The 144,179-nt window shown below is 45.0% G+C and overlaps 4 protein-coding genes, 2 long non-coding RNA genes and 3 pseudogenes across 6 annotated transcripts; 6 read left to right on the plus strand and 3 right to left on the minus strand.

The window, feature by feature from the left end:
- Positions 1-14,983: 14,983 nt before the first annotated feature.
- Positions 14,984-34,595, minus strand: LOC121273569 (annotated as a pseudogene).
- An 11,102-nt stretch (positions 34,596-45,697) lies between these two features.
- LOC121273646 (gastrula zinc finger protein XlCGF7.1-like) lies at positions 45,698-48,483 on the plus strand. Its single transcript, XM_041180791.1, is given in 2 exon segments — positions 45,698-45,812; positions 46,512-48,483. A coding segment is annotated over 1 exon segment (927 nt). The 5' UTR covers positions 45,698-45,812; positions 46,512-46,863; the 3' UTR covers positions 47,791-48,483.
- Positions 48,484-57,541: 9,058 nt separating this feature from the next.
- On the plus strand, positions 57,542-61,421 carry LOC121273645 (zinc finger protein 239-like). The gene is made up of 2 exons (XM_041180790.1): positions 57,542-57,593; positions 59,539-61,421. The coding sequence occupies exon 2, from the start codon at positions 59,905-59,907 to the stop codon at positions 60,913-60,915; it is 1,011 nt and encodes a 336-aa protein (XP_041036724.1). The 5' UTR covers positions 57,542-57,593; positions 59,539-59,904; the 3' UTR covers positions 60,916-61,421.
- On the minus strand, positions 57,992-62,528 carry LOC121273652. The gene is made up of 3 exons (XR_005942054.1): positions 62,464-62,528; positions 61,408-61,598; positions 57,992-58,351 (listed from the first exon to the last, which is right to left on the minus strand). It is a non-coding gene; the product is annotated as an uncharacterized LOC121273652 (long non-coding RNA).
- A 5,259-nt stretch (positions 62,529-67,787) lies between these two features.
- On the minus strand, positions 67,788-72,062 carry LOC121273644 (annotated as a pseudogene).
- A 260-nt stretch (positions 72,063-72,322) lies between these two features.
- LOC121273643 (zinc finger protein 229-like) lies at positions 72,323-76,866 on the plus strand. Its single transcript, XM_041180789.1, has 3 exons — positions 72,323-72,449; positions 72,769-72,795; positions 73,584-76,866. The coding sequence occupies exon 3, from the start codon at positions 73,930-73,932 to the stop codon at positions 75,199-75,201; it is 1,272 nt and encodes a 423-aa protein (XP_041036723.1). The 5' UTR covers positions 72,323-72,449; positions 72,769-72,795; positions 73,584-73,929; the 3' UTR covers positions 75,202-76,866.
- Positions 76,867-125,246: 48,380 nt separating this feature from the next.
- LOC121273651 lies at positions 125,247-126,786 on the plus strand. The gene is made up of 3 exons (XR_005942053.1): positions 125,247-125,370; positions 125,731-125,848; positions 126,682-126,786. It is a non-coding gene; the product is annotated as an uncharacterized LOC121273651 (long non-coding RNA).
- A 78-nt stretch (positions 126,787-126,864) lies between these two features.
- LOC121273570 (gastrula zinc finger protein XlCGF49.1-like) lies at positions 126,865-128,068 on the plus strand. The gene is made up of 2 exons (XM_041180738.1): positions 126,865-127,785; positions 128,054-128,068. The coding sequence occupies exons 1-2, from the start codon at positions 127,039-127,041 to the stop codon at positions 128,066-128,068; spliced, it is 762 nt and encodes a 253-aa protein (XP_041036672.1). The 5' UTR covers positions 126,865-127,038.
- Positions 128,069-128,286: 218 nt separating this feature from the next.
- LOC121273571 lies at positions 128,287-130,641 on the plus strand (annotated as a pseudogene).
- Positions 130,642-144,179: the final 13,538 nt, after the last annotated feature.

Here is a 144,179-nt window from a genome sequence, read left to right on the forward strand (position 1 = left end):
AGGGGCCAAATGGCCTACTCCTGCTCTGAATTAGTACATATTAACCGTTTACCCCCTTATTCCAAACTCTGAAATGATTCACAGTGATAATTCTTATTGGTGACAGTGGTTAGATTTTGTTCAGTATAAATAAGACCTGATACACGTAAATGCTCCCTGGTCTGCCCCAGATGCCATGGCACCAGTCAATGCAATATGTAAAACCTCTACAAATCTCTGTGCTCGGGGAATCGCTTCTGATACTTTTTTACATCACAAAATCTATAGAGAGTGATTTAACCCAATCATTGCCGAGCTAGCATTTGAACAGACCAATTACAAAACCTGTCATTGAACCATCTGTACCTGCCCAAGCCACGTCAAACTCTCAAACAACTGGCTTCCCACGCTCCGTCCCCGGTACAGGGAGTCAGCATTCCCATGTCAAGCAGTGAAAACATGGTGGCCTTGACACCCAGGTGTTGTCTAGGATTCAAGGCACTCTTGTTTTCTCTGTCTTGTGGGAGCTGTTCATCTCCCTGTTCCCACAAAGCAAGTCGTCTGTTCTCAGCGCTGCCAGATTTCTGCTGAAGTTTGACCCCTTTTACACCTTTCGGATCAACAAAACATTTGGTCAATGAAGACCCAAACCACATTTTCCCATCCTGTCACCTGTCAACCATCCTCACCCAGAGAGTAATCACAACAGGAATAAAAACAGGAGAAGTGTAACAATCAAATTAAAAATAAATGCACAGCCAGTCATAGCTTTTAATTTAATGTTTACTAATTAGCAAGAAAATCCGAAGCAGGGGGTCCCCCAGGATTCTTACAGTCCATACCTTGAAGGGGAGGAGAACTATCTCTCCGACCCCTCACTCAATTTCACTTCGTTATTTTCTAGTTCTATTCTGGCCCCGCCTGGGGTAACATCTACTCGATCTTGTTTTCTCCTGAAGGAGCGCTGTGAGTTCTGGGTTACTAGTACACAAGGACATATGCTTCAAGGAACAGATCAAGCATGGATGCAAAAGATTTTCCAGCTCTCTCCTTACCCCTGACCAGCTTGTGGAGAGTTCTCATTCAGTATTATTTCTCCCAAGCCCTTCATTGTCCCAATCCATAATTTTCTATCACTTTCAGCTTAGTTTTACTCACTTTTCAACCATGACTGGTGTCTTTAATTCTATCCTGACTGTTTTAAAGTCAGTTTCTCTCTGGAGCATGTATCAGTGCCCTGATCACAGGAAAATGGTGTCTCATTCCTCTGGCCACGTTAACCATTCCATGTCATACTGTTTGTCAAGTCGCTGTGTATGTTTGGGACTCTTCCATGTATTTCACCATGAATTTCCTTCTATTAGTTGCTTAACATCTAACAAATCACATCTGCATGTACACTGGTATCCCAATAGCATGACAGACCTTTTTTGACTTTCATGTTATCTAAAGTTCATGGGGGCAGTGGGGGGGAGCGGGTGTGTGTGGGGGGTGCGGATGGGGTGTGTGTGTGTGGCGGGGGCCGGGGTGGGGGGGCGGGGGGTTGGTTGGGTCTGCCTCAAGAGCTTTGCTGATCTCACTCTGTGCGGAACCGATATTTCATCTTGTCTACAATTCCCTGAATTTCACTAGAATCTACATGGATACCAGATTGATCTATTCCATTCAACTACACCCAAGGTGAGTTATTCCAATTCCTTCACTGCCCAGTAGAATTGTAAACATTCCCATTTTATTCCAGGCCTGAACATATCTTGTTTCTTTGTTCTGGCTAGGAATGTTCCCCTTGGAGCAAAGGAGGTTGAGGGGAGATTTGATAGAGGTGGACAAGATTATGACAGGCTTACATCAGCTGGGCAAAGAAAAGCTGTTCCCGCCAAGGATGAGGGGACACAGGTTGAAGGTTTTAAGTGAGCAATATGGAGGGGATGTGAAGATTTTTTTTTACACAGCGAGTGAGAATGACCTGGAACTCGCTGCCTATGAGGTGGTGCAATCAGAGATGATGAATGATTTCAAAAGAAAATTGGATGGTTACTTGAAGGCAATAAACTTGCAGGGATACGGGGATATAGAGGGGGAATGGGACTGACTGGATTGCTCTACAGAGAGTCAGCATGGACTCGAGGTACCAACTGGACCTTTTTGAAGGTAACTTTGTAGCATTTAACCCACCGTTGGTGCAGCTGTTCAACAAAACTAACAACTTCTTAAACAAATATTTGTGACTCGACCAATGGGAAAAGTGTTCCTCATTTCCCCACAACAAACTGAGCCAATCAGCTTGGAGTCCCTTCTAACTGTGAACTATAACTTGTATCTAAACAGGGTGTCCTGGAACACCTGGTGCTCTGACCCCTTCCTGACCTTAACACCAGTTTTTTTTCCTTAAAGCTACATTACAGTATCTGGAACTTAAAGAGACAGGCAATTGAAGACTGTTCATCGTTAAGCTTACATACAGTACAATTTGGTAATATAAGCCTTATTCATTACACAAATGTGTCATCAAGGTGAAGTCTAACAGTTAACACTGATCAAGAGGCTGACTCCAATTATTTTGCAGGGAATCCTGACTCTTTTTAGTGATTACAATGTACTGACATCACCAAACCAGCACAAGTAGAACTTTCATACTCCTTAACCTTGTGTCAATCCTCAGTACGAGGTGAATCTGGGTAACATTTTCACCAATCCAATCCACATACTGATGAGTTACAGCCACTATCTAATACAGCACAGTTGAATGAGTCTGTGAGTAACATACTCATCACTGGACCAAATCTCCTTGTAACTAGTGCAATTCCTTCAGAGTGATCATCATCATCATCTTCAGCCTCAGAATTCTGTGTGTCATGTGTCACTTTGAAGACCCTCATTTTCCACTTTGGGCAGTTCATCACATAATGATATTTTGAGTCAGACCTGAAACACCTGTCATTCCTGGGATTCATTCACCTATTAGTGCTGTTCCAATCCTGTATTCTGATGTGATATCCAGATCTGTTAAAGATGCTATCACCCTCATTCGAAACCTGTCAAAGTCCAACTATGCTTCATAGGCATCCAGTAGATCATCTTTCTTGCAAATCTCATCAATGAACCCGAATAGAAAGATCCAAACCTTCATCAGTATCCAACTGACAGGCATCTAGCTCACTAAATACTTTGCTTCTGATTTTACTTTTGTTGGGAGATGACGATGCCAAGACCAGACTTTGTTTCCTCCTTGGTAGGGACGTAACCCATGTCCACATATCCACTTCATTCTTCCACTGGTTGTGTGGCTCAGACTCTGAGAACATCAGCAGGTAATCAGACCCTGACAATTTCCACTTGCTTTCAGCCATTTCTCACAAAAGCTACTCAGGTTGTAAGTTTCTGTGTGAAGATTTATTTTCCTTTAGTTTCCAACCTTCACCATTAAACATGCATTCTCCGTTACCCTGTTATAATCCTAACAGCCTGCTGGTGAAGGAAGAAACCGGAGCCAATCTTTACTTGGTATAGATTTATTCACTGAGTGAAACATTACGGATATATACCTCCTGACTCGACTTCACTCTATATCAGTAAGGGTCTCTTTATATATATGCTCAAGTAACTATCCAATCCATGATGTCCACCTGTGTCTACTTAACCTCAATTGATACAATTAACAGCCACAGTCAGAGCATCTAAAAGGTCTCTAATCGGTGTGACTGTCATGGTGTGTCAGCAGCTCAGATGAACAAGTGAATCTCTTCCCACACTCAGAGCCTGTGAATGCCCTCTCCCTCGTGTGAACTCGCTAGTGTCTCAGCAGGGTGGATGTATCACTGAATCGCTTCCCACACACGGAACAGGTGAACGGCCTCTCCCCGGTGTGAACTCGCTGGTGTGCCAGCAGATCACACAACATGGTGAATCTCTTCCCAAATTCTGAGCAGATCAGCCAGTCCCCAGTATGAACTCGCTGGTGTGTCAGCAGGTAGGATGACCAAGTGAATCACTTCCCACACTCAGAGCAGGTGAACGGCCTCTCCCAGCTGTGAACTCGCTTGTGCATCAGCAGGGGGGATGAATCACTAAATCTCTTCCCACACTCCGAGCAGGTGAACGGCCTCTCCCCAGTGTGAACTCGCTTGGTGTCTCTGCAAGTGGGATGAATTAGTGAATCTCTTCCCACATTCAAAACAGGTGGTCTCTCCCCAGTGTGAACTCGCTGGTGCGATTGCAGGCTGGATAACTGACTAAATCCCTTCCCACACTCAGAGCAGGTGAACGGTCTCTCCCCAGTGTGAACTCGCTGGTGTGTCTGCAGGTGAGATGACTGAGTGAATCCCTTCCCACATTCAGATCAGGTGAATGGCTTCTCCCCAGTGTGACTGCGCCAATGAGTTTCAACGCAGATGGGGATCTGAATCTCTTCCCACATTCACCACATTTCCACGGTTTCTCCATGGTGCGCGTGTCCTTGTGTCTCTCCAGGTTCTACTATCAGTTGAAGCCTCATACTCACACAGAACATGTGTACGGTCTCTCACCGCTGTGAATGGTGATGTTTTTCTCAAGCTGAGGAACTGGTTAAAGCTTTTTCCACAGTCAGTGCACTGGAACACTTTCAATCAGGTGTGTGTCTCTCTCATGGTTTTGCAGTCACGCTGATGTTTAAAACCTTTTGAAACAGACAGAACAGACAAACATTTCTCCTTCTAGATTCAAAGGCTGATCATACTCAGGTCCTGATGAGTCAAGTGAGTCTGTCAGATCTTGACGTGACGTTTGGTTTGAGATTTTTGTCAGCAAATCCTCCCCTTCTAATATTCTGCTAAAGGAGTTTACAAACATTATTGTCAGTACAGGATAGAAATTCAGAACAGACAATTCTAATTTCTATGGAACATTCTTTCCTCTCTCATTCCCCAAAAGCAGGTAAGCTCCATCCCACACACTCTCACTCCATTCTCACTCTGCTGCACCTAAGATACACCCAACATTACTGCACCAAAAATGTGTGTAAGATATATGATTAGAGATACATGGTGGTGTGGGGAACAACTTTATTTCAACAGCCAGTGGTGATGACCTGGAAGCCACTGCCTATGAGGGTGGTGGTCCCAGAGACGATCAATAATTTCTAAATGAAATTGAATTGACACTTGAAGGAAATGAACATGCAGGGGAACGGGGATGTAGAAGGTGGAACGGGACTAACTGGATCGCTCTACAGAGAGTTGGTATGGATTTGAGTTGTCAAATGGACCCCTTCTGTGTCAGAATTACTCCATCATTGGAAATATATTAAGTAGCTACAGTACTGTCCTCCAAGACTAGAAGGATAACAAATGAACTTTATTATAAAACTATCAATAATATATCTAAAGTTTCCCCCATTACAAAAGCATAATAATTTTCACAATATTATTCTGGTTTATCGTCAAGTAGGTTCATGGGTGTGAGTGTGGGTGCAAGCTTGAAATTATCAAAAGAAGTTAGGTGTAGAAATGTACTTGAAATGCTAATGAGTAAACATCGATGGGGTCTTAGCATGTACGGTGTGAAGGGAATTTGCATTTATATATAAGTAAAGGGGTTATTTGGATTTCAACGGCTGTTAGTTTTTTTGCAACCAGCCAGATAAGCAAGGCTAAACAGTGTGTTCATTTTTCCCAAAAGTTAGAAACAATTTTGGCAACATGAAAGATTGTTATAGTATGGGAAATGTAAAGTTCCAAAGACCTAAGGAACAATGGAATTTACATATTAAAGAGACAAACATATATGAAGGAGAATGAAAGGCTATGTTGGGGGGGCCATGTAGGATTGAGCAGGAGTGTGTGAAACAGCCTTCGGAAAGCCTCCACCCATTTGTGCATAAGTCTACTGTGTCCTGCAACTAAAGTTAGAGACAAGCTTTTGGAATTCCACTGTCAAGTGTGTTCTGTGGTCACTTGCTGACTTGTCTTTTAAATTTAAAATCTATTTTGGATTGTTGCCTTACAGGGGGTGTGTAATTTAGAGTCAGGTTAATTAGGAATTTTAGGATTGGTTATAGTATTAAGTAATTGTAGTCATATGTATTTGCTTGAAATCTTTTCTTTTGTTAATAAATATTTTAATTTCATGTTTAAAATCTCTAAAGGTCTTAGTGGACTCGTTGTTTCTGAATTCAGTGCACACAGCTTCTCGTAATAAATACAAATTGCACAACTATTGTGATAGCGTGGCCAAGTTTCCCTTGTAGATTTGGTCCACCTGGCACACATCATCTCCCACATCATAACACCCCAATCACAACATTAGACATATCTTTGTCCTCTCATACTGTATTGTCCAGGGGGCAGAACTCTTTCACTCGAGTGTCACAATGTCTTTAAGAGAGAGAGAGACCTGGGCCAACATTTCCAGAGTCTGCACCCTCCCTGGACTCACTTCCTTTCCCCTCATTTCCTGCAAGTCAACAATTTGCCCCCAGAATGAGAAGAGAAATGGAAAGGGGGAGAAAAGAAAGTGTTTTACTCACAGATGTTGTCCAGAGGAGAATGTTTTAGTCTGAAGCTCATTGTCCGACTTACGCATTGTGACGTCCATAACGGAACCCTGCCTGAATCAGCCAATAGGAATCAGACTGCTTCGCGGTGACGTCCTCGGGTTCCAGTCTGCAGGCCAGGCGCGCGGACACGGGAGCCCCGCCCCTACCCATTGTTTCCCCGTCCCCGTCCCCCTCCCCCTCCTCGAGCCAAGGTTTCCAAGCAACTGGCGGACGGCTCCGGCTAGAGTGAGAAGCCGCTCGGAGAACTCGGGAGAGGAGAAGCTGCACATGTGCAGGAGACAGCCCGCCCCCTCCTTTCATGCTGAGGGATTGACCAATGGGAAGAACTGGAGGACCGGAAGGACGCTGGTCCTCCAACCAATCAGAGCGCGGGCTATGTGTGACTGACGATTGAGCTTCGCAGACTAAAACTTTCTCCTGTGTCCAACATCTGTGAGTAAAACACTTTCTTTTCTCCCCCTTTCCATTACTTTTCTCATTCTGGGGGCAAATTGTTGACTTGCAGGAACTGAAGGGAAAGGAAGTGAATCAATTTCAAGGAGAATCAGCATTTGTTTTTATAGACCCCAAGGGGATCAATATTGGGTCCTTGGTATCTGCCCGGGTGGGGGGGTGGGGGGGGGAGGGGCACCAGACCTGGCCTCAGTGCCACAGGAGGCAAAGCCAGGGTTCCTGCTCGTCACCCTGATCCCCTGGCTGGGAGGGAGCCTGGGGTCGTATTCATCAAGAATGTGCCCCCCTCACTTCGATCCCGGAGGGTCATTCGGGAAAAGGTGGAGCCAACGTGCAGCTAGTGCCAGGGTGTGAAGGGTGGACACTGAGAGGCTGTTTCCCCCTGGCTGGGGAATCTAGAACACGGAGGCACAGCCTCAGGATAAGGGGCCGATCATTTCAGACTGCGATGAGGAGAAACTTTTTCACTCAGAGGCTTGTGAATCTTTGGAATTCTCTTATCCATATGGTTCACCAATCCCTTTCAGCGAAGGAAATCTGCCACCCTTACCTGGTCTGACCTACATGTGAATCTGGACCCACAGTGATGTGGCTGACCCTTAACTGCCCTCGGAAATGGCCGAGCAAGACACTCAATTGGACCAAACTGTGACAGAAATGTCACACCTGATGGGCTGCATAGGCTCACAAAGTGGCTTAGCCCCAGCTTCTCAAGGGCAATTAGAGAGGGGCCACAACTATTGGCCTTGCCAGTCACTCCTACATTACATGAAAGGATAATAAAATCCCGGTGTGTTGTGGGTCCTCAGTCACGGAGTATATTCAAGCGAGAGAATGATAGGTTTTTGAATATTATAAGATGAACGGATTTGGAGACAGTGCATGTCAGACATGATCTTACTGAATGACAGAATAGGCTTGAGTTGCTGAATGGCCTCCTCCTGCTCCTATTTTTTATGTTCTTATGTTACCAGGATCATCAGAAGAGATTGGGAATAATTAAAATGTCGAGTAATCAATGAGGACAGAAAGAGGGAGGGGAGTGAGTGTGGGTGGGTGGGTGAGGAGGATTTACAGATGAGATGGGCGGACAATTGAATCCAATCAAAAATGATCTGTTCTGAATTTGTATTCTGTACTCACAGTGATGTCTTTTGAAAACTCCTTTTACAGGACATTAGAAGAGGAGGATTTGCAGACAGAACCTTCAAATGAAATGTGACATCAGGACCTGATAGAATCACTCGATTCATTGGGACCTGAATATCATCGGCCTTTGAATCTAGAAGGAGAAATGTTTGTCTGTTCCGCCTCCTTCGAAAGACTTTAAACATCAGTGTGACTGGAAAAGCATCAAAACACACACGCCCGAGTGAAAGTGTTCGAGTGTACTGACTGTGGAGAGAGCATCAACCAGTTACACAGACTGAGAAACATCACACCATTTACAGTGGAGAGAAACCTCACATGCATTCGCTCAGGACAAGGCTTGAACTGATCGTCGAATCTGGAGAGACACAAGGATACCCAAACCATGGAGAAACCGTGGAAGTGTAGGGACTGTGGGAAGGGATTAAAAGTCCCGTCTGAGCTGGAAACTCATCGGCGCATTCACACCAGGGAGAGGCCGTTCACCTGCTCTGAGTGTGGGAAGGGATTCACACAGTTATCCCACCTGTAAACACACCAGTGAGTTCACACTAGGGAAAAGCCGTTCACCTGATCTGAGCGTGGAAAGGGATTCACTCAGTTATCCAACCTGCGGAAGCACTGGTGAGTTCACACCGGGGAGAGGCCATACTCCTGCTCTGAGTGTGGGAAGGGATTCACTCAGTTATCCAACTTGTTAACACACAAGCGAACTCACACTGGGGAGGGGCCATTTACCTGCTCTGATTGTGGGAAGGGATTCAGTGATTCATCCAACCTGCTGCCACATGAGTGAGTTCACACTAGGCAGAGACCATTCACTCGCCCTGTGTGTGGAAAGGCATTCACTCCTTTATCCAGCCTGCTGAGACACCAGTGTGTTCACAGGTGATTCCAGAAGTTGGATTCTGCTGTTTTTGCTGCTGTTAATCATATCCAGGTCTGAACCATGTTCATTCTGACACTTGGTGAAGTTGGAGGGTCAGAGGGTTTCTTTCTGCTGGCCTGGCCGGCTTCACGACTTTGCTGCCAGTGGGCTGATGCTTTTTGAGCCTAGGAGTGCATATTTCCACTGAAATGATCCCAAAAGCTGTTGAATGACATTTATTTTATCCTGGATAGTAAATAGTGTTTTTCCTACCACTAGAGGTAGATTTGAAATAAATACATTTGTGAGAAATGAGACATTGAATGAATGATACTTCTCAGCACAGGTACAGAATTCTTACAGAATTTGTTGTATTACATAACTTTTAATTGGAAAACCACATAAATAGTCTCTAGAAACTAGGCTCAGGGTCAATCAGATGGTAGTGTAGTGGTCATGTCAGTGGATCCAAGCTAATACTCTGGGACGTGGGTTCAAATCCCACTGTGGCTGTTATGTGAATTTGATTAATTATGTTTGGAATATAAAACTAGTCTCAATCATGGTGACCATGAAAGTATCATTGGCTGTTGTAAAAAACCATCTGGTTCACTCATGTCCTTTCGGGAAGGAAATCTGCTGTCCTTATGTGGTCTGGTCTGTCTGTGACGACAGAACCACAGCAATGTGGCTGACTCTTTACTGCCCTCTGTAATACTGTAGCAAGATCTCAGTCTTTGAGGTATTAGAAATGAACAACAAATGCTGTCCTTGTCAGCGACACCCGCATCCTATGAAAGAATTTTTGACAAGTCCCTGGAAATGTCGAGATCTCCTGTTTCAGGTTTCCATGTCGACGTTGCTCACTGGATAGGACAGCGTCTTGTTGCCTCTTCTCTGTACAAGTGCCTGAGAAGAGCTAACAAATGGCCCTCAGCAGGAGGTAAACTCAACGTGTTGCTGAAAAGAGAGACACATTGAAGCTTTTCGTCTGGCACTCAGCAACATTTGAGCAGCAGCTGAAGCTCACTGTTTCACGCTGCTGCTATGCAGTAGCAACACGAGTGGTGTTCCCCACTAACAGGATGCTGCCGCCAAACCAAAAAGGCATTCTGCCTATCAGACAAATGTGTAATGTGGGACATGAATTTTAGTGCCAGTGTGATGCTAGTTTTAGGAAATAGAGATAGTTTAAGGAAATTACATTTGTATTTGTGGGCGTTAGGAATGAGTTTTAGCTTTAATGTTAAAGTTTGATTTGTATTTCTGTATCTGCATGTTAATAAAGGTCAAATTGAGTTTTAGCTTCACTCTAAAAGGTACCAGCATTTTTAATGAGTTTTGTGACTCCTAAAGAGAAGTTAAGCAAATAGAAGAGTAGAAAAAAACGGTACGTCTGCCTAGCAACAGGGGCCCAGAGAGACAGGTCCCTCCCACAGACACACAGAAAATCTAAAGAAAGTTTGTTTTGAAAGCTGTTGGAGTTCAGCTGGTTTTGAAGATGCTGCCAGAGAAGCAGCCTAGAAGGGCTCAGGCAGCCTGTCCCAGGCTAAGGAAAAGACCTCAAAATCTAAGGGGATGAAACAGGGGAAAGTCCCAAGCAGATCTTCTAGTCAAAAGAAGGACAGGAACCTCGAAAAGATCCTGTTAAATAAAGTTAAGAGTGAGGGGCAGAGAGCTTCATTTTAAAGGTCCAGGCACTTTCTCCAGTGCCTCTATTTCTAAAAATAGTGACATGCTGTCGAAGCTTTTTGTCTTAGACTTATCAGGACAAATTCACAGGAGTTACAATTGTAAGTGCAGAACAATTTATACTGCAAGAGAAGAGAGTGCTGATTAGTTAGCAAATGGAATGTGATTGGCAGCAGTGTTGCCATGGAAAATGCACCAGGGAACAGTTCACTGCCATGCTTTTGTTTAAATTCAAACCAGGCAAGTCAACTCTGATTGGTCAAGGTACAGCCATGGCTAATGAACCAGGGAATATCTATCCCCAAACTTTTGTTTAGTTGAAAAAGGCACAATGCTCCTTCTCTCTGCAAACGACAGGGCCCTGTGCGTAAAAATATGTAGCTTCTCGCACGAGTAAGTGAGTCACACTGCAAGACCAGCTGATAATCTTAAATTAGTTGTCAGTGTAATTCTTAGCACAATCTGGATTGTTTAGCAAGTGCTGTTCAATCATGGAATCACATTTCATGTTGGACACTATGTTTTGAGATTTGCAAGCACGGGCTGGTTGAGTACAGTCAGTACTCTATCTGTTGTGAACAGCTGAGGGGACATGCTGTTTGATACGACCCGCCAGTTGGGACGTACACCCTACATACCTGGCATCGCACTGGCACTGAAATTCATATACCACGTCACTCACTTGTGTGACAGGAAGAATGTCTTTTTGCCTTGACAGCAGCATCATGTTAGTGGGGAATACCACTCATGTTGCTACTGAATAGTTCTGTCCCACCAAACGACTATTTGCTCCTATCTCCTTTTTCTACATGGAGGTCACAAATGTTAACAGTACATCCAGTGGAGTCTAACTATGGAACAAATCAGGTGAAGCATAACCTCCCTGCTTTTCAAATCTTTCCTTTTCAAAATGAACACTTTTATGGACTCCTCACTCACTGAGGCTAATAATGAAAACCCCAGTATAACTGACATGTATTTGAGTGACAAATGATGAAGTGTTGGTTTGGAGCCACAAGTTTCAACTTCTCATTGATCCTCTAGCACCTTTCTGTCTCTCTATTGCTCATGTCAATGACAGCCAGGCGACGGAGCTGAGGGCTGAATTTAGCTGAGAATAATGGGGCCTGCGCCCCAGTTGGGAAACTGCCATGGGAGTCGCACTAATAGAGAGACAGGAAGGTGCTGGAGGACTGACTGGGAAATGGGCCTCCAACCAATCAGGGCACGGGCAAACAGGGGACAGATGAATTAAAAAGAAACCATTTGGGTCGAGAACATTGTGCACATCCTTTTACTCTGATTGTCTTTAATCCTCAAGTTTTTTTTGTTTTTTTAACCATGTTCTATTTCATCAATCAACTTTTATCAGTAAAATTATTTGATTTTGCTGGACTTTCCATGATTAGATTTCTGCACTTTAAGGAAAGTGGGTGAATGGGGTTGGCAGGCTCTTTAACAGAAAGTGAGTCCCTCTAAGGTAATTGGCAAAGGAGCCAGAAGGGGAGATGAGATTTTATTTTGGACATAGTGATGAGCACAGAGATTTGTAGAGGTTTTACATATTGCATTGACTGGTGCCATGGCATCTGGGGTAGACCAGGGAGCATTTACATGGAGATGGTGCTTCTACCCAGAGTGTAATGGTAATGCTGCTGCACTTTGATACTACTGCTCAGACATGAGCATGTGTCAGGTCTTATTTATACTGAATAAAATCTAACCACTGTCACCAATAAGGGTTATCACTGTGAATCATTTCAGCGTTTGGTAAAAGGGGATAAAGGGTTAGTTGACTCTCTGAACCCCATTTTCTAACATCGCTGTGTCAAAAATAAAATCTCATCTCCCCCTCTGGCTCCTTTGCCAATTACCTTAGAGGGACTCACTTTCTGTTAAAGAGCCTGCCAACCCCTCTCACCCACTTTCCCTAAAGTGCAGAAATCTAATCATGAAAAGTCCAGAAAAATTAAATATATTTACTGATAAAAGTTTATTAATGAAACAGAATGTGGGTAATAAACAGGAAATGACTTGAGGATTGAAGACAGCCAGTGTAAATAGATGGGCGCAATGTTCTGGACCCAAATGGTTTCTCTTCGGCTCCTCTGTACCCTGTTCCCGTGACTCCCCGCTTTGGACACAGGGGCACTGAATCGCGGGGGTCGGGTCACCATCAGCCCCGGTCACCCCCTCCTGTGCCCCGATTGGTTGGAGGCCCATTTCCCAGTCAGTCCTTAGCACCTTCCTGTCTCTCTATCAATGTGACACCCATGGCAATTTCCCAACTGGGGTGCAAGCCCCATTATTCTCAGCTAAGTTCAGCTCTCAGCTCCGTCGCCTGGCTGTCATTGACATGAGCAATAGAGAGACAGAAAGGTGCTGGAGACTCAAATGGGAAGTTGAAAGTTGTGGCTCTAAACCAACAATTCAACATTTGTCAGTCAAACACTTGTTATGTCTCCTGGGGTTGTTATTATGAGATTTAGACACTGGCAGCAAAGGGTAACTTTCCATTTCTAACTTTGTATTGTTTATAGTGTCAGCCGTGGCTCAGTGGGTAACACTCTCACCTCTGGGTCAGGAGGCTGTCGGTTCATACCCGACACCTGGGACCTGACAAAAAAAATCATAAGCCCACATTCCCAGTGCCAGAACTGAGGGAGTGCTGCACTGTCAGAGGTGCCTTCTTTCAAATGAGATATTAAACAGCCAGCCCTGTCTGCCCTCTCAGGTGGATGTGAAAGATCCCATGGCCACTATTTCAAAGAAGGGCAGGGGAGTTATCCCGGTGTCCTGGTCAACATCCATCCCTCAATCAACTTCACTAAAAACAGATCATCTGCTCATGATCACATTGCTGTTTGTGGGATGTTGCTGTGTGTAAATTGGCTGCTTTGTTTCCTGCATTACAACAGTGACTACACCTCAAAAGTACTTCATTGGCTGTAAAGCACTTTGGGACGTCCTGTGGTCGTGAAAGGTGCAATAGGAATGCAAGTCCTTGTTTAATTGTCAGCAAACTTGGATATATTACACTCGGTCCCTCATTGAAATCACTCATAGAGATTGAGAGCTCATTTTGTGTATAAACCTCCTGTTTGACACCTTTCCAGACGCATTTTGAAAATCCAAACACACCACATCCAAGATGAGCAATTGTTTTGTTTTTAAAATCACAGCGAGTTGTTGTGATTTGCAATTCACTGCCTGAAAACGCGCTGGAAGCAAATTCAACTGTATCTTTCAGAAGGGAATGGGACAGATTCTTGAAAGGAAAAGAAAATTGCAGGTCGATGGAATTAATTTGACAGCTCTTTCAAAGAGCCAGCAGGAGCACGATGGGCCGAATGGCCTCCTTCTGTGCACTATGGGCCTCGTGTGCATTGAAAGGGAGGGGATCATCTTCAATTATGGGTGACATATTAAAGAAAGCAGTGCCTCCTCTTCTTTGTATGTTTAGTTTAACACTTAAATCTCCCCTTAACATTCTCTGAAGTGGCAGATGGAATTTCCTACAGAAAAGTGGGAGGTGATGTGATTTAGCAGAGGGGATAGGGAGAGGAAATGTAGACTTAATGGCACAGTTCTAAAGAGTGAGCAGGGACAGAGGGACCTGGGGGTTCATGTGCAGAGATCATTGAAGGTGGCAGGACAGAGTGAGAGAGGAATTAGCAAACCACATGGGATCTTGGGCTTCAGAAATAGAGGGATTGAGAACAAAAGCAGGGAAGTTTTGCTGAACCTTTATAAAGCTCGGTTTAGGCCATAACTAGAGTATTGAGTCCAGTTCTGGTCACCACATTGAGGAAGGATGTGAGGGTTCCTGAAAGGGTGGAGAGGAGATTTACCAGAATGGTTCCAGGGGTGAGGGATTTTAACCACAAGGTTAGGTTGGAGAGGCTTGGAGCAAAGGAGGTTGAGGGGAGATTTGATAAAGGTGTCCAAGATTATGACAGGTTTAGATAAGGTGGACAAAGAAAAGCTGTTCCCATCAGCTGATGGTACAAAGATGAGGAGGGACACAGATTTAAGGTTTTGTACAGGAGATATATCTACATCACCGTTCCTTCACTGTCACTGGGTCAAAATCCTGGAACTCCCACCCTAACTGCACTGTGGGTGTACCTACAGCACATGGACTGCAGCAGTTCAAGAAGGCAGCTCAACACCACCTTCTCAAGGGGCAATTAGGGTTGAGCAATAAATGTTGACTTAGCCAGTGACACCCACATCCCATAAAAGAATGAAAATGAAAAGATATGGGGGGGACATTAGGAGGAACATTTTTACACAGTGAGTGGTGATGACCTGGAACTCGCTGTCTGCGAGGTGGGTGGAAGCAGAGACAGTGAACGGTTTCAAAAGGAAACTGGATGGGTACTTGAGGGAAATAAATTTTCAGGGCAACAGGGATAGAATGAGGAAATGGGACTAACTGGTTTGCTCTGCAGTGAGCCGGCATTGATCATGATGGGCTGAATGGCCTCCTCTGCCCCAATGACTTAGTGATCTCCATTTAGAAAAAGGAAAGAGAGGCACTGGAGAAGGGGCAACAAAGATTCACAAGAGTAATTCCAGAACTGAGAGCATTTAACCCTCAGGAAAGGCTGGGGCTGCTTTTCTCTAGAAAAGAGAAGACTGAAGGGTGACCTGATGAAAGTCTTTAATATTATGAAGGGGTTCAATAATCCAATAGAGATTTCATGAGAAACCTCTTTGCCCAGTGAGTGGTGAGAATGTGGAACTCACTACCACAGCGAGTGGTTGAGGTGAATAGAATGAATACATTTAAGGGGAAGCTAGATACATACATGAGGGAGAAAGGCATAGAAGGATATGCTGATGGGGGAGATGAAGAGGGGTGGGTGGAGGCTCATGTGGAGCATAAATACTGACAGAGACCAACTGAGCCAACAGAGACAAATATATTTATATTAGATCTACCTGTAGTGGTAGGAAAAACACTATTTACTCTCCAGGATAAAAGAAATGGACTTGATCAGCTCTGCTGAACGTGTGCACTCCCAGGCTCAAAGAGCATCAGCCACTGGAAACAAAGTCGTGAGACCGCCCAGTCCAGCAAAAAGAAACTTTCCAACCCTCCCACTTCACCAACTGTCATAATGAATATGGTTCAGTCCTGGAGATGATTAACAGCAGCAACAACAGCAGAATCCAATCCCTATAATCAGTTATGAACTCGCTGGTGTTTCTGCAGGTTGGATGAATCACTGAATCCCTTCCCACACTCAGAGCAGGTGATTGGTCTCTCTCCAGTGTGAACTCGCTGGTGTGTCTGAAGGCTGGATGATGTTCTAAAGCTCTTTGCACAGTGAGAGCAGCTGAACGGTCTCTCCTCAGTGTGAATGCGCTGGTGGGCCATCAGAACCACAGCAGTTTTGAAGCCACACCCACAGTCAGAGCATTTAAAGGGTCTCTTAATGGTGTGACTGGCATGGTGTCTCAGCAGGCTGGATGACTGAGTGAATCGCTGTCCACACACGGTGCAGGTGAACGGCGTCTCCCTGGTGTGAACTCGCTGGTGTGTCAACAGGTGGGATAACCGAGTGAATCCCTTCCCATACTTAGAGCAGGGGAATGATCTCTCCCCGGTGTGAACTTGCTGGTGTGTCTGCAGATGGGATGACTAAGTAAATCCTTTTCCACACACACAGCACATGTATGGCCTCTTTCCGGTGTGAACTTGTTGGTGTGTTTGCAGATGGGATGACTGAATGAATCCTTTCCCACACTCGGAGCAGGTGAATGGCCTCTCCCCAGTGTGACTGCGTCGATGGGTTTCCAGCTTAGATGGGGATCTGAATCCCTTCCCACAGTCCCCACATTTCCACAGTTTCTCCATGCTGCTGATGTCCTTGGGTCTCTGCAGGTGGAACAATTAGTTAAAGCATCGAACACAAAGAATATGTGTACAGTCTCTCACCACTGTGGATGGTGCAATGATTTTTCAGTATGTGTAACTGGTCAAAGCGCTTTCCACAGTCAATGCACTGCAACACTCTCACTTGGGTGTGTGTCTCGGTGCTTTTCCTGTTCCACTGATGTTTAAAATCTTTTTGAAGCAGACAGAAGAAACAAAGATTTCAAATGGGAGATTCAAAGGCCGACGATATTCTGGTCCCAATGAATGAAACGACTCTGTCAGATCTTAACATGATGTTTGGTTTGAGATTTCTGTCTAAAATCCTTCCCTTCTAATAGCCTGTAAAAGGAGTTTACAAAGTCATTACTATCAGGACAGGGTAGAAAATCAGAACAGACAATTCTAGTTGTTATGGAACATTCTTTCTTCTCTCGCTCCACACACTCTCCCTCCAATCTCACTCTGCTACACCTAATTCTCCTGAAGGTGCCGCCGATTCACAGTGATCATCAGATCGATGCTCACCATTTCCTCTCCTGCATACAAAGACCTAAAAATTTTCATGCAGCTCGCTCAGCTACATCTTTATTTAGTGGACCAAAATGTAAACTGTTTTTTCCCTGATTCGAGATAGAGGGTGGATGTGAGCAAGACCTTTTATTAGGTACCAAGTGGTCCTGACCTGGAAGTCACTGCCTAGGGTGATGGAAGTGGAGAACATCATGAATTTGAAAATGGAATTGGATGGGCAGTTGAAGGAAATAAACTTACAGAGGAACGGGGATATAAAGGGGGAATGGGAGTGAGTGGATTGCTCTACAGAGAGTCGGCATGGACTCGAGTTGCTGAATGGACTCCTTCTGTACTGCAATGACTCTTCTATTTATTCATCGGATGTGGGCATCACTGGCGAGTCCAGAACTTATTGCCCATCCCTAACTGGCCTTGAAAAGGTGGTGGTGAGCTGCTGCTGCTGGAAATGACTGGAAATATACACAGTACTATATTAAAAAGGTAGAAATAATAATAAATGGATTCTATTCCTAACCAGAAATAATATATTTAATGTGTACCATATAACAGCACTGGACATATCTCTGTCCCATATTAATTTACTGTCCCCTTAAATGTCAGCCATCTCCTGGGGAAACCACCCCTTTAATGGTGAATATGAGGAAAGAGACCATCCTTTTAGCCAGACAAATAAATGTGTCAAGCTGAGGGAGCAAAGGATCTCAATGTCTTTAAGAGAGAGAGAGAGACCTGGGCCAACCTTTCCAGAGTCTGCACCCTCCCTGGATTCACTTCCTTTCCCTTCAGTTCCTGCAAGTCAACAATTTCCCCCCAGAATGAGAAAAGAAATGGAAAGGGGGAGAAAAGAAAGTGTTTTACTCACAGATGTTGGACACAAGAGGAAGTTTTAGTCTGTGTGAAGCTCAATCTTCATTCACACAAAGCCCGCGCTCTGATTGGCTGGAGGACCAGAGTCCTTCTGGTCCTCCAAGTATTCCCATTGGTCTATCCCCAGGCAGCGGAAGCCTTCGCGTGGGTGGGAGACCCTTTGACACACAAAACAAAAACAGAATTACCTGGAAAAACTCAGCAGGTCTGGCAGCATCGGCGGAGAAGAAAAGAGTTGACGTTTCGAGTCATGAGGACTCGAAACGTCAACTCTTTTCTTCTCCGCCGATGCTGCCAGACCTGCTGAGTTTTTCCAGGTAATTCTGTTTTTGTTTTGGATTTCCGGCATCCGCAGTTTTTTCGTTTTTACCTTTGACCCACGTGACGGCTGAGCAGTTAGCCAATGTGGAAAAGCCAGTCTCCGCACATGCGCATCTTCTCCGCTCCCTTAGACATGCGCAGTCCCGGGCCGCCCGCCTTCGCGGCAGATGGAGCCGTTTCCCCAGCGCCGTGTGTTCTCGGAACCCCGGCCGCCATTATTCATCCGGAGCCTAGTCTCCTAACTCTTGGGACAGGGATGGAAAGTGGGGGTGGGGGGCGCAGTGACTCCGCCCTGACAGAAAGTATATGTGGGTAGTCACTGGATTTGATTGTAACGTCCCTTTCGGAGAGGAGAATTATGGAACAAATTAGGAGGAGGAACGTAGGATTAATTAGGGTTGCAATCAAGAGGGTGGAGGGAGTGTGTGGGGGACGGAGATTTGTCGTTGCAGAGGGAGGAGGATTCTCTCTCACATAATCTATGACAACTAACATGATGAGTTCTGAATTTCTATCCTGTACAGACAGTGATAACTTGATGATGTAAAGCTTGCTGCCTCCCTTCTTAATCTTAAAGTGCTCGATCAGGTCAGTCCTCAGCCTTCCCTTCTCAAGACAGCAATGCCCCAGCCTGTTCAATCTTTACTGTAACTTAAACACTCTCAGTCCTGCTATTGTCCTTGTGAATCTTTCCTGCACATTCTCGAGTTCTCCTCTGTCCTTATTATAATGATGGAGACCTAGAACTGTTCACACTATTCCAAGTCTGATCCAATCAAGGCTCAATACGAATTTAACATGACTTCCCTGCTTTTCAAAGCTATTTCTCGAGAAATTAACCCCATTTTTAGGCTTTGGAAAGAGTGCAGGGATTTAGTACGGTGACAGGAATGAGGAACTTCAGTTATGTGAACACACTGGAGAGGTTGTTCTCCTTAGGGCAGCAAAGGCTCAGAGGAGATGTGATAGAGGTGTTCAAGATCGTGATTGGCTTCCATCAAGTAAATAAAGAGAAACTGTTTCCATTGACAAAAGGTTTGTTAACCAGAGGATACAGATTGAAGGTGATTGACATAAAAGCCAGAGGGGAAATGAGGAAGATAAGTCTTTACACAGTGAGGTGTTGTGATCTGGAATGCACTGCCTGAAAGGCTGGTGGAAGCAGATTCGACAAAAGGAATTGGATAAATCCTGGAAGGGGACTAGTTTGCAGGGCTCATGTGGAAAGGGGAGGATAGTGGGACTAATTGAGTAGCTCTTTCAAAGAGCCAGCACAGACATGATGGGCTGAATGGCCTCAATGGCAACAAAGGGAATTGGATAAATACCGGAAGGGGACTAGTTTGACAGTAACTTTCCCTTTCAAATCTTGTATTGCCTTATAGAGTCAGCCATTGCTCAATGGATCACTCTTTCACCTCTGAGTCAGGAGGCTGTTCGTTCAAGTCCCAGTCCAGGGACCTGAAAGCAAAAATCACATCCAACATTCCAAGTGTCAGCATGGAGGGAGTACTGCACTGTCAGAGTTGTTATCCTTGGATGAGATGCGAACCTGAATGCAATCTTGGGTGGATTTATAAGTTCCCATGGCAACTATTTCGAAGAAGAGGGGAGTTACCCCCGGTACCCTGGCCAATATTTATCAATCAACCTCAATAAAAACATATCATCTGTTCATTCTCACATTGCAGTTTGTGGGATCTTGCTGTGTGCAAATTGGCTGCAGCCTTTCCTACATTAGAATGGTGACTACATTTCAAAAGTACTTCATTGTCTGTAAAGCACTTTGGGGTGTCATGTGGTCAGGTTAGGCACTATAGAAATGCAAGTTTTTAAATTAAAGATTTATATTATCTTGTTATCTGAAACTTAATTGATTTCAGTCTCCCGCAACTTGCCATTTAATAAATTCACTTCGGTTCAGACAAGACTTTAACCAATTAAAGCAAAGGCAGAATTCTCTGGATAGTAAATTTAAAAAGAAGTTTATTAAAAGAAAAATGTTTACTTAATAACTTTAAGACATTGGCTTTTACAACTTAAATGGTGATCAGTCTGTAGAAGCGTAACCCTCTCTGGCTCCTTCTTTGACAGTAATTTCCTTGGAACTTGGCCTCGGGAGTCTTCAGTACTTGGCTAGCAAGGGAGACCTTCAGAACCTCTACTTTTATCCCCAAAGTGACCATTACCTCACGTCAGAGTTGGGCCTGTTGTAACATGACAATTGGTCAATTTGGTGATTAGATTAATTTAATCGATCCCCAATTATTTACACCACTGTCTCTCATTATCTTAGACAATAGAACTGTTTCATACTATCTTTATCTGATTCTATACGATCCCTTATTCAGATTCAAATTTTGAGGCTAATCAGAGTTTGAAGATCTCTCTTACATTTATCTTCATTGCACATTCTTTACATACACAGAAATTAAGGTTTTACATTTTTACTGCAAATAAAACTCACTCTTTTACAATAACTTCTGATTCATTAACTGTCACTAAATTAAGGCTCAATACTTATTCAATCATCTGCTGCTGACTGGTAGTTAATTAAAACATTAATTGCAGAAAAAAGAGAGATGTCGGAGCTTTTCATCTTGCACTCATCAGGACATTCGCAAGAATACCAAATGTAAAGGGAACAACAATTTATACTTCATGAGAAGAGGGTGCTGATTGGTTGGAAAGTGGACACTGACTGGTAGAAGCTTTGCCATGGAGAATGCAGCAGTCAACTGATGAGTGACAGTTAACCGCCAAGCTTTGTTTAAATTCAAACCAGGCATGTTGACTGATTGGTCAAGGCATTCACCTGGGGAATGAACCAGTTGTCATCTGTTTTGTTCAGTTGAAACAGGCGAAAGTGTGTCCATGTTCTGTCTGCCAAGAGCAGGGCCCTGTGTATTAATGTCGCTTCCAGTACACCTGAGTGTGTCACACTGCGAGCCCAACTGACAATCTTAAACTGGTGGTCAGCACAAATCTCAGAACATTCAGGATTGTTTAGCAAATGTTGTTCAATCACGGAATCACATCTAATGTTGGTCACTGTGTCTTGAGTTTTGTAAAACCCAGTATAACTGAATTTCATTACTTAATAATTACCTGTTTCATCACTGGGCTTTTAATACAAGATCAATATATTGTTAATGAAGAAAAGTTACAGGGTGTGGAACAGCTGCAGGAAGTCTTATGTGAGAGTTAAAAGGTTTCCTTGACCTTGTTACTTATAACAGTGAATACAGTGTGAAAGTGATGGATTTTTTAAATTAAATTTGATTACCCATCCCTACCTCCAGTTTCCTACATTACAACAGTGACTACACTTCAAAAGTGCTTCATCGGCTGTAAAACACTTTAGGAGGTCATGAAAGATGTGAAAGGAATGCATTTTTTTGGCCAATTGTCCACAAATTTGGATATATTACACTCGGCCCCCACATCAACATCACTAATAAAGATGGAGTCTTAATTTTGTGGAATAACCATGTCTTTCACATAATTTGAAAAACTCCAAACACACTATATCCTGACTATAGTCTAACCATTATTCGAAACAAATTGAACATAACCTCACTGCTTTTCAATTCTATCCCTCTAGAATGGAACCCGACATCTGGGCCCCACACTTTAGGAAAGATGTGAAGTTCTTAGAGAGGGTGCAGAGGAGATTTATGAGAATAGCACCAGGAATGAAGGATTTCAGTCAGCTGGAGAGATTGGAGCAGCTGAAATTTCTCTCTTTTGACCAAAGAGTCATTCGGCAGAGGAGGCCATTCAGCCCATCGAATTAGTGCCCACTCTCTGTAGAACAAACCAGTCAGTCCCAGTGCTCCCTTCTATCCCCAAAGCCCTGCAAGTCTATTTTCCTCAATTGCTCAACCAATTCTATTTTGAAATCGTTCATTGTCTCTCCATCCACCACCCTCATAGGCAGCGAGTTCCAGGTCATCACCGTTCGCTGTGTAAAAATATTCTTCCTCATATCCCCCTGCATCTCCTGCCCAAAACCTTTTCTCTGTCCACCTTATCTAAACCTGTCATAATCTTGTGCACCTTTATCAAGTCTCCCCTCAACCTCCTTTGCTCCAAGGAGAACAATCCCAGCTTCTCCAACCTAACCTTGTCACTAAAGAGCAGAAAAGTATATATCTATAAATAAATAAATATAAAGAGTGATGTGACTGCTGATGAGAATGTTTGTTTGAACTGTTGGCACGAGTGTGAGATTTGGAATTTGAATCTTTCCTGAATGTTCTGGAACATTTCTTTGGAGCCTGGACTTTTCTGGAATCATCCGAGACTGCTGTTTGTCATCAGCCAGTCAGTAAGAACTTGAATTTTTTACCATTAGATGAAAAGAAACAAAAACACACCTTTCCACATTGAGACTTTTAATCACTGAAGTGTTTTGTTTTGCTCACTGCGGTTGAGAGTTGGAATTTGTGGAATTTTTCCCTGATGAAGCAATAGAAATTGACAGAGAAATAGAAATTATGAAACGTGTTGGAAATATAACCTCAGAAGAGGTAAATAAGCCCCAGTGAATTATCCTCAGTGGAGGAAACTTGAATCCAAGTAATTTCTCAATCATCGTATCATCAGCATCGTTTTCAGTAAATTTTGGAACATTACACAAACACCCTCAGGAAAGGAGCAGTTTTTGAAACACAGAAGGTCACCCTCAGCAAAGGAGACCAAAAAGATGATTGCTATTTTATTTGATTCCATAATGAAGAACTGTCGATCTGGCAAGATCATCCTGACCGGAAAAAGCATCCTCAGAAAAGGAGCAAATTCTGAAACACAAGGACCGTCCTCAACAGAAGAAACCTACATCCTCGAATAACACCCTGAACCATATTGGGGCAGCTCAGTCCCATCGGAGAAAAGAATTTTATAACACAAAAAGCCGGCCTCAACAGAAAAGTCCAACAAACTCTAGCAGCAGATTGGATCGATTTTAAGGGTGGGTCCCATTTTAATTGGTTTCTTAGTATTCGAATATATACAAAATATTTTGGTCAAAAACTTTTCTCAATTTATTAAGATTATTTCCGTTTTTGTCTCCTTTTGTTCTCTATCCTTTTTTAAAAAACATAATTAAAACCAGACTAACAAACATCCTGATTTCCCTACTATAACCTTCTCATCAATCTCCTGGACAGGCCTCCAAGGCAAGGTGAACTCTACAATGGGGATGAATTCCATCTCCATTCCCCCTGACCCAAAAGAGAATTTTGCAATGTCAGTAAGACTAATATATAAAATGATTTAAATGATCCACCGTTTAATGTGATTGGAAGAAAAAGAAGGTGCCCAGAAGGGAATTAGGAGACAAGCAGAACAATTAACACGATCAATAAAACCTGCGAACCTCACAGAGGAAACCACAAAAACACTGGCAAAAAATTGAGAAAATTGGGCCGGCGAAACGAGACGAATCCTCACTGAGCATTCCACAACAAATCGAAAGGAACGAGATAATAAACAGAAGGAAACCATTCAAACTAATAGATTGGAGGAAGCTGTTTCAAAGGCATCGAACTGGGATAAAAAGAAACTGAAAGAAAAATTTGGCTTTAGAACAATTAATGAAATTTTAAAAACCATATTTGTGCCTGCTTTGGGAAAGTGAGGTGTCCTGTTGTGATGGGTCAGGGTGAGGCGCTGTCCCAGAGCGTGAATGGCTGAAGCACACTTCCAACCACACCACCAGTGAACAGCTGGAAGACGGGCCTGGAACCCCAGAGCCTGAGTTGCCAAGGTCTCAGCACTCAATGGGTCAGGCTTCATCAAAAAGGATTCAAAATAATCCAACAAATTCACCTCAGACAATGATTCTCCACAGCAGTCCTCGTGACACCGAGACTTTCTCTGTTCCAAGAAAGGAAGATATGTCCGGACTCAGAAAACAAATCAGAGCCAGAACTGACATCACAAACAGTCCTTCCACAATTGCCTCCGTCAATCTAATGAATGGTTTTGTGAAAAAAATATATTCTGACGACTTAATTACAAAACAACTTCCATTACAAGAACAGGAATTCGATACAATTAAACACCAAACCAGAAAACACGTAATGCAAGCATCCAAACCCGAAAATATTAAACCTCCAATAAAAACTCCTCATACCAAAGCCACAAAAAGCCAACCAATCCATTTTGTATCAAATTTCCAAGGGGACCACCAACCTACCATGAAATAATGGGAAACCATTCGAGACCATCAACCCCAGTGAGACAAAGTAAAATCCAATTCCCATCGGCCCGAGGTCAATTACAGACCCTAACATGTACCTAAGGAAGGGAGCGCGGCCCAAAACACCGATCAGAGCAGTAACCAATAAAAATGAACCCGATACATGGGCCTCTGGGGGTGGAGACTGGAGTCAGCCACATTTACAGAGAATAACAGACAATATCAAACCATCGGTGACTCCGATACAAACTGTGGAGTCCCCTTTTCTGGAGTTGGGTCCACTCCAGCCACAGGGAGGGGTTCCCAGTGATATTGAAATGAATTGAAATCTTGACAGCGCTAATGGGACCAGTGAACATAACATATCGAACAATACTTGCTGATCCTGAGCCAAGCACCCGAACAGACCCCACAGAACTTAGAGATTCCCCCACCCACACCCCCCAAAACATTTTCAACACCTGAACAGACAAGTTGGAATCGAATGAAACCATTAAAGATCCCAATCCAGGCAACAGGTTGGTCTGATGTGGCTCAAAGCTCTGAAGGTAGTGAGACCGATGAAATACAAATACCTGACCAGAAATATGAGTCATCTAACTCACTGACCACAACATCGAAATGGAGACCTAGCCAACAAAGTAAAACAATAAACACAGTCACAAAATACCCCAAATACAAACCAAAAAAATAGAATCTGGACAATAATCCCAGGGAAACTGATACTAATAATAGGGGGATTCCAACCTCTCCAGGATTCACAATTGCCCCAGTACAATAACTCAAACTGATTGCTTCCCAGCAGCCAAATGTATACATGTGACGGCGATCTTAGATAAACTACACTGCTGCCCAAACATTAAACAAGTAATAATTTCAGTTGGAATAAATAACCAAACTCAAACACCTCTCACGGCAATTAAACTACTTCAAATATTATTAAAAAGGGCAAAAAATGAATTTCCAAATGCCCAGACTGGGATCCCTGAACTAAACTACAGTAAAAATCTCCCACAATCGCCAAAGGACACAATCATGGAATTAAACCAATATATTAAAGAACAAACATATATCCCAGCAAAACCAAATATATCCTTTGGAGTAGAATCTGACAACATCCATTGGACTCAAAACACAACTAATTCTATTATCAACAGCTGGATAAAGTGTTTAACCTAAAAGGGAATCAAACGCTAGAAAAGGAGCCTCTAAATCTAAAGGAAACAATAATGAACATTTCTAAAACATTTAAACCCACATTAATACAGGAAAAAGTCCGAAACACAGGCTTAACTTTAGTTCCGGTAGTGAAACAGCATCATATCCAAATTCAAACACAGACACATTTTACAGAAAAATTAAACTTTGAGACTTTTTCAGTGTCTCAATCTCAGATAGGCAACAATTTCCACCCAAATCAGACTGGATTCCACTGAAAAGTAAAATAAACCCAAAAATATTTCATTTCATCAAAACAACCCAATCAGAAACCAAGATGATTCCCCATTGAAAGGATAAACAAAACCTCAGAGAAGAGAAAAACAAGCACTTGGGTAATTAACATCCCACACAGATATTGTTCTAAAACCAGCGGACAAAGGCAGCAACATTGTTATCGTGGATCGACAACAATACCTTTTGAAGCTTATAGCCAATTGAAAAATACAAATCACTATCCCAAATTGACTAAACCCATATATCAAGAAACACAATACCAGGTTACAGACATACTGATAAGACTTAAAAATTCCAAATACATGAATCAGAAACAAATGGAGAATCTAAGGGGACAGCACCCACACCTACAAAAAAGTTACATACTTCCCAAAATACATCAACATCCAGATACATGGACAATAGCAGGACACATACCTCCAGGTAGACCAATTATTTTGGATTGTGGTTGTGAATCACACAAAATAGCAGAATACATCGACTCATATTTAAACTCCTTAGTCCACAAATGTCCAAGATACATGTCATTTTGTAGAAATAGTGAATTCACTTACCATAACCCCAGTTGGCATACTATTCACCATGGACATTGACAGTTTACACACAAATATAGAAAATTATTGAGGAATTCTGGCTGTTCAAAATGCCTTCGAGAAATATCCACAACTGGATAGACCAGACATAATTATAATCTGATTATTACACCTAGGATGAACCAGGAATGATTCTGAATTTAACAAAGAAGATTATCTTCAAGTTAAAGGGATGGTGATGGGTAAAAAATATTTGCACCATCGTATGCTAAAATATATATCTGGCGGAATGGGAGGAAACAGTTTTTAAAAAAAAGTCCCAGGAAACCATTACACTATCATAGATCAAAGAACAAAGAACAAAGAAAAGTACAGCACAGGAACAGGCCCTTCGGCCCTCCAAGCCTGGGCCGATCATATTGCCCGTCAACTAAAACATTTTGCACTTCCGGGGTCCATATCCCTCTATTCCCATCCTATTCATGTATTTGTCAAGCTGCCTTTTAAAAACCACTACCGTACCTGCTTCCACCACCTCCTCTGGCAGCAATTTCCAGACACTCACTACCCTTTGCGTAAAAAACTTGCCCCGCACATCACCTTTATAGTTTTCTCCTCTCACCTTAAATCTATGTCCTCTAGTAATTGATTCTTCCACCCTGGGAAAAAGCTTCTATCTACTCTGTCCATGCCACTCATAATTTTGTAAACCTCTATCAAGTTGTCCCTCAATCTCCGTCACTGTAGTGAGAACAATCCAAGTTTCTCCAACCTCTCCTCATAGCTAATAACCTGCAGACCAGGCAGCATCCTGGTAAACCTCCTCTGCACCCTCTCCAACACCTCCATATCCCTCTGGTAATGTGGTGACCAGAATTGCATGCAATATTCCAAGTGTGGCCTAATCAAGGTTCTATACAGCTGCAGCATGACTTCCCAGCTTTTATACTCAATACCCCTGCCTATGAAGGCAAGCATGCCATATGCCTTCCTGACTACATTATCCACCTGCGTTGCCACTTTCAGTGACCTGTGGACCTGTACACCCAGATCCCTCTGCCCGTTGATGCACTTAAGGGTTCTGCCATTTATTGTATAATTCCTGCCTATATTAGACCTTCCAAAATGCATTACTTCACATTTGTCCGGATTAAACTCCATCTGCCATTTCTCCGCCCAAGTTTCCAACCGACCTATATCCCGTTGTATCCTTTGATGATATGAGGGGAGTTTGGTCCCATAGTGAGTCAGAATTTGAGGATTTTGTCCACATTCTTAATAATCATCATCCATCCATAAAGATCCAAATCTCAACCAATCAAGAAAAGATTAATTTCCCAGACACTACAGTATTAAAATTGGAACAAAAAGATGATAAACATAAATTGGCAACAGAAGTTTTCTTTAAAACAACAGACACACACACACACTCTCACATATCCAAAGTCACCATGCTAAGTGTACATTCCCAGGATTAATCAAATCACCACTGGTGAGATTCCATCATATTTGTACAAAAATGTGTGGGGGTAGGTTTCAGAACCTGAGAAGTCATTACAGGAAAATTATCTCTGCAACACACGTGGAGAAAATGAAAATACATTTTCAAACCCTGGGACAGGCAGTCAGCTGCACCTAGAGGAGAGTGCGAGAGGAGGACCCTGGGACAGGCAGTCAGCAGCACCTAGAGGAGAGTGTGAGAGGAGGACCCTGGGACAGGTAGTCAGCAGCACCTAGAGGAGAGTGCGAGAGGAGGACCCTGGATTGGCAGTCAGCAACACCGAGAAGAGAGTGTGAGAGGAGGATCCTGGGATAGACAGCCAGCAGTACCAAGAGGACAATATGAGAGGAGGACCCTGGGACAGGCAGTCAGCAGACCTAGAGGAGAGTGTGAGAAGAGGACCCTGGGACACACAGTCAGCAGCACCTAGAGGAGAGTGTGAGAGGAGGACCCTGGGACAGGTAGTCAGCAGCACCTAGAGGAGAGTGCGAGAGGAGGACCCTGGATTGGCAGTCAGCAACACCGAGAAGAGAGTGTGAGAGGAGGATCCTGGGATAGACAGCCAGCAGTACCAAGAGGACAATATGAGAGGAGGACCCTGGGACAGGCAGTCAGCAGCACCTAGAGGAGAGTGTGAGAAGAGGACCCTGGGACACACAGTCAGCAGCACCTAGAGGAGAGTGTGAGAGGAGGACCATGGCACAGGCTGTCAGCAGCACCTAGAGGAGAGTGCGAGAGGAGGACCTGTCAGAGCTGAAGTGCGATGTCAAAAGGAAAACAGGTAGGTGATTGGTGGGTATCTCTTCCGTGTCTCTTTTGATTGGCCAACTGGTTTAAAATCAGGTGAGGTTATTGTAGCTGAAGACTACAGTCAAGAAATTCACTCTTAAAATATTTAACTAATTAATTAATTAATTAGAAGGCAACTGGGCAGGCGATGTGTTGTAGCTGTAGTATGTGGGAGCTGGTGGACACCGGTACGATCCACAGTGACCACATCTGCAGCAAGTGTTGGCTGCTTGAGGAACTGCAGCTCAGAATTGATGAGCTGGAGTCCGAGCTGCGGACACTGTGGCGCATCAGGGAGGCGGAGAGTTACCTGGACACTGTGTACCAGGAGATAGTTCACAGAATCACACAGTGCAGAAGAGGCCCTTAGGTCCATCGAGTCTGCACCGACACGTGAGAAACACCTGACCTACCTACCTAATCCCATTTACCAGCACTTGGCTCATACCCTTGCAAGTTATGACATGCTAAGTACTCATTCAGGTACTTTTTAAAGAATGTGAGGCAACCCGCCTCCACCACCCTCCCAGGCAGCGCATTCCAGACCATCACCACCCTCTGGGTAAAAAGATTTTTTGTCACACCCCCTTAAACTTCCTGCCCCTCACCTTGAACTTGTGTCCCCTTGTGACTGACCTTTCAACTAAGGGGAACAGCTGCTCCCTATCCACCCTGTCCATGCCCCTCATAATCTTGTACACCTCATCGGGTCACCCCTCAGTCTTCTCTGCTCCAACAAAAACAACACAATGCTATCCAACCTCATCCCAGGCAACACCCTGGTGAATCTCCTCTGCACCCCTTCCAGTGCAAACACATCCTTCCTATAATGTGGTGACCAGGACTGCACACAGTACTCCAGCTATAGCCTCACCAAGATTCTGTACAACTCCAACAAGACCTCCTTACTTTTGTAATCTACGCCTCAATTGATAAAGGCAAGTGGCCCATATGCCTTTTTCACCACCCCACTAACATGCCCCTCCACCGTCAGAGATCTATGGACACACACACCAAGGTCCCTTTGTTCCTCAGAACTTCCTAGTGCCATGCTGTTCATTGAATACTTCCTTGTCAAATTACTCCTTCCAAAGTGTATCAGCTCACACTTTTCAGGGTTAAATTCCATCCACCACTTATCTGCCCATTTGACCATGCCGTCTATATCTTCCTGTAGCCCAAGACACTGTTAACCACCCGGCCAATCTTTGTGTCATCCGCAAACTTACTAATCCTACCCCCCCACATAGTCATCTATGTTGTTTATATAAATGATGAATAATAGGGGAGCCAGCACAGATCCCTGTGGCTCGCCACTGGACACTGGCTTCCAGTCACTAAAGCATCCTTCTGTCATCACCCTCTGTCTCCTACAACTAAGCCAATTTTGAATCCACCTTATCAAATTACCCTGTATACCATGTGCATTTGCCTTCTTTGTAATTCTCCCATGTGGGACCTTGTCAAGGTTTTGCTGAAATCCATATAAACTACGTCAACTGCACTACCCTCATCTACACACCTGGTCACCTCCTCAAAAAATTCAATCAAATTTCTTAGGCATGCCCTCCCTCTGACAAAGCCATGCTGACTATCCCTGATCAAACCTTGCCTCCCCAAGTGAAGATAGATTCTCTCCTTCAGAATTTTCTCCAAAAGTTTCCCAACCACTGACATGAGACTCACTGGCCTGTCGTTCCCTGGCTTATCTCTACAACCCTTCTTAAATAGCGCAACCACATCAGCTGTTCTCCAGTCCTCTGATACCTCCCCTGTGGCCAGAGAGGAATTAAAAATTTGGGTCAGAGCCCCTGCAATCTCCTCCCTTGCCTCCCTCACCACTCTGGGACACAAATCATCAGGACCTGGAGATTTGTCCACTTTTAAGCCTGCCAACACCTCCAATACCTTGTCACTCCCTATATCAATTTGCTCAAGAACCTTGCCGTCTCTTTCCCTAATTTCAATACCTTCATCCTCGTTCTCTTGGGTGAAGACGGATGTGAAGTATGCATTCAACGCTCTACCGATGTCCTCTGGCTCCACCCATAGATTGCCCCCTTGGTCCCTTATGGGCCCTACTCTTTCCCTGGTCATTCTCTTCCCATTGATATACTTATAGAAATCTTGGGATTTTCCCTACTTTTACCAGCCAGACCTTTCTCATATCCCCTCTTTGCTCTCCAAATTGCTTTCTTAAGCTCTACCCTGCACTTTCTATACTCCACTAATGCCTCCGCTGATTTGCTTCCCTTGTACCTGCTAAAAGCCTCTCTTTTTCTTCTCATCATATCCTGAATCTCTCTGGTCATCCATGTTTCTCTGGGCTTGTTACTACTTCCTATCACCCTAGAGGGAACATTTTGAGCCTGTACCCTCCCCATTTCCTTTTTGAACCCCCACCCCCCCCACCGCTGTTCCTCTGTTGATTTCCCCACAAGTAGCTGTTCCCAGTCTACCTTGGCCAGATCCTGCCTTATTTTACTGAAATCCGCTCTCCCCCAATCCAAAATATTTTTTTGAAACTTGTCTATTTCTTTGTCCAAAACAAGCTTAACATCCCTTAGATTAATTACAGCAGATTTGGACCATGGTCAGGGACAGGAGGGTGTGACTGCGAGTGAGGCAGGTATGTGGATCCAAAATTTAGCTTTGGAGGAGCCTCAGGCAGTGCCCTTGTCCAATAGCTATGAGGTTCCTGCTCTTGGTGTGGATAAGGGCACAAACTGCAGGAAGGATGGGCGAACTGACCACAACACCGTGGTACAGAGCGCCATTCAAGTGGGGGGAGAAAAGACAAATATAGTAGTAATAGGGGATAGCATATTTAGGGGAATAGAAACTGTTCTCTACAGCAAAGACAGGAAAGCCCAAAGGCTCTGTTGCCTACCTGGTGCCACGGTTAAGGACATCTCTTCTGGGTTGGAGAGGAACTTGGAGTGGGAGTGGAAGGATCCAATTGTTGTGGTCCATGTAGGTACCAACAACTTAGGTAGGACCGGGAGAGATTCTGCTGAGGGACTACGAGCAGCTCGGGACTAAATTAAAAAGCAGAACCACAAAGGTACTAATCTCCGGATTACTACCTGAGCCACGTGCAAATTGGCATAGGGTAAATAAGATCAGAGAGGTAAATGTGTGGCTCAAAGATTGGTGTGGGAGAAATGGATTCCAATTCATGGGGCACTGGCACTTGGGGCACTGGCACCAGTACTGGGGAAGGAGAGAGCTGTTCTGTTGGGACGGGCTTCATTTGGACCATGCTAGGGCCAGTGTCCTGGCGAATTGTATAACTAGGGTTGTAGATAGGGCTTTAAACTAATTAATAGAGGTGAGAGTTCAATTGAAGGGAAGTTTAAAAAATCAACAAGAAACGAGAGAGCAGGGGTGCAGGGTAGTGAAGAGGTGAACGATAATGCAAGTATAACAGGAAAGGGCAGGAAAGATAAGCAGAAGAGTTAAGCGGAAATCAGAACCACAATGAGTATTACTGGTTAAAAAGTCAAAGCTTAAGGCCCTTTACCTGAATGCACGCGGCATTTGTAACAAGGTAGATAAGTTGACAGCACAAATAGAAATAGATGAATATGACTGGATGGCTGTTACAGAGATGTGGTTCCAGGGCGACCAAGACTTGGGGACTTAAAGTTGAAGGGTATTCGATGTTCCTGGAAAATAGGCAAAAAGTAAAAGGAGGTGGGGTAGCTTTGTTAATAAAGGAAGGTATCAGTGCAGTGGTGAGTAGTGATATAAGTGCAATAGATTGTGATGTGGAGTCAGTTTGGGTGGAAATAGGAATAGCGAGGGGAAGACATCACGGGTGGGAGTCGTCTATAGGCCCCCAAAGAGTTGCATCACTGTAGGACAAAGTATAAATCAGGAAATAATGGAGGCATGCAAGAAGGGCATTGCAATTATCATGGGTGATTTTAATCTGCATACTGACCAGACAAACCAGATTGGCAGGGGTAACATGGAAGATGCATTTGTAGAGTGCATCAGGGATTGTTTCTTAGAGCAATATGCGTAGAACCTACCCGGGAACAGACTATTTTAGATCTAGTAATGTGTAATGAGGTGGGATTAATAAACAATCTCATAGTTAAGGATCGTCTAGGGGGCAGCAATCACATATTGGTAGAATTTCAAATTTAGTTTGAGGGTGAGCAACTCTGGTCTCAGGCCAGTGTCCTCAACTGAAATAAAGGCAATTACAGAGGTCTGAAGAAAGAGTAGTCTAAAGCAGGTTGGGTTAATAGATTAAGGTCAGTGGATGCGCAGTGGCAGACATTTAAGCAGATATTTCATTACGCTCAGCAAAAATTTATCCTGGTCAAAAAGAAGGACTCGATGAGAAGGATGAACCACCCGTGGTTAACAAAGGTGCTCAAGGAGAGTATCCAATCAAAAACTAAGGCATACAAAGCTGCAAAAACTAATGGTGGGCCAGAGGATTGTGAATTTTTTAGGAACTAGCAGTGGATGACTAAAAAACTCATGAAGAGGGACAAAATTAATTATGAAAGTAAATCAGCAAGAAATGCATTTAAAAAAAACAACAAGAGCTTCTACAGGTAGATAGAAGAAAAGAGCTTCGAAGCGGTGCAGCCCATCTCCATGGCAATGTGGCACACTTTGGGAAGTTCCAAACAGAGGTGCAAACTAAATAGCTTTTACCTTTAAGAGACTCTTTGATATGATGATCCATATGAAATATGAATCAATATATTCACAATAAGGTTCAAAGAGCATCAGCCCACTGGAAGCAAAGTCGCGAGACCGGCCAGTCCAGCAGAAAGAAACCCTCCAGCCCTCCCACTTCACCAAGTGTCAGAATGAATATGGTTCAGTCCTGGATGTGATGAACAGCATCAATAGCAGCAGAATCCAACCCCTGTAATCACTTGTGAACTCGCTGGTGTCTCAGCAAGTGGGATGAATAAGGGAATCCCTTCCCACACTCAGAGCAGGTGAACGGCCTCTCATTGGTGTGAATTCGCTGGTGCGTCAGTAGGCTGGATGACCGAGTGAATCCCTTCCCACATTCCGAGCAGGTGAATGGCCTCTCCCCAGTGTGAACTCGTTGGTGTGCCAGCAGGCTGGATGGATCACTGAATCCCTTCCCACACACGGAGCAGGTGAATGGCCTCTCCCTGGTGTGAACTCGCTGGTGTTTGAGCAGGTTACATGACTGAGTGAATCCCTTCCCACAAACAGAGCAAGTGAACGGTCTCTCCCCAGTGTGAATTCGCTGGTGATTCCGTAGGTTGGACTGTTCACTGAACCCCTTCCCACACACAGAGCAGGTGAATGGCCTCTCCCCAGTGTGAACTCGCTGGTGTGACTGCAAGTGTGATGCATCTTTGAATCCCTTCCCACACTCGGAGCAGGTGAACGGCCTCTCCCCAGTGTGAATGCGCTGATGTATCAGCAGATGTGATGAATCTTTGAATCCTTTCCCACACTCAGAGCAGGTGAACGGCCTCTCCTCAATGTGAATGCGCTGGTGAGTCAGCAGATGTGATGAATCCTTGAATCTCTTCCCACAATTAGAGCAGGTGAATGGCCTCTCCCCAGTGTGAGCTCGCTGGTGTTTCAGAAGATTCGCTGAGTGTGTGAATCGCTTTCCACATACGGAGCAGGTGAGCGGCCTCTCCCCGGTGTGAACTCGCTGGTGTGATATCAGATGGGATGAATTACTGAATCCCCTCCCACACTCTGAGCAGGTGAATGGCCTCTCCCCAGTGTGACTGCGTCGATGAGTTTCCAGCTCAGATGGGAACCGAAATCCCTTCCCACAGTCCCCACATTTCCACGGTTTCTCCATGATGCAGGCTTCCTTGTGTATTCCTAGGTTTGACAATCAGTTGAAGCCTTGTCCACACACACAGAACATGTGTACAGACTCTCCTTGCTGTGAATGGTATGATTTTTTTTACACTGTGTAATTGGTTAAAGCTCCTTCCACAGTCAATGCACTGGAACACTCTCACTCAGGTGTGAGAGTCTCGGTGCTTTTCCAGTCACACTGATGTTTAAAACCTTTTGATGCGGACAAACATTTCTCTTCCTAGATACAAAAGTCAATGATATTTAGGTCCTGATGAATTAAGTGACTCTGTCAGATTCTGGCCTGACATTTGGTTTGAGATTTCTGTCTGCAAATCCTCCGCTTCTAATTTCTATAAAAGGAATTTATAAAAGTCATCATTGTCAGTACAGGGTAGAAATTCAGAACCAACAATTCTAGTTTCTATAGAACATTTTTTCCTCTCTCCCAAAAAGCTGTCAATCTCCGTCCCACACATGCTCCATCCATTCTCACTCTCCTGTACCTAATATGCACCCTCCCAATTCTCCTGAAGGTGCTGATTGATGATCAACAGGTCCAAGCTCATCACTTTGTGTCCAGGACATAAAGACATGAAAATTTTCATGCATCTTCTTTGAGCTGCTCACCGAATGGAAATACGTCTGTATCACTGGACTTAAAATGGGTGTAATCCACAGGACTCTTTCACTGGGTTAAGATGCAGGCAATGCAAGGAAGAACTTCATTTAGGTAGCGAACGGTCATGACATGGAACTCGCTCTCCACGAGGGTGGTGGAAGCAGAGAATTTCAAAATGAAATTGGACGGGTACTCAAAGGAAATAAACTTGCAGAGAAACGGAGATATAGAGGGAGAACGGGACTGTCTGGATTGCTCTACAGAGAGTCAGCATGGACTCGAGTTGCCGATTGAGCTCCTTTTATGTTGTATTGACTCTATAACATGAAATATATAGTGTCGCTCCAGTATTATATTACAAGACTATAAAAAAAATCAATGAATTTTATTACAGAACCTCAAACAATATATCTAATATGTACCATCTAACAACACAAGACATATCACTGTCCTGTATTAATTTACTGTCCCCTTAAGTGTCAGCCATCTCCTGGGGAAACCACCCCTTTAATTGTGAACATTAGGAAAGAGACCATCCTTTTAGCCAGACAAATAAATGTGTCAAGCTGAGGGAGCAAAGGATGTCAATGTCTTTAAGAGAGAGAGAGACCTGGGCCAACCTTTCCAGAGTCTGCACCCTCCCTGGATTCACTTCCTTTCCCTTCAGTTCCTGCAAGTCAACAATTTCCCCCAGAATGAGAAAAGAAATGGAAAGGAGGAGAAAAGAAAATGTTTTACTCACAGATGTTGGACACAGGAGGAAGTTTTCATCTGTGTGAAGCTCAATCTTCATTCACACAAAGCCCGCGCTCTGATTGGCTGGAGGACCAGAGTCCTTCCGGTCCTCCAACTCTTCCCATTGGTCAGCCCCTCAGCATTGCGGGAAGGGGGCGTGCTCTCCCCCGCATATGCGCAGCTTCCCCTCTCCCGAGCTCTCCGAGCTGCTTCTCGCTACGGCCGGGGCTGTGAGCCGGTTGCCTGGAAACCTTGGCTCGAGGTGGAGGGGGAGGGGAAACAATGGATGGGGGTGGGGCACCCCTGTCCGCGCGCCTGGCCTGCAGACTGGAACCCGAGGACGTCACCGCGGAGCAGTGATTTCTTTTGGCTAATTCAGGCAAGGTTCCATTGTGGACGTCACAAAGCGGAAGTTGGACAATGAGCTTCAGACTAAAACTTCCTCCTCTGGGCAACATCTGTGAGGAAATCAATGTTTCCCCCTTTCCATTTCTTTTCTCATTCCCCCTCTATATCCCGTTCCCCTGCAAGGTTATTTTCTTCAAGTACCCATCCAATTTCATTTTGAAATCACTCTCTGCTTCCATCATCCTCATAGCGAGTGAATTCCAGATCATGTCCCCTCGCTGCCCAAACAAATTTCTCCCTCACATCCCCCAGGTATCTCTCATCACGTAGTGCAGTCCTGTATATTGCACACATTTTTAGTCCACTGAGCATATATTTTGTGAAATTATTGATTGCCTCTGCTTCCACGGCCGTCATAGATAGTGAGTTGCAATCTGTTTCTGGGCACTGGATAGGAAGCAGTGAGCATGGATCTGTCGATCAGTGTGAGTCAGCACCTTTAGGAGAATTGGGAGGGTGTATATTAGGTACAGCAGAGTGAGAACGGAGGGAGAGTGTGGGATGGACATTTACGGTTTATGGGTAACGAGAGGGGAAAGAATGTTTCACAGAAACTAGGATTGTCTTTTCTGAATTTCTATGCTGTCCTGATAATGATGATTTTTCTAAACTTTTTACAGGTGACTGCAAGGGGAGGATTTTCTGACAGAAATCCCAAACTAACTCACGTCAAGATCTAACATTATATCTTCATTCACTGGGACCTGAATATCATCGGCCTTTGAACCCAGAAGGGGACACAGACACACTCAATTCAGAGTGTTCCATTGCACTGACTGTTGAAAGAACTTTAAACAGTTGTAAGCAGTTGATAAAACATCACACCATTCACAGCGGGGAGAGACTGTACACGTGTTCTGTGTGTGGACGAGGGTTCAACTGATCATCAAACTTGGAGAGACACAAGGACACGCGCACCATGGTGAAACCGTGGAAATGTGGGGACTGTGGGAAGGGATTCCAGACCCCATCTGAGTTAGAAACTCATCAACGCAGTCACACCGGGGAGAGGCCATCCACCTGCTCTAAGTGTGGGAAGGGATTTACTCAGTCAAGCAACCTGCTGAGACACCATCGTGTTCACACTGGGGAGAGGCCATTCACTTGTTCTGTTTGTGGGAAGGGGTTCAGTCGGTTATCCAACGTGCAGGAACACCAGGTAGTTCACACTGAGGAGAGGCCGTTCACCTGTCGTGTGTGTGGGAAGGGATTCACTCATTCATCCACCCTGCAGGAACACCAGTGAGTTCACACTGGGGAGAGGCCATTCAGCTGCTCTGTTTGCGGGAAGGGGTTCACTAAGATGTCCACCCTGTTAACACACCAGCAAGTTCACACTGGGGAGAGGCCATTCACCTGCTCTGAGTGTGGGAAGGGATTCACTCAGTTATCCAGCCTGCAGAGACACCAACGAATTCACAACTGATATCAGGGGCTGGATTCTGCTGTTATTGCTGCTGTTAATCACATCCAGGACTGAACAATGTTCATTCTGACACTTGGTGAAGTGGGAGGGTCGGAGGGTTCCTTTCTGCTGGACTGGCCGGTCTCACGACTTTGCTTCCAGTGGGCTGATGCTCTTTGAGCCTGGGAGTGCACATTTCCACTGAAATGATCTGCAAAAACTGATGAAAGACATTTATTTTATCCTAGATAGTAAAAAGTGTTTTTCTCACCACTACATGTAGATCTAAAATCACAGCGATCAGTGCTTCGACCTCAACTGTTTGCAATTTATATAAATGACTTGGATGAAGGGATTGAAGAGATGGTTGCCAACTTTTCTAATGACACAAAGAGAGGTAGGAAAGTAAGTTGTGAAGAGGACATAAGGAGGCTACAAGCAGATATAGATAGGTTAAGTGGGTGGGCAAGGACCTGGCAGATGGAGCATAATGTGGGAAAATATGAAATTGTCCTTTTTGGCAGGAAGAATAAAAGAGAAGCGTATTATCTAAATGGTGGAAGATTGCAGAGTTCTGAGGCACAGAGGGATCTGGGTGTCCTAATGTGTGATTCATAAAAGGCTTGTCTGCAAGTGCAGCAGGTTTTTAGGAAAGCTAATAGAACATTATCATTTATTGTGAGGGGAATTGAATACAAAAGTAGGGAGGTTATGGTTCAGTTGTACAGGGCACTAGCAAGACCAGATGTGGAGGACTGTGTGCAGTGTTGGTCACCTTATTTAAGGAGGGATGTAAATGTGTTGGAAGCAGTTCAGGGGTTGACCAGACCAATACCTGGAATGGGAGGGTTGTCTTATGAGGAGTCATTGGACAGGCTGGGCTTGTATCCACTGGAGTTTAGAAGAGTAAGAGGCGACTTGATTGAAACATTAAGTTCCTGAGGGGTCTTGACAGGGTGGATGTGAAGAAGATGTTTCCTCATGTGGGAGAATCTAGAACTAAGGGTCACTGTTTAAAAATAAGGTGTTGCCCATTTAAAACAAAGATGAGGCGAAATTATTTCATTCAGAGGGGCATGAGCCTTTGGAATTCTCTTCCTGAAAAGGTGGTGGAAGCATAGTCTTTGAATCTTTTTAAGGCAGAGGTGATAGATTCTTGGTAAGCAGGGGTGTGATAGGTTATCGGGGGGAGGTGGGATGCAGATTTCAGGTTACTATCAGATCCGCCATGATCTTAATAAATGGCAGAGCAGGCTCGATGGGCTGAATGGCCTACTGATCCTTGTTTGATTGCTTCTCCTTGCTTCCTCTGTTGAGGCTACAGCACAGGGCCAGGCCAGGCAGCTCAATTGGTCTCTGTCAGTATTTATGCTCCACATGAGCCTCCACCCACCCCTCTTCATCTACCCCCATCAGCATATCCTATTCATTTCTCACTCAGTATGTATCTAGCTTCCACTTAAATATATTCATGCTATTCACCAGAACCACTCGCTGTGGTAGCGAGTTCCACATTCTCTCCACTTGCTGGGTAAAGAGGTTTCTCATGAAATCCCTGTTGGATTATTGAACCCCTTCATCATCTGAAAGACTTACATCAGGTCACCCTTCAGTCTTCTCTTTTCTAGAGAAAAGCAGCCCCAGCCTTTCCTGAGGGTTAAATGCTCTCAGTTCTGGTATTATTCTTGTCAATCTTTGTTGCGCCTTCTCCAGTGCCTCTATTTCCTTTTTCTAAATGGAGATCACAAATGTTGACAGTACTCCCAGTGTAGTCTAACCATGGTTCGAAACAAGTTGAACATAACCTCCCTGCTTTTCAATTCTATCACCCTATATCTGGGCCCCACACTTTAGGAAAGATGTTAATTCTTAAGGAGCATGCAGAGGAGATTGATGAGAGTGGTACCATGGGTGAAGGGTTTGGAGGTAGATTCAGTGTTGGTTTTTAACAGAGTGTTGGATCATTATCTGAAGAGGAGAAATTGACAGGGTTATGGGGAAAAGGTGGGGGAGCGGCTCTGGGTGAGTTGCTCTTGCAGAGAGCTGGCACAGACACAATGGGTTGAATGGCCTCCTTCAGTGTTGGAACCATTCCATGATTCTAGAACACCAGCTCGCTGATTCTATTCAATACGACATGATGGAGGGTAGCACTCTCGCCTCTGAGTCAGGAGGTGGGGGGTTCGAATCCCCACTCCAGAGACTCAAGCCCCCATAATCCAGGGCCCACACTCCCTGTGCCAGTACTGAGGGAGAACCATCCTCTTGAAAGGACTGTCTTTCGAGTGAGACATTAACCCGAGGGCCCCGTCTGCCCTCTCAGGTGGATGTACAAGATTGAATGGTCACAATTGGAAGGAGAGCAGGAGTGGGAGTAGTTCACTCGGTTTAGTTTTAATTTTATGGTTAGGGTTTGTGTTCGGGTTTGGTTTAGGGCTATGGTTGGGCTTAGGGCTAGCTTTAAGTTTAGTGCATTGGTAGGGTTAGGGTTAGCTTTAGGATTAGGTTAGGGTTATGTTTAGAGTTTTGGTTAGGCTTAGGGTTAGATTTACAGTTATGGTTAGGTTTAGGGTTAGGTTTAGAGTTAGAGTTAGCCTTAGGGTTATGTTCTGGGTTAGGTTAGGGTTATGGCTAGGTTTAGAATAATGGTTAGGGTTAGGGTTGGGGCTAGGGTTAGGGTTGGGGCTAGGGTTAGGGTTAGATTTAGAATAATGCTTAGTTTTAGGGTTAGATTTAGGGTTATGGTTAGTTTTAGCATTAGGTTCAGGGTTAGGGTTAGCATAGTGTTATGGTTAGGCTTAGCTTTAGGGTTAGGGTTAGGTTAGAGTTAGAGTTCTAGTTAGGTATATGGTTAGATTTACAGTTATGGTTAGTTTTAGGTTTAGATTTAGGGTTATGCTCAGGGTTATGTTTAGGGTTTTGGTTAGTTTTAGAGTTAAATTTAGGGTTATGGTTAGGTTGAGGTTTAGATTTAGGGTTAAATTAGGGTTAGGTTAGGGTTAGGGTTTGGCTTAGAATAATGGTTAGGTTTAGGGTTATGGTTAGGTTCAGGGTTAGATTTAGGGTTATGGTTAGGTTTAGGGTTATGTTTATGTTTAGATTTAGGCTTAGGGTTAGGTTAGGGTTAGGTTTAGAGATATGGTTAGGTTTAGGGTTAGATTTAGGGTTATGGTTAGGTTTAGGGTTATGGTTAGGGTTGGATTACATTTAGGTGTAGGGTTAGATTTAGGGTTTGGTTAGGATTAGGGTTACGGTTACGGTTAGGGATGGATTTAGGGTTATTGTTAGGGTTAGGATTATGGTTAGGCTTTGGGATATGGCTATGTTTAGGGTTATCATTAGATTCACAACTAGGTTTAGGATTATGGCTATGTCTAGGGTTAGCGTTAGGTTTCTGGCTTGGTTTTGGTTAGGGTTAGGTGTGGGTTTAGGGTTTGCTTTAGGGTTAGGGTTAGGTTTATGGTTAGGTTTAGAGCTATGGTTATGTTTAGGGCTAGGTTTAGGATTAGTTTTAGTGATGATTAGAGTTAGGGTTAGGTTCAAGTTTAGGGTTAGGTTTACGATTAGGTTTAGGGTTATGTTTAGGGTTAGGGTTTAGAGTTAGGACAATAGCTAGGTTTAGGGTTAGGTTTATGGGTAGGTTTAGGGTTATTGTTAGGTTTAGAGTCAGGTTTATGTTTAGCTTTAGGGTCCGGTTTAGGGTTCGGGTTAGGGTTCAGATTAGGATTATAGTAAGGATAAGGGTTTGCCTTAAAGTTGAGATTAGGTTTAGGGGTATGGTTAGGTCTAGATTTAGGTTTAGGGTTATGATTAGTGTTAGGTTTAAGGTTATGTTTAGGGTTATGGTTAGGTTTAGAGTTAGGATTAGGTTTAAGGTTATGGTTAGGGCTAGCTTTAGAGATATGGTTATGCTTAGGGTTAGGTTAAGGTTAGGGTCAGGGTTTGTGTCTGGTTAGGTTCAGGGTTAGGTTTGGGATTATGGTTAGGTTTAGGGTTATGGTTAGGTTTAGGATTAGCTTTAGAGTTGGGTTAGGATTAGGGGTAATTTTGGGTTCATGGTTAGGTTTAGGGTTATTGTTATGTTTAGGGCTATGGTTAGGTTAGGATTATGTTCAGGGTTATGGTTAGGTTTAGGGTTAGATATAGGGTTATAGTTATGTTTAGGGCAAGGGTTAGCTTTAGGGTTAGGTTTCAGTTTAGGGTTAGCTTTAAGGCTATGGTTAGTTTTAGGTTTAGGTTGATGCTTAGATTTTGGAGCGAGTGCTACAGTCTCATCACTCTCTGGGTGGAGAAGTTTATTCTCTTAACCACCTTCTTGTCCCTTTTAATTCTTGCCTAATTTCTCAGCTTGATCTGCTGATCCTGGAATGGGGAAAAGGACAGAGAAAGGATGAGGCAACTGAGACTTCACATCACTTCTTTGAACACCAGGGCTCAGTCAGTCTCATACACTCACCTCTGAGTCTGAAGCTCGTGGGTTCAAGTCCCCACTCCAGAGACTCGAGTTGCCCATAATCAAGGGCTGATAATCATTCAGTCTTCAGCTGCCAGGTTCTGATGCTCTGGAATTCCCTCCCTTAACCCCTCCACTTCTCTCTCCCCCTTTAAGATTCTGCTTAAAACCTACCTTTTCTCATCTCGCTGATATCAAGGACTTGACAAACTGTGTGTCCAAAACAAAGCTGACTTATTTGATATTTATCTGGAATATTAAGCTCCAGCACAGTTACAGGGTGTATTAACATCATCAGAACATGCAAACATATGAGCAAAGAGCAGGAGGAGGCCATTCAGCTCCTCGAGCCTTCTCTGCCATTTAATAAGATCATGGCTGATCTGATAGTTACCTCAAATCTGCATCCTGCCTACCCTCAATAACCTATCGCCCTCTTGCTTACCAAGAATCTATCTACCTCTGCCTTTAAAATATTCAAAGACTCTGGGTTGAATTTTGCCGTCAGGGGGCGGGGCCCGGTGGCCGACGCATAAAATGACATGGATGACGTCAGGGGTCCCGCCCCATTTAAATTTCCAGGAAGGCAGGGGTACAGCAAAATCAGCTGCGGGTTCGCCCGCCTGTCAATGGGCAATTGAGGCCATTAACAGGATCATTGAAGCAATTAAAGGACCTGCCCGTCCAACCTTAAGGTTAGTGAGCAGGCCAGGAGACCCGGCGGACAATAGAATACACATGAAATCTCATCCTCAGGTGGGATGAGATTTCATGAGGAGTTTTAAAAAGTTTAATACATTTTGGTGTAATTTATGAACATGTTCCATCTCATGTCACATGAGGGGGACATGTTAAGGATTTTTTTTTCTATTTTTAATGTTTGTTAAAAGTGTAAGCGATCTCCCTGAGGCGGCACTGAGCCTCAGGGAGATGTGCGCTCTTTTGTGCACATGTGTGAAAGAGCGCATTCTCGCTTTTGGGGAATCCCCACCTGCACAGGGAGCGCATAGTGCTTCCCACTGGACGTCACGCTGGAAGGGCCTTAAATGGCCTGCCCATGTAAAGTGGCTGCGGTGCCCATTTTTCCAGCGGTTAACGGCTTCCCGCCTGCCGGAGATTGGGTCGGGCCCACCCACCCGGCAGGCAGAAAATTCTGCCCTCTTATTCCACTGTCTTTCCAGGGAGAGCATTCCAAAGGTTTGTGACCCTCTGAGAGAAAAAAAATTTTCCTCATCTCTGTCTTAAATGGGCGGCCCCTTATTTTAAAACATTGATCCCCTCGTTTTAATTTCTCCTTTAAGTGGAAACATCCTCTCCACATCCACCCTGTGAAGACCCCTCAGGGTCTGAAAGGTTCTTACTCAAGTCGCTTCTTACTCTTCTAAACTCCAACGAATACAAGCCCAGCCTGTCCAACCCTTCCTCATAAGACAACCCACCCATTCCAGGTATTAGCCTGGTAAATCTTCCCTGAACTGCTTCCAACACATTTACATCCTTCCTTAAATAAGGGTACCAATACAATCGACAGTACTCCAGATGCAGTCTCACTAGTGCTGTGTATAACTGAAGCATAACTTCCCTACTTTTGTATCAAATTCCCCTCGCAATAAATGATAATATTCTATTAGCTTTCCTAATTACTTGCTGTCCTTGCATTCTAGCCTTTTGCGATTCATGCACTAAGACACACAAATCCCTCTGCACGTCAGAGCTCTGCAATCTCTCATCATTTAGATAGTAAGCTTCTCTGACATTCTCCCTGCCAAAATGGACAATTTCAGATTTTCTCACAAACCCCAACTGTCAGAATGAACATGGTTCAGTCCTGGATGTGATTAACAGCAGCAATAACAGCAGAATCCAACCACTGCAGTCAAACATGAACTCACTGGTGTGTCAGGAGGTGGGACGAGTGAGTGAACTTTCAGTCTTTCTCTCGTGTCAACTCACTGGTGTATCAACAGGCTTGAGGATTGGCTGAAATCCTTCCCACACATGGAACATTTAAATGCCTCTCCCCAGTGTGAATTTGCAGCTTGGCTGACTGAGTGAATCCCTTCCGAGTTGGATCAGGTGACTGGTCTCTCTCTGATGTGAGCTCATTGATATGTTATCACGCTCAATGAGTGATTGAATCCCTTCCAACATTCAGAGAAGGTCAGTGGCCTCTCATGGTGTCTCAGTAGATGAGAGGAATCCCTCAACCTCTTCACATTTTGGGAGCGAGCAAAGGGCATCTCCACAGTGTGAACTTGTTAATGTCTAAGCAGGGTGGATGAGCAAAGGAATCCCTTCCCACACACGGAGCAGTTGAATGTCTTCTCCCCACTGTGACTGCATGGTTGAATTTCCAGCTTGGCTGCTTTCTCAAAGCCCATCCCACTGCCAAGTTTACATAGATCACCCCCTGTTGGGCTACAGTTGTCCATCACCAAGCTGGATGACCAATTGAAGCCTCACATTGATGGTTGAAAATTTTTCATTGATTAGACAAACAAAGCATTTATCATTCAGCATTCAAAGGCTGATGATAGTCAGGCCCTGATATGTTGATTAATGCTGTCAGGTCTTGATGTGATGTTTGGTTTGCGTTTCCGGTCTGCAAATCCTTCCTACTAATACACTGTAAAATCAGATTACAAACATACTACAAAAACAAAGGGTAGAAATCCAGGTAAAAACAAAAAACTGCGGATGCTGGAAATCCAAAACAAAAACAGAATTACCTGGAAAAACTCAGCAGGTCTGGCAGCATCAGCGGAGAAGAAAAGAGTTGACGTTTCAAGTCCTCATGACCCTTCAGTAGAACTGGGTGAATCAATGATTTTCCAGGTAATTCTGTTTTTGTTTGGGTAGAAATCCAGGACTGACGATTCCAGTTGTCATAGGACATCCTTCCTCCTCTCAAACGATAAATCTCTGACCCCTACATACTGCATTCCTCCCTATTGATTGTAGCTCTAATTCATCCTACTATCCTCCTCCTGCTTTTTCCCCAATTCTCCTCTCCTGAAGGTGCTGACTCTCAGGCTCAGTTTCACACTCACCGATTGCCTTCCCCAATATGTCACCCAAGTGTCTTAAATCTTTACACCTGAAGTTAACAAACGGTTTTGCTAACGGGACGTCAGAATCAAACCCAGTGACTACCCACATGTACGTTGTGTCAGGGCGGGGTCACTGCGCCCCCAACCCCCACTTTCCATCCCTGTCCCCGGAGTTTGGAGACTGGGCTCAGGATGGGTAATGGCGGCCGCAGAGCCCACAATCCACCGCACTGGGGAAAGAGCTCTATCCGCAGCGCGGGCGGGCGGCCTGGAACTGCGCATGTCTGAGGGAGAGAGGAAGCTGCGCATGTGCGAAGAATTGCGATTTCCATTGGGCAACCGCTCATTCGTCATTGGGTCAAAGAGTCTCCCGCTTCCACGAACACTTCCGCTGCCTCATTGTCTTCAGGCGGGAGATTGACTAATGGAAAGACTTGGAGGACCGGAAGGACTTTGGTCCTCCAGCTAATCAGAGCGCGGGCTTTGTGTGAATGAAGATTGAGCTTTACACAGGTTAAAACTTCCTCCTGTGTCCAACATCTGTGAGTAACACACTTCCTTTTTTCCCCCTTTCCATTTCTTTTCTCATTTTGGGGGCAAATTGTTGACTTGCAGGAACTGAAGGGAAAGGAAGTGAATCCAGCGAGGGTGCAGACTCTGGAAAGGTTGGCCCAGGTCTCTCTCTCTCTTAAAGACATTGACATCCTTTGCTCCCTCAGCTTGACACATTTATTTGTCTGGCTAAGAGGATGGTCTCTTACCTAACGTTCACAATTCAATGGGTGGTTTCCCCAGGAGATGACTGACATTTAAGGGGACAGTAAATTAATATTGGACAAAGATGTCTAGTGTTGTTATATGATATATATTTTATTATTTAAACTTCATTCATAATTATTTCTAGTCTTGTAATATATTAGTGTAGTTACATAATGTGCCTCCATTCATAGAGTCTTTGTGGCACAGGAGTCCATTCAGCAACTTGAGCCAACGCTGACTCTCTGCAGAGCAATACAACCAGTAATCAGTGTCAAACAGAAAGCGATGAGCATGATTCTGTCAGTCAGGTTGAATCAGCTGCTTCAGGAGAATTGGGAGGGTGTATATAAGGTGAAGCAGTGTGAGAATGGAGGGAGATTCACAACTTTTCAGCAATGACAGAAGGCAGAATGTTCCGTGGAAACTAGAATTGTCGGTTCTAAAATGTTTTCCTGTACTGATTTTGCAAACTCCTTTTACAGGATATCAGAAGGGGAGGATTTGCAAACAGAAATCTCAAACCAAACATCATGTCAAGATCTGACAGAGTCACGCAGTTTAATGAGACTTGAATATCATCGGCCGTTGAATCTAGAAGAAGCAATGTTTGTCTGTTCTATCTGCTTCAGAAGATTTTAAACATCAGTGTGACTGGACAAGCACCAAGACACACACATCCGAGTGACTGTTCCAGTGCACTGACTGTCAAGGAGCATCAACCAGGTAAACAGACTGATTTGACATTGCAATGTAGAGAGACCGTAAAAGTGTTTTGATTGTGGACGAGGATTCAACTGATCATCGAATCTGGAGAGACACAAGGACACCTGCACCATGGGGAAAACGTGGAAATGTGAGGACTGTGGGAAGGGATTCACATCCCCCTCGAAGCTGGAAATTCATCGGCGCAGTCACACTGGGGAGAGGCCGTTCACCTGCTCTGTGTGTGGGAAGGAATTCAGTCAGTTATCCAACCTTCTGACACACCAGCCAGTTCACACCACGGAGAGGCCATTCTCCTGCTCTGAGTGCGGGAAGGGATTCACTCGGTCATCCCACCTGCAGACACATCGGAGGGTTCACACCGGGGAGAGGCCATTCACCTGTTCAGAATGTGGGAAGGGTTTCACTCAGCCATTCAACCTACTGACACATCAGTGAGTTCACACCAGAGAGATGCCATTCGTCTGCTCTGAGTGTGGGAAGGGATTCAGCCAGTTATCCAGCCTGCACACACACCAGCGAATTCACACCGGGGAGAGACCATTCACCTGCCCTGGGTGTGAGAAAGGATTCAGTGATTCATCTGCCCTGCGAAAACACAAGCGAGTACACACTGGGGAGAGGCCATTCACCTGCTCTGAATGTGGGAAGGCATTCACTCAGTCATCTGACCTGCAGACACATAGGTGGGTTCACACCCGAGAGACACCGTTCTCCTGTTCTGAGTGTGGGAAGCAATTCACTCGGTTATGTAGCCTACAGACACACCGGTGGGTACACACGGGGGAGAGACTGTTTAACTGCTCTGAGTGTGGGAAGCGCTTCACTCAGTCATCCAGTCTGCTGAGACACCAGCGAGGTCACACTGGGGAGAGGCCATTCACCTGCTCTGAGTGTGGGAAGGGATTCACTCAGTCATCTGACCTGCTGACACACCAGCGAGGCCACACTGGAGAGAGGCCATTCATCTGTTCTCTATGTAGGAAGGGATTCATTCATTTATCCAGCCTGCTGAGACACCAGCGAGTTCACAAGTGATTCCAAGGGTTGTATTCTGCTGTTATTGCTGCTGTTAATCACATCCAGGACTGAACCATGTTCATTCTGACAGTTGGTGAAGTAGGAGGGTCGGAGGTTTTCTTTCTGCTGGACTGACCGGTCTCACGACTTTGCTTCCGGTGGCTGATGCTTTTTGAGCCTGGGAGTGCACATTTCCACAGAAATGATCCACAAAAGCTGATGAAGTACATTTATTTTATCCTGGATAGTAAATAGTGTTTTTCCTACCACTACTGGTAGATCTAAAATAAATACATTTGTCTCTGTTCCATTGAGTCTACAACACAGGGCCAGGCCAGTCAGCTCAATTGGTCTCTGTCTGTATTTATGCTCCACATGAGCCTCCACCCACCCCTCTTCATCTCCGCCCATCAGCATATCCTTCTGTTCCTTTCTCCCTCATGTATGTATCTAGCTTCCCCTTAAATGTATTCATGCGATTCACCTGAACCACTCGCTGTGGTAGTGAGTTCCACATTCTCACCAATCACTGGGTAAGGAGGTTTCTCATGAAATCCCTGTTGGATTATTGAACCCCATCAACATCTTAAAGACTTCCATCAGGTCACCCTTCAGTCTTCTCTTTTCTAGAGAAAAGCAGCCCCAGCCTTTCCTGAGGGTTAGATGCTCTCAGTTCTGATATTATTCTTGTGAATCTTTGTTGCCCCTTCTCCAGTGTCTCTATTTCCTTTTTCTAAATGGAGATCATAGATGTTGACAGTACTCCCAGTGTAGTCTAACCATGGTTCGAAACAAGTTAAACATAACCTCCCTGCTTTTCAATTCTATCCCTCTAGAATGGAAGCCTTTTTCTGGGCCCCACACTTTAGGAAAGATGTGAAGTTCTTAGAGAGGGTGCAGAGGAGATTTACGAGAATGGGACCAGGGATGAGGGACTTCAGTCAGTTGGAGAGACTGGAGCAGCTGAAATTGTTCTTTTTAAATCACAGTTATTAGGGTAGAGAAGGAGTCCATTCAGCACATCGTGTCCATGCGGCTCACTGCAGAGCAAACCAGTCAGTTCCATTGCCTCGTTCTATCCCTGTCACCCTTAAAATTTATTTCCCTCAACTGCCCATTCAGTTTCCTTTGGAAACCGTTCACTGTCTCTGCTTCCACCCACCTCTCAGACAGCGAGTTCCAGGTCATCACCACTCACGGTGTAAAAACGTTCCTCATCAAATCCCCCCGATGTCTTTTCATTTTCATTCTTTCATGGGTGTCTGTGGCTAGGCCAGCATTTATTGCCCATCCCGAATTGCCCTTGAGAAGGTGGTGTTGAGCTGCCATCTTCAACCGCTGCAGTCCATGTGGTGTAGGTAGGGTAGTGCTGGGAGGGTGGGAGTTCCAGGATTTGACCCAGCGATAGTGAAGGAACAGTGATGTAGATATATCTCCTGTACAAAACCTTAAATCTGTGTTCCCCTCGTCCTTTACCATCAGTGAATGGGAACAGCTTTTCTTTATCCACCTTATCTAAACCTGTCATAATCTTGTACACCTCTATTAAATCTCCCCTCAACATTCTTTGATCCAAGGAGAACAACCCCAGCTTCTCCAATCCCTGGAGCCATTCTGGTAAATCTCCTCTCCACCCTCTCAGGGACCCTCACATCCTTCCTAAAGTGTGGTGACCAGAACTGGACTCAATACTCTAGTTGTGGCCTAACCAGAGCTTTATAAAGGTTCAGCAAAACTTCCCTGCTTTTGTTCTCAACCCCTCTATTTCTGAAGCCCAAGATCCCATGTGCTTTGCTAATTCCTCTCACTCTGTCTACCACCTTCAATGATGTCTGCACATGACCCCCCAGGTCCCTCTGTCCCTGCTCACTCTTTAGAACTGTGCCATTAAGTCTATATTTCCTTTTCCTCTCCCTACCCCCTCTGCCAAATTACATCACCTCCCACTTGTCTGTATTAAATTCCATCTGCCACTTCAGAGAATGTTAAAGGGAGATTTAAGTGTTAAACTAAACATACAGAGAAGGGGAGGCACTGCTTTCTTTAATATGTCACCCACAATGAAGACGATCCCCTCCCTTTCAATGCACACGAGGCTCATAGAGCACAGAAGGAGGCCGTTTGGCCCATCGTGCTCCTGCTGGCTCTTTGAAAGAGCTGTCCAATTAATCCCATCGCCCTGCAATTTTCTTTTCCTTTCAAGAATCTGTCCCATTCTCTTCTGAAAGATACAGTTGAATTTGCTTCCAGCGCATTTTCTGGCAGTGAATTCCAAATCACCACAACTCACTGTGCATTTTAAAACAAAACAAAAAATTCCTCATCTTGGATGTGGTGTGTTTGGATGTTCAAAAAGTGTTTGGAAAGGTTAAAGAAGCGGTTCACACACAAAATCAGCTCTCAATCTCTATGAATGATTTCGATGAGGGACCGAGTGTAATATATGCAAGTTTGCTGACAATTAAACAAGGACTTGCATTTCTATAGCGCCTTTCATGACCACAGGATGTCCCAAAGCGCTTTAGAGCCAATGACGGACTTTTGAGGTGTTGTCACTGTTGTAATGCCAATTTACACACAGCAAGATCCCACACACAGCAATGGGACAATGACCAGATGATCTGTTTTTAGTGATGTTGATTGAGGGATGGATGTTGACCAGGACACCGGTGATAACTCCCCTGCCCTTCTTCAAAATAGTGGCTTTGGGATCTTTTGTATCCACCTGAGAAGCAGACAAGGCTGGCATTTTAACATCTCATTCGAAAGAAGGTTGCACTTTCAGTGCAGGCACTGGGAATGTTGGCTTTGATTTTTGTCGTCAGGTCTCTGGTGTGGGATTTGAACCCACAGCCTCTTGACCCAGAGGTGGGAGTGTTACCCATTAAGCCATGGCTGACACTATAGACAATACAATGTTAGAAACGGAAAGTTACCCTTTGCCACCAGTGTCTAAATCTAATACTAAAATCCCCAGTATAAATAACAAGTGTTTGAGTGACAAATGTTGAAGTGTTGGTTTAGAGCCACAAGTTTCGAATTCCCATTAGAGCCTCCAGCACCTTTCTATCTCTCTATTGCTCGTGTCAATGACAGCCAGGCGACAGAGCTGAGAGCTGAATTTAGCTGAGAATAACGGGGCCTGCGCCCCAGTTGGGAAACTGCCATGAGCATCACACTGACAGAGAGACAGGAAGGTGCTGGAGGACTGACTGGGAAATGGGCCTCCAACCAATCAGGGCACGGGAGGGTGTGACCGGGGCTGGTGGTGACCTGACCCCCGGGGTTTAGTGCCCCTGTGTCAGAAGCGGGCAGTCATGGGAACAGGGTACAGAGGAGCCGAAGAGAAACCATTTGGGTCAAGAACATTGTGCACATTCTTTTACTCTGATTGTCTGTGATCCTCGAGTAATTTTCTGTTCGTCTTTTTAACCATGTTCAATTTCATTAATAAACTTTTATCAGTAAAAATATTTGATTTTTATGGGCTTTTCACGATTAGATATCTGTACTTTAGGGAAAGTGGGTGAAAGGGGTTGGCAGGCTCTTTAACAGAAAGTGACTCCCTCTAAGGTAATTGGCAAAGGAGCCAGAGGGGGAGATGAGATTTTATTTTTGACTCAGCGATGTCAGAAAATGGGGTTCAGGGAGTCAATTAACCCTTTATCCCCTTTTCCCAAACTCTGAAATGATTCACAGTGATAACCCTTATTGGTGACAGTGGTTAGATTTTATTCAGTATAAATAAGACCTGACACATGCTCATGTCTGAGCAGTAGTATCAAAGTGCAGCAGCATTACCATTACACTCTGGGTAGAAGCACCATCTCCATGTAAATGCTCCCTGGTCTGTCCCAGATGCCATGGCACCAGTCAATGCAATATGTAAAACCTCTACAAATCTCAGTGTTCGGGGAATCCCCTCTGATACTTTTTTACATCACAAAGTCTATGGAGAGTGATTTAACCCAATCATTGCTGAGCTAACATTTGAACGGACCAATTACGAAACCTGTCATTGAACCATCTGTACCCGCCCAAGCCACGTCAAACTCTCAAACAATTGGCTTCCCACGCTCCGTCCCCGGTACAGGGAGTCAGCATTCCCATGCCAAGCAGTGAAAACGTGGCCTTGACACTCAGGTGTTGTCTAGGATTCAAGGCACTCTTGTTTTCTCTGTCCTCTGGGAGCTGTTCATCTCCCTGTTCCCACATAGCAAGTCATCTGTTCTCAGCTCTGCCAGATTTCTGCTGAAGTTTGGCCCCTTTTACACCTTTTGGTTTTCAAATGTGATTTTCCTTAAAAAAAATGTTCAGAGACAAATGATAGAAATATCTCCCAGAGAAATCTATCAACTTATTCATCTCATCTACACCTCCCTGACTTTCACTAGAATGTAGGTGGATACCAGATTGATACATTCCACTGATCACCCGGGTGAGTTACTCCAATTCCTTTACTGTCCAATACAATATATTCATCATATCTTTAAAACAGAAATCAAACATTCCCAATTGATTTCAGGCATTAACATCTTTGATCTCTTTATTGTAGACATCAGGCTGAGGTTGATCTCCTTGGAGCAAAGGAGGTTGAGGGGAGATTTGATAGAGGTGTACAGGATTCTGCCAGGTTTAAATAAGGTGGACAAAGAAAAGCTGCTCCCATTCGCTGATGGTACAAAGATGAGGGGGGACACAGATTTAAGGTTTTGGGCAGGAGATGCAGGGGGGATGTGAGGAAGAATATTTTCACACAGTGAGTGGTAATGACCTGGAACTTGCTGTCTATGAGGGGGGTGGAAGCAGAGACGATGAACAATGTCACAAGCCAATTGGATGGGCATTTGTGGGAAATATGGACCTGTTGGGCTGAATGGCCTCCTTGTGTGTCCTAATGACTCCATGATTCAGAAAGACAGAAATTTCAGCTGCTCCAGTCTCTCCAACTAACTGAAGTCCCTCATCCCTGGTGTCATTCTCATCAATCTCCTCTGCTCCCTCTCTAAGAACATCATATCTTTCCTAAAGTATGGGGCCCAGATTTTGGATTCCATTCTAGAGGGATAGAATTGAAAAGCAGGGAGGTTATGTTCAACATATTTTGAATCATGGTTAGATAACACTGGAGAAGGGGCAACAAAGATTCACAATAATAAAACTAGAACTGAGAGCATTTAACCCTCAGGAAAGGGTGGGGCTGCTTTGCTCTAGAAAAGAGAAGACTGAAGGGTGACCTGATGGAAGTCTTTAAGATGATGAAGGGGATCAATAATCCAATAGGGATTTCATGAGAATCCTCTTTACCCAGCGAGTGGTGAGAATGTGGAACTCGCTACCACAGCGAGTGGTGAGGTGAATAGCATGAATACATTTAAAGCGAAGCTAGATACATACATGAGGGAGAAAGGAATAGAAGGATATGCTGATGGGGGGAGATGAAGAGGGGTGGGTGGAGGCTCATGTGGAGCATAAATACTGACAGAGACCAATTGAGCCGACTGGCCTGGCCCTGTGCTGTAGACTCAATGGAACAGAGACAAACGTATTTACTTTAGATCTACCTGTAGCGGTTGGAAAAACACTATTTACTATCCAGGAGAAAATAAATGTACTTCACCAGCTTTTGTGGATCATTTCAGTGGAAACGTGCACTCCCAGGCTCAAAGAGCATCAAATCAAAGTCGTGAGACCGGCCAGTCCAGCAGAAAGAAACCCTCCGACCCTCCCACTTCACCAAGTGTCAGAATGAACATGGTTCAGTCCTGGATGTGATTAACAGCAGCAATAACAGCAGAATCCAACTCCTGTAATCACTCGTGAACTCGCTGGTGTGTCAGCAGGTTGGATGATTGAGTGAATCCCTTCCCACACACACAACAGATGAATGGTTTCTCCCCTGTATGAACTCGCTGGTGAGAAAGCCGGGTGGATGACTGTGTGAGTCCTTTCCCACACACAGAGCAGGTGAATGGCCTCTCGTCGGTGTGAACTTGCTGGCGTAACTGGAGCTTGGATAACTGAACGAATCCCTTTCCACCCTCAGAGCAAGTGAATAGTCTCGCCATTGTGAACTGGCTGGTGTGTCAGCAGGTGGGATAACTGATTAAATGCCTTGCTACACTCAGAGCAGCTGAATGGCCTCTCGCCGGTGTGAACTCGCTTGTGTTTCTGCAGATTGGATGAATTAGTAAATCCCTTCTTACACTCAGAACAGATGAATGGTCTCTCCCCGGTGTGAACTCGCTGGTGTGTCTGCAAATTCGATAACTGAGTGAATCCCTTCCTGCATGCAGAGCAGGTGTACAGACTTTTCCCAGTGTGAACTCGCTGGTGCATCAGCAGGTTGGATGAATCACTGAATCCCTTCCCACACTCAGGGCAGGTGCACGGCCTCTCCCTGGTGTGACTGCGTCGATGAATCTCCAGCTCAAGGGGCTTTGAATCCCTTCCCACCATCCCTACATTTCCATGGTTTCTCCATGGTGCGCATGTCCTTGTGTATCTCCAGATTCAATGATCAAAGGCAGCTTCATCCACACACAAAGCACACGTGTGGTCTCTCCCTACGTGAATGGGGCATTGGTTTTTCAGCCTGTGTCTGGTTAAAGCTCTTTCCACAGTCAGTGCACTGGAACACTCACTCGGGTGCTTCTCTCTCGGTACTTTTCCAGTCACACTGAGGCTTAAAACCTTTTGAAGCAGACAGAACAGACAAACATTTCTCCTGCTCGGTTCAAAGGGCCAGTGATATTCAAGGCCCAATTAATCAAATGACTCTGTCAGATCTTGAAGTGAAGCTTGATTTGAGATTTCTGTCTGCAAATCTTCCCCTTCTAATATCCTGTGGAAGGAATTTACAAATATCATCACTGTCAAATATAAATCTCCGTCCCATACACTTGCCCTCCATTCTCATTCTGCTGTACCTAATACACACCCTCCCAATTCTCCTGAAGGTGCCGATTCATGCTGATCGGCAGATCCATGGTCACTTTTTCCTGTCCTGGACACAGTGACCTGAAAATCTTAGGCAGGCTGCTAACCTAAATATCTATGTATAGAAATATATATGTATATTTACTGATTAGCAATACAGAGAGGTTGAGGTGAAACTTTAATTCTGCAGCACGTGCTTATGGCCTGGAACTCACTGCCTATGAGGGAGGTGGAAGCAGAGAGAATGAATGATTCCAAAATGAAACTGGATGGGGCCCTTGAAGGAAATAAATTGGGATGTGATTCAGCATGGACTCGAGTTGCTGAATATACTCTTTCTCTGCAATGACTCTGACTGGAAATATATAACTGTAGCTACAATACATTATAAACCAACAATTAAGAATAAATTAAGTTTATAAATCCTTAAATGCTATATGGACAAGGCATCAAACAACAACTAGACATTCCTTGTTCCAGTCCTACTCCGGCCCCCTTCCACAACTCTTTCTCTGGTACATCGATGATTACTTCGGTGCCGCTTCATGCTCTCGTCGGGACTTGGAAAAATTTATTAATTTTGCTTCCAATCTCCACCCCTCCATCATTTTCACGTGGTCCATCTCTGACACTTCCCTTCCCTTCCTTGACCTCTCTGTCTCAATCTCTGGTGATAGACTGTCCACCAATATCTATTACAAACCCACCGACTCCCACAGCTACCTTGACTACAGCTCCTCACACCCCGCTTCCTGTAAGGACTGCATCCCATTCTCTCAGTTCCTTTGCCTCCGTCGCATCTGTTCCGATGATGCCACCTTCAAAAACAGTTCCTCTGACATGTCCTCCTTCTTCCTTAACCGAGGTTTTCCACCCATGGTTGTTGACAGGGCCCTCAACCATGTCCGGCCCAACTCCCGCGCATCCGCCCTCACGCCTTCTCCTCCCTCCCAGAAACATGATAGGGTCCCCCTTGTCCTCACTTATCACCCCACCAGCCTCCACCATTTCCGCCAACTCCAGCATGATGCCACCACCAAACACATCTTCCCTTCACCCCCCCTATCGGCTTTCCGTAGGGATCGTTCCCTCCGGGACACCCTGGTCCACTCCTCCATCACCCCCTACTCCTCAACCCCCACCTATGGCACCACCCCATGCCCACACAAAAGATGCAACACCTGCCCCTTCACTTCCTCTCTCCTCACCGTCCAAGGGCCCAAACACCCCTTTCAAGTGAAGCAGCATTTCACTTGCATTTCCCCCAACTTAGTCTACTGCATTCGTTGCTCCCAATGTGGTCTCCTCTACATTGGAAAGACCAAACGTAAACTGGGCGACCGCTTTGCAGAACACCTGCAGTCTGTCCACAAGAATGACCCAAACCTCCCTGTCGCTTGCCATTTTAACACTCCACCCTGCTCTCTTGCCCACATGTCTGTCCTTGGCTTGCTGCATTGTTCCAGTGAAGCCCAACGCAAACTGGAGGAACAACACCTCATCTTCCGACTAGGGACTTTACAGCCTTCCGGACTGAATATTGAATTCAACAACTTTAGGCCGTGAGCTCCCTCCCCCAGCCCCACCCCCTTTCTGTTTCCCCCTTCCTTTTTTTTTCCAATAAATTATATAGATTTTTCTTTTCCCACCTATTTCCATTATTTTTAAATATCTTAAAATCTTTTATGTTCTCCCCACCCCCACTAGAGCTATACCTTGAGTGCCCTACCATCCATTCTTAATTAGCACATTCGTTTATATAATATCACCAACTTTAACACCTATGTGTTCTTTTGTTCTATTGTTGGTGACATCTTTTGATGATCTGGTTCTATCACTGCTTGTTTGTCCCTACAACCACACCCCCCCTCCACTTCTCTCTCTCTCTCTCTCTCCACCCCCCCCCCCCAACACACCTTAAACCAGCTTATATTTCAACTCTTTCTTGGACTCGAACTCAAGTTCTGTCGAAGGGTCATGAGGACTCGAAACGTCAACTCTTTTCTTCTCCGCCGATGCTGCCAGACCTGCTGAGTTTTTCCAGGTAATTCTGTTTTTGTTTTGGATTTCCAGCATCCGCAGTTTTTTTGTTTTTATAACTAGACATATCCCCGTCTTATATTCATTTACTGCCCCCTTAAATGTCAGCCATCTCCAGGGGAAATCATCCCTTTAATAATGAACATTAGGAAAGAGACCATCCTTTTAGCCAGACTAATAAATGTGTTAAGCTGAGGGACCAAAGGATGTCAATGTCTTTAAGAGAGAGAAAGAGACCTGGGCCAACCTTTCCAGAGTCTGCACCCTCCCAGGATTCACTTCCTTTCTCTTCACTTCCTTTCTCTTCAGTTCCTGCAAGTCAACAATTTGCCCCCAGAATGAGAAAAGAAATGGAAAGAGGAAAACATTGATTTCTTCACAGATGTTGCCCAGAGGAGGAAGTTTCAGTCTGAAGCTCATTGTCCAACTTCCGAGTGGTGACGTCCACAATGGATCGCTGCCTGAATCAGCCAATAGGAATCACTCTGCTCCGCGGTGACGTCCTCGGGTTCCAGTCTGTAGGCCAGGCGCGCGGACATGGGAGCTCCGCCCCCACCAATTGTTCCCCCTCCCCCTCCACCTCCACCTCCTCGAGCCAAGGTTTCCAGGCAACCGGTTGACGGCACCGGCCAGAGCAAGAAGCCGCTCAGTTAACTGGGGAGAGGGGAAGCTGCGCATGTGCGGGAGAGAGCCCGCCCCCTTCCCTTCATTTTGAGGGATTGACCAAAGGGCAGAGCTGGAGGAGCGGAAGGACTCTGATCCTCCAGCCAATCAGAGCGCGGGCTTTGTGTGAACGAAGATTGAGCTTCACAGACGAAAACTTCCTCCTGTGTCCAACATCTGTGAGTAAAACACTTTCTTTTCTCCCCCTTTCCATTTCTTTTCTCATTCTGGGGGCAAATTGTTGACTTGCAGGAACTGAAGGGAAAGGAAGTGAATCCAGGGAGGGTGCAGACTCTGGAAAGGTTGGCCCAGGTCTCTCTCTCTCTTAAAGACATTGGCATCCTTTGCTCCCTCAGTTTTGCAATTTGTACTTATTACGAGAAGCTGTGTGCACTGAATTCAGAAACAAGGAGTCCACTAAGACCTTTAGAGATTTTAAACATGAAATTAAAATATTTATTAACAAAATAAAAGATTTCAAGCAAATACATATGATTATAATTACTTAATACTATAACATATCCTAAAATTCCTAATAAAACTGACGCTAAATTACACACCCTCTTTAGTGCAACATCCAATAGATTTTAAATTTAAAAAACAAGTCAGCAAGTTACCACTGTACACACTTGACAGAGGAATTGGAAAAGCTTGTCTCCAACTTTAGTTACAGGACAAAACAATCTCCGCAGTTTTTTTGTTTTTAGTTACAGGACACAGTTGACTTATGCACAAATGGGTGGAGGCTTCCTGAAGGCTGTTTCACACACTCCTGCTCGATCTTACATGGCCCCCCAACATTGCCTTCTCTTCTCCTTCATTCTCCTTCATATATGTTTGTCTCTTTAATATGTAAATTCCATTGTTCCATAGGTCTTTAGAACTTTACCTTTCCCAGACTATAACAATCTTTCATGTTGCCAATATTGTCAGTAACCTTTGGGAAAAATGAACACACTGCTTAGCCTTGCTTATCTGGCTGATTGCAAAAACACTAACAGCCGTCGAAATCTAAACAACCCCGTCACTTATATATAAATGCAAATTCCCTTCACACCTTACATGCTATGACCCCATCGACGTTTACTCATTAGCATTTCAAGTACATTTTTACACCTAACTTCATTTGATAATTTCAATTATTATACTTTTGTAATGGGGGACACTTTAGATATATTATTGATAGTTTTGTAATAAAGATCATTTGTTACCCTTCTAGTCTTGGAGGACAGTACTATAGCTAGTTAATATATTTCCAATGATGGAGTAATTCTGACACAGAAGGAGTCCATTTGACAACTCGAATCCATACCAACTTTCTGTAGAGCGATCCAGTCAATCCCATTCCCCTGCATGTTCATTTCCTTCAAGTGTCAATTCAATTTCATTTTGAAATTATTGATCGTCTCTAGAACCATAAGACCATAGGAGCAAAAGTTAGGCTATTCGGCCCATCGAGTCTGCTCCGCCATTCATTTATGGCTGATAAGTTTCTCAACCCCATTCTCCCGCCTTCTCCCTGTAACCTTTGATCCCCTTACCAATCAAGAACCTATCTCTCTCAGTCTTAAATACACTCAATGACTTGACCTCCACAGCCTTCTGTGGCAATGAATTCCATAGATTCACCACTCTCTGACTAAAGAAGTTTCTCTTCATCTCTGTTCTAAAAGGCCTATCCTTTACTCTGAGGCTGTGGCCTCGGATCCCAGTCTCTCCTACTAATGGAAACATCTTCCCCACGTCCACTCTATCCAGGCCTTTCAGTATTCTGTAAGTTTCAATCAGATCCCCCCTCATCCTTCTAAATTCCATCCAGTATAGAACCACCACCCTCATAGGCAGTGGCTTCCAGGTCATCACCACTGGCTGTTGAAATAAAGTTCTTCCCTGCACCAGCATGTGTCTCTAATCATATAATAGATTCCTGTGTGTTAAACACATTTTTGGTGCAGTAATGTTGGGTGTATCTTAGGTGCAGCAGAGTGAGAATGGAGCGAGTGTGTGGGATGGAGATTACCTGCTTTTGGGGAATGAGAGAGGAAAGAATGTTTCATAGAAATTAGAATTGTCTGTTCTGAATTTCTATCCTGTACTAACAATAATGTTTGTAAACTCCTTTAGCAGGATATTAGAAGGGGAGGATTTGCTGACAGAAATCTCAAACCAAACATCATGTCAAGATCTGACAGACTCACTCGACTCATCGGGACCTGAATATGATCAGCCTTTGAATCTAGAAGGAGAAATGTTTGTCTGTTTTGTTTTCTTCAAAAGGTTTTAAACATCAGTGTGTCTGCAAAAGCATGAGACACACACACCCCGAGTGAGAGTGTTCCAGTGCACTGACTGTGGAAAAATCTTTAACCAGTTTCTCAGCTTGAGAAAAACATCACCATTCAAAGCGGCGAGAGACCGTACACGTGTTCTGTGTGAGTACGAGGCTTCAACTGATCATAGAACCTGGAGAGACACAAGGACACGAACACCATGGAGAAACCGTGGAAATGTGGGGACTGTGGGAAGGGATTCAGATCCCCATCTGCATTGGAAACTCACTGGCGCAGTCACACTGGGGAGAGGCCATTCACCTGTTCTGAGTGTGGGAAGGGATTCACTCAGTCATCTCACCTGCAGACACACCAGCGAGTTCATACTGGGGAGACACCGTTCACTTGCCCTGAGTGTGGGAAGGGATTTAGTCAGTTATCCAGCCTGCAATCACACCAGCGAGTTCACACTGGGGAGAGACCATTCACCTGTTCTGAATGTGGGAAGAGATTCACTAATTCATCCCACTTGCAGAGACACCAGCGAGTTCACACTGGGGAGAGGCCGTTCACCTGCTCGGAGTGTGGGAAGGGATTCAGTGATTCATCCCCCCTGCTGATGCACAAGCGAGTTCACAGTGGGGAGAGGCCGTTCACCTGCTCTGAGTGTGGGAAGGGATTCACTCGGTCATTCTACCTGCTGTCACACCAGCGAGTTCACACCGGGGACTGGCTTGTCTGTTCTGAATGTGGGAAGAGATTCACTCGGTCTTGCGATCTGCTGGCACACCAGCGAGTTCACACTGGGGAGAGGCCGTTCATCTGTTATGTGTGTGGAAAGGGATTCCCTCGGTCATCCACCCTGCAGACACACCAGCGAGTTCACACCGGGGAGAGGCCGTTCATCTGTTCTGAGTGTGGGAAGGGATTCACCCGGTCATCCGACCTGCAGAAACACCAGCGAATTCACACTGGGGAGAGGCCGTTCACCTGTTCTGAGTGTGGGAAGGGATTCACTCGGTCATCTCATCTGCTGGTACACCAAAGAGTTCACACCGGGGAGAAGCCATTCACCTGCTCTGAGTGCGGGAAGGGATTCAGTGATCCATCCACCCTGCTGAGACACCAGCGAATTCACACGAGGGAGAGGCCGTTCGCACGCTCTGAGTGTAGGAAGAAATTCACTTGTTCATCCGAGCTGCTGACACACCATGACAGTCACACTGATTAGAGACCTTTTAGATGCTCTGACTGTGATTGTCGATTATGTCAATTGAGGTTAAGTATATGCAGGTGGACATCATGGATTGGATAGTTACTTGAGCATATATAAAAAGACCCTTATTGACAGAGTGGAGTCGAGTCAGAAGGTATATACCCATAATGTTTCACTCAGTGAATAAATCTATACCTAGTAAAGATTGGCTCCGGTTTCTTCCTCCACCATCAGGTTCTTAGGATTATAACATGGTAGCAGAGAATGCATGTTTAATGGTGAAGGTTGGAAACTAAAGGAAAATAAAACTTCACACCGAAACTTACAACCTTAGTAGCTTTTGTGAGAAATGGCTGAAAGCAAGTGCAAATTGTCAGGGTCTGATTACCCGCCGATGTTCTCGGAGTCTGAGCCACACGACCAGTGGAAGAATGAAGTGGATATGTGGACACGGGTTACGTCTCTACCAAGGAGGAAACAAAATCTGGTCTTGGCATTGTCACTTACCAACAAAAGTAAAATCAGAAGCAAAGTATTTAGTGAGCTGGATGCCCGTCTGTTGGATACTGATGAAGGTTTGGATCTTTCTATTCGGGTTCATTGATGAGATTTGCAAGAAAGATGATCTACTGGATGCGAATGAAGCATAGTTGGCCTTTGACAGGTTTCAAATGAGGGTGAAAGCATCTTTAGCAGATCTGGATAAAACAACAAAAGACAGGATTGGAACAGCATTAATAGGTGAATGAACCCCAGGAATGACCAGGGAACAATTAACAGGTGTTTTCAGGTCTGACTCAAAATATCATTATGTGATGAACTGCCCAAAGTGGAAAATCAGGGTCTTCGAAGTGACACATGATGCAGAGAATTCTGAGGCTGAAGATTATGATGATGATCACTCTGAAGGAATTGTTGTAGTCACAAGGAGATTTGGTCCAGTGATGAGTGTGTTAGTCACAGACTCATTCAACTGTGCTGTGTTAGACAGTGGCTACACCTCGACAGTATGTGGATTAGATCGGTGAAAATGTTACCCAGATTCACCTTGTACTGAGGATCGACACAAGGTTAAGGAGTGTGAAAGTTCTACTTGTGCTGGTTTGGTGATGTCAGTACGTTGTAGTCGTTAAAAAGAATGGGGATTCCTTGCAAAATAACTGGAGTCAGCCTCTTTATCAGTGTTAACTGTTAGAATTCACCTCGATGACACATTTGTGTAATTAATAAGGCTTATATTATCAAATTGTATGTATGTAAGCTTAACGATGAACAGTCTTCAGTTGCCTGGCTCTTTAAGTTCCAATTACTGTAATGTAGTTTTAAGTAAATAAAAACTGGTGTTAAGGTCAGGAAGGGGTCAGAGCACCAGGTGTTCCAGGACACCCTGTTTAGATACAAGTTATAGTTCACAGTTAGAAGGGACTCCAAGCTGACTGGCTCAATTTGTTGTGGGGAAATGAGGAACACTTTTCCCATTGGCTGAGTCACAAATATTTGTTTAAGAAGTTGTTAGTTTTGTTGAACAACTGCCCCAACATGGGTTAAATGTAACAAAGTTACCTTCAAAAAGGTCCATTTGGTACCTCGAGTCCATGCCGACTCTCTGCAGAGCGATCCAGTCAGTCCCATTCCCCCTCTATATCCCTGTATCAACAAAGAACAAAGAAAAGTACAGCACAGGAACAGGCCCTTCGGCCCTCCAAGCCTGCGCTGATCATATTGCCCGTCAACTAAAACATTTTGCACTTCCGGGGTCCGTATCCCTCTATTCCCGTCCTATTCATGTATTTGTCAAGCTGCCTCTTAAACATTAATATCATCCTGCTTCCACCACCTCCTTTAGCAGCAAATTCCAGACGCATTACCCTCTGTGTAAAAAACTTGCCCCTCACATCACCTTTGTAGTTTTCTCTCACCTTAAATCTATGTCCCTTAGTAATTGACTCTTCCACCTTGGGGAAAAGCTTCTGACTATCTACTCTGTCCATGCCACTCATAATTTTGTCAACTTCTGTCAAGTCACCCCTCAATCTCCGTCGCTCTAGTGAGAATAATCCGAGTTTCTCCAACCTCTCGTCATAGCTAATAACCTCCAGACCAGGCAGCAACCTCCTCTGCACCATCTCCAATGCCTCCACATCCTTCTGGTAATGTGGTGACCAGAATTGCACGCAATATTCCAAGTGTGGCCTAATCAAGGTTCTATACAGCTGCAGCATGACTTCCTAGCTTTTATACGCCTGCCAATGAAGGCAAGCATGCCATATACCTACCTGACTACTTTATCCACCTGCGTTGCCACATTCAGTGACCTGTGGACCTGTACACCTAGATCCCTCTGCCTGTCGATGCACTTAAGGGTTCTGCCATTTACTGTGTAATTCCTGCCTGTATTAGACCTTCCAAAATGCAATTCCTCGCTTTTGTCCGCATTAAACTCCATCTGCCATTTCTCCGCCCAAGTCTCCAACCGATCTATATCCCGTTGTATCCTTTGACAATCCTCTTCACTATCTGCAACTCCTCCAACCTTAGTGTCATCTGCAAACTTACTAATTAGCCCAGTTACATTTTCCTCCAAATCATTTATGTATACCACAAACAGCAAAGATCCCAGCACTGATCCCTGCGGAACTTCACTAGTCACAGCTCTCCATTCAGAAAAACACTTCCACTGCTACCCTCTGCCTTCTATGACCAAGCCAGTTCTGTATCCATCCTGCCAGCTCACCTCTGATCCCATGCGACCTTACCTTCTGTACCAGTCTGCCATGAGGGACCTTGACAAAGGCCTTACTGAAATCCATGTATATAACATCCACTGCCCTTCCATCGTCGATCATCTTGTTTCTTGTCACTTCCTGGAATAACTCGATCAATTTAGTGAGACACGACCTCCCCTTCACAAAACCATGCTGCCTCTCACTAATACGCCAATTTGCTTACAAATGGTAGTAAGTCCTGTCATGAAGAATCTTCTCCAATAATTTCCCGACCACTGACATATGGCTCACTGGCCTGTAATTTCCTGGATTATACCTGCTACCCTTCTTAAACAATGGAACAACATTGGCCATTCTCCAGTCCTCTGGAACCTCACCCGTAGCCAGTGAGGATACAAAAATTTCTGTCAAGTCCCCAGCGATCTCCTCCCTTGCCTCCCTCAGTACTCTGGGGTAGATCCCATCTGGCCCTGGGGACTTATCCACCTTAATATTCTTCAAGACGCCCAACACCTCTTTTTTGATCTCAGCATGATCCAGGTTATCTACATACTCTTCCGTAGACAAATTAACCTCTAAGTCCTTCTCCCCCTGCAAGTTCATTGCCTACAAGTGCCCATCCAAGTTTCTTTTGAAATAGTTCATCATCTCTGATTGCACCACCTCATAGGCAGCGAGTTCCAGGTCATTCTCACTCGCTGTGTAAAAAAAAAACTTCTTCCTCACATCCCCCCCCACATCTCTCACTTAAAACCTTCAACCTGTGTCCCCTCGTCCTTGGCGGGAACAGCTTTTCTTTGCCCAGCTGATGTAAACCTGTCATAATCTTGTCCACCTCTATCAAATCGCCCCTCAACCTCCTTTGCCCCAAGGAGAACAGTCCCAGCCAGAACAGAGAAACAAGATATATTCATGCCTGGAATAAAATGGGAATGTTTACAATTCCACTGGGCAGTGAAGGAATTGGAATAACTCACCTTGGGTGTAGTTGAATGGAATAGATCAATCTGGTATCCATGTAGATTCTAGTGAAATTCAGGGAAGTTTAGACAAGATGAATAAGTCGATAGCTTTCTCTTGGAAATGTTTATATCATTTGTCTCGGGACCCTTTTTTAAAAGAAAACCACAGTTGAAATCCTGGTCACTACCTGAAATATCGGGACCGCACAGAGTGAGATCAGCAAAGCTTTTGAGGCAGATCCACCGCCACCAACCCCCCCCACCCCCGCCCGCCACACACACGCCAACCGCCCCCCCACACACACCCGCTCCCACCCACTGCCCCCATGAACTTTAGATAAGATAACATGAAAGTCAAAAAATGTCTGTGATGCTATTGGGATACCAGTGTACGTGCAGATGTGATTTGTTAGATATTAAGCAACAAATAGAAGGAAATTCATGGTGAAATACATGGAAGAGTCCCAAACATACACAGCGACTTGACAAACAGTATGACAGGAAATGGTTAACGTGGCCAGAGGAATGAGACAACATTTTGATGTGATCAAGGCACTGACACACACTCCAGAGAGAAACTGACTTTAAAACAGTCAGGATAGAATTAAAGACACCAGTCATGGTGAAAAGTGAGTAAAACTAAAGTGTAAGGGATAAAAAATTATGGTTTGGGACAATTAGGGGCTTGGGAGAAATAATCTGGAGTGAAAACTCTCCACAAGTTGGACAGGGGTGAGGAGAGAGCTGGAGAATCTTTTACATCCATGCTTGATCTGTTGCTTGAAGCATATGTCCTTATGTACCAGTAACCACGGCGCTCCTTCAGGAGAAGAAAAGATTGAGTACATGTTACCCCAGGGGGGGCCAGAACAGAATTGGAAAATAACAGTGAAATTGAGTGAGGGGTCAGAGAGAGTTCTCCTCCCCCTCAAGGTGTGGACTGTAAGAATCCTGGGGGACCCTCTACTTTGGGTTTTCTTGCTAATTAGTGAACACTAAATTTAAAACTATGGCTGTGTATTTATTTTAAATTTGATTGTTACACTTCTCCTGTTTTTATTCCTGTTGTGATTACTCTCTGGGTGAGGATGATTGACAGGTGACAGGATGGGAATTTGTGGTTTGGGTCTTCATTGACCAAATGTTTTATTGATCCGAAAGGTGTAAAAGGAGCCAAACTTCAGCAGAAATCTGTCAGAGCTGAGAACAGATGATTTGCTATGTGGGTATAGGGAGATGAACAGATCCCAGAGGACAGAGAAGACAAGTGTGCCTTGAATCCTAGATGACACCTGGGTGTCAAGGCCACCATGTTTTCACTGCTTGACGTGGGAATGCTGACTCCCTGTACCGGGGACGGAGCGTGGGAAGCCAATTGTTTGAGAGTTTGATGTGACTTGGGCAGGTACAGATGGTTCAATGACAGGTTTTGTAATTGGTCCATTCAAATGTTAGCTCGGCAATGATAGGGTTAAATCAGTCTCCATAGACTTTGTGATGTAAAAAAGTATCAGAAGGGATTCCCCGAGCACAGAGATTTGTAGAGGTTTTACATATTGCATTGACTGGTGCCATGGCATCTGGGGCAGACCAGGGAGCATTTACGTGGAGATGGTGCTTCTACCCAGAGTGTAATTGTAATGCTGCTGCACTTTGATACTACTGCTCAGACATGAGCATGTGTCAGGTCTTATTTATACTGAATAAAATCTAACCACTTTCACCAATAAGGGTTATCACTGTGAATCATTTCAGAGTTTGGGAAAAGGGGATAAAGGGTTAATACATACAAATTAGGAGCAGGAGTAGACCATTCTGCCCCTCGAGCCTGCTTCACTATTCAATAAGTTCATGGCTGATCTGCTTGTGGGCTCAGCTCCACTTTCCTTTCGACACCCTATCCCCTTTCTCACCTTTGGCAGTCAAGTATCTATCAAACTCAGCCTTAAAAATATTCATTGACCCGGCCTCCAACACTCTCTGCGAAAGACAGTTCCACAGTCTCGGAACCCCCCGAGAGAACAAATATCTCCTCATCTCCGTCTTAAATGGGAGACACATTTTTAAACTGTGTCCTCTATGTCTATTCTCTCCAATAAGGGGAAACATCCTTTTAGCATCCACCCTGTCAAGTTCCCTCAGGATCTTATAAGTTGCAATAAGATCATCTCTCATTCTTCTGAACTCCAATGGATACAGGCCTAACCTGTCCAACCTTTCCTCAGAGGATAACCCCCTCATTCCAGGAATCAGGCGAGTGAACCTTCTCTGAACTGCTTCAAATGCAATTGTGCAATTTCTTAAGGAGACCAAAATTGTACACAGTACTCAAAATGTGGTCTCACCAAGGCCCTGTACAACTACAGGAAAACATCCTTACTTTTATATTCCATTCCCCTTCCAATAAACACCAACATGTCATTTGCCTTTCTAATCACTTGCTATACCTGCATATATTTTGTGGTTCGTGTACCAGGTCACCCAGATCCCTCCATACATCAGAGTTCTGATATCTCTCTCTTTAAATAATATGGTTTTTTTTTAATTGTTCCTGCCAAAGTGGATAAGTTCACGTTCGACTCCATCTGTCATTTTTTTGCCCATTCACTTAACCATCTATATCCTTTTGCTGACTCCTTAAGTCCTCTTCACAAATTATTTGCCTACATATCTGTGTGTCATCAGCAAATTTAGACACCATACATTCAATTCCATCATCCAAGTCATTGATATAGATTGTAAATGGTGGAGGGCCCAGCGCTGATCTCCTGTGGCATCCATTTGTCACATCTTACCAACCCGAAAATGACCCATTTATGCCTACTCTCTGTTTCCTGTTAACTAACCAATCCTCTACCCATGCTAATATGTTACCGCCTCCACTATGAGTTCTTATATTGTGTGGTAACTTTTGCAGTGCCATCTTGTGAAATGCCTTCTGGAAATCTAAGTAAACCACATCTACAGGTTCCCCTTTATCCACATTTCTTGTAACTTCCTCAAAGAACTTTGATAAATTAGTGAATCACGATGGATTCGCTGAACCCCATTTTCTAATATTATGCATCAAAATAAAAATTAAATCTCATCTCCCCCTCTGGCTCCTTTGCAAATTACCTTAGCGAGACTCACTTTCCGTTCAAGAGCCTGCCAATCCCTCTCACCCACTTTCCCTGAAATGCATAAATTTAATCAGAAGTCCAGAAAAATCAAGTATTTTTATTGACAAAAGTTTATCAATGAAACGGAAAATGGTTAAGAAAACAGAAATAGCTTGATGATCAAAGACAACCACAATAAAAGGATGTACAAAATGTTCTGGACCCAAATGGTTTCTCTTTGACTCCTCTGTACCCTGTTCCCGTGACTCCTCGCTTTGGACACCGAACCTCTGGCATCACATTACCTTCAGCCCCAGTCACCTCGCCCCCTGCCCCAATTGGTTGGAGGCCCATTTCCCAAACAGTCCTCCAGCACCTTCCTGTCTCTCTATCAGTGCGACACCCATGGCAGTTTCCCAACTGGGGTGCAGGCCCCGTTATTCTCAGCTAAATTCAGCCCTCAACTCCGTTGCCTGGCTGTCATTGACACGAGCAATAGAGAGACAGAAAGGTGCTGAAGGCTCAAATGGGAAGTTGACACTTGTGGCTCTAAACGAAATGTTAGGATCTCTGTAAAGACTGGTAACTTCTAAAAAGAAATTCAAAAACCCAGTGAACAAATTAAGGGATCACATGACAAGACTTCAAATTTTATCACTTTTACTGCAGCAAACAAACTGGAAGCAACATTGACAAAACACTACGTTTGTAGGCAAAGTATCTTAAACTATAAAACAGAATTCTGCTCTTTTACTTTTGACACAATTAAAAACCTTACTCCATGGTTATATTATGCTCTGTTCCTGAAGTTGACACTCAATACTCCCAGAACCAGTCCAAAGTGATTCTTTGCCCCTGAGGGTTTACTTCCATTCTTTTCTTTGCCAAGTCTGGCAATTGTTAATGCCAGAACTGACTTTCACCGTAAAGGTTCTCCAGAGGATTCTCCCTCTAACTCAAGCAAGGTGAATCTTCCAGCCTTGTTTTAAATCCTCTCAAATTTGGTCTTTTCAACCTGAGCGTGAAGTCCCACCCACATTGCTGCATAGTGAACCTCTTGTCACCTCTATCTGTTCCCTCCCTCTCTCGATTCTGGCAGACTGATCTGTCTGTGAAATTCAGGGATATTTTTGAAAACCTCCCAATCCAATCGTACAATGGCTTCCAAGACACCCTTTCCCTCTCAAAGCCAATTTCCATGGCAACGGGAATCACAGAGCCTTGTATCCAGGTAGACTTGTCAATTAGCTATCCTTTAGACTCCCAACTTCATTCTATCTTGAAACTAAATAGATAATTAAAACATAACCGTTTACAAAATCTGAAATTTTCAACATCTTCCTGGGATTTTGGACACTAACAGTCCATCCACTGTCAGCAGAGATACTTTTGCCATTTTCTACAGGTGTGACCACCCTGCAACTTCTTTCCAGTAAAATAACCTGGGGCTCCCTTTAATCTTTAACAGTCAAGACACCGGGTTTGATATCAGCGGAGTTCAGAACAGGTCTCATCACCCCACTTCATTCTTCCATTTTACCCTGAAGTGAAAACACAGTCTCAAAACAAAACAATCATATAAAACCTCATGTTTGTAACACAACACTTAAACATTTGTCAATAAATATGTTATTTATACTGGAGCTTTTATTATTAGATTTCGTAGTTGGAGGCAAAGGGTGGGGGCTTTTCAAGGGTAACTTTCCCTTCCTAACTTTCTATTGTCTCTAGTGTCAGCCGTGGCTCAGTGGGTAACACTCTCACCTCTGGGTCAGAGGTTGTAGGTTCAAATCCCAGTTCAAGGTACCCAAGCACAAAAATCAAAGCCAATTTTCCAAGTGCCAGCACCAAGGGAGCTCTGCACTGTTGGAGGTGCTGTCTTATGGATAAGTTGTTAAACAAAAGGCCCATCTGCCCTCTCAGGGGGATATAAAAAGTGGCACAGCTACTATTTCTGCCCCTCCCTCTTTGCCAACTGTAAAGATCAACATGCATCAGTCCTGTCCTGGATGTGATTAACAGCAGCAATAACAGCAGAATCGAAACCCTGGAATCACATGTGAACTTGCTGGTGTTTCAGCAGATTGGCTATCTGAGTGAATCCCTTTCCACACTGAGAGCAGAGGAATGGCCGCTCTCCGGTGTGAACTCGCTGGTGTCTCTGCAGAGTGGTTAACTGAGTGAATCCCTTACCACATTCAGATCAAGTGAACGGTCTTTCCCCAGTGTGAATTCGCTGGTGTGTCAGCAGATGGGATGAATCTATGAATTCCTTCCCACACTCAGAGCAGATATATGGCCTCTCCCCGGTGTGAATTCGCTGGTGTGTTCGCAGATGGGATGACAGAGTGAATCCCTTCCCACACTCAGAGCAGATGTATGGCCTCTCTCTGCTGTGAACTCGCTGGTGTGTAAGGAGGTTAGATGACTGAGTGAATCCCTTCCCACAAACAGAACAGGTGAATGGCCTCTCCCCAGTGTGAACACGCTGGTGCATCTGCAGGTTGTATAACTGAGTGAATCCCTTACCACATTCAGAGCAGGTGAATGACCTCTCTTCAGTGTGAACTCGCTGGTGTGTCAGGAGGTTGGATGATTGAGTGAATCCCTTCCCACAAACAGAGCAGGTGAATGGCCTTTCCCCAGTGTGAACTCGCTGGTGTAGCAGGAGTGTGGATGAATTAATGAATCCCTTCCCACACTCAAAGCAGGTGAATGGCCTCTCCCCAGTGTGAACTCGCTGGTGTTTCAGCAGGTTGGATGACTGCGTGAATCCCCTCCCACACACAGAACAGGTAAACGGCCTCTCCCCACTGTGAATTCTTTGGTGATTCTGCTGGGTGGCTAAGTCACTGAATCCCTTCCCAAACTCAGAGCTGGTGAATGGCCTCTCCACAGCATGAACTCGCTGATGTGCCTGCAGAAGGGATGAACCACTGAATCCCTTCTCACACACAGGGCAGGTGAATGGCCTCTCCCTGTTGTGAACACGTTGGTGAGTTTCCAGCTCAGATGGGAACCGGAATCCTTTCTCACAGTTCCCACATTTCCATGGTTTCTCCATGGTGCGCGTGTCCTTGTCCCTCTTCAGGTTCAATGATCAGTTGAAGCCTCGTCCATACATAGGACACGTGCATGGACTCTCCCCGCTATCAATGGTGTGATTTTTTTTCAGGCTGTGTAACTGGTTAAAGCTCTTTCCACAATCAATGCACTGGAACACTCTTACTCGGGTGTGTCTGCCTTGGTATTTTTCCAGTCACACTGATGTTTAAAATCTTTTGAAGCAGATAGAACAGATAAAGATTCTTTCTTCTAGATTCAAAGGCCAATAATATTCAGATCCCAATTAATGGAGTGACTCTGTAAGATCTTCATCTGATGTTTGGTTTGAGATTTCTGTCTGTAAATCTTCCCCTTCTAATACCCTGTAAAAGGAATTTACAAAAGTCAGCACTGTCAGTACAGGATAGAAATTCAGAACTATTCTAGTTTCTTTGGAATAGTCTTTCCTCTCTTGTTACCCAAAAGCTGTAAATCTCCATCCCACACACTCTCCCTCCATTCTCACTCTCCTGTATCTAATACACACCATTTCAACTGCTAAAGATGCGAATCAATGCTGATCGACAGATCATTCTCACCATTTCCTGTCCTGGACATACAGACCTGAGAATCTTTATGCAGGCTGCTAGCCCTATATCTATGTTACTGTAAAAAGTTGTGTGCAATATACAGTCAAGTTAGACTTGATTAGTGATATGGTGATGGGGGAGTGAAGAAGAATTTTATTCAGACAGTGAGTGGACATGACTTACAACACTAGAAACAAATTCAGAACATACAATTCTAGTTGCTATGACCCCTGTGTCTGGAAATATATAAAATGGATGTTGAGTTGCGACAGTACAAAATACAGAAATAAGAATATATATAAGAATATATTTTATCAGAGAACCATAAATAATATATTTAATATGTACCAGAAAACAGCACGAGACATATCTCTGTCCTAACTTAATTTACTGTCCCCTTAAATATCAGCCTACTCCTGGTGAAACCACCCCTTTGATTGTGATCACTAGGAAAGAGACCATCCTTTTAGCCAGACAAATAAATGTGTCAAGCTGAGGGAGCAAAGGATGTCAATGTTTTTAAGAGAGAGAGAGAGACCTGGGCCAACCTTTCCAGAGTCTGCACCCTCCCTGGATTCACTTCCTTTCCCTTCAGTTCCTGCAAGTCAACAATTTGCCCCCAGAATGAGAAAAGAAATGGAAAGGGGGAGGAAAGAAAGTGTTTTACTCACAGATGTTGGACACAGGAGGAAGTTTTAGTCTGCGTGAAGCTCAGTCTGCATTCATACAAAGCCCGCGCTCTGATTGGCTGGAGAACCAGAGTCCCATCCGGTCCTCCAACTCTTCCCATTGGTCAGTCCCTCAGTATTGACGGGTAGGGCGGGCTCTCCCCCGCATATGCGGAGCTTCCCCTCTCCTGAGTTCTCCGAGCGGCTTCTCGCTCTGGCCGGAGCCGTCAGCCGGTTGCCTGGAAACCTTGGCTCGAGGAGGTGGAGGGGGAACAATGGGTGGGGGCGGGGCTCCCGTGTCCGCGCGCGCCTGGCCTGCAGACTGGAACCCGAGGATGTCACCGCGAAGCAGACTGATTCCTATTGGCTGATTCAGGCAGGGTTCCATTGTGGACGTCACAAAGCGGAAGTTGGACAATGAGCTTCAGACTAAAACTTCCTCCTCTGGGCAACATCTGTGAGGAAATCAATGTTTCCCCCTTTCCATTTCTTTTCTCATCCTGGGGGAAATTGTTGACTTGCAGGAACTGAAGGGAAAGGAAGTGAATCCAGGGAGGGTGCAGACTCTGGAAATGTTGGCCCAAGTCTCTGTCTATCTCGCTCCATCAGTTTGACATATGTCTGGCTAAAAGGATGGTCCCTTTCTTCATGTTCACAATTAAAGGGGTGGTTTCCCGAGGAGATGGCTGACATTTAAGGGGACAATTTCAAGGTGATTAACTGTCATGCATTTTAAGGGATTCCTCCTTATTTTACCTTTTGTCCCGTATTTTTAGGACAGCCGGTGGGAAACTGAACACTGGGTGAGTTTGAGTGTTTCGAGTGGAACTACAAGTCAGTGAGTTGGCCAGCCGAGAGATGATGTGACTGAACCAGATAAGTTCTAAGTTTTAGTTGATTTTAAACCCCACCACCCCTTCCACTGTTATTGTCTCAAGACCCTTCTCCCCACCCCCCTCCTTGAAACCAAAACCCCCTCTTGGTCACCAGCATCCCACCATCCCCCCGGCCGCATCACCCATGCTTCCAGCACAACGGCTGAAATGTCCCATATTTTATTTTGTAAACATTGTGCCCCTCTGGACAATATAATAATGGAGGACATATCCAATGTTGTGATAGGGGACTCTTTAGATATATTATTTATAGTACGGTAATTAAGTCCATTTATTATCCTTTCCAGTCTTGTAATATACGACTGTAGCTGCGTTATGTATTTGTAATCATTGAGTCGGTCCAGCACAGAAGGAGCCCGACAACTCAAGTCCATGCGATTCTCTGTAGAGCAATCCAGTCAGTCCTATTCCCCCTCTATCTCCCCATTCTTCTGCAAGTTTATTTCCTTCAATTGTCCAACCAATTTTATTTTTAAATTATTGACCATCTCTGCATCCACCATTCCTGTAGGCAGTGGGTTCCATCATCACCACTTGCTCCTGAAATAAAGTTCCTCCCCACAGCCCCATGTATCTCTTATCATGTGATAGAGTTCTGTGTATTACACACATTTTTAGTGCAGTAATGTTGGGTGTATATTACAGCAGATTGAGAATGGAGGGGGAATGATGGCTTTTGTAAACTCTTTTTACAGGCTGTTAGAAGAGGACGATTTCCAGACAGAAATCTCAAACCAAACATCAAGATCTGACAGTCGTTCAGTTCATCACGACCTGAATATCATCAGCCTTTGAATCTCGAAGGAGAAATGTTTGTCTGTTCTGTCTGCTTCAAAAGATTTTAAACATCAGTGTGACTGGAAAAGCACCGAGACACATACCCGCAAGTGAGAGTGTTCTAGTGCGCTGATTGGGGAAAGAGCTTTAACCAGTTACACAGCCTGAAAGAACATCACCATTCACAGTGAGGACAGACATTATACATGTCCTGTGTGAGGACAAGGCTTCAACTGATCATCGGATCTGGAGAGACACAAGGGCATGCGCACTATGGAGAAACCGTGGAAATGTGGAGACTGTGGGAAAGGATTCAGATCCCCATCTGAGCTGGAAGCTCATCGACGCACCCATACTGGGGAGAGGCCATTCATCTGCTCTGTGTGTGGGAAGGGATTCGCTCATTCATCCAACCTGCTGACTCACCAGCGAGTTCACACTGGGGAGAGGCCGTTCACCTGCTATGTGTGTGGGAATGGGTTCAGTCAGTTATCCAGCCTGCAGTCACACCAGCGAATTCACACTGGGGAGAGGCCATTTATCTGTTCTGAATGTGGGAAGGGATTCAGTAATTTATCCGATCTGCATAAACACAAGCGTGTTCACACTGGGGAGAGGCCGTTCACCTGCTGTGAATGTGGGAAGGGATTTATTGATTCATCCAACCTGCTGCGACACCAGCGAGTTCACACTGGGGAGAGACGGTTCACCTGCTCTGAGTGTGGAAAGGCATTTATTGATTCATCCACCCTACTGACACACCAGCGAGTTCATACTGGGGAGACACCATTCACCTGTTTCGAGTGTGGGAAGGGATTCAGTAATTCATCCGACCTGCATAAACACCAGCGAGTTCATACCGGGGAGAGACCGTTCACCTGCTTCGAGTGTGGGAAGGGATTCAGTCATTCATCCAACCTGCAGAAACACAAGCGAGTTCACACTGGGGAGAGGCCGTTCACCTGCTCTGAGTGTGGGAAGGGATTCAGTCGGTTATCCAGCCTCCAGATACACCGGCGAATTCACACTGGGGAGAGGCCGTTCACCTGTTCTGAGTGTGGGAAAGGATTCAGTAACTCATCCGACCTGCAGAAACACAAACGTGTTCACACTGGGGAGAGGCCGTTCACCTGCTCTCAATGTGAGAAGGGATTCAGTAATTCATCCGACCTGTATAAACACAAGCGAGTTCACACTGGGGAGAGGCCGTTCACCTGTTCTGAGTGTGGGAAAGGATTCAGTAATTCATCTGACCTGCATAAACACCAGCGCATTCACACTGGGGAGAGGCCATTCACCTGCTCTGAGTGTGGGAAAGGATTCAGTAATTCATCTGACCTGCATAAACACCAGCAACTTCACACTGCCAGGAGGCCGTTCACCTGCTCTGCGTGTGGGAAAGGATTCACTCAGTCACCCCACCTGCTGAGACACCAGCGAGTTCACACTGGGGAGAGACCGTTCACCTGCTCTGAGTGTGGGAAAGGATTCACTCAATCATCCCATCTGTCGAGGCACCAGAGAGTTCACAAGTGATTACAGGGGTTGGATTCTGCTGTTATTGCTGCTGTTAATCACATCCAGGACTGAACCATGTTCATTCTGACACTTGGTGAAGTGGGAGGGTCAGAGGGTTTCTTTCTACTGGACTGGCCGGTCTCACGACTTTGCTTCCAGCGGGCTGATGCTCTTTGAGCCTGGGAGTGCACATTTCCATTGAAATGATCCACAAAAGCTGATGAAGGACATTTATTTTATCCTGGATAGTAAATAGTGATTGTTCCTACCACTACAGGTAGAACTAAAATAAATACAGAAAGTGTTGGAAAAACTCAGCAGGTCTGGCAGCATTTTTGGAGAGAGAAACAGAGTTAACATTTCAAGTCCAATATGACTCTTCCTCAGAACTTCAGAGATGGAGAAATGTGATGGGTTTGATGCTGTTGAGAAAGGGGGAGGGTCAGGTAGAACAAAAGGGAAAGTCAGGGATTGGTTAGAAGGCAGGCGAGATTAAATAACAAAAACATCATGGAACAAAAGACAAAGGGAGAGGTGATGGTTGCAGTAAAGAAACAAAGCATTGGTCCAGAGTAAGTGTTAATGGCAGAATAAAGGACAGCTCTGTCTGAAAGCAAAAACATGAAAACAAGACGCAGACTGGCACTTGGCCAAAAAAACAATCAAAACAGAGGACAGAGTTGATGGTCTGAAGTTGTTGAACTCAGTGTTGAGTCCAGGAGGCTGTAAAGTGCCCCATCGGAGGATGAGGTGCTGTTCGTCCAGCTTGTGTTGGGCTTCTCGGGAACATTGCAGCAAGCCGAGGACAGAAATGTGAGCATGAGAGCAAGGTGGTGAATTATAATGGCAGCAACTGGAAGGTCAGGGTCATGCTTGTGGACTGAGCGGAGGTGTTCCACAAGGAGGGCAGCAAACAGGGGACAGATGAATTAAAGAGAAACCATTTGGGTTCAGAACATTATGCACATCCGTTTACTCTGGTTGTCTTTGATCCACAAGTCATTTTCTGTTTGTCTTTTAACCAAGTTCTGTTTCATTACAAAGTTTTATCAGTAAAAATATTTGATTTTTCTGGACTTTTCATGCTTAAATTTCTGCACTTTAGGGAAAGTGGGTGAGAGGGGTTGGCAGGCTCTTTAACAGAAAGTGAGTCCCTCTAAGGTAATTGACAAAGGAGCCAGACGGGGAGAGAGTCAGATTTCATTTCAGCCTCTTCCTTGTATCTGTATTTAAAGAGACGGGTTTCTGTTCAGCTCTGAGTGACCGATATAACAATGTCTCCACTCCACTGTATATTTAAACATCAAACAAAGCCTTGCATGGCCGATTATAGTCAACAGCCTTCCTGTAGCTCTCTCTGGACACACAATGGTCCCATTGTTTTGCTCCATGGAAAATTGTATGAAAATGGTTAAATCCAATAAAATTAACCCAGTAACAACAATGATCAATGGTCTAATGACAACAAGCCTCATTCGAGATGTGGTAATGCTGATTTAAGGATTAAAAGTGGGTTTTGAGAACCATCTTGGGTTTGCAAGTTTAGCTGTGGAGATACTGAATGACCCCTGGGGCAGGATTGTGGGAAATCTCTGTTGGTTCAGGAACCTGAGGAAGATTCACGCTCATACCTGGGGTTGTCGCCCAATTGAGGTGGGGAAAGCCACTTGTGTATTTCACAATTATGCCTTTTTCTTTAAATAAATATTGATATTGTTTGTTATTTCAGAGTCTGGTCTTGCCTGATGGTTAAGTCTCTTTCAAATTAAAGTATTTGAGAGGATCAATTTGAAATTTAGGGGTTTAATTAGGGACCGAGTAATTAGGTGCCTGCATCCAGTTTTATTTACATATCCCTTTAACACTGAGAGACGGCCTCAAGAAGGTGCAAGAAAGATTCACAGGGATGATACCAGAACTGAGAGTGTTTCAGTTGCAGGATAGATTGAACAGGCTGGGAATATTTTCTCTAGAAATGAGAAAGCTGAGGGCTGACCTGATAGAGGATTTTAAGATGATGACAGGGGAGACAGGGTTGATGTCATCAAGTCATCACTGTCAGTACACGATAGAAATTCAGAACTGAGAATTCCAGTTCTCATAAAACATGTTTCTCCCTCTCAAACTATAACTGTCCTCCACATATTCCCTCTTCCCCGTTGATTGTAACCCTAATTCATCCGATTATCCTCCTCCTGCTTTTCCCCCAATTCTCCTCCCCTGAAGGTGCTGACTCCCGGGTTAAGTTTCACACTCACCTATTGCCTCCCCATTGTGTCACCCAGGTGTCTGAATCTTTACACCTGAAGTTAACAAACTGTCCAACAGGAGATTCACTTTGCATTGATGGGCTGGGCTGGGCTATGCTGTGAGAATGAGACAGTTGATCAGACTGTTTATGATAGGGGTCTTGGAATTGGGGGCAGTGGGGGAGTTCAAGTGTCAGCCTTCAGTAACACAACAACTTGTATTTATACAGCACCTTTAACATAATATAACATCCCGCGGAGTTTCACAGGATCATAGTGAAACAAAATTTTACACAAGTTTTGATGAAAGTGTTCAAGAGCATGATTTTTTAAATTCATTCACAGGATAAGGGCTTCGCTCGCTAGACCAGTATTTATTGCCCATCCCTAGTTGCCCTTGAGAAGTGGTGTTGAGCTGCCTGCTTGAACTGCTGCAGTCCATGTGGTGTAGGTACACCCACAGTGCTATTAGGAAGGGAGTTCCAGGATTTTCACCCAGCGACAGTGAAGGAACTGTGATATATTTCCAAGTCAGGATGGTGAGTGACTTGGAAGGGAATTTGATGCTGTTCCCATCTATCTGCTGCCCTTGTCCTTCTAGATAGTAGTGGTCATGGGTTTGGAAGGTGCTGTCGAAGGAGCCTTGGTGAGTTCCTGCATCTTGTAGATGGTACACACTGCTGCTACTGTGCATTAGGTGGTAGAGGGAGTGTTTGTATATGGGGTGCCAATCAAGTGGGCTGCATTGTCCTGGACGGTGTCAAGCTTCTTGAGTGTTCTGGGAGTTGCGCTCATCCAGGCGAGAGGGGAGTATTCCATCACATTCCTGACTTGTGCCTTGTAGATGGTGGACACGCTTTGGGGAGGCAGGAAGTGAGTTACTTGTCACAGGATTCCCAGCCTCTGACCTGTTCTTGTAGCCACAGTAGTTATGTGGCTGGTCCAGATCAGTTTCTGGTCAATGGTAACCCCCAGTGTGTTGATAGTGGGGGTTTCAGTGATGGTAATGCCATTGAACGTCAAGATGCTATGGTTGGGATTCTCTCTTGTTGGAGATGGTCATTGCCTGACACTTGTGTGGCATGAATGTTACTTGCCACTTGTCAGCCCATGCCTGGATATTGTCCAGGTCTTGCTGCATTTGGACATGGACTGCTTCAGCATCTGAGGAGTCACGAATGGTGCTGAACATTGTGCAATCATCAGCGAAAATCCCCACTTCTGATTCTCTGATTGAAGGAAAGTCATTGATGAAGCAGCTGAAGATGGTTGGGCCGAGGACACCACCCTGAGGAACTCCTGCAGTGATGTCCTGGAACTGAGATGATTGACCTCCAACAACCACAAACATCTTCCTTTGTGTTAGGTATGACTCCAACCAGCAAAGAGTTTTCCTCCTGATCCCCATTAACTCCAGTTTTGCTAGGGATCCTTGATGCCACACTCAGTCAAATGCTGCCTTGACGTTAAGGGCAGTCACTCTCACCTCACCTCGGGACTTCAGCTCTTTTGTCCATGTTTGAACCAAGGCTATGATGAGGTCAGGAGCTGAATGCCTCTGGCGGAACCCAAACTGGGTGTCAGTGTGCAGGTTATTGCTAAGCAAGTGCCGCTTGATAGCACTGTTGATGACCCCTTCCATTACTTTACTGATGATGGAGTGTAGACTGATGGGGCGGTAATAGGCAGGGTTGGATTTGTCCTGCTTTTTGTTTACAGGACATACCTGGGCAATTTTCCACAGAGCCAGGTAGATACAAGTGTTGTAGCTGTACTGGAACAGCTTGGCTAGGGGTGTGGCAAGTTCTGGAGCACAAGTCTTCAGTACTATTGCTGGAATATTGTCAGGGCCCATAGCCTTTGCAGTATCCAGTGCCTTCAGCCATTTCTTGATATCACCTGGAATGAATCGAATTGGCTGAAGACTGGTATCTGTGATGCTGGGGACCTCCAGAGGAGGCCGAGATGGATCATCCACTCGGCGCTTCTGGCTGAAGATTGTAGCAAATGCTTCAGCCTTATCTTTTGCACTGTGCTGAGCACTCCCATCATTGAGGATGGGGATAATTGTGGAGCAACCTCCTCCAGTGAGTTGTTTAATTGTCCAACACCATTCACAACTGGATGTGGCAGGACTGCAGAGCTTACATCTGACCCATTGGTTGTGGGATCGCTTAGCTCTGTCTATCAGTTGCTGCTTATGCTGTTTGGCACACAAGTAGTCCTGTGTTGCAGCTTCACCAGGTTGACACCTCATTTGTATGCCTGGTGCTCCTGCACTCTTCATTGAACCAGGATTGGTCCCCTGGCTTGATGGTAATGGTAGAGTGGGGGATATGCTGGGCCATGAGGTTACAGGTTGTGGTTGATTACAATTCTGCTGCTGCTGATGGCCCACAGCGCTTCATGGATGCCCTTCCTTGAGTTGCTAGATCTGTTTGAAATCTATCCCATTTAGCACAGTGGTGGCACCACACAACACGATGGAGCGTATCCTCAATGTGAAGACGGGAGTTGGTGGTCTCTCCAACTGATACTGTCATGGACAGATGTATCTGTGACTGGTAGATGAGGATGAGGTCAAATATGTTTTTCCCTCTCATTGGTTTCCTCACCATCTGCTGCAGACCCAGTCGGGCAGCTATGTCCTTTAGGACTCAGCCAGCTCGGTCAGTAGTTGTGCTACCGAGCCACTCTTGGTAATGAACATTGAAGTCCCCTACCCAAAGTACATTCCGTGCCCTCTGCACCCTCAGTCCTTCCTCCAACTGGTGTTCAACATGGAGAAGCACTGATACATCAGCTGAGGGAAGGTGGTACGGGGTAATCAGCAGGTGGTATCCTTGCCCATGTTTGACCTGATGCCATGAGACTTCATGGGGTCTGGAGTCGATTCATGAGGACTCTCAGGGCAACTCCCTCCTGACTGTATACCACTGTGCCATCCACCTCTGCTGGGCCTGTCCTGCCGGAGGGACAGGTCATACCCAGGGATGGTGATGGTGGTATCTGGGACATTATCTGTAAGGTGTGATTCCGTGAGGATGACTATGTCAGGCTGTTACTTCACTAGTCTGTGGGACAGCTCTCCCAATTTTGGCTCTAGCCCCCATATGTAAGGAGGACTTTGCAGGGTCGACAGGGCTGGGTTTGCCGTTGTCATTTCTGTAACCTTGGTCGATGCCGGGTGGTCCGTCCGGTTTCATTCCTTTTCATTGACTTTTTAGCGATTTGATACAATTGAGTGACTCGCAAGGCCAGAGTCAACCACATCACTGCAGATCTGGAGTCACATGTAGGCCAGACCAGGTAAGGATGGCAGATTTCCTTCCCTGAAGGACACTAATGAACCAGATGGGTTTTTACAACAATCGACAATGGTCTGTTTCATGGTCCAGATTTTGATTGAATTCAAATTTCACCATCTGCCGTGCCCGGATTCGAAATCTCCTGAGCATTAGCCTGGGTGCTTGGATTCCCAGCCCAGTGACAATGCCACTTGCCATCATCTCCCCCTATTTATATGGCTGATGCTGTTCAGTTCCTGGTCAATGATGAGCCCAAAATGTTAACAGGGAAGCTCAAAACTTCTGCTCCTCTTTGTGAAGACCTGGCAGTGCTTAGTACTGGAGAAAATGGTGTTTCCATAACTCCCACTGCTGGTCTCTCTGTAGGTCCTTGAGGCAGGGACTGCTCACCAGGTACAGTCATCGTTACCTCTGTCCAGCGCCTCCTTCAGGACAGGGACTGCTCACCAGGTACGGTCATCGTTACCTCTCTCCAGAGCCTCCTTCAGGACAGGGACAGGGACTGCTCACCAGGTACGGTCATTGTCACCTCTCTCCATCGCCTCCTTCAGGACAAGGACTGCTCACCAGGTACGGTCATCGTTACCTCTCTCCAGAGCCTCCTTTTCTGCCTGCTTTTTTATGAGCTGCTTTCAGAGGTTTCTTCACTCTGGTTCCTTCGATAACACCGATCTGTTTTTTACATCGATGTCTCACTTGCTGCCACCATGTGCGGAGATGTGTCGCTCTATCTTGGACCCTAGGCCTGGGACGTGGCTAGCAGACAGACTGTAGACACAATCTGGTATCTGCTAAACACTTGTTTATTAGTACTACATTCAAACAGGTTATAGAGAAGGCAGGTTGTTCCGAGGCACAATTCCAACCTCTCTCTCTCTCGGTCTCACAGAGAGAGAGTCTAACACATGACTGACTGATGTCAGTGGTACATCATTAACTATGTCACCATTAGCATATCCCATCTGTTAACCCTTTCTACTACAGTTCGATCATGTATGTGATGAACAGCAGCAAGAACAGCAGAATCAAATTCCTGTCATCACTTGTGAACCCACTGGTGCCTCAACAAGTTGGATACCTGAGTGAAGCCCTTCCCATACTCAGAGCAAGTGAACAGCCTCTCCCCAGTGTGAACTTGCTGGTGTGTCAGAAGGTGGGATGAATCACAGAATCGCTTCCCACACTCGGAGCAGGTGAAGGGCCTCTCCCCGGTGTGAATGCATCGGTGTGTCAGCAGTTGGGATGACTGACTGAATCCCTTCCCACACACGGAGCAGGTGAACTTGCTGGTGTATCAGCAGCTAGGAAGAATCAGTAAATCCCTTCCCACACTCAGAGCAGGTGAACAGTCTCTCCCCAGTGTGAACTCGCTGGTGTGTCAGAAGGTGGGATGACTGACTGAATTCCTACCCACACTCAGAGCAGGTGAATGGTCTCTCCCTGGTGTGAACTCGCTGGTGTGTCTGCAGGTTGGATAACTGAGTGAATCCCTTCCCACATTCACTGCTGTTGAACAGCCTTTCTCCAGTGTGAACTCGCTGGTGCATCAGCAGGTTGGATGAATCGCTGAATCTCTTCCCACACTCAGAGCAGGTGAACAGCCTCTCCCTGGTGTGACTGCGTCGATGAGTTTCCAGTGCAGATGGGGTATGGAATCCTTTCCCATAGTCCCCACATTTCCACAGTTTCTCCATGGTGTGGGTGTCCTTGTGTCTCTCCAGGTTCAATGAATAGTTGAAGCCTCGTCCACAGACAGTCTCTCCCCGCTGTGAATGGTGCGATGGATTTTTTCAGTCTGTGTTACTGATTAAAGCTCTTTCCACAGTCAGAGCACAGGAACACTCTCACTCGGGTATGTGTGTCTCGGTGCTTTTCCAGTCCCAGTGATGTTAAAGCCTTTTAAGCAGACAGAACAGACAAACACTTCTCCTTCCACATTCAAAAGCTGATGATATTCAGGTCCTAATAAATCAAGCGAATATCCTGTAAAAGGAGTTTACAAAAGTCATCACTGTCAGTATAGGATAGAAATTCAGAACAGACAATTCTAGTTTCTGTGGATCATTCTTTCCTCTTTTACCCCAACAGTCATCCCAGACACTCTTCTACCATTCTCACTCTACTGGGCCTAACATTCACCCTCCCAGTTCTCCTGAAGGTGCTGATTCATGCTGATGTACAGATCCATACATAAAAACGCACAAACATACGAACATATGAATTAGGAGCAGGAGTTGGCCACTTGCCCCCTCAAGCTTGCTCCACATTCAATAAGATCATGACTGATCTGAATGTAACCTCAACCTCACATTACTGCCCACCCCAAAAACCTTTCACCCCCTTATTAATCAAGAATCTATCTAGCTGTGCCCTAAAAATGTTCAAAGACTCTGCTTCCACTGCCTTTTGAGGAAGAGGGCTCCAAAGGCTCACCACCCTCTGAGAGAAAAAATTTCTCCTCAGCTCTGTCTGAAATGAGCGACTCCTTATTTTTAAAGTGACCCCTAATACTAGATTCTCCCACAAGAGGAAACATCGTCTCCACATCCACCCTGCCAAGACCCGTCAGGATTTTACAGGTTTCAATTAAGTCGTCTCTTCCTCTTCTAAATTCCAGTGGATACAAGCCTAACCTGTCCAACCTTTCCTCATAAGACAACCCGCCCATTCCTGGTATTAGTCCATTAACTTTCTCTGAATTGCTTCTAACGCGTTTGCATCTTTCTTTAAATAAGGAGACCATCACTGTACACAGTAATCCAGATGTGGTCTCACCAGTGCCCTGTACAACTGAAGCATAACCTCCCTACTTTTGTATTCAATTCCCCTCACAATAAATAATAACATTCTATTTGCTTTCCTAATTACTTGCTGTACCTGCATATTAGTGATTCATGCACTAGAACACCCAGATCCCTCTGAATTTCAGAGCTCTACAATTTCTCACCATTTAGATAATATGCTCCTTTTTCTTCCTGCCAAAATGAACAATTTCACATTTGCCCACATTATACTCCATTTAACTGATCTTTGCCCACTCACTTGACCTATATATGTCACTTTGTAGTCTCCTTATGTCCTCTCTACAATTTACTTTCCTACCTATCTTTGTGTCATCAGCAAATCTAGCCACCATTCCTTCGGTCCCTTTATCCAATTCATTTATATAAATTGTAAAAAGTTGAGGTCCCAGCACTGATCCCTGTGGCACACCACTCGTCACATCCTGCCAACCAGAAAAAAATTGGTTGAACATGATTTCAAATTTACAAAACCATGTCGACTCTGCTTGGTTGCCTTAAATTTTTCTAAGTGCCCTGCTATAACATCTTTAATAATAGCATCTAACATTTTCCCTGTGACAGATATATAGTCACTACTTCATGTCATGGACACAGAGACCTGAAAATCTTTATGCAGGCTGCTAGCCATATATATGTGTATATACTGGACCACAAATTTGTGCAGTATACACTATATTACTTGATCAGAGATACAGCGGGGATGCATGGAAGAACATTACTTAGGAGCGAGTTGTAATTACCTCAAACTCACTGCCTGTAAGGGTGCTGGAAGGGGAGATGATCAATGATGTCAACACAAAATTGTACGGTCACTTGAAGGAAATAAACTTACAGGGGAAGAGGGCCGACTGGATTGTTATACAGAGAGTCGGCCATGGACTCGCATTGCTGAATGGACTCCTTCTGTGCTGTAATGACTCTATGACTGGAAATATATAATGTGGCCACAATACTAAATTAAAACAGTGAGGTGCCGAAGGATTGGAGGGTAGCTCATGTTGTTCCGTTGTTTAAAAAAGGCTCCAAAAATAAACCAGGTAATTACAGGCCAGTGAGCCTGACGTCAGTAGTAGGCAAATTATTGGAAGGTGTTCTGAGAGATCAGATATATAATTATTTGGACAGCCAAGGGCTGATTAAGGATAGTCAGCATGGCTTTGTGCATGGTAGGTCGTGTTTAACGAACCTTATGGAGTTTTTCGAGGAGGTTACCAAAAAGATAGTTGAAGGAAAGGCTGTGGATGTTGTCTACATGGACTTTAGTAAGGCCTTTGACAAGGTCCCACATGGGAGGTTAGTTCAGAAGGTTCAGACACTTGGTATCCATGGAGAGGTTGTAAACTGGATTCGAAATTGGCTGTGTGGGAGAAGACAGAGAGTGGTAGTGGATGATTGCTTCTCAGACTGGAGGTCTGTGACTAGTGATGTGCCTCTGGGATCTGTGCTGGGACCATTGTTGTTTGTTGTCTATATCAATGATTTGGATGAAATTGTGGTAAATTGGATCAGCAATTTTGCTGATGACACTAAGATTGGAGACATTGTGGACAGCGAGGAAGGCTTTCGAAGCTTGCAGAGGGATCTGGACCAACTGGAAAACTGGGCCAGAAAATGGCAGATGGGATTTAATGCAGAAAAGTGTGAGGTGTTGCATTTTGGAAGGACAAACCAAGGTAGGACATACACAATAAATGGTAGGGTAATGAGGAGTGCAGAGGAACAAAAGGATCTGGGAGTTCAGATACATAATTCCCTGAAAGTGGCATCACAGGTAGACAGGGTTGTAAAGAATGCTTTTGGCATACTGGCCTTCATAAATCAAAATATTGAGAATAGGAGTTGGGATGTTATGGTAAGGTTGTATAAGACATTGGTGAGGCCAACTTTGGAGTATTGTGTGCAATTCTGGTCACCTAACTACAGGAAGGATATCAGTAAGATTGAAAGAGTGCAGAGAAGATTTACTATGATGTTGCCGGGTCTTAAGGAGTTGAGTTACAGGGAAAGATTAAACAGGTTAGGACTTTATTCCTTGGAGCGTAAAAGGATGAGGGGCGATTTGATAGAAGTTTACAAAATTATGAGTAAATGCGAGTAGCTCTTTCCCCTTAGATTAGGAGACATAAGCACGAGAGGACATGGCTTTAGGGTGAAAGGGGAAAGGTTTAGGTGGAACTTCTTCACTCAGAGAGTGGTGAGAGTGTGGAACAAGCTGCCATCTGACATGGTAAATGCGGGTTCACTCTTAAGTTTTAAGAATAAATTGGATAGATACATGGATGGGAGAGGTCTGGAGGGTTATGGACTGAGTGTAGGTCAATGGGATTAGAGGGATAATATTTTGGCACAGACTAGAAGGGCCAAATGGCCTGTTTTCTGTGCTGTAGTGTTCTATGGTTCTAAATAATAATCAATTAAATGTATTACAGACCTATAAATAATATATCTAATATGTATCAAATAACATCACTAGCCATATCTCTGTCCTATATTAATTTACTGTCCCCTTAAATGTCAGCCATCTCCTGGAGAAATCACCCCTTTTATTGTGAACATTAGGAAAGAGACCATCCTTTTAGCCAGACAAATAAATGTGTCAAGCTGAGGGAGCAAAGGATGTCAATGTCTTTAAGAGAGAGAGAGAGACCTGGGCCAACATTTCCAGAGTCTGCACCCTCCCTGGATTCACTTCCTTTCCCTTCAGTTCCTGCAAGTCAACAATTTCCCCCCAGAATGAGAAAAGAAATGGAAAGGGGGAGAAAAGAAAGTGTTTTACTCACAGATGTTGGACACAGGAGGAAGTTTTAGTCTGTGTGAAGCTCAATTTTCATGCACACAAAGCCCGTGCTCTGATTGGCTGGAGAACAAGAGTCGTTCCGGTCCTCCAACGATTGGTTAATCCCTCGCCTGAAGAGAATGGGGCACCGGAAGGGAAGAGGGGTGGTGGGCTCTCCCCCCGCACGTGCGCAGATTTCCCCTCCCTTGGACATGCGCAGTCCCGGGCCACCCGCCTACACGGCGGATAGAGCGGTTTCCCCAGTGTGGGGGATTGTGGGAGCTCCCGCACCATTACTCATCCAGAGCCCAGATACCAACTCCTGGGACTAGGATGGAAAGTTGGGGTGAGTGGTGCAGTGACCCCACCCTGATACAAAGTACATGTGGGTAGTCACTGGATTTGATTGTGACGTCCCCTTAGCAAAACAGTTTGTTAACTTCAGGTGTCAAGATTTAGACACTTGGGTTACATATTGGGAGGGCAATAGGTGAGTGTGAAACTGAACCCGGGAGTCAGCACCTTCAGGGGAGGAGAATTGGGGGAAAAGCAGGAGGGGGATAATAGGAGGAATTAGTGGTCAGTTAAATAGGGAGGAGGGTGTGTGTGGGGAACAGAGATTTATAGCTCGAGAGGCAGCAGGATAGTGACATTGTCAGTGAGCTGGTATTCCAGAGACCCCGGGAAATTCTCTGGGGAAATGGGTTCGTCACCACGGCAGCTGGCAAAATTTGAATTCAACAAATACATGGAGTTTAATGTTTGATGATGACAGTGAAACCATTGCCAACTGTTGCAAAAACCCTTCTGATTCCATAAGGAAATCTGCTGTCCTTACCCAGTGTGGCCTTCATGTGACTCCAGACCCACAGTCATGCAGTTGACTTGTAAATGCCCTCTGAACAAGGGCAATTTGGTATAAGCCACCCACATCCCAGAAATGACTGAGAAAAAGGGAGTGGGATGTTCTATGACATGAACAACTTTATCAATTTCTGTTTCAAAATTATCCTTTGGACCTTGACCTTGAACCCGCAATGGACTATGTCAGAGGTAAAGGCCATACTGAGCTCAATTGCATTGAAAATACAGCACAGAAGCAGGACGTTTTGTTACATTTTGTTACGTTGAAGGTTGTTGTTATATTGAACACTGCCTGTTGAACTCCCTCACTGCTTCTAACTCCAAGACCCCTGTGATGAACAGTCTGATCAACAATCTCATTCCCACAGCCCAGCCCAGCCCAGTCCAGCCATTCTCAGTGAATCTTCTCTCCTCAGGCTCCCTTGTGACTCTGTCCCTGCTCTCTCACTGTGCTGAGTTCAGGTGTGAACAAAGCATTTTTGTCTTCAGATTTTCACTCTGAAAGGTTTCATGCACCAGGAGACGATGAATAGGCTGGGTCACTTCACTCTTGGAAAGACAAGGCTGAGGCTTAATGAAGGTTTTTATAATTCTGAAAGGTTTTGATAGACACAGAGAATGTTTCTACTTGTAGGAGGGAGAGCAAAACTAGAAGCCATCAACAGAAGATAGTGATTGATTAACCTAATCGGGAATTCAGGAGAAACTTCTTTCCCAGAGAGCGGTGAGAATGTGGAACTCACTACCACAGGGAGTGGTGGAGGTGAATAACCTGGATACATTTAAGGGAAAGCTGGGTAAACACATGGGGGAGAAATGAACAGAAGGATTCGCTGAGAGTGAGATGAGAAAGAATGAGAGAAGGCGCAAGTGAAGTATAAATACCGGCATGGATTGGGTGGGCTGAATACCTGTTTTTGTGCTGTATATTGAACGTGGTATTGCCTTTAACTCTGACATAATCAATTCTGGGTTAAAGGGAAACAGTTTAACTCACAGAAGAACATTTCAGCTCATTGCTTCCAGCTATTTCCAATCACTGCCTCTTGTCAGTCAGGTGTCCAAGTGAGGAGCCAAGACATTCAATTCAACTACAAACATCTCATGTAATTGGTTTCAATATAACTTTGAAGAGCAGATCTTTTGAAAATGGACAGAAACTATTTAAATTTACTGGCTCCTAGTCACTTCCTAAAACAATTATTATTTACCAGCCAGCCTTTTTCATATTGGAGAGTTTGTTTCATCCAGTACAACGCAGCCCACTTTAATGGCAGCCCATCCACCACCTTCAATATTCACTCCCACCACCTGTGCAGTACAGTGGCTGCAGCATGTACCATCTACAAGATGCATTGCATTGACTCACTGAAGCTCCTTCAACACCACCTTACAAACCCACTACTTCTACCATCTCGAAGAGCAACAGACACATGGGAACAGCATCAGCTGAGATTCCCCTCCGAGTGGCGCATCATCCTGACTTGGATCTCTATTGTTCAGGAAGAGAAGCGCGAGAGGAGCCAGGAGTTGAAGAGAAGCGCGAGAGACACCGGCAGATGAAGAGAAGAGCGAGAGGAGCCGGCAGATGAAGAGAAGAACGAGAGGAGCCGGCAGTTGAAGAGAAGTGTGAGAAGAGCCGGCAGTTGAAGAGAAGCACGAGAGGAGCCGGCAGTTGAAGGGAAGTGCGAAAACAGCCGGCAGTTGAAGAGAAGAGCAAGAGGAGCCGGCAGTTGAAGAGTAGCACGAGAGGAGCCGGCAGTTGAAGAGAAGCGCGAGGGGAGCTGGCAGATGAAGAGAAGCGAGAGGAGCCGGCAGTTGAAGAGAAGTGCGAGAGGAGCCGGCAGATGAAGAGAAGAGCGAGAGAAGCCAGCAGATGAAGAGAAGAACGAGAGGAGCCGGCAGTTGAAGAGAAGTGCGAGAGATGCAGGCAGTTGAAGAGAAGCGCGAGAAGAGCCGGCAGTTGAAGAGAAGTGCCAGAGGAGCCGGCAGTTGAATAGAAGTGCGAGAGGAGCCGGCAGTTGAAGAGAAGTGCGAAAACAGCCGGCAGTTGAAGAGAAGAGCGAGAGGAGCTGGCAGTTGAAGAGTAGCATGAGAGGAGCCGGCAGTTGAAGAGAAGCGCCAGAGGAGCCAGCAGTTGAAGTGAACCGTGAGAGACACTGACAGTTGAAGAGAAGTGCGAGGGGAGCTGGCAGATGAAGAGAAGCGAGAGGAGCCAGCAGTTGAAGGGAAGCGCCAGAGGAGCCAGCAGTTGAAGAGAAGCGAGAGAAGAGCCAGCAGTTGAAGAGAAGCGCGAGAGGAGCCAGGAGTTGAAAAGAAGCGCCAGAGGAGCCAGCTGTTGAACAGAAGTGCGAGAAGAGCCGGCAGTTGAAGAGAAGCGCCAGAGGAGCCAGCAGTTGAAGAGAAGCGCCAGAGGAGCCAGCAGTTGAAGAGAAGCGCGAGAAGAGCCGGCAGTTGAAGAGAAACGCCAGAGGAGCCAGCTGTTGAAGAGAAGCGCCAGAGGAGCCAGCAGTTGAAGAGCAGCGCGAGAAGAGCCGGCAGTTGAAGAGAAGCGTGAGAGGAGCCAGCAGTTGAAGAGAAATACCAGAGGAGCCGGCAGATGAAGAGAAGCACGAGAGACGCCGGCAGTTGAAGAGAAGCATCAGAGGAGCCGGCAGTTGAAGAGAAGCGCCAGAGGAGCCGGCAGTTGAAGAGAAGCGCGAGAGGAGCCAGGAGTTGAAGAGAAGCGCCAGAGGAGCCAGCTGTTGAACAGAAGTGCGAGAAGAGCCGGCAGTTGAAGAGAAGTGCCAGAGGAGCCGGTAGTTGAAGAGAAGCGCCAGAGGAGCCGGTAGTTGAAGAGAAGCGCCAGAGGAGCCGGCAGTTGAAGGGAAGCGCGAGAGGAGCCGGCAGATGAAGAGAAGCATGAGAAGAGCCGGCAGTTGAAGAGAAGCGCGAGAAGAGCCGGCAGTTGAAGGGAAGCACGAGAGGAGCCGGCAGATGAAGTGAAACGCGAGAGGAGCCGAGAGTTGAAGAGAAGCGCGAGAAGAGCTGGCAGTTGAAGGGAAGCGCGAGAGGAGCCAGGAGTCGAAGGGAAGCGAGAGTGGAGCCAGGAGTTGAAGAGAAGCGCGAGAGGAGCCGGGAGTTGAAGGGAAGCGCAAGAGGAATCGGGAGTTGAAGAGTCACTAGCTGCAGATCCTGGAAGCCCGGGTTTCGGAGTTGAAGTGGCGGCTGGGAACACTGGACCATCCGCGAAGTGGAGGGTATCATGGATAGAAGGTATAGAGAGGGGAATGGCCTCTCAGGGGTAAGTAGCAACAGCCAAATTCCTTACACCACGGTTGGCTCTGCTGCACAGTGGGGGAGTAAAAAGCTGGGAATGCAATAGTTATAGGGGATTCAATTGTAAGGGAATAGATTAGCGTTTCTGTGGCCGCAAATGAGACTCCAGGATGGTATGTTGCCTTCCTGGTGCAAGGGTCAAGGATGTCTCTAAGCGGCTACATTCTGAAGGGGGAGGGTGAACAGCCAGTGTTCATGGTAGCAAAAACAGGAAGGCAGACGATTATCTGAATGGCTCTAAATTGAAAGATGGGAATGTGCAATGAGACCTGGGTGTCCTTGTGCACCAACCGCTGAAGGTAAGCATGCAGGTGAAGCAGGTGGTAAAGAAGGCAAATGGTATGTTGGCCTTCATAGCCAGAGTATTCAAGTACAGGAACAGGGATGTCTTGCTGCAATTGTATTGGGCCTTGGTGAGACCACACAATATCGTGTGCAGTCTTGGTCCTTATCTGAGGAAGGATGTACTTGCTATAGAGGGAGTGCAGCGAAGGTTTACCCAACTGATTCCTGGGATGGCGGGACTGACATATATGGAGAGATTGAGCCAATTAGGACTATATTCGCTGGAGTTCAGAAGAATGAGGGGGATCTCATATAAAGCTATAAAATTCAAACAGGACAAGACAGGGTAGATGCAGTAAGGTGGGGGAGTCTAGAACCAGGGGTCACAGTCTGAGGACATGGGGTAGACCATTTAGGATTGAGATGAGGAGAAATTTCTTCACCCAGAGAGTGGTGAGCCTGTGGAATTCGTTACCACAGAAAGTAGTTGAGACCAAAACATTGTATGTTTTTAAGGAGTTAGATGTGGCTCTTGGGGTGAAAGGGATCAAAGGGTATGGGGAGAAAGCGGGAGCAGGCTTTTGAGTTGGATGATCAGCCATGATCATAATGAATGGTGCAGCAGGCTCGAGGGGCTGAATGGCCTTCTCCTGTTCCTAGTATCTTTGTAAAAAAATTGGGGTGAGGTACTAAAAGCAGAATATAGGAGTTCAGATGTAAGTTGAAAAGTAGGTCCTCAAAGATAGTGATCTCAGGATAACTACCAGTGCCGCGAGCTTGTCAAAGTAGAAATAGCAGCATATATCAGATGAATACATGACTGAAAAGATGGTGCGAGGGGGAGGGTTTCAGATTCCTGGGACTTTGGGACCGGTTCTGGGGTAGGTGGGACCAGTACAAACTGGTCAGGTTACACCTGGGCAGGACCGGGACTGATGTCCTAGGGGGAGCATTTGCCAGAGTGGTTGGGGAGGGTTTAAGCTAAAATGGCAGGGGGTGGGAACCTATGCAAGGGACCAGAGGGAGGAACTCAAGGACATGAACAAAAGACAGAAAGTGGAATTAAAAAGGTGATAGGCAGAGAAATCAAGGGCAAGAATCAAACAGGGCCTCAGTGAAAAATAGTGGGAATGGGACAAGTAATGTTAAAAAGATAAGCCTTAAGGCTTTGTGCCTTAACACAAGGAGCATTCGCAATAAAGTGGATGAATTAAATGCGCAAATAGATGTAAACAGGTATGATATAGTCGGGATTACGGAAACATGGCTGCGGGGTGACCAGGGATGGGAACTGAACATCCAGGGGTATTCAGTATTTAGGAAGGACAGACAAAAAGGAAAAGGTGGTGAAGTGGCATTGCTGGTTAAAGAGGAAATTAACAAATAGTGAGGAAAAATATTAGCTCCGACGATGTGGAATTTGTATGGGTAGAGCTGAGAAACACTAAGGGGCAAAAAAGATTAGTAGGGGTTGTATATAAACTCCCAAACTATAGTGGTGATGTTGGGAATGGCATTAAACAGGAAATTACAAATGCATGCAATAAAGGAACATCTGTAATTATGGGTGACTTTAATCTGCATATAGATTGGGCAAATCAAATTAGTAACAATACCGTAGAGGAAGAATTCCTGGAGTGTATACGGGATGGTTTCCTGGGCCAATACGTTGAGGAACCAATGAGAGAACAGGCCATCCTAGACTGGGTATTTTGTAATAAGAAAGGAATAATTGGCAATCTAGGTGTGCGAGGCTCCTTGGGGATGAGTGACCATAATATGATAGAATTCTTCATCAAGATGGAGAGTGATGTAGTTGATTCTGAGACTAGGGTCCTGAATCTTAATAAAGGAAACTACGATGGTATGAGGCGTGAGTTGGCTATGATGGATTGGGAAACATTACTCAAAGGGATGAGCTCAGTCAGTCTCATACTCTCGCCTCTGAGTCTGAATGTTAGGGGTTCATGTCCCCACTCCAGAGACTCGAGTTCCCCATAATCCAGGGCTGGCACTCTTTCAGTCTTCACCTGCCAGGTTCCTAAACTCTGGAATTCCCTCCCTTAACCCCTCCACTTCTCTCTCCTCCTTTTAGACTCTGCTTAAAACCTACCTTTTCTTCTCTTACATCAAGGTCTCGATAAACTGTGTCCCCAAAACAAAGCTGATTTATTTGACATTTACCCCTAATATTAATCTCCAGCCCAGTTACAGGGGTTATTAAAATCAACAGAAACAAACCCCAACTGTCAGAATAAATATGGTTCAGTCCTGGTTGTGATTAGCAGCAGCAATAACAGCAGAATCCAGCACCTGGAGTGAACAATGGACTCACTGGTGTGTCAGGAGCTGGGATGAGCGAGTGAATACATTCCCACACTCAGAACATTTAATCAGCCTCTCGCCAGTCTGAACCCACTGCTGAGCCACATACAGAGCAGGTGAACGGCCTCTCCCCAGTGTGAGCTCACATATATGTAATCGAGCTGGATGAGGAAGTGAATCCCTTTCCTTCTCCTTCAATCTGACCCACATTGTCATGACCTGCATCATGGGTAAAACAAGGAGGCAAGTCCCAAATCCACCCCAGCCTGAATGTGGATCGATCCCCGTGATGTTGGCACCAATCTGGTCCGCACCCACAATCCAGGCGACTCAGCTGACCAGCCGCCATCCCCCACAAAGGATGTGAGTTGCTGCGGCAACATACACAGTTACAAACTATGGATAGTGATGGTCACAGCTGCAATTTCTTTCCACCATGTGGCTGAGCAGAAATCTCTCCTGCTCTTACCACCTGCCATTGATGTGTGTTGGAAGGTTTTACAAGTTGATTCTAAACCTGTTTGGCTGCATCGTGAAGACACTTTCCTTGGCCATCAGGTCCTGGACTGGGACTTAAACCGGGAGCTTTAGACTCAGAGGCAGGGACACTACCCACTGCTCCACAAGACCTCCCCCGCTACCTATTGCCCTCCCCAATATGTCACCCAGCTGTCTACACCTTGACAGAAAGAGAGTCATATTCTACTCAAAATATGATTCCAGACCTGTTGAGTGTCTCCAGCACTTCCTTTTTCAATTTCAGTCTATGTATTTACGCTTGAAGTTAACAAACTGTTTTGCTAAGGAGACGTCATAATCAAATCCAGTGACTACCCACATATACAGTGGGGTCACTTCACCACCCCCCCCCAACTTTCCATTCCAGTCGCAGGAGTTGGGAGATTGGGCTCCGGATGAGTAATGGCGGCCGCAGCTCCCATAATCCCCTGCACTGGGGAAACTGCTCTATCCGCCTTCCCACATTCAGATCAGGTGAACAGCCTCTCCCCAGTGTGAACTCGCTTGTGTTTATGCAGATCGGATGAGTTACTGAATCCCTTCTCACATTCAGAACAGATAAATGGCCTCTCCCCAGTGTGAATGCGCTGGTGTGTCCGCAGGTTGGATGAATGAGCGAATCCCTTCCCACACACAGAGCGGATGAATGGCCTCTCACCAGTCCAACTGGGTCGATGAGCTTCCAACTCAGGTGGGGATCTGAATCTTTTCCCACTGTCCCCCAATTTCTACGGTTTATCCATGGTGTGCATGCCCTTGTGTCTCTCCAGATCTGATGATCAGTTGAAGCCTTGTCCTCACACAGGACATGTATAATGTCTCGCTCCACTATGAATGGTGGGATGTTTTCTCAGGCTGTGTAACTGGTTAAAGCTCTTTCCACAGTCAATGCAATGGAACACTCTCGGATGTGTCTGTGTCTCAGTGCTTTTTCAGTCACACTGATGTTTAAAATCTTTTGAACAAAAGAGATAAACATTTCCCCTTCTAGGTTCAAAGGCCGATGATAGCCAGGTCGCGATGAGTTGAGTGACTGTCAGATCTTGACGTTTGGTTTGAGATTACTGTCTGGAAATCCACCTCTTCTAATATCCTGTAAAAGCCATCATTCTCCCTCCATTCTCACTCTGTTGTAATATACACCCAACATTACTGCACTAAAAATGTGTGTACTACACAGAACTCTAACACATGATTAGAGATACGTGGGGCTGTGGGGAGGAACTTTATTTCAGAAGTAAGAAGTGATGACCTAGAACCCACTGCCTACAGGAATGGTGGATGCAGAGATGATCAATAATTTTAAAATGAAATTGGATGGACACTTGAAGGAAATAAACTTGCAGAGGAATGGGGAGATAGGGGGGAATGGGACTGACTGGATTGCTCTACAGAGACTCGCAAGGACTCGAGTTGTCAAACGGGCTCCTTCTGTGCTGTATTGACTCCATGATTGCAAATATATAACGCAACTACAGTCCGATATTACAAGATTGGAAAGGATAATAAATGAACTTAATTAAGTGTAATTATACATAATATATCTAAAGAGTCCCCTATAACAACATTAGAAAAATCCATGTCCTCCATTATTATATTGTCCAGAGGGGCAAAATACTTACAAAATAAAGTATGGGACGCTTCAGCCGTTGGGCTGGAAGCATGGGTGGTGGGGCCGGGGGGGTGGTGGGATGCTGGTGACCAAAAGAGCGGGTTAGGGGGGTTTTGGTTTCAAGGAGTTGGGGGGTGGGGAGAAGGGGTCTGGAGACAATAATAGTGGGAATTTAAAATCAACTAAAACTTACAACTTATCTTGTTCAGTCACAACATCTCTCTGCTGGCCAACTCACTGACTTGCAGTCCCACTCAAATCACTAAAAACTCACTCTGGAGACTCCAGCGATCAGTTTCCCACTGGCTGTCCTAGAAATACAGGACAAAAGTCAAACTAAGGAGCAATCCTTAAAATACAGGACAGTTAATCATCCTGAAATTGGCCCCTTAAATGTCAACCATCTCCTGGAGAAACCACCCCTTTAATTGTGAACATTAGGAAAGAGACCATCCTTTTAGCCAGACAAATAAATGTGTCAAGCTGAGGGAGCAAAGGATGTCAATGTCTTTAAGAGAGAGAGACCTGGGCCAACCTTTCCAGAGTCTGCACCCTCCCTGGATTCACTTCCTTTCCCTTCAATTCCTGCAAGTGAACAATTCCCACCCCCCCAGAATGAGAAAAGAAATGGAAAGGGGGAAACATAAATTTCTTCATAGATGTTGCCCAGAGGAGGAAATTTCAGTCTGAAGCTCATTGTCCAACTTCCGCGTTGTGACGTCCACAATAGAACCCTGCCTGAATCAGCCAATAGGAATCACTCTGCTCTGCGGTGACGTCCTCGGGTTCCAGTCCGTCGGCCAGGAGTGCAGGCACGGGAGCCCCACCCCCCGCCCCCGCCCTCACCCATTGTTCCCCCTCCCCCTCCACTTCCTCGAGCCAAGGTTTCCAGGCTGACGGCTCTGGCCAGAGCAAGAAGCCGCTTGGAGAACTCAGGAGAGGAGAAGCTGCGCATGTGCAGGGGAGAGCCTGTTCCCCCTACCGTCATGTTGAGGGGCTGACCAATGGGAAGAGTTGGAGGACGGAAGGACTCTGGTCCTCCAGCCAATCAGAATGCGGGCTTTGTGTGAATGAAGATTGAGCTTCACACAAACCAAAACTTCCTCCTGTGTCCAACATCTGTGAGTAAAACACTTTCTTTTCCCCCCCTTTCCATTTCTTTTCTCATTCTGGGGGGAAATTGTTGACTTGCAGGAACTGAAGGGAAAGGAAGTGAATCCAGGGAGGGAGCAGACTCTGGAAAGGTTGGCCCAGGTCTCTCTCTCTCTCTCTTAAAGACATTGACATCCTTTGCTCCCTCAGATTGACACATTTATTTATCTGGCTAATGATGGTCCCTTTCCTAAAGTTCACAATTAAAGGGGTGGTTTCCCCAGGAGATGGCTGACATTTAAGGGGACAGTAAGTTCATATAGGACAGAGATATGTCCAATGTTGTTATATGGTACATATTAGATATGTTATTTATGGTTCTGTAATAAAGTATATTTATTATTAATTCTAGTCCGATAATATAGTACTGTAGCTTTGTTATATATTTCCAGTCAAAGAGTCATTACGAAACAATAGGAGTCCATTCAGCAACTCAAGTCCATGCTGACTCTCCGTTGAGTAATCCAGACAGTCCCATTCCCCCTCTATATCCCTGTTCCCCTGCAAGTTTATTTCCTTCAAATTGATTTCATTCATCCATCCAATTTTGTTTTGAAATTATTAATCGTCTGCCCTTCCACCATCCTCATAGGCAGTGAGTTCCAGGACATGTCCACTTGCTTCCTCATAAAATCTCTTCCTCACTGCACCCCCCCACCACCCCCGTATCTCTAATCAAGTGATACACATTGTTTATTACACACAGTTTTAGTCCAGTCATATATATGCCTGGCAGCCTGCATGAAGTTTTTCAGATCTCTTTGTTTCCAGGATAGGAAACTGTGAGCATGGATCTGTCGGTCAGCATGAATTGGCACCTTCAGGAGAATTGGGAGGGTGTATATCAGGTACAGCAGAGTGAGAATGGAGGGAGTGTGTGTGGGATGGAGATTTACAGCTTTTGTGGCTACAAGAGTGGGAATTCTGTGGAGAGTGACTCACCTTCTGACTCCCCAAAGCCCGTCTGCCAATTACAAGGCACAAGTCAGGAGTGTGATGGAATACTCCCCACTTGCCTGGATGAGGGCAGCTCCAACAACACTCGAAGCTTGACACCATCCAGGACAGAGCAGCTCGCTTGATTGGCACTGCATCCACAAATATTCACTCCCTCCACCACCGACACACAGTAGCAACAGTGTGTACCATCTACTAGATGCACTGCAGGAACTCACCAAGGCTTCTTTGACTGCATCTTTCAAAGCCATAACCTCTATCATGTAGATGGACAAGAGCAGCAGACACATGGGAACATCACCACATGGAAGTTCCCCTCCAAGCCACACACCATCCTGACTCAGAACTATATCAGCATTCCTTCACTGTCACTGGGTCAAAATCCTGGAACTCCCTTCCTAACAGCACTATGGGTGTATTTGCAGCGGTTCAAGAAAGCAGCTCACCACCACCTTCTCAAGGGCAACTAGGGGTGGACAACAAATGCTGACCCGGCCAGCGACACCCCCATCCCCATGAACAAATAAAAAAATGCAAAGCATGTTCCACAGTAAAGAGAATTGTCTGTTCTGAATTTCTATCCTGTACTGACCGTGATAATTTTGTCAATTCTTTTTACAGGATATTAGAAGAGTAGGATTTGCAAACAGAAATCCCAAACCGAACTTCACATCAAGATCTGATGGAGTCACTCAATTCATCAAGTCCTGAATATCATCAGCCTTTGCATCTGGGAGAAACGTTTGTCTGTTCTGTCTACTTCATCAGATTTCAAACATCACTGTGACTGGAAAAACACCGAGACACACACACACCTGAGTGAGAGTGTTTCCAGTGCACTGACTGTGGAAAGAGCTTTAACCAGTTACACAGACTGAAAAAACATCACCACATTCACAACGGGGGGAAACTGTACACGTGTTCTCTGTGTGGGCGAAGCTTCAACTGATCATCAACCCTGGAGAGACACAAAGACACCCACACCATGGAGAAACCGTGGAAATGTGGGGACTGTGGGAAGGGATTCAAATCCCCATCTGCACTGGACACCCATCGATGCATTCACACCGGGGAGAGGCCGTTCATCTGCTCCGTGTGTGGGAAGGGATTCACTAAGTCATCGAACCTGCTGACACACAAGTGAGTTCACACCGGGGAGAGGCCGTTCATCTGCTCCGTGTGTGGAAAGAGATTCACTGAGTCATCCAGCCTGCGGAGACACCAGAAACTTTTCAACTGATTACAGATTTTGGTTTTTGCTTTTATTGCTGCTGTTAATCTCATCCAGGGTTGAACCATGTTCATTCTGATACTTGTTGAAGTGCAAGGGTCGGACGGTTTCTTTCTGCTGGACTGGCTGGTCTCACGACTTTGCTTCCAGTGGCTGATGCTCTTTGAGATTTGATGTGAATATCTAGTTTCATATTTCATATGAATTACAGAATGAAAGAGTGTTTGGAATGGAAAAGATATTTAGTTTGAAACTGTTTGGAACTCCCCAGAACATGCCAGGTTGCCATGGAGATGGGCTGTGTTGGTTGAAAGGTTCTTTTGTTTAATTTTTCTGAGTGTTTCTCACAGAAGGAAACTACAAAGCTACCAGTTTAAGCTGCCAGTGGTAGATTGGGAAACTACATTAAAAATTATGATGCTAGACAGACAATTTAAGGAATGAGGAGGCAGTGGCTTAGTGGTATTGTCACTCGACTAGTAATCCAGAGATACAGAGTAATGCTCTGGGGTTGTGGGTTCGATTCTCACCATGGCAAATGGTGCAATTTGAATTCAATCAGTAAAAATCTGGAATTAATTGAAGAAATGTTCCTCGCAAATGTTCCACAACAAATTGAGCCAATCAGCTTGGAGCCCTGTCTAACTGTGAACTATATCTTCCATCTAAACAGGGTGTCCTGGAACACCTGGTGCTCTGACCCCTTCCTGACCTTAACACATTTTTTTCCTTAAAGCTACATTGCAGTATCTGGAACTTAAAGAGACAGGCAATTGAAGACTTTTCATCATTAAGCTTACAATTTCATAATGTAAGCCTTATTAATTACACAAATGTGTCACTGAGGTGAAGTCTAACAGCCAACACTGATAAAGTATTGATAATGTTCATTCTGACACTTGGTGAAGTGGGAGGGTCGGAGGGTTTCTTTCTGCTGAACTGGCCAGTCTCACGACTTTGCTTCCAGTGGCTGATGCTCTTTGAGCCTGGGAGTGCACATTTCCACTGAAATGATCCACAAAAGCTGATGAAGGACATTTATTTTATCCTGGATAGTAAATAGTGTTTTCCTACCACTACAGGTTGGTCTAAAATAAATACATTTGTCTCTGTCCCATTGAGTCTACAGCACAGGGCCAGGCCAGTCGGCTCAATTGGTCTCTGTCAGTATTTATGCTCCACATGAACCTCCACCCACCCCTCTTCATCTCCCTCCCATCAGCATATCCTTCTATTCCTTTCTCCCTCATGTATGTATCCAGCTTCTCCTTAAATGTATTCATGCTGTTCACCTCAACCACTTGCTGTGATCGCGGGTTCCACATTCTCACCACTCGCTGGGTAACGACGTTTCTCATGAAATCCCTATTGGATTTTGAACCCCTTCATATTTTTAAACACTTCCATCAGGTCACCCTTCAGTCTTCTCTTTTCTAGAGAAAAGCAGCCCCAACCTTTCCTGAGGGTTAAATGTTCTCAGTTCTGGTATTATTCCTGTGAATCTTTGTTGTCCCTTCTCCAATGCTTCTATTTCCTTTTTCTAAATGAAGATCACAAATGTTGACAGTACTCCCAGGGTAGTCTAACCATGGTTCAAAACAAATTGGATATAACCTCCCTGCTTTTCACTTCTATCCCTCTAGAATGGAACCCTCTATCTGGGCCCCACACTTTAGGACAGATGTGACATTCTTAGAGAGGGAGCAGAGGAGATTTACGAGAATGGCACCAGGGATGAGGGACTTCAGTTAGTTGGAGAGGCTGGAGCAACTGAAATTTCTGTCTTTGGAACATGGAGTCATTAGGACACACAAGGAGGCCATTCAGCCTATCAAGTCCATATTTCCCTCAAGTGCCCATCCAATTGCCTTTTGTTCATCATTTCTGGTCCCACCCTCCTCATCGGTAGCAACTTCCAGGGCATTACCACTCACTGTGTAAAAATATTCCTCCTCACATTCCCCCATGCATCTCCTGACCAAAACCTTAAATCTGTGTCCCTTTCATCTCTGTACCATCAGCTGATGGGAACAGCTTTTCTTTCTCCACCTTATCGAAACCTGTCATAATCTTCTGCACCTCTATCAAATCTCCCCTCAACCTCCTTTGCTCCAAGGAGAACAACCTCAGCCTGATGTCTACAACAAAGAGCAAACAAAAGATGTTAAAGCCTGAAATCAATTGGGAATGTTTGATTTCTGTTTTAAAGACATGATGAATATATTGTATTGGACAGTAAAGGAATTGGAGTAACTCACCTGGGTGATCAGTGGAATGTAACAATCTGGTATCCACTTACATTCTAGTGAAAGTCAGGGAGCTGTAGATGAGATGAATAAGTTGATAGATTTCTCTGGGAGATATTTACATCCTTACCTCTGAATTTTGTTTTAAAGAAAACCACATTTGACAGCCTGGCCACCACCTGAAATATCAGGACCATAACAGGGAGAGATAAGCAAAGACAGACACTCACTTTGATCTTTTGATAAGCACACCTGAAAGTTCAGAATATGTGGCCTGACATTGGGATACTGGTGTGAGTGTGCAGATGTGATTTGTCACATGTGAAGACAATAGCACACTTAAATTCATGGTGAAGTGGACTGAAGACTGGGTCCCAAACATGTGCAGCTACTTAACAAAAAGCATGACATGAAATGGTTAATGTGACCAAGAGAATGAGACAAACTATTTTGACATTATCAAGGTATTGACACATACTCCAGAGAGAAACCGAATTTAAAACAATCAGTATAGAATTAAGCACACTGGTCATGGTCACAAAATGAGTAAAATTGAAGTAACAGAGATAAACATTTGGATTAGAACAATTAAGGGCTTGGGAGAAATAATACTGAGTGACAACTGTCCACAAGTTGGACAGGGGTAAGGAGAGAGCTGGAGAATCTTACCTCCATGCTTGATCTGTTGCTTGAAGCATATGTCCTTATGTACTAGCAACCAAGAGCTCACGGCGCTCCTTCAGGAGAAAAGATTGAGTAGATGTTACCCCAGACGGGGCCAGAACAGAACTGGAAAATAATGGAGTGAAATTGAGTGAGGGGTCGGAGAGAGAGTTCTCCTCCCCCTCAAGGTGTGGACTGTAAGAATTCTGGGGGACCCCCTACTTCGGGTTTTCTTGCTAATTAGTGAACATTGAATTAAAAACTATGATTGGCTGTCCATATATTTTTAATTTGATTGTTACATTTCTCCTGTTTTTATACCTGTTGTGATTCCTCTGGGTGAGGATGGTTGACAGGTGACAGGATGGGAATTTATGGTTTGGGTCTTCATTGACCAAATGTTTTATTGAACTGAAAGGTGTAAAAGGGGCCAAACTTCAGCAGAAATCTGGCAGAGCTGAGAACAGACGACTTGCTTTGTGGGAACAGGGAGATGACCAGCTCCCAGAGGACAGAGAAAACAAGAGTGCCCTGAATCCTAGACGACACCTGGATGTCAAGGCCACCATGTTTTCACTGCTTGGTATGGGAATGCTGACTCCCTGTACCAGGGACGGAGCATGGGAAGCCAATTGTTTGAGAGGTTGACGTGGCTTGGGCGGGTTCGGATGGTTCAATAACAGGTTTTGTAATTGGTCCGTTCAAATGTTAGCTCGGCAATGATTGGGTTAAATCAGTCTATAGACTTTGTGATGTAAAAAAGTATCAGAAGGGATTCCCTGAGCACAGAGCTTTGTAGAGGTTTTACATATTGCATTGACTGGTGCCATGGCATCTGGGGCAGACCAGGGAGCATTTACGTGGAGATGGTGCTTCTACCCAGAGTGTGATGGTAATGCTGCTGCACTTTGATACTACTGCTCAGACATGAGCATGTGTCAGGTCTTATTTATACTGAATAAAATCTAACCACTGTCACCAATAAGGGTTATCACTCAATCGTTTCAGAGTTTGGGAAAGGGGACAAAGGGTTAATTGACTCCCTGAACCCTATGTTTCTGATATCGCTGTGTCAAAAGTAAAACCTCATCCCCCCCGCCTCTGGCTCCTTTGCCAATTATCTTAGAGGGACTCACGTTCTGTTAAAGAACCTGCCAACCCCTCTCACCCACTTTCTCTAAAGTGCAGAAATCTACTAATGAAAAGTCCAGAAAAATTAAATAATTATCCTGCCAAAAGTTTTTTCATGAAATGAACATGGTTAAAAAAAAAATCACTTGACGATTGAAGACAACCAGAGTAAAAGAATGTGCTCAATGTTTTGGACTCAAATGATTTCTCTACGGCTCGTCTGTACCCTGTTCTTATGACTCCCCACTTTAGACACAGGGGCATTGAACCCCTGGGCGTTGGGTCACCATCAGCCCCTGTCACCCCCTCCTGTGTCCCGATGGGTTGGAGGCCCATTTCCCAGTCAGTCCTCCAGCACCTTCCTGTCTCTCTATTAGTGCGACGCCCATGGCAGTTTCCCAACTGGGGCGCAGGCCCCGTTATTCACACCTAAATTCAGCTCTCAGCTCCGTCACCTGTCTGTCATTGACACGAGCAATAGAGAGACAGAAAGGTGCTGGAGGCTCAAATGGGAAGTGGAAATTTGTGGCTCGAAACCAACACTGATATTTGTCAGTCTTATACAGGGGATTTAAATATTAGCTTTAGGCACTAGAGGCAAAGGGTGGGGCTTTTAAAGGGGAACTTTCCCTTTCTAGCTATTGTCTATGGTGTCAGCCGTGGCTCAGTGGATCCCACTCTCACCTCTGAATCAGAAAGTTGTTGGTTTAAATCCCAGTGCAGGGACCTAAGGACGAAAATGAACATCCAAAGTTAAGCACTGAGGGAGTGCTGCACTGTCGGAGCTGCTGTCTTTTGGATGAGATGCTAACCCAAGGGCCCTGTCTGCTCCTTCAGGTGGATTGAGAAATTTCCATGGCCATTAATTTGAAGAGAAGGGGAGTTGTCCCTGGTGTCCTGGCCAATATTTATCAATCAACATCACGAAAAATAAATCATCTGATCATTATCACATTGCTGATCGTGGGATCTCGCTGTGTGTAAATTGACTGCTGCGTTTCCTACATTACAACAGTAACTAACTTTGAAAGTACTTCATTGGCTGTGAAGCACTTTGGGACGTCCTGTGGTTGTGAAAGGTGCTACAGAAATGTACATTTTTTAATTTAAGATTGATGTTACCTGATCTTGTTACCTGTAACTTAATTGATTTCACCCATGCCCAACTTGCCATTTAATAAATTCACTTTGCTTCAGACAAGACTTTAACCAATTAAGGCAAAGGCAGAATTCTCTGGATAGTAAGTTTTGAAAGAAGCTTATTAAAAAAAAAATGTGTACTTCACAACTTTAAGACATTGACTTTTACAACTTCATGTGGGTGATCAGTCTGTCGAAGCATAACCCTCTCTGGCTCCTTCTTTGACAGTAATTCTTGTGGGATTTGCCCTCGGGAATCTGGCTCCTTCTCTGACAGTAATTTCCTTGGAACTCGGCCTCGGGAGTCTTCAGTACTTGGCTAGCAAGGAAGGCCTTCAGAAACTCTACTTTTATCCCCAAAGTGACCATGACCTCACGTCATTATTGGGCCAGTTGTAACATGACAATTGGTTAATTTGGTTACTAGATTAATTAAATGGATCCCCAATTAGTTTCACCACCTTCTCTCATTATCTTAGACAGGAAGACAATAGAACTGTTTGATACTATCCCTTTATCTGATTCTATACCATCCCTTATTCAGACAGTTTCAAATGTTGAGGCTAATCAGAGCCTGAAGGTCTCTCTTGTCGGTACATTTATCATCATTGCACATTCTTTACATATGCAGCAATTAAGCTTTTACATTTTTACAGCAAATAAAGCTCAGTCTTTTACCATAACTACTGACCCATTATTGATTCATTAACTGTAACTCAATTAAGGCTCACTACTTATTCAATCCTTTGTTACTGTTTGTTAATTAAACAGTAAGTACGGAAAAAAGAGATGTCAAAGGTTTTCATCTTGCACTCACCCAAACATTTGCAAGAATACGAAATGTAAAGGGAACAACAATTTATACTTCATGAGAGGAGAGTGCTGATTGGTTGGCAAATGGGCTCTAATTGGCGAATGCATTGCCATGGAGAATGCACCATTTGACTGATGACTCGTGTCATTCTCATAAAACCACACTCCAGCCTCGAGACTCAATGGAACAGAGACAAAGGCATTTATTTCAGATCTACCTGGAGTGGTAGGAAAAATATAATTTACTCTCCAGGATAAAATAAGTGTACTTCATCAGCTTTTGTGGATCATTTCAGTGGAAATATGCACTTCCAGGCTCAAAGAGCATCAGCCCATTGGAAGCAAAGTCATGAGACCGGCCAGTCCAGCAGAAAGAAACCCTCCGACCCTCTCACTTCACCAACTGTCAGAATGAACACGCTTCAGCTCTGGATGTGATTAACAGCAGCAATAACAGCAGAATCCAACCCCTGTAATCACTTGTGAATTCGCTGGAGTGTCAGCAGATGTGACTGAGAGAATCCTTTCCCACACTCAGAGCAGGTGAATGGCTTTCCCCCTGTGTGAGCTCACTGGTGTTTCCGCAGGCTCGAGAACTGACTGAATCCCTTCCCACACTCAGGGCAGGTGAATGGTCTCTCCCGGTGTGAGCTCGCTGGTGTCTCAGCAGGTTGGATAAGTGATTGAATTGCTTTCCACACAAAGGGCAGGTGAGTGGCCTCTCCCCAGTGTGAACTCACTGGTGCATCAGCAGGTTGCAAGACAGAGTGATTCCTTTCCCACACACAGAGCAGGCGAACGGCCTCTCCCCCGTGTGAACTCACTGGTGTGTCAACAGGTGGGATAAATCTCTGAATCCCTTCCCACACTGGGAGCAAGTGAATGGCCTCTCCCCAGTGTGAACATGCTGGTGTTTCCGAAGGGTGGATGAATCAGTGAATCCCTTCCCACACATGGAGCAAGTGAATGGCCTCTCCCCAGTGTGAATGCGTCGATGAGTTTTCAACGCAGACGGGAACCAGAAACTCTTCCCATAGTTCCCACATTTCCACAGCTTCTCCATGAGAGAGGCATCCTTGTGGCTCTCCAGGTTTGATGATCAGTTGAAGCCTCGTCCTCACACAGAACACGTGCACAGCCTCACCCCACTGTGAATTGGGTGATATATTTTCAGACTGTGTAACTGGTTAAAACTCTTTCCACACACATTTCACTGGAACACTCAGTCAGGTGCGTGTGTCTCGGTGTTTACCCAGTCACAGTTATGATGAAAACATTTTGAAGCAGACAGTACAGACAAACATTTCTCCTTCCAGATTCAACGGCCGATGATATTCAGGTACTGACGAATTGGATGACTCTATCAGATCTTGACACAATGTTTGGTTTGAGATTTCAGACTGAAAATCCTCCCCTTCTAATATCCTGTAAAAAATGTTTACAAAAATCATCTCTGTCAGTACAGGATAGAAATTCAAATCAAACAATTCTAGTTTCTATGGAACATTCATCCCTCACTTGTTCCCAACATCTTTAAATCTCCGTCCTACACACTCTCCCTCCATTCTCACTCTGTTGTAGCTAATTAACACCCTCCCAATTCTCCTGAAGGGGCTGATTCTTGCTAATCGACAGATGCAAATTCATTGCTTCCTGTTCATGATGTGAAAATCATCATATAAGCATATTTCCTGATCAGAGATATCAGGAAAATCTGAAGAAGATTTTTCATGATCAGGAACTTGCTTCCTACGAGGGTGGTGGAAGTGGAGGCGATTCATGATTTTAAATTGAAATTGGATGGGCATTTGAAGGAAATAAAGACCATAAGACATAGGAGCAGAAATTAGGCCATTTGGCCCATCGAGTCTGCTCCGCCATTCAGTCATGGCTGATCTTAAATACACTCAATGACCTGGCCTCCACAGCCTTCTGTGGCAATGAATTCCATAGATTCACCACTCTCTGGCTAAAGAAGTTTCTCCTCATCTCTGTTCTAAAAGGTCTTCCCTTTACTCTGAGGCTGTGCCCTTGGGTCCTTGTCTCTCCTACTAATGGAAACATCTTCCCTACGTCCACTCTATCCAGGCCTTTCAGTATTCTGTAAGTTCCAGTCAATTCCCCCTCATCCTTCTAAACTCCATCGAGTATAGACCCAGAGTCCTCAAACGTTCCTCATATGTTAAGCCTTTCATTCCTGGGATCATTCTCGTGACCCTCCTCTGAACCCTCTCCAGGGCCAGCACATCCTTCCTGAGATACGGGGCCCAAAATTGCTCACAATATTCTAAATGTGGTCTGACCAGAGCCTTATAAAGCCTCAGCAGCACATCCCTGCTTTTATATTCTAGTCCTCTTGAAACAAATGCCAACATTGCATTTGCCTTCGTAACTACCGACTCAACCTGCAAGTTAACCTTAAGAGAATCCTGGACTAGGACTCCCAAGTCACTTTGCACTCCAGATTTCTGAATTCTCTCCCCATTTAGAAAATAGTGTATGCCTCCATTCTTCCTACCAAAGTGCATGACCTCACACTTCCCCACGTTGTATTCCATCTGCCACTTCTTTGCCCATTCTCCTAACTTGCCCAAATCTTTCTGTAGCCTCCCCGCTTCCTCAATACTACCTGTCCCTCCACCTATCTTTGTATCATCTGCAAACTTAGCCAGGATGCCCTCAGTTCCTTCATCTAGATCATTGATGTATAAAGTGAAAAGTTGCCATCCCAACACTGACGCCTGCGGAACTCCACTAGTCACCAGCCGCCATCCTGAGAAGGGCCCCCTTATCCCCACTCTCTGCCTCCAGAGAAGCCAATCTTCTATCCATGCTAGTACCTTGCCTCTAACACCATGGGCTCTTATCTTACTGAGCAGCCTCCTGTGCGGCACCTTGTCAAAGGCCTTCTGGAAGTCCAAGTAGATAACATCCATTGGCTTTCCTTTGTCTAACCTACTCATTACCTCCTCAAAGAATTCTAACAGATTTGTCAGGCATGATCTCCCCTTGATGAAACCATGCTGACTTTGCCTGATTTTACCACGCACTTCCAAGTATTCTGAAATCTCATCCTTAATAATGGACTCTAAAATCTTACCAACGACCGAGGTCAGGCTAATCGGCCTGTAATTTCCCGTCTTTTGCCTCACTCCCTTCTTAAACAGGGGGGTTACATTAGCGATTTTCCAGTCCTCTGGGACTCTCCCTGACTCCAGTGATTCCTGAAAGATCACCACTTCCCTTGTCAGCCATGGTTGCCTCATCCTCCCTTTAGTATGCTTCTTCTTCCTAGGGATGAATTTTCGCTGTGTCTCCCAAATTACTCCCAGAAACTCCTGCCATTGCTGTTCCACTGTCTTTCCTGCTAGGCTCATCTCCCAGTCAATTCTGGCCAGCTCCTCCCTCATGCCTCTGTAGTTGCCCTTATTCAACTGTAATACCGTTACATCTGATTCCAGCTTTTTCCTCTCAAATTGCAGGGTAATTTCTGTCATATTATAAACTTGCAGGGGATGGAGGATATAGAGGGGAAATGGGACTGAGTAGTTGCTCTACAGAGAGTCAACATGCACTTGAATTGCTAAGTGAGCTCCTTCTGTGCTGTAATGACTCTATCTCTGTTACTAAAGAACCATAAATAACATACACTAGACATATCTCTGCCCAATATTAATTTACTGTCCCCTTAAATGTCAGCCATCTCCTGGGGAAACCACCCCTTTAATTGTGAGCATTAGGAAAGAGACCATCATTTTAGCCAGACAAATAAATGTGTCAAGCTGAGGGAGCAAAGGATCTCAATGTCTTTAAGACAGAGAGAGAGACCTGGGCCAACCTTTCCAGAGTCTGCACCCTCCCTGGATTCACTTCCTTTCCCTTCAGTTCCTGCAAGTCAACAATTTGCCCCCAGAATGAGAAAAGAAATGGAAAGGGGGAGAAAAGAAAGTGTTTTACTCACAGATGTTGGACACAGGAGGAAGTTTTAGTCTGTGTGAAGCTCAATCTTCATTCACACAAAGCCCGCGCTCTGATTGGCTGGAGGACCAGAGTTCTTCCGGATCTCCAGACTTTCCATTGGTCAATCCCTCACCTGAAGCCAATGAGAGGCGGAACCCCACGTGGGAGAGACTTTGCCCGCCAGCCGCGCTGAGCTGTTGTCCAATGGGAAAGGCTGGAAGACGGAACAGACAATGGTCCCCCGGTCCAAATTAAAAACAAAAATTCTGTTCTGTTGAAGAGTCATGCGGACTCGAAACGTTAACTGTGCTTCCTCTCCACAGTTGCTGCCAGACCTGCTGACTTTTTCCAGGTATTTTTGATTTTGTTTTGGATTTCCAGCATCCGCAGTTTTTTGCTTTTATTATAATGGTCCACAGTCAATCAGAGCCCAAAACCCGCAGGCTCACATGCGAAGTCCATCGTCTCCCCAGCACATTCGCAGCTTCCCCTCTTCCTCGGACATGCGCAGTCCCGGGCCGCCCACCCGTGCGGCGGATAGAGCGGTTTCTCCAGCGTGGCAGATTGTGGGAGCTGCGGCCGCCATTACTTATCTGGAGCCCAGTTTCCAAACTCATGGGACTGAGGTGGAAAGTGGGTGTGGGGTGCTCACCCTGACACAATTACATGTGGGTTGTCACTGGATTTAACTGTGATGCCATCTTTGCAAAACGGTTTGTTAACTTAAGGTGTAAAGATTTAGACACCTGGGTGAAATATTAGGGAGGGCAACAGGTGAATGTGAAACTGAGCCCGAGAGTCAGTAGCTTCAGGGGAAGATAACTTGGGGGAAAAGCTGAAGGAGAATCATTGGATAAGTTACTGTTACAAACAATAAGAACGTGGGTGATTGCAGGGGACAGAGATTTATAGATTAAGTGGGAGAAACATGTTTCATGAGAACCAGAATAGTTCGTTCCCAATTTCTATCCTGCGCTGATAGTGATGACTTGATGACATCAGCCCTATTGCATCCATTCACAACCTTCAATTCCTCTATCAGGTCTGCCCTCAGCCTTCTCTTTTCTAGAGAAAATATTCCCAGCTTGTTCAATCTATCGTGTAACTGAAACACTCTCAGTTCTGGTATCATCCTTGTGAATCTTTCTTGCACTTTCTTGAGGCCCCCTGTCAATGTTCAAGGGTATGTAAATAAAATTGGTTACAGGCGCCTAATTACTAGGTTCCAAATTGAACCCCTAAATTTCAAACTGGTGCTCTCAAATGCTTTAATTTGAAAGAGACTTAACCATTTGGCAAGACCAGACTCTGAAATAACAAATAATAGCAATGTTTATTTGAAAGAAAAAGGTATACTTATGAAATACACGAGTAACTTTCCCCACCTCAATTGGGCGCCCACCCCAGGTCGGAGTGTGAATCTTCCTCAGGTTCCTGAACCAACAGCGATTTCCCACAATACTGCCCCAGGGATCATTCTGTACGTCCACACCTAGAGTCCAACTCGCAAGGCCAAGATGGTTCTTAAAAGCAACTTTTAATCCTTGAATTAACATCACCTCATCTGGAATCAGGTCTGTCCTCATTAGACAATTGGTCATTGTTGTTACTGGGTTAATTTGTTTGTATTTAACCATTTCCGTACATTGTTCCATGGAGCAGAGCAATGGGACTGTTCAGAATCTTTATTTTATCTGAGTTTAGACAAACCTCCATTCATTCTCTTACAGGTGCCCGAGACGGCCATGGGCAGTAGTGGAGTGATCTCTGTTGCCACGGACAGTGTTTACAGCAGCAAATTAATATTTTAAACTTCAAACATTAGTATCCTGTCGAGTCTTAACAACGACTTGATTAATTACTTATTCTTCAATTAGACATTGAGTCTCACTGCTTATTTCAGTATGTTTCTGGCTTGTTAGTAATTCCACGGTAATTCTTGATTAATTACATGTAAAGGATGATGCCGAATACACAGCTTTTTTAGCCCAGTGTTAGTATAAAATGACATCTTGACCCTGTTAGCTTAATACAGTGAATATCATGTAAAATCTCCCTTAGGATGGTTGAGCTAAACTACAAACTACAGTCCAGATCAGCTTACACCTCTCTCTCCCTTTTACAATTACAGGAACTGTTCACACTATTCCAAGTGTGGTCTAACCAAGGCCCGATACAAGTTTAACATAATATGTCTGCTTTTCAATGCTATTTCTCTAGAAATGAACCCCATATATGGGCCCCATAATTCAGGAAGGATGTCAAGGCCTTGGAAAGGGTGCAGGGATTTAGTATGGGGGCAGGAATGAGGAACTTCAGTGATGTGAACACACTGGAGAGGCCGCGGTTGTTCTCGTTAGAGCAGTGAAGGCTAAGAGGAGATTTGATAGAGCTGATCAAGATCATGAACGGTTTACATCTAGTAAATAAAGAGAAACTGTTTCTACTGACAAAATGGTTGTTAACCAGAGGACACAGATTGAAGGTGATTGACATAAAAGCCAGAGGGGAAATGAGGACGATAAATCTTTACACAGTGAGGTGTTGTGATCCAGAGTGCTCTGCCTGAAAGACTGGTGGAAGCAGATTCAACAAAGGGAATTGGATAAATACTTGAAGGGGACTAGTCCTGTGGCCTAATATTTATCCCTCAATCAATATCAGTACAACCAGATGACATGGTCATCATCACATTGCCAACTGTGGGATCTTGCTGTGCACAAATTGGCTGCCACGTTTCCTGCAGTGACTACACTTCAGAAAGAGCTTCATTGGCAGTGAGATGCCCTGAGGTGGTGAAAGGCGCTATATAAATGCAGGTTTCATTTTAATTTGACACGCTCCTATCCTTACAGACAGATCGTCCAGCAGGAGCATGAGCCAGCATGAGCCAGCTGACAGGTGGGGGCAGGAGCTCCCAATGTGAACCGAGGCTGCTTCCCTTCAGAGGCCACTGAATCCATTGTGGGAAGTGGCCATTTAAAGAGGGAGCCTTGACTTGCTGGTCTGAGAATCCAGTCCTTTTCCCCCTGTGTAATGCTGGCTGAGAATAGACATCGGGGCTGCTCAATGTACTGAAAGTGATTTATTTTGTTCTCTTTGTCTAACAGTAAACTGGAAGGGGACTAGTTTGCAGGGCTCATTGGGAAAGGACAAGATAAGGGGACTAATTGAGTTGCTCTTTCAAAGAGCCAGCACAGGCACGATGGACCGAATATCCTCCTTCTGTGCTGTGGGATTCTGTGACCACAGATAAATAAATGTGTGTCTGTAATATGTACAGTGATGTCAATAATGTCTGGAATTCTCTTTTTTACGTTTCAGAATTTTATCCCTTTTCTTCCAGTGTCAGAATAAAAAGAAAGCTGCATTTATATATGGCCTTTCACCACCACAGGGTGTCTCAATGCTTTTCACTGTCGATGAAGATCTTTCTGAAGCTTAGTCACTGTCGGAACCTGGCAGCCAATGTGTGCACAGCAAGAACCCACAGACAGCAATGTGATGATGACCAGATCATCTGTTTTTACTGATGTTGGTTGAGGGATAAATATCAGGCCCCAGGACACCGGCAGTGAACTCCTCCCCCTCCTGCTCTCCTTCCAATTGTGACCATTCAGTCTTGTACATCCACCTGAGATGGCAGACGGGTCCCGCGGGTTAATGTCTCACTCGAAAGATGGTCCCTCTGACAGGACGGTTCTCCCTCAGGACTGACACCGGGAATGTGTGCTCTGGATTATGGGGGCTCGAGTCTCTGGAGTGGGGATTCGAACCCCCCACCTCCTGACTCAGAGGCAAGAGTGCTACCCACCGTCATGCTGTGTTGAATAGAATCAGTGAGCTGGTGTTCTAGAATCATGGAATGGTTCCAACACTGAAGGAGGCCATTCAGCCCATTGTGTCTGTGCCAGCTCTCTGCAGGAGCAACTCACCCAGAGCCACTCCCCCACCTTTTCCCCATAACCCTGTCAATTTCTGCTCTTCAGATAATGATCCAATTCTCTGCTGAAAACCATGAGTGAATCTGCCTCCACCAGCCCCTCGGACACTGTATTCCGGATCTGAACCACTCGCTGTAGAATAAAGTTTCTCCTCCTGTTGCTATTGCTTCTTTTTCTGATCATCTTAAACCAATGTCACCCGGGTCTCACTCCTTCCACCTATGGGAACAGTTTCTCTCTATCTGCTCTGTCCAGACCCCTCATGATTTTAATACCTCGATCAAATCTCCTTCCAACTTGCTCTTCTCTAAGGAGAACAGCCCCAGTTTCTTCAATCTATCCGCATCAGTGAAGTTCCTCATCCCTGGGACCGTTTTCATGAATCTTTTCCACACCCTTTGTAAAGCCTTCACATCCTTCCTAATCTGTGGTGCCCAGAACTGGACACAATGCTCCAATGGAGCCTGAATCACTACTTCATACAGGTTTCTTATAACTTCCCTGGTTTTGTATTCGAAGCCGCTGTTTATAAACCCTGAGGATCCCGTTTGCTTTATTAACCGTGCTGTCTACCTGTCCTGTCATCTTGAGTGATTTGTGCCCCTATACCCATAGCTCCCTCTGCTCCTACACTCGCTTTAGAATTGGACCCTTTATTATCAATTGTCTCTCTGTTCTTCCGCCCATATAAAATCATTGAAGTACTTGAGGCGAAGTAATTGTGTGAGTTTAGTTTGGTGATAACACCGATCCCAAACACACACACACACACACGCACACGTGTACCAGGCAGGCACCTCAATACTTGCAGGGAGGTGATTGTGAAATTGACAGGTCAGCTCCTGAATGGAAAGCAGGGTGGCAGGAAAACCTGGGGAGTGTGGCATGAGAATAAATCCCTTTTGGAATAAATATCAGACGGGCTGAGGGGATTAAAGTCGAGAGAAGATATTAAAGAAGCGTTTGTACATGGGAAAGGTCCAGAGGGTGAGAAACTTCCTGAAGATAACAACTCATCTCACCCGCTCCACAGCTTCAACTTACCCACTTTGTCCACATAGGTGCACCCAAAGAGTTCAGAGTGTGAGGTCTCTACAAAATCCCACGATTCTGGAGCTGAGGGCCTCAGACAGTGTCCAGGGGGTTGATAGAAAACACGGTGATGGGATTTCAAACACAGAACACCTTTCTCACTGCAGGGAAGTTTAAGTCTGGTAAAATGTCTCTTTTCCAGTGTGGCTCCTCTGTTCAGTGAGCTCCCGAGATGGCGTCTGAGAGGATTTTCTAAACCACATTTGGAGGTGACTCAATTTGCCCCCATCCTCCTTTTCTGTTATTCACAGATTTTACCGACTGCTCCCTCTGTTACCTTTTGCCTCCGATATTTCTTTCTGGGTTATTCGTCTATCTCTGTCTGAGCTTCTGATACAGTTTACGTGAAATCTGAGCCCATCAATTACAGAAACAAGACACAGGCGGTGTGATGGGAAATGTACAGAACTGGACCAGTTTTCTTCAATAGAGAAACTCTGCTGCCCATTTCCCAACTCACACTCAGTCCCTTTCACCTATCACCCTCTGTGCTCACTGACCAACACTGGCTCCAATTCAAGCAGTGCCTCGATTTTAAAATTCTCCTCCTTGGGCCTAATTTACCTCTGGAAAAGTGAATGGGATGTTGATTGAGCTAAATTCAGGCCCATTCTTTTCAAATCCCTCCATGCCCTTTTTTTCAAATCACCATGTGGTCTCACACACTGTCCCCATCTCTGTAATCTTCTCCATCCCTACAACCCTCTGCGATATCTGTGCTCCACTAATTCTGGCCTCTTCAGTATCCCCCGTTTCTATTGCACAACCACTGGGGGCCATGTCTTCAGCTGCCTGGGCCCCACCCTCTGGAATTCCCTCCCCAAAACCTCTCTGCCCCTCGATCTTTTTTGCACCTTTAGGACACTCCTTAAACCTGCCTCTCTGACTAAGCGACTGGTCATCTGAGCTAATGTCTCTTTATGTGGCTCGGTGTCATCTTCTGTTTGGTAATCGCACCTGTGAATCTCCCTGGGCTGTTTAAAGGTGCTATATAAATGCACATTGTTTTTGTTGTGGTGTTTGAATTATTTTCAGGGGACACCGTTATTGTTAAGCAGTCGAACACTTTCTTGCTGTGTCCAGAGAGAGCTACAAGAAGATTTTTGACTATAATCGGCACTGCAAGGCTTTGTTCCATGTTTAAATATACACAGGAGTGGAGACATTGTTATATCGGTCACTCAGAGCTGAACAGAAACCCATCTCTTTAAATACAGATACAGGGAAGAGGCTGAAATGAAATCTGTCCCTTTTAAACTGCACAAAAGCAGGAGGCTCAGATTCCCAGGCTGCAGAAGGAGTCAATTCAGCCCATCATGCCCCTGTCATCTCTTTGAAAGGACTCTCTGATTCATCCAACTGACCTGCTCTTCCCCACAGCCCTGCAAATTCTTCCCTTTCAAGTATTTACCCTTTGGAAAGATACTATTGAATCTGCTTTCAGGCCGATCAGAACAACTTGCTGCATCAAAAAATAAAATCTCATCTCCCCCTCTGGCTCCTTTGTTAATGACCTTAGAAGGAGTCACTTTCTGTTAAAGAGCCTGCCAACCCCTCTCACCCACTTTCCCTAAAGCACAACAATGTAATCATGAAACGTCCAGCAAAATCAAATATTTTTACTGATAAAAGTTTGTTAATGAAACAGAACATGGTTAAAAACAGAAAATTACTTGAGGATCAAAGACAACCAGTGTAAAATGATGTGCACAATGTTCTGGACCCAAATGGTTTCTCTTTAATTCATCTGTTTGCTGCCCTCTTTGTGGAACACCTCCGCTCAGTCCACAAGCATGACCCTGGCCTCCCAGTTGCTGCCATTATAATTCACCACCTTGCCCTCATGCTCACATTTCTGTCCTCGGCCTGCTGCAATGTTCCCGGGAAGCCCAACACAAGCTGGACGAACAGCACCTCATCCTCCGATGAGGCACTTTACAGCCTTCTGGACTCAACATTGAGTTCAACAACTTCAGACCATCAACTCTGTTCTCTGATTCGATTCCTTTTTACCAAGTGCCAGTCTGCATCTTGTTTTCATGTTTTTGCTTTCAGACAGAGCTGTCCTTTATTCTGCCATTAACACTCACTCTGGACCAATGCTTTGTTTCTTTACCACAACCATTACCTCTCCCTTTGCCTTTTGTCCCATGATATTTTTGTCATTTAATCTCTCCCACCCTCTAACCAATCCCTGACTTTCCCTTTTGTTCTATCTGACCCTCCCCCCTTTCTCCAAAGTATTAACCCCATCACATCTCCCACTCTTCTTCGTTCTGAAGAAGAGTCATATTGGACTCGAAAAGTTAGCTGTGTCTCTCTTTTCACAGATGTTGCCAGACCTGCTGAGTTTTCCAAAACATCCTGAATTTATTTCAGACCTACCTGTCGTGGTAGGAAAAACACTATTTACTATCCAGAACAAAATAAATGTCCTTCATCAGCTTTTATGGATCATTTCAGTGGAAATGTGCACTCCCAGGCTCAAAGAGCATCAGCCCAATGGAGGCAAAGTCATGAGAACAGCCAGTCCAGCAGAAAGAAAACCTCTGACCCTCCCACTTCACCAAGTGTCAGAATGAACATGGTTCAGTCCTGGATGTGATTAACAGCAGCAATAACAGCAGAATCCAACCCCTGTAATCACTTGTGAACTTGCTGGTGTCTTAGCTAGTAGGATGAATGAATGAATCACCTCCCACACAGGGAGCAGATGAACAGCCTCTGCCTGTTGTGAACTCACTGGTGTCGCAGCAGGTTGGATGAATCACTGAATCCTTTCCCACACTCAGAGCAGATGAATGGCCTCTCCCTGGTGTGAACTCACTGATGTGTTAGCAGGTTGGAAGAATGGCTGAATCCCTTTCCACACTCAGAGCAGCGGAACGGCCTCTCCCCGGTGTGAACTCGTTTGTGTTTTTGCAGGTCAGATGAATTACTTAATCTCTTCCCACACTCAAAGCAGGTGAATGGCCTCTCCCCGGTGTGAACTCGCTGGTGAGATTGCAGATTGGATAATTGAGCGAATCCCTTCCCACACTCGGAGCAGGTGAACAGCCTCTCCCCAGTGTGAATTCTCTGGTGTCGTAGCAGGTTGAATGAATCACTGAATCCCTTTCCACACTTAAAGCAGGTGAATGGTCTCTCCCCAGCATGAACTCCCTTGTGTGTCTGCAGATCAGATGAATTACCGAATCCCTTCCCACATTCAGAGCAGGTGAACGGCCTCTCCCCAGTGTGAATTCACTGGTGTGCCAGCAGGCTGGATGAGTGGGTGAATCCCTTCCCACACACAGAGCAGACGAATGGCATCTTCTACCCAGTGTGAAATCGCTGGTGTGACTGCAGGCTGGATAATTGTCTGAATCTGTTGCCACACTCGGTGCAGGTGAATGGCCACTTCCCGGTATGAACTCGCTGGTGCCTCTACAGGTTGGAGAACTGAGTGAAACCCTTCCCACAGTCAGGGCAGATGAATGGCCTCTCCCCAGTGTGCCTGCGCCGATGAGTTTCCAGCTGCGATGGGGCTTTGAATCCCTTCCCACAGTCAGAACAGATGAACGGCCTCTCCCCAGTGTGACTGCGTCAATGAGTTTCCAGCTTCCCACAGTCCCCACATTCCCACGGTTTATCCATGGTGCTTGTGCCCTTGTGTCTCTCCAGGTCCAACGATCAGTTGAAGCCTTGTCCACACACAGAACATGTATAAGTCTCTCCTCACTGCGATTGGTGATGTTTTTTTCAGGCTGTGTAATTGGTCAAAATTCTTTCCACAGTTGGTGCACTGACTGGAACACTCTCACTTGGGTGTGTGTGTGTCTCGGTGTTTTTCCAGTCACACTGAGGCTTAAAACCTTTTGAAGCAGACAGAACAGACAAACATTTCCCCTGCTTGGTTCAAAGAACCAATGATATTCAGGTCCCATTTAATCAAATTAGTTTGGCAGATCTTGATGTGACGTTTGGTTTGAGATTTCTGTCTGCAAATCTTCCCCTTCTAATATTCTGTAGAGGGAGTTTACAAAAAACATCACTGTCAGTACAGGATAGAAATTCAGAGCAGGCAATTCTAATTTCTATTGGAGTCATAGAGGTCTACAGCACAGAAAAAGGCCCTTCGGCCCATCGCATCTGCGCCAGTCAAACAAGTACCTAACTATTCTAATCCCATTTTCCATCACTTGGCCCATAGCCTTGTATGTCATGGCATTGCAAGTGCATTCCAAATACTTCCTAAACGTTCTGAGGGTTTCTGCCTCTACCACACTTTCAGGCAGTGAGTTCCAGGTTTCCACCACCCTCTGGGTGAAAAAATTCTTCCTCACATCCCCTCTAAACCACCTGCCCCTTACCTTAAATCTATACCCCCTAGTTATTGATCCCTCCGCCAAGGGGAAAAGTTCTTTCCTGTCTACCCTATCTATGCCCCTCATAATTTTATACACCTCAATCATGTCCCCCCTCAATCTCCTCTGCTCCAGGGAAAATAACCCCAGTTTATCCAATCTCTCCTCACAACTAAACCTCTCCAGCCCAGGCAACATCCTGGTAAATCTCTTCTGCACTCTCTCTCATGCAATCACATCCTTCCTACAATGCAGATTTCAGAACCGCATGCAATACTCTAGCTGTGGCCTAACCAGCGTTTTTGACAGTTCCAGCATAACCTCCCTGCTCTTATATTCTATGCCTCAGCTAATAAAGGCATGTACCCCATATGCCTTCTTATCCACCTTATCTACCTGTCCCGCTACCTTAAGGGACCGGTGGACATGCACACCAAGGTCCCTCTGATCCTCAGTACTTCCCAGGGTCCTACCATTCATCGTGTATTTTTGTGCCTTGTTTGTCCTGCTCAAGTGCATCGCCTCACACTTATCCAGATTAAATTCCATTTGCCACTGATCAGCCCATCTGACCAGCCTATCTATATCCTCCTGTAATCTAAGGCTATCCTCCTCAATATTTACCACCCCAACAATTTTCATGTCATCCACAAACTTACTGATCAGCCCTCCTACATTCAAGTCTAAATCATTTATATATACCACAAACAGCAAGGGACCCAGCACCAATCCCTGTGGAACCCCACTGGACACAGGTATCCAGTCATAAAAACACCCCTCAACCATCACCCTCTGCTTCCTGCCACTCAACCAATTCTGGATCCAATTTGCCAAATTGCCTTGGATCCCATAGGCTCTTACCTTCATTATCAATCCCCCATGCGGTACCTTATCAAAAGCCTTGCTGAAGTCCAAGTAGACTACGTCAAATGCATCGCCCTCATCTACACACCTGGTCACCTCTTCGAAAAATTCAATCGAATTGGTCAAACATGACTTCCCCTGAACAAAACCATGCTGACTGTCCTTGATTGATCCCTGCCTCTCCAAGTGTGGATTAATTCTGTCCCTCAGAATTGCTGTCAATAGTTTCCCCACCACTGAGGTTAGACTGACTGGCCTGTAGTTCCCTGGTTTATCCCTTCCTTCCTTCTTGAATAACAGTACCCCATTGGCTGTCCTCCAGTCCTCTGGCACCTCTCCTGTGGCTAGAGAGGTATTGAAAATTATTGCCAGTGCCCCTGCTATCTCCTCCCTTGCCTTACTCAACAGCCTGGGATACAGTTGATCCAGGCCTGGAGATTTATCTACTTTTAATCCTGTCAGACCATCCTGCTGATGCACGAGCGAGTTCACACCAGGGAGAGGCCGTTCACCTGCTCTGAGTGTGGGAGGGGATTCACTCGGTCATCCCATCTGTTCACACACCAGTGAGTTCACAAGTGATTACGGGATTGGAATTGTGTTGTTATTGCTGCTGACAATCACATCCTTATCATTCTTCTAAACTCCAATGGATACAGGCCCAACCCGTTTAACCTTTCCTCATGAGACAACACAGGAATCAGTCAAGTGAACCCTCTGAACTACTTCTCATCCAATTACACCCTTTCTTAAGTAAGGAGACCAAAACTGTACACAGTATTCCAGATGTAGTCTCACCAAGGACCTGTCCAGCTTTAGCAAACTGTCCCTACTTTTATATTCCATTCCCCTTGCAATAAAAAACATCTTTCCATTGGCCTTCCTAATCACTTGCTGTACCTGCATCATAACGTTTGTGATTCAGGACACCCAGATCCCTCTGTACCACACAGTTCTGTAATCTATCTCCAGCTTTTCTATTCTTCCTGCCAAAGTAGACAAGTTCACATTTTCCCACATTGTACTCCATCTGCCAAAGGTTTTCCCACTCACTTAACCTTTCTGTATCCCCTTGTAGACTTGTGTCCTCTTTACAGCTTACACTCCTATCTATCTTTGTGATTCAGTCCATTCATCCAAGCCAATGAGATAGATTGTAAATAATTGAGAGACCAGCACTAAACCCTGTGGCAATCCACTGGTTAGAGCTTACCGACACAGAACTGACCCATTTGTCCCTACTCTGCTTCCTGTTAGCTAACCAATCCTCTGCCCAAGCTAATATCTTATCCCCAATACCAGAAACTCTTACTTTGTGTAGTAACATTTGGTGTTGCACCCATATCAGATGCCTTTTGGAAATCCAAGTACACCACATCTGCATGTTCCCCTTTATCCATCTTCCTTCTTACTTCCTCAAAGAACGCTAATACGTTAGCCAAACACAATTTCCCTTTCACAAAACCATGTTGACTCTGCCTGATTGTATTCTCTGATTGTATTCTGATTTTCTTTCTGCCCAGCTATAACCTCCTTATTAATATATTATAACATTTTCCCTATGACAGATATGAGGCTAAATAAGTTTCCTACTTTGTCTCCCTCCTTTCTTGAATACTTGAGTTGCCTTTCCAGACATTTCCAGAATCTGGGGAATTTTTGCAAAATTGCAACCAATGCACCTACTGTCTCAAAAGTCATTCCAGTCAAAGCATCGAGTATTTCAGCAGCCAAGTTGATCAGCTTGAACAGTTACCTTGGAAAGAGCAGTCAGGAAGCTGTGGGAGCAGGCTGGAGGAATGGAGTCTGTCTGGTCACACTTGGAGCAAGAAGGCAGTGAGACTCAAGCTTGAGCCGAGGAATCCACAGTCGTGAGATTTAAAGAACTTTTGACAGCTCAATTATACAAAAGCGCATGGAAAGATGCTCAGGAAATCTTGCACCTCGGGGCTCAGGAGGGGGCAATGGGACCTGACCCCCAGGGTTCAGTGCCCCTGTGTCCAAAGTGAGGAGTCACGGGAACAGGGTACAGAAGAGCCAAAGAGAAACCATTTGGGTCCAGAACATTGTGCACATCCTTTTACTCTGGTTGTCTTTGATCCTCAAGTAATTTTCTGTTTTCTAACCATGTTCTGTTTCATTAATAAACTTTTGTTGGTAAAAATATTTGATTTTTCTGGATTTTTCATGATTAGATTTCTGCACTTTAGGGAAAGTGGGTGAGAGGGGTTGGCAGGCTCTTTAACAGAAAGTGAGTCCCTCTAAGGTAATTGGCAAAAGAGCCAGTGGGGGAGTGAGATTTTATTTTTTGACACAGTGACTTGTTCTGATCTGCCTGAAAGCAGATTCAATCGTACCTCTCCAAAGGGTAAATACTTGAAAGGGAAGAATTTGCAGGGCTGTTGGGAAAGAGCAGAGCAGTTGGATGAATCAGAGAGTCCTTTCAAAGAGATGGGCCTATGATGGGCCGAATGGATATATATAGACCCAGGCCGCCCGCCCGCCCGCCCGGCAGATAGAGCGGTTTCCCCAGCACGGTGCATTGCGGGAGCTGCGGCCGCCATTACCCATCCGGAGCCCAGTCTCCAAACTCCTGGGACTGAGATGGAAAGTGGGGGTGGAGGGCGCAGTGACCCCACCCTGACATAAAGTACATGTGGGTAGTGACTGGATTTGACTGTGACGTCCCCTTAGCAACACAGTTTGTTAACTTCAGGTGTAAAGATTTAGACACCTGGGTGACATATTGGGGGGGTTAATAGGTGAGTGTGAAACTGAACCCGAGACTCAGCACCTTGAGGAAAGGAGAATTAGATAAAAGGCAGGAGGAGGATAGTAGGATGAATAAGGGTTAAAATTAATAGTGGCAGGGGATGTCTGGGGCACAGAAGTTTATAGCATAGGAATAACCAATCCGGAGATGATGAATAGGCTGGGTTACTTCTCTCTTGGAAAGACAAGGCTGAGGGCTAATGGAGGTTTTTATAATTCTGAAAGGTTTTGATAGACACAGAGAATGTTTCCTCTTGTAGGGGGAAGAGCAAAACTAGAGGCCATCAACATAAGATAGTGACTGATAAATCTAATCAAAAATTCGGGAGAAACTTCTTTACCAGAGAGTGGTGAGAATGTGGAACTCGCTACCACAGGGAGGTGTGGAGGTGAATAACATAGATACATTTGAAGGGAAGCTGGATAAACACATGGGGGAGAAATGAACAGAAGATTCACTGAGAGAGTGAGATGAGAAAGGATGGGAGGATTCTCAAGTGAAACTGGCATGGTTTGGGTGGGCTGAATGGCCTTATTCTATGCTGTATATTCAATATAATTGAGCCTGGTATTGCCATTAACTATGACATTGTCCATTCTGTGTAAAAGGGAAACAGTTTCACTCACAGAAGAACATTTCAGCTCATTGCTTCGAGCTATTGTCCAATCACTGCCCCTTGTCATTCAGGTGTCCAAGTGAGGAGCCAAGGCATCAATTCAACTAGAAACATCTCGTGATTGGTTCCAATATAACTTTGAAGACCAAACGGACTGAAATTATTTAAATTTGCTGGGTCCCAGTGCTTTCCCAAAACAATGATGATCTATCAGCCAGTCTTTTCACATTGGAGAGTTTGTTTCATCCAAGACAAAGCAGCCCACTTGATTGGCACCCCACCGACAACCTTAAACATGCACTCCCTCTGCCATCAATACACTGTGGTTGCAGTGTGTACCATTTACAAGATACACTGCAGCAACTTGCCAGGGATCCTTTGACAGCACCTTCCAAATACAACCTCTACCACCTCAAATGACATGGGCAGCAGACACATGGTCCATACTTATGCAACTCCTTCAGCTCACACAAATCCTCTTAGTTCAGTGGCTGTGTGTATGTGTACACAAAACTCTTTCAATCAGAGTCTGTGTCCACGCAGACCCCTTTCAGTCAGAGTCTGTGTCTACACAGACCTCTCTCAGTCAGGGTCCGTGTATGCAGACCCCTTTCAGTCAGAGTCTGTTTGTACGCAAACTCTTTTTAGTCAGAGTCTGTGTGTACATAAACCCCTTTTGATCAGAGTCTGTCTGTACCCTGGCGCCTTTCAGCTCAGCATCACCTTTCTCAGCTCATCCTGCTGCATTCTGGGTAGGTTTTAATTTAACCATTTCCTGGTCTTTGCCCATTCTCCTCTGATTCTGAGCTAGTTTTATATTTATAAGTGTGGCTGTTTGTGCAGTAAGATCCATAACCTAAACTTGAGAGTGGTTCATATGTTAAAAACCCTCGACTTGACCTTCATTAAAAGAGGCTGAAATGCCTCATCTTAAAAAAGTATTTCATTGGCTGAGGGGCTGGAGGATGTTGCATGATACAAGTTCTTCATACACAATGTACAGCACAGAACCAGGCCATTCAGTCCAGGTCATTCATACTGTACACGAGTCTCCTCCCACCTTTCTTCCCCATGTGTTTATCCAGCTTACCCTTACAGATATCTATACAATTCCTCTTAACCACTCCTTGTGGCAGCGAGTTCCACATTCTCTGGGTGAAGAAATTTATTCTCTTAACTTTCTTCTTGCCCCTTTTAATTGTTGCCCAGTTTCTCAGCTCGATCTGCTGATCCTGGAAAGGGCAAAAGGGCAGAGAAAGGATAAGGCAACTGGCTCTTCACATCACTTCCCCGAATACCAGGGCTCAGTCACTCTCATTCTCTTGCCTCTGAGTCAGAAGGTCGTGGGTTCAAGTCCCCACTCCAGAGACTCGAGTCCCCCATTATCCAGGGCTGACACTCTTCCAGCCTTCAGCTGCCAAGTTCCTAAACTCTGGAATTCCCTCCCTTAACCCCTCCACTTCTCCCTCCTCCTTTAAGACTCTGCTTAAAACCTACCTTTTCTTCTCTCAGTGACATCAAGTATTTGAGAAACTGTGTCCAAAACAAAGCTGATTTATTTGACATTTATCCAGAACATTAAACTGCAACTCAGTTACAAACATCAGCAGAAACAGATCCCAATTGTCAGAATAAACATGGTTCAGTCCTGGATGTGATGAGCAGTAACAGCAGAATCCAGCCCCTGCAGTCAAACATGTACTCATTTGTGTGTCAGGAAGTGGGATGAGCAAGTGAATCCCCTCCCACTCTTGGAACATTTAATCAGCCTATTGCCAGTCTGAACTTGCCATTAGGACTGAGTCAATCTATTCCCATATACAAAGTAACTCTTTTGAGTACAAACCCATTTCCATCTGTTGATTCAGATGAAGTTACATTATTTCATAGTTTACCATTGTGAGATTTGAACTTTTGATCTTGGGGTTACAAACCCAGTACCATAACCACTTGGCTATTTAGGCCAAGCCCCCATATATAGAGTAGGTGAATGGCCTCTCCCTGGTTTGTAATCGAGCTTGATGAGAGAGTGAATCTTTTTCCTCCTTCTTGAGTTCTCTGCCCAGACAGGCCTGACCCACTGCTCCACGACCTCCACCAGGGGTAGGGCAAGGAGACAGATCCCGAAACCACCCCAACCAGAACGTGTTGCTGGCACCAATCTGATATATACCCACCTTCCAGGTGACTGAGCCAACCAGCCCCCCAAGGATTGGGAGTTGCTCTGATAGTGATAGCTGAGGTTCCGATTTCTTTCCATCGTGTGGCTGAGCAGGAATCTCCCCCTGCCCCCGCCACTTACCGCCTGCCATGTTGTGTGTTCGAAGGTTTAACAAGTTGATACTAAACCTGTTTGTCTGCATCATGAAGACACTTTCCTTGTCCATCAAGTCTTGGAGTCGGACTTGAACTAGAAGCTTCTGACTCAGTGGCAAGGACACCATCCACTGCTCCACAAGACCTCCTCCATTACCTATTGCCCTCCCCAATATGTCACCCAGGAGTCTACATCGTTATAGAAGGGGAGTCATATTCTACTCGAAATGTTAACTCCGGTTCTCTCTCCACACGTGATTCCAGACCTGTTGAGTGTCTCCAGCGCTTTCTATTTTCATTTTTGTCTAACCCATATTCATCCAACTATCCTCCTCTTGCCTTTTATCTAATTCTCCTCTCCTCGAGGTGCTGCCTCTCGGGTTCAGTTTCACACTCACCTATTGCCCTTCCCAATATGTCACCCAGGTGTCTAAATCTTTACACATGAAGTTAACAAACTGTTTTTGCGAAGGGAGCGTCACAATCAAACCCAGTAACTACCCACATGTGCTTGGTGTCAGGGTGAGGTCACTGCGGCCCCCGCCCCCACTTTCCATCTCAATGATGGGGTTTCGAGACTGGGCTCCGGATGGGTAATGGCGGCCGCAGCTCCCACAATGCCCCGCGCTGGGGAAACCGTCTATCCACCGTGCGGGCTGGCGTCCAGGGACTGCGCATGTCCAAGGGAGAGGGAAAGCTGCGCATGTGCGAGGGACAGCGTCGCCCCACCCCTCAACACCGTAACCTTCACTTTGAGGAAGTGACCAATGGGGAGAGTTGGAGGACCGGAAGGACCTGGTCCTTCAGCAATCAGAGCGTGGCCTTGGTGTGAATGAAGATTGAAATTCACACAGACTAAAACTTCCTCCTGTGTCCAACATCTGTGAGTAAAACACTTTCTTTTCTCCCCCTTTCCATTTCTTTTCTCATTCTGGGGGGAAATTGTTGACTTGCAGGAACTGAAGGGAAAGGAAGTGAATCCAGGGAGGGTGCAGGCTCTGGAAAGGTTGGCCCAGGTCTCTCTCTCTCTCTCTCTCTCTTAAAGACATTGACATCCTTTGCTCCCTCAGCTTGACACATTTATTTGTCTGGCTAAAAGGATGGTCTCTTTCCTAATGTTCACAATTAAAGGGATGGTTTCCCCAAGAGATGGCTGACATTTAAGGGGACAATTTCAGGGTGATTAATTGTCCTGTATTTTCAGGGATTGCTTCTTATTTTGCCTTTTGTCTTGTAATTCTAGGACAGCCTGTGGGAAACTGATCCTGGGAGTCTCCAGAGAGAGTTTGAGTGATTTAAGTGGGACTGCAAGGCAGTGAGTTGGCCAGCAGAGAGATAATGTTGTGACTGAACAAAAAGTTGTAAGTTTTTGTTTATTTTAAACCCCACCACCCCTCCCACTATTATTGTCTCAAGACCCCCTCTTCCCACCCCCTCTCCTTGAAACCAAATGCCCCCCTAACCCACTTTCTTGGTCACCTGCATTGCATCATCTCCTCGGTCCCACACATGCCTCCAGCCCAACTGCTGAAGTGTCCCATGTTTTATTTTGTTAGCATTTTGTCCCTCTGGACAATATAATAATGGAGGACATAGATATGTCTAATATTGTGATAGGGGACTCTTTAGATGTATTATTTATAGTTCTGTAATTAAGTCCATTTATTATCCTTTCCAGTCTTGTAATATAGGACTGTAATTGCGTTTTATATTTGCAATCATAGAGTCATTACAGCACAGAAGGAGCCCGTTTGACAACTCAAGTCCATGCGATTCTCTGTAGAGCAATCCAGTCAGTCCCATTTCCCCTCTATCTCCCAATTCTTCTGCAAGTTTATTTCCTTCAAGTATCCATCCAGTTTAATTCTGATGAAGAGTTATACTGACTCGCAACGTTAACTGGAATCCTCTCCGCAGATGCTGTCAGACCTGCTGAGTTTTTCCAGCTATTTTTGTTTTTGTTTCATTTTTAAATTATTGACCATCTCTGTATCCACCATTCCTGTAGGCAGTGGGTTCCAGATCATCACCACTTGCTCCTGAAATAGAGTTCCTCCCCACAGCCTCATGTTTCTCTAATCATGTGATAGAGTTCTGTGTATTACACACAATTTTAGTGCAGTAATGTTGGGTGTATATTACAGCAGAGTGAGAATGGAGGGAGAATGATGACTTTTGTGAACTCCTTTTACAGGCTGTTAGAAGAGGAGGATTTCCAGACAGAAATCTCAAACCAAACATCAAGATCTGACAGTCGTTCAGTTCATCACGACCTGAATATCATCAGCCTTTGAATCTCGAAGGAGAAATGTTTGTCTGTTCTGTCTGCTTCAAAAGATTTTAAACATCAGTGTGACTGGAAAAGCACCGAGACACAGACATCCGAGTGAGAGTGTTCCATAGCACTGATTGGGGAAAGAGCTTTAACCAGTTACACAGCCTGAAAAAACATCACACCATTCACAGTGGAGAGAGACATTATACATGTCCTGTGTGAGGACAAGGCTTCAACTGACCATTGGATCTGGAGAGACACAAGGACACCCACACCATGGAAAAACCGTGGAAATGTGGGGACTGTGGGAAAGGATTCAGATCCCCATCTGAGCTGGAAGCTCACCGACGCAGTCATACTGGGGAGAGGCCATTTGTCTGCTCTGTATGTGAGAAGGGATTCACTCATTCATCCAACCTGCTGAGACACCAGCGACTTCACACTGGGGAGAGGCCATTCACCTGCTCTGAATGTGGGAATGGGTTCAGTCAGTTATCCAGCCTGCAGTCACACCAGCGAATTCACACTGGGGAGAGGCCATTTATCTGTTCCGAATGTGGGAAGGGATTCAGAAATTCATCCGACCTGCATAAACACCAACGAGATCACACTGGGGAGAGGCCATTTGCTTGCTCTGAATGTGGGAAGAGATTTATTCATTCATCCAACCTGCTGCGACACCAGCGAGTTCACACGGAGGAGACACCATTCTCCTGTTCTGAATGTGGGAAGGCATTCAGTCATTCTTCCAACTTGCAGAGACACCAGCGAGTTCACACTGGGGAGAGGCTGTTCATCTGCTCTCAATGTGAGAAGGGATTCAGTAATTCATCTGACCTGCGGAAACACCAGCGAGTTCACACCGGGGAGAGGCCATTCACCTGCTCTGAGTGTGGGAAAGGATTCAGTAATTCAGCTGACCTGCTGAGACACCAGCGAGTTCACACTGGGGAGAGACCATTCACCTGCTCTGAGTGTGGGAAGGGATTCAATCAGTTATCCCACCTGTTGAGACACCAGCGAGTTCACAAGTGATTCCGGGGGTTGGATTCTGCTGTTTTTGCTGCTGTTAATCACATCCAGGACTGAACCATGTTCATTCTGACACATGGTGAAGTGGGAGGGTCAGAGGGTTTCTTTCTGCTGGACTGGCCAGTCTCATGACTTTGCTTCCAGTGGCTGATGTTCTTTGAGCCTGGGAGTGCACATTTCCACTGAAGTGATCCACAAAAGCTGATAAAGGACATTTATTTTTCCTTGACAGTAAATAGTGTTTCTCCTACCACTACAGGTAAATCTAAACTAAATACAGGAAGTTTAGGAAAACTCAGCAAGTCTGGCAGCATCTTTGGAGAGAGAAACAGAGTTAACGTTTCGAGTCCAGTCTGACTCTTCTCCAGAATTTCAGAGAGGGAGAAATGTGATGGGTTTGACGCTGTTGAGAAAGGGGGGAGGGTCTGGAAGAACAAAAGGGAAAGTCAGGGATTGGTTAGAGGGCGGGAGAGATTGAATAACAAATATATCATGGAACAAAAGGCAAAGGGAGAGGTAATAGTTGTAGTAAAGAAACAAAGCATTGGCCCAGAGTAAGTGTTAACGGCAGAATAAAGGACAGCTCTGTCTGAAAGCAAAAAACATGAAAACAAGATGCAGACTGGCACTTGGCAAATAAAGATCAAAACAGAGAACAGAGTTGACAGTCTGAAGTTGTTGAACTCAATGTTGAGTCCAGAAGGCTGTAAAGTGCCTCATCGGAGGATGAGGTGCTGTTCGTCCAGCTTGTGTTGGGCTTCTCGGGAACATTGCAGCAGGCCGAGGACAGAAATGTGAACATGAGAGCAAGGTGGTGAATTATAATGGCAGCAACTGGAAGGTCAGGGTCATGCTTGTGGACTGAGCGGAGGTGTTCCACAAAGAGGGCAGCAAACAGGGGACAAATGAATTAAAGAGAAAGCATTTGGGTCCAGAACATTGTGCACATCCTTTTACTCTGCTTGTCTTTGATCCTCAAGTAATTTTCTGTTTTTTTTAACCATGTTTTGTTTCATTAATAAACTTTTATCAGTTAAAATATTTTGAGTTTTCTTAAGTTTTCATGATTAGATTTCTGCACTTTAGGGAAAGTGGTTGAGAGGGGTTAGCAGGCTCTTTAACAGAAAGTGAGTCAATAGTATCTTTGAAAAGAGTAGATACTTGAAGGGGGAAAATTTGCAGTGCTGTGGGGAAAGAGCGGAGCACTTGGGTGAATCAGAGAGTCCTTTCAAAGAGATGGGCTGAATGGACTCCTGCAGCCTGTGAATCTGAGCTTCCTGCTTTTGTGCAGGTTAAAACGGACAGATTTCATTTCAGCCTCTCCCCTGTTTGTGTATTTAAAGAGACGGGTTTCTGTTCAGCTCTGTGTGACCGATATAACAATGTCTTCAGCCCTCTGAAAATTTAAACATGGAACAAAGCTAACCTGGCCAATTATAGTCAACAGCCTTCCTGTAGATCTCTCTGGATGCAGCAATGGTCCCATTGTTCTGCTCCATGGAACATTGTACGAAAATGATTAAATGCAATAAAATTAACCCAATAACAACAATGATCAATGGTCTAATGACAACAAGCCTCATTCAAGATGTGGTGATGCTAATCTAAGGATTAAAAGTGGGTTTCCAGAACCATCTTGGGCTTGCGAGTTGGACTCTAGCTGTGGAGATACTGAGTGACCCCTGGGGCAGGATTGTGGGAAATCACTGTTGGTTCAGGAACCTGAGGAAGATTCACACTCATACCTGGGGTGGTCGCCCAATTGAGGTGGGGAAAGTTGCTCATGTATTTCAGAAGTATGCCTTTTTCTTTAAATAAACATTGATATTAATAGTTATTTCAGAGTCCTATCTTGCCTGATGGTTAATTCTCTTTCAAATTAACACATTTGAGAGGGTCAATTTGAAATATAGGGATTCAATTTGTAACTAAGTGATTAGGCACCTGCAACCAATTTTATTGACATACCTTTTAACACTGAGAGAGAGCCTCGAGAAGGTGCAAGAAAGATTCACAGGGGTGATACCAGAACTGAGTGTGTTTCAGTTACAGGATAGATTGAATAGGCTGGGAATATTTTCTCTAGAAATGAGAAAGCTGAGGGCTGACCTGATAGAGGACTTTAAGATTATGATGGGGTGACAGGGTTGATGTCATCAAGTCATCACTGTCAGCCTGAAAAAACATCACCATTCTCAGCGGGGAGAAATCGTACATGTGTTCTGTGTGTGGACTCGGCTTCCACTGATTGTTGAACCTGAAGAATCACAAGCACACCCGCACCGTGGAGAAACAGTGGAAAACCCCATTGAAGCTTAGAAACTCATTGACGCAGTCACACCGGGGAGAGGCCATTCACCTGCTCTGAGTGTGGGATGGGATTCAGTGATTCATCCAACTTCCAGAGGCATCAGCGAGTTCACACCGGGGAAAAGCCATTTACCTGTTCTGAGTGGGAAGGGATTCAGTATTTCAACCCATCTGCACACACACCAGTGAGTTCACAGCGGGGAGAGGCCGTTCACCTGCTCTGAGTGTGGGAAGGGATTCACTGTTTCATCCACCCTGCTGGCACACCAGCGAATTCACACTGGGGAGATGCCCTTCACCTGCGCCGAGTGCAGTAAGGGATTCACTGACTCATACAGCCTGCAGACTCACAAGCGAGTTCACACCGGGCAGAGATGGTTCACCTGCACTGAGTGTGGGAATGGATTCACTCATTCATCCAATCTGCAGACACACCAGCGAGTTCACACTGGGGAGAGGCCGTTCATCTGCACTCAGTGTGGGAAGGGATTCACTCACTCATCGCACTTGCTGAGATATCAGCAAGTTCACAAGTGATTACAGGTTTTGGATTCTGCTGTTATTGCTGCTGTTAATCACATCCAGGACCGAACCATGTTCATTCTGACACTTGGTGAAGTGGGAGGGTCGGAGGGTTTCTTTCTGCTGGACTGGCCGGTCTCATGAATTTGCTTCCATTGGTCTGATGATCTTTGAGCCTTGGAATTCACATTTCTGCTGAAATGACCTGCAAAAGCTGACAAAATAGATTTATTTTATCCTGGATACTAAATAGTGTTTTTCTACCACTACAGGTTGATCTAAAATAAATACAGAAAGTGTTGGAAAGGTCTGGCAGCATCTGTGGAGAGAGAAACAGATTTCATATACGAGTCCAATATGACTTCTTCAGAAGTAAAGAGAGGGAGAAATGTGATGAGTTTGACGCTGTTGAGAAAGGGGGGGGGGGTCAGGTAGAGAAAAGGGAAAGTCAGGGATTGATTTATGGGTAGCGAGATTAAATGACAAAAATATCATGGAAACACACATCAAAGGCGTAGTAATGGTTGTTGTAAAGAAACAAAGCATTCACCTAGAGTAAGTATTAATGGTAGAATAAGGGACAGCTCTGTCTGAAAGCAAAAATCATGAAAATGAGATACAGACTGGCACTTGGTTAAAAAACACCTTGTCCCCTGTCAACGCAAGATGACCGCACAAGATGGCCGCCAATACCCATCTGCACATGTGCACTTGTCCGTGTGAGCGCTCAACACCAATAAGGTCATTGGCCGGATGCACCTGCAGTAAACGCAGGCCGATTAGAAACGTTGGAAAGTAAAACCATACATTTCCGTTGTTATTGTTAACAAAACTACATATGTTACAGATTGTTGAAGAGAAACAGTGGATTGTATTTAACTCTATGTTAAAAGAAACAGACAGTGCAGAGAATAGTAAAATGTTTCAGGTATTGATGAGCGAGCTGCCAGGATTTGTATGTAATAGAACTGAAAATACGCCATAGAAACAGAGAAAGCTAAAGGAAGTGACCAAGGGGAAAATGGGTATTGAATTTTGTTCTGAATGAAATAGCCCTTTCTTGGTCCAAAATTCACACTCTAGGTTGGTCATTGAATTTTGTTCTTCCGTTTCAGTTCTCATTATGATTGCTGCAAGTTCAAAATTGGTTTAAAAACGGAGAAACTAACTGGAGAGGATGAGTATCACACTGAGGCTAAGGGATGAGTAGAGTTCTGATCTCCGTCACTGACAATGATGTCACTGCGTGAAGTGGTACAACTGAGCATGCCCCTCATCAGAGGATGAGGTGCTGTTCGTCCAGCTTGTGTTGGGCTTCTTGGGAACATTGCAGCAGGCCGAGGACAGAAATGTGAGCATGAGAGCAAGGTGGTGAATTATAATGGCAGCAACTGGAAGGTCAGGGTCGTGCTCGTGGACTGAGTGGAGGTGTTCCACAAAGAGGGCAGCGAACAGGGGACAGATGGATTAAAGAGAAAGCATTTGGGTCCAGAACATTGTGCACATCCTTTTACTCTGGTTGTCTTTGATCTTCAAGTAATTTTCTGCTTTTAACTATGTTCTGTTTCATTAATAAACTTTTATCAGTAAAAATATTTGATTTTTCTGGGCTTTTCATGATTGGATTTCTGCACTTTAGGGAAAGTGCGTGAGAGGGGTTGGCAGGCTCTTTAACAGAAAGTGAGTCCCTTGAACGTAATTGGTGAAGGAGCCAGAGGGGGAGATGAGATTTTATTTTTGACACAGCGATCTTAGAAAATGGGGGTTGGGGGTCAATTAACTGTTTATCCCCTTTTCCCAAACTCTGAAATGATCCACAGTGATAACCCTTATTGGTGACAGCAGTTAGATTTTATTCAGTATAAATAAGACCTGACACATGCTCATGTCTGAGCAGTAGTATCAAAGTGCAGCAGCATTACCATTACACTCTGGGTAGAAGCACCATCTCCACGTAAATGCTCCCTGGTCTGCCCCAGATGCCATGGCACCAGTCAATGCAATATGTAAAACCTCTACAAATCTCTGTGCTCGGGGAATCCCTTCTGATACTTTTTTACTATGGAGACTGATTTAACCCAATCATTGCTGAGCTAACATTTGAACGGACCAATTACAAAACCTGTCATTGAACCATCTGTACCTGCCCAAGCCCGTCAAACTCTCAAACAATTGGCTTCCCACGCCCCGTCCCCGTACAGGGAGTCAGCATTCCAAACCACAATTCCATCCTGTCACCTGTCAACCATCCTCACCCAGAGAGTAATCACAACACGAATAAAAACAGGAGAAGTGTAACAATCAAATTAAAAATAAATGCACAGCCGGTCATAGTTTTTAATTCAGTGTTCACTAATTGGCAAGAAATCCTGAAGTAGGGGGTTCCCCAGGATTCTTACAGTCCACACCTTGAGGGGGAGGAGAACTTTCTCTTTGACCCCTCACTCAATTTCACTTCGTTATTTTCCAGTTCTGTTCTGGCCCCACCTGGGGTAACATCTACTCGATCTTTTCTTCTCCTGAAGGAGCGCCGTGAGTTCTAGATTACTAGTACATAAGGACATATGCTTCAGGCAACAGATCAGGCATGGATGTAAAAGATTCTCCAGCTCTCTCCTCACTCCTGTCTAACTTGTGGACAGTTCTCACTCAGTATTATTTCTCCCAAGCCCTTAATTGTCCCAACCCAAATGTTTGTCTCTGTTACTTCAATTTTACTTATATTTTGACAATGACCAATGTGTTTAATTCTATCCTGACTGTTTTAAAGTCAGTTTCTCTCTGGAATGTGTGACAGTGCCTTGATGATGTCAAAATGTTGTCTCATTCCCCTGGCCACATTAACCATTTGATGTCAGGCTGTTTGTCAAGTAGCTGTGTATGTTTGGGACCCAGTCTTCATCCACTTTACCATGAATTTACGCGTGCTATTGTCTTCACATGTAAGAAATCACATCTGCACACTCACACCAGTATCCCAATGTCAGGCCACATATTCTGAACTTTGAGGTGTGCTTATCAAAAGATCAAAGCGAGTGTCCTTGCTTATCTCCCCCTGTTATGGCCCTGATATTTCATGTGTTGGCCAGGCCGTCAAATGTGGTTTTCTTTTTTTAAAATCATTGTTAAAGGAAACAAATATTTCCAATATATCAAAGTATTCATCTGATCTCCACTTTCTTGCCTTTCACTAGAATGTAGGTGGATACCAGATTGATATATTCCACTGAGCAACACCGAAGGTGAGTTATTCCAATTCCTTTACTGTCCAGTACAATATATTCATAATATTTTCAAAACAGAAATTCAACATTCACATTTGATTTCAGGCTTGTGATGTCAAACTGGGGTTGTTCACCTTGGAGCAAAGGAGGTTGAGGGGAGATTTGATGGAGATGTACAAGACTATGACAGGTTTAGAATAAGGAGGACAAAGAAAAGCTGTTCCCATCAGCTGATGGTACAAGGACGAGGGGGACACAGATTTAAGGTTTTGGGCAGGAGATGCAGGGGGGGATGTGAGGAGGAATATTTTTACACAGCGAATGGTAATGTCCTGGAACTTGCTGCCTTTGAGTGTGGTGGAAACAGAGGAGATGAGCGAAATTTAAATGAAATTGCATGGGCAGTACAGGGAAATAAAGCTGCCAGGCTACGGGGATACCACGAAGCAATGGGACTGACTGGTTTGCTCTATATAGAGCTATCATGGACTCGATAGACGGAATGGCCCCATTTTCTTCCCTAATGACTCAATGATCTAAAGAGGACAATTGTAGCTGCTCCAGTCTCTCCAAATAACTGAAGTCCCTCATCTCTGGTGCCATTCTCGTAAACCTCCTCTGCATCCTCTCTAAGAACTTCACATCTTTCCAAAAGTGTGGGGCCCAGATATAGGGTTCCATTCTCGAGGGATAGAATTGAAAAGCAGGGAGGTTATGTTCAACTTGTTTCAAACCATGGTTAGACTACACTGGGAGTACTGTCAACATTTGTGATCTCCAGTTAGAAAAAGGAAATAGAGGCACTGGAGAAGGGGCAACAAAGATTCACAAGAATAATCCCAGAACTGAGAGCATTTAACCCTCAGGAAAGGCTGGGGCTGCTTTTCTCTAGAAAAGAGAAGACTGAAGGGTGACCTGATGGAAGTCTTAAAGATGGTGAAGGGGTTTAATAAACCAATAGGGATTTCATGAGAAACCTCTTTACCCAGCAAATGGTGAGAATGTGGAACTTGCTACCACAGTGAGTGGTTGAGGTGAATAGCATGAATACATTTAAGGGGAAGCTAGATACATACATGAGGGAGAAAGGAATAGAAGGATGTGCTGATGGGGGGAGATGAAGAGGGGTGGGTGGAGGCTCATGTGGAGCATAAATACTGACAGAGACCAATAGAGCCGACTGGCCTAGCCCTGTGCTGTAGACTCAATGGAAAAGAGACAAATGTATTTATTTTAGATCTACCTCCAGTCGTAAGAAAAGCATTATTTACTGTCGAGGATAAAGTAAATGTCCTTCATCAGCTTTTGCAGATCATTTCAGTGGAAATGTGCACTCCCAGGCTCAAAGAGCATCAGTTCACTGGAATCAAAGTCATGAGACCGGCCAGTCTAGCAGAAAGAAACCCTCTGACCCTCCCACTTCACCAAGTGTCAGAATGAACCTGGTTCAGTCCTGGATGTGATTAACAGCAGCAAAAACAGCAGAATCCAACCCCTGTAATCACTTGTGAACTCACTGGTGTCTCAGGAGGTTGCTTGGCTGATTGAAGCCCTTCCCACACACAGGGCAGATGAACGGCCTTTCCCCTGTGTGAACTCACTGGTGAGTCAGCAGGCTATATGAATCTCTGAATCCCTTCTCACACTCAGAGCAGGTGAACGGCCTCTCCCCGGTGTGAACTCGCTGATGTGTCCGCAGGCCAGATGAATCACTGAATCCCTTCCCACACGTAGAACCGGTGAATGGCCTCTCCCCAGTGTGAACTCGCCGGTGTGTCTGCAGGTTTGATAACTGTATGAATTCCTTCCCACACTCAGAGCAGGTGAACGGTCTCTCACCGGTGTGAACTAGTTAGTACGACATTATGTTGGATAAATGACTGAAACTCTTTCCACTCACAGAGCAGATGAATGGCCTCTCCCCAATGTGACTGTGTCTGAATTTCCAGCTCAGATGGGCATCTGAATCCCTTCCCACAATCCCTGCATTTCCACGGTTTCTCCTTGGTGCAGGTGTCTTTGTGTCTCTTCAGGTCCAATGGTCAGTTGAAGCCTCATCCACACACAGAACATGTACAATGTCTCTCCTCACTGTGAATGGTGATTTTTTTTAGTCTGTGTAACTGGTGAAAGCTCTTTTCACAGTCAGTGCACTGGAAACTCTCTTACTCGGGTGTGTGTCTCAGTGCTTTTCCAGTCACACAGATGTTTAAAACTGATTGAGGCTGACGGAGCAGACAAACATTCCTCCTTCTGGATTCAGAGGCTGGTGGTATTCAGGTCCTGATGAAATGGTTTGCTCTCTCAGAGCTTGATGTGATGTTTACATTGAGATTTCTGTCTGCAAATCCCCCTTCTGATATACTGTAAAAGGCAATTACAAAATTCATCACTGTCAGTACAGGACAGAAATTCAGAAACAACAATTCTACTTTGTATGGAGCATTCATTCCTCTCTCATTCCCCAAAAGCTGTAAATCTGTATCCCACACACTCTCCCTCCATTCTCACTCTGCTGTACCGAATGGGCACCCTCCCAATTCTCCTGAAGGTGCCGATTCATGCTCATGAAAAAACGCATGTTCACTGATTCCTGTCCAAGACTTGAAAATCCACATAGAAGTATATTTACCGATGAGAGGTACAGGGACAATGCAAGGAAGAACTTTATTTATTTTGCGTGTGGTCACGATATTGGACTTGAATTTCCAAATGGACTCTTTCTGTGTTGTAATGAATGTAAGGCTGGAAATATATAAGGTAGCTCCAGTACTATATTACAAGGTGAGAAATAATAAATGAACTTGATGACACAGCCAAAAATATATTGAATATGTATGTACCTACATATATTAAAAGACTAGAAATAATAATAAATGTACTTTATACCTGAACCATTAATATCAAGTCTAATATGTACCTCGTAACAACACCAGACATATCTCTGTCCTATTTTAATTTACTGTCCCCTTAAATGTCAGCCATCTCGTGGGGAAACCACCCCCTTAATTGTGAACATTAGGAAAGGGACCATCCTTTTAGCCAAACAAATAAATGTGTCAAGCTGAGGGAGCAAAGGATGTCAATGTCTTTAAGAGAGAGAGAGAGACCTGGGCCAACCTTTCCAGAGTCTGCACCCTCCCTGGATTCACTTCCTTTCCCTTCAGTTCCTGCAAGTCAACAATTTGCCCCCAGGATGAGAAAAAAAATGGAAAGGGGGAGAAAAGAAAGTGTTTTACTCACAGATGTTGGACACAGGAGGAAGTTTTAGTCTGTGTGAGGCTCAATCTTCATTCACACAGAGCCCGCGCTCTGATTGGCTGGAGGTCCAGAGTCCATCCGGTCCTCCAGTTCTCGCCATTGGTCAATCCCTGGCATGAAAACAATTTGGCAGCGGAAGCATTTGTGACGGTGGGAGATACTTTGACCTCATGTTTAATTCATCCACTTTATTGCAAATGCTCCTTGCATTAAGGCACAAAGCCTTAAGGCTTGTCTTTTTAACATTACTTGTCCCATTCCCACTATTTTTCACTGAGGCCCTGTTTGATTCTTGCCCTTGATTTCTCTGCCTATCACTTTTCTAATTCCCCTTTCTGTCTTTTGTTCATGTCTTTGATTTCCCTTCCTCTGACCCCTTGCATAGGTTCCCACCCCCTGCCATTTTAGCTTAAACCCTCCCCAGCCACTCTGGCAAACGTTCCCCCTAGAACATCAGTCCCGCTCCTGCCCAGGTGTAACCCAGCCAGTTTGTATTGGTACCACCTTGCCCAGAACCGGTCTCAATGTCCCATGAATTTGAAACACTCCCCCTCGCACCATCTCTTCAGTCACGTATTCACCTGATATATGCTGCTGTTTCTACTCTGACTAGCACGTAGCATTGGTAGTAATCCTGAGATCACTACCTTTGAGGTCCTACATTTCAACTTACTTCCTAACTCCCTATATTCTGCTTTGAGGACCTCATCCCTTTTTTTTACATAGAAACTAGGACCAGGAGTAGGCTATTCAGCCCCTCGAGGCGCTCCACCATTCATTATGATCATGGCTGATCATCTAACTCAATAGCCTGCTCCCACTTTCTCCCCATATCCTTTGATCCCTTTCTCCCCAAGAGCTACATCTAATTTCTTCTTAAAAACATACAATGTTTTGATCTCAACTACTTTCTGTGGTAATGAATTCCACAGGCTCAGCACTCTCTGGGTGAAGAAATTTCTCCTCATCTCAGTCCTAAATGGTCTACCCCATATCCTCAGACTGTGACCCCTGGTTCTGGACTCCCCCACCATCGGGAACATCCTTCCTGCATCTACCCTGTCTAGTCCTGTTAGAATTTTATAGGTTTCAATGAGATCCCACCTCATTCTTCTGAACTCCAGTGAATATAATCCTAATCAACTCAATCTCTCCTCATATGTCAGTCCTACCATCCCAGGAATCAGTCGGGTAAACCTTTGCTGCAATCCCTCTATAGCAAGTACATCCTTCCTCAGATAAGGAGCCCAAAACTGCACACAATATTCCAGGTATGGTCTCACCAAGGCCCTGTACAATTGCAGCAAGACATCCCTGTTCCTGTACTCGAATCCTCTGGCTATGAAAGCCAACATACCATTTGCCTTCTTTACTGCCTGCTGCACCTGCATGCTTACCTTCAGCGACTGGTGTCCAAGGACACCCAAGTCTCGTTGCACATTCCCCTCTCTCAATTTAGAGCCATTCAGATAATCGTCTGCCTTCCTGTTTTTGCTACCAAAATGGATAACCTCACATTTATCCACATTATACTGCATCAGCCATGCATTTACCTACTCACTCAGCTTGTCCAAATCACACTGAAGCATCTCTGCATCCTCCTCACAGCTCACCCTCCCACCCACCTCATCCGCAAAGCTGGAGATATTACATTTAATTCCCTCATCTAAATCATTAATATATATTGTGAATAACTGGAATCCCAGCTACGATCCCTGCGTTACCTCACTAGTCACTGCCTGCCATTCATAAAAGACTCATTTATTCCTACTCTTTCTTTCCTGTCTGTCAACCAGTTTTCTATCCATCTCAATACACGACCCCCAATCCCATGATTTTACACACTAATCTTTTATGTAGGACTTTGTCGAAAGCCTTTTGAAAGTCCAAATAAACCACATCCACTGGCTCCCCCTCATCAACTTTACTGGTTACATCCTCGAAAAATTCCAGTAGGTTTGTCAAGCATGATTTCCCTTTCATAAATCCATGCTGACTCTGTCTGATTCTGCCACTGTTTTCCACGTGCGCAGTTATTACATCTTTTACAATGGTCTCTAGAATATTACCTCTGTCATTTGTGGCAATGTGTACCATGACTACTTGCTGTTCACCCTCCCCCTTCAGAATGTCCTGTAGCCAGTCTGAGACATCCTTGACCGTAGCACCAGGGAGGCAACATACCAAAGCAAAAACAAAAACACCTGGAAAAACTCAGCAGGTCTGGCAGCATCTGCGGAGAGGAACACAGTTAACGTTTTGAGTCCATATGACTCTTCAACAGAACTAAGGAAAAATAGAAAAGAGGTAAAATATAAGCTGGTTTAAGGGGGATGGGATGGGACAAGAAGAGCTGGATCGAGGGCCAGTGATAGGTGGAGATAACCAAAAGATGTCACAGGCAAAAGGACAAAGAGGTGTTGAAGGTGGTGATATTATCTAAAGGAATGTGATCATTAAGGGTAGAAAGCAGGACCAGTAAGATACAGATAGCCCTAGAGGGGGCGGTGTGGAGTGAAGGAATTGAAAAAGGCTAAAAGTTAGAGATTAAACAATGGATGGAAATACATTTAAAAATAATGGAAATAAGTGGGAAAAGAAAAATCTATATAAATTATTGGAAAAAACAAAAAGGAGGGGGAAAAATCAGAAAGGGGGTGGGGATGGAGGAGAGAGTTCATGATCTAAAACTGTTGAACTTAATATTCGGTCTTGAAGGCTGTGAAGTGCCTAGTTGGAAGATGAGGTGCTGCTCCTCCAGTTTGCGTTGAGCTTCACTGGAACAATGCAGCAAGCCAAGGACAGACATGTGGGCATGAAAGCAGGGTGGTGTGTTGAAATGGCAAGTGATAGGGAGGTCTGGGTAATGCTTGTGGACAGACCGAAGGTGTTCTGCAAAGCAGTCACCCAGTCTGCGTTTGGTCTCTCCAATGTAGAGGAAACTGCATTGGGAGTAACGAATGCAGTAGACTAAGTTGAAGTGAAATGCTGCTTCACTTGAAAGGAGTGTTTGGGCCCTTGGTCGGTGAGGAGAGGGTAAGTAAAGGGGCAGGTGTTGCACCTTCTGTGGTTGCATGGGAAGGTGCTGTGAGAGGGGGATGAGCTGTAGGGGGTGATGGAGGAATGGACTAGGGTGTCCCAGAGGGAACAATCCCTGTGGAATGCCGCTAGAGGGGTGAAGGGAGGATGTGTTTGGTGGTGGCATCATGCTGGAGTTGGCGGAAATGGCGGAGGATGAACCTTTGAATGCGGAGGCTGGTGGGGTGATAAGTGAGGACAAAGGGGACTCTATCATGTTTCTGGGAGGGAGAGGAAGGTGTGAGGGCGGATGCGCGGGAGATGGGCTGGACACAGTTGAGGGCCCTGTCAACCACCGTGGGTGGAAATCCTTGGTTAAGGAAGAAGGAGGACGTGTCAGAGGAACTGTTTTTGAAAGTGGCATCCTCAGAACAGATGCGACGGAGGCGAAGGAACTGAGAAAATGGGATGGAGTCCTCACAGGAAGCGAGGTGTGAGGAGCTGTAGTCAAGGCAGCTGTGGGAGTCGGTAGGCTTGTAATGGATATTGGTAGACAGTCTATCACCAGAAATTGAGACAGAGAGGTCAAGGAAGGGAAGGGAAGTGTCAGAGATGGACCATGTGAAAATGATGGAGGGGTGGAAATTGGAAGCAAAATTAATAAATTTTTCCAGGTCCAGACGAGAGCATGAAGCAGCACCGAGGTAATCATCGATGTACCGGAGAAAGAGTTGTGGGAGGGGGCCGGAATAGGACTGGAACAAGGAATGTTCCACATACCCCATAAAGAGACAGGCATAGCTGGGGCCCATGCAGGTACCCATAGCCACACACTTTATTTGGAGGAAGTGAGAGGAGTTTAAGGAGAAATTGTTCAGTGAGAGAACAAGTTCAGCCAGACAGAGGAGAGTAGTGGTGGATGGGGATTGTTCGGGCTTCTGTTCGAGGAAGAAGTGGAGAGCCCTCAGACCATCCTGGTGGGGGATGGAGGTGTAGAGGGATTGGATGTCCATGGTGAAGAGGAGGCGGTTGGGGCCAGGGAACTGGAAATTGTTGATATGATGTAGGGTGTCAGAGGAATCACGGATGTAGGTGGGAAGGGACTGGACAAGGGAAGAGAGAAGCGAGTCAAGATACCATCCCGGAATCTCGTTTGTGGCCACAGAAACGCCTATCTATTCCCCTTACAATTGAATCCCCTATAACTATTGCATTCCCACACTTTTTACTCCCCCCCTGTGCAGCAGAGCCAACCGTGATGTAACGAATTTGGCTGTTGCTTTTACCCCTGAGAGGCCATTCCCCTCTCTATACCTTCTACCCATGATACTCTCCACCTCGCGGACACTCCAGTGTTCCCAGCCGCTGCTTCAACTCTGAAACCCGGGCTTCCAGGATCCACAGCTGGTGACTCTTCAACTCCCGGCTCCTCTCACGCTTCCCTTCAACTCCCGACTCCTCTCTCCCTTCCCTTCAACTACCAGCTCCTCTCACGCTTCTCTTCAAGTGCCAGCTCCTCTCGCGCTTCTCTTCCTGAACAATAGAGATCCAAGTCAGGATGATGCGTCACTCGGAGGGGAATCTCAACTGATGCTGATCCCATGTGTCTGTTGCTATTCGAGATGGTAGAGGTAGTGGGTTTGGAAGGTGATGTTGAAGCAGCTTCGGTGAGTCAATGCAGTGCATGTTGTAGATGGTACACGCTGCAGCCACTGTACTGCACTGGTGGTGGGAGTGAGTATTGAAGGTGGCGGGTGGGCTGCCATTAAAGTGAGCTGCGTTGTGCTGGATGAAACAGACTCTCCAATATGAAAAAGACTGGCTGATAAATAATAATTGTTTTAGGAAGTGACTGGGGCCCTGTAAATTTAAATAGTTTCTGTCCATTTTCAAAAGACCTGCTCTTCAACGTTATATTGGAACCAATTACATGAGATGTTTGCAGTTGAACTGAATGTCTTGGCTCCTCACTCGGACACCTGACTGACAAGAGGCAGTAATTGGACAATAGCTGGAAACAATGAGCTGAAATGTTCTTCTGTGAGTTAAACTGTTTCTCTTTAACCTGGAATTGACTATGTCAGAGTTAAAGCTAATACCAGGTCCAATTACATTGAATATACAGCTCAAAACAGGCCATTCAGCCCACCCAGTCCATGTCAGTGTTTATACTTCACTTGAGTTTCCTCTCATTCTTTCTCATCTCACTCTCAGTGAATCCTTCTGTTCATTTCTCCCCCATGTGTTTACCCAGCTTCCCCTTAAATGTATCCAGGTTATTCACCTCCACCACTCCCTGTGGTAGCGAGTTCTACATTCTCACCGGTCTCTGGGAAAGAGGTTTCTCCTGAATTCCTGATTAAATTTATCAATCACTATCTTATATTGATGGCCTCTAGTTTTGCTCTCCCTCCTACAAGTGGAAACATTCTCTGTGTCTATCAAAACCTTTCAGAATTATAAAAACCTCCATTAGCCCTCAGCCTTGTCTTTCCAAGAGTGAAGTGACCCAGCCTATTCATCGTCTCCTGGTGCATGAAACCTTTCAGAGTGAAAATCTGAAGACAAAAATGCTTTGTTCACACCTGAACTCAGCACAGTGAGAGAGCAGGGACAGAGTCACAAGGGAGCCTGAGGAGAGGAGATTCACTGAGAATGGCTGGGCTGGGCTGGGCTGGACTGTGGGAATGAGATTGTTGATCAGACTGTTCATCACAGGGGTCTTGGAGTTAGGGGGCAGTGAGGGAGTTCAAGTGGCAGCCTTCAATAAAACAACAACCTGTATTAATACCTTCAATGTAACAAAACGTCCTGTTTCTGTGCTGTATTTTCAATGTAATTGAGCCCAGTATGGCCTTTACCTCTGACATAGTCCATTGTGGGTTCAAGATCAATGTGCTAAGGATCATTTTGAAACAGAAGTTGATAAATTTGTTCAAGATTATGACAGAGAACATCCCACTCCCCTTTTTCTCAGTCGGTTCTGGGATGTGGGTGGCTTATACCAAATTGCCCTTGTTCAGAGGGCATTTAAGAGTCAACTGCATTGCTATGGGTCTGGAGTCACATGTAGGCCAGACTGGGTAAGGACAGCAGATTTCCTTATGGAATCATAAGGGTTTTTGCAACAATCGGCAATGATTTTACAGACATCATCAAACCTTAAACTCCAGATATTTGTTGAATTCAAGTTTTACCAGCTGCCATGGTGGCATACGAACTCAGGTCCCCAGAGAATTACCCGGGGTCTCTGGAATACCAGCCCACTGACAATGTCACCATCCCGCTGCCTCTCAAACTATAAATCTCTGTCCCCCACACACTCCCTCCTCCCTATTTAATTTAACACTAATTCATCTGATTATTCCCCTCCTGCTTTTCCCCCAGTTCTCCTCCCCTGAAGTTGCTGACTCTTGGGTTCAGTTTCACACTCACCAATTGCCCTCCCCAATATGTCCCCCAGGTGTCTAAATCTTTATACTTGAAGTTAACAAACTGTTTTGCTAAGGGGGTGTCACAATCAAATCCAGTGACTACCCACATGTACTTTGTGTCAGGGCGGGGTCACTGAGCCCCCCACCCCCACTTTCCATCCCAGTCCCAGGAGTTTGGAGACTGGGCTCCAGATGAGTAATGGCGGCCGCAGCTCCCAGAATCCCCCGCGCTGAATACAAGAGGTTATGCTTCAGTTGTACAGGGCACTGGTGAGACCACATCTTGATTACTGTGTACAGTGATGGTCTCCTAATTTAAAGAAAGCTGCAAACGCGTTAGAAGCAATTCAGAGAAAGTTTACTGGACTAATACCAGGAATGGGTGGGTTGTCTTATGAGGAAAGGCTGGACAGGTTAGGCTTGTATCCACTGGAATTTAGAAGAGTAAGGGGTGACTTAATTGAAACCTTTAAAATCCTGAGGGGTCTTGGCAGGGTGGATGTGAAGATGATGTTTCCTCTTAAGGGAGAATCTTCAACTAGGGGTCACTCTTTAAAAATGAGTGGTCGCTCATTTCAGACAGAGCTGAGGAGAAATTTTTTTCTCTCAGAGGGTG

Source organism: Carcharodon carcharias, assembly GCF_017639515.1.
Source record: "Carcharodon carcharias isolate sCarCar2 chromosome 27 unlocalized genomic scaffold, sCarCar2.pri SUPER_27_unloc_1, whole genome shotgun sequence".
Lineage (NCBI taxonomy): Eukaryota > Metazoa > Chordata > Chondrichthyes > Lamniformes > Lamnidae > Carcharodon > Carcharodon carcharias.

Coding starts and splice junctions, on each gene's coding strand:
- LOC121273645 (XM_041180790.1), top strand. CDS start 59,905: ATGGAGAAACCGTGGAAATGTGGGGACTGTGGGAAGGGATTCAGATCC.
- LOC121273643 (XM_041180789.1), top strand. CDS start 73,930: ATGCGCACTATGGAGAAACCGTGGAAATGTGGAGACTGTGGGAAAGGA.
- LOC121273570 (XM_041180738.1), top strand. CDS start 127,039: ATGGAAAAACCGTGGAAATGTGGGGACTGTGGGAAAGGATTCAGATCC.